Genomic DNA, 130,636 nt, shown 5'->3' with positions numbered 1-130,636 from the left:
CGCCATGAGGGATATGGACTGTGACCCACCTGATTAGCTTGCACTTACCTCAGCGCTTAGTACGGTGACTGGCACATAGTAAGCACTTCACAGATACCGATAAAAATGTGCAAGGGGAGACAGTGCCCACGCAGGAGGGAGCACGTGAGCAAGGTGTTGATGGTGAGAGAGACGAGAAAGAGGCAGCGAGTAGGTTGGTATTAGGGGAGCAAAATGTGTGGGCTGGGTGTCAGTGGGAAGAAAGCAAAGATAAACAGGGGAAGAGGGCTGATTGAGGACCTCAGATAATAATAATAAGAATGCTGGTATTTGTTAAGCGCTTACTATGTGCCAAGCACTGTTCTAAGCACTGGAGTAGATACAAGGTAATCAGGTTGTCCCACGTGGGGCTCACCATCTTAATCCTCATTTTACAGATGAGGGAACTGAGGCATAGAAAAGCCAAGCGACTTGCCCGGGGTCACACAGCTAATATAAGTGGCGGAGCAGGGATTAGAACCCATGACCTCGGCCTCCCAAGCCCGGGCTCTTTTCATTGAGACATGCTGCTTCTCAAAGCCGACAGTCAGGAGTTTCCACTTGATGTGGAGAGGAAGGAGCAACTATTGAGTGAGCAGGAGGAGCGGGGACCTGTGCCCAGAACGATGAAGAGGGGCAGCGGAGAGGGAGGGGGCCCTGAGAGACGGAAGGAGGAAGCGGGGCTGGATGCTGGGATGGGGTCGGTGGGACTCACCTTCCGGAGACTCCTCCTGGACGTACGTCCCCGTCAAGTAGCGATGCACCAGGGCCGACTTCCCGCTAGACAGGTTCCCCACGATGCCCTGTGGGGGAGGGAGGGGAAGGAGGTGAGGGGCAGGGAGGAGGCCAGGGGAGGGAGGGAAAGAAAAGCGGAGGAGGAGGAGGAGGGCGCGGGAGAGGAGAGGAGGGGGACGCAGGGAGGGCCCCGGGGCGGCCGCCCTGACCCTCTGGGGCTCCCGCAGCCTCGGACGCACTCACCACTTTCAGCTCCGGCACCGAGCGGCTCAGGGTCCACTCCTGGCTGTTCACGAATGAGTCTGAGGGGCAGAAGACAGGGTGGTCAGTCGTTGGGGCCGAGGGACCCCGGTGGCGCTCCTCCGGCCACGCCTCCCCCCGACGCCCGTCCCGGAGCCGGCATCGGGTTTCCGTCCGGGCCCCCCCAACGGCACCGTGACGACGCCCGGGTCAGACGGGTGGTCCCGGACCCTTCCCCGGAACGCCGCCGCCGGATGCCGGTCTGGGCGCGGGTCCCCGAGGGCCAGAGGGCCCGGGAGGCCGCCCGGCCGGTCCCGGAGCGGGCACGGCGGCTGGCAGGCCCTGAGCGGGGAGCCCGGCTCCTCCGGCGAGTACGAACAGCTCACCCTGGCCAGGGTGGGGCCGCCCACCGCATTCCTGAGCCTGGATGAAGAGGAGAGGGTGGGAGGGGAGGGAGGCCGGGCCCGGGCCACCCCCCCACCTACACACCTTGCCTCCCGGCTCCTCCCTGGCCGGAGCGGGGATCTCCCCTCTCTCTCCGCTTCCCCTCCACCCCGCTCCGCTTCCCCATCCTCAGCGAGGGGCCCGGGGCTGAGCCCGGAGGCCTAGGCCGGGGCGTCCCGGGAGAGCCGGGCGATCGCGCTAAAACTCTCGCCTCGCCCGTCTTGGGCCTCCCCTCGGGGTCCGTGACGGCCGAGCCCCGGTTCCGCCCGGCAGACGAGCCCTTCGACCCCAAAGCGACGGAGACCCCCGGTCCTCGCCCGCGTATCCGGGGGGCATCGCTCTGGCTCGCCGGCCCCGTGGGCCTCGCGTCGCCGTGCGGCGGGTGGAGACTCCCGGTCTCCGCCGTCCTTACCGGGCGGGCCCGGGGGTCCGGGGTGGGTCGGGAGGTGGGCCCGGCGGGTCCAGAGGGGCCGGGGGGCGGTCGGGGCGGGGTCCCGGCGGCGGAAGCGGCCGGTGAGCAGCTTCCAGAGGCCGGCGGCGGGGCGGGGCGGGCCGGGGTCCGGCGGGGGCCCGGGGTCGGGCAGGAGCAGGTCCCTGCGGCTGGGGAAGGCTCGCAGGGAGGCGGCGTCGCCGTCGCTCTTGGTGCGGACGCGGGCCCGGGGCAGCAGGCCCGACTCGGAGCGTCGCAGCTCCGGTCCCCGCCGCAGGCGGAAGCTGAAGCTCTTCTTCAGGGCCGACAAGCCCCGGCGCGGGGGGTCGGGGCCCGCGCCCCCGCCGCCCCGGAACACCTGCCAGCGCTGGCTGCTCCACAGGGAGCCCCCGCGCAGGAACCCCGAGCTCCCGGCCCGGCCCAGGCCACCGCCGCCTCCTCCTCCTCCTCCTCCTCCTCCCAGCCGGTTGACCTCCAGGAACGTCATGCTGGTGGGGCGCGGGCGGGCCGGGGGGTCCCCGGGAGGCTGGGCCCGGCGGGGTCGCAGCAGGTTGAGGAGGACGAGGCCGCGGCCCGGAGCCCCCGCCGGGCTCCCCGACCCCAAGCTCCCGGCTGGCGGGGAGGACGACGACGTCGACGACGAGGGAGGCGCGGTCCCCTGCAAGTCCAGGGAGTCGCAGACGCTGAGGGCTCGGCGGGCGCCCCCGGGCCGCTCCCCGCTGCAGCCGTGGGCCCGGGGCCAGCCCCGCTCCATGCTCACGGGCCGCCGGCCGGGGCGGGGGCGGCGGCGGGGCCCGGCTCCATGGTCCGAGCGCTCGGCTGCGGCCCCGTCCCGCTCCCGCTCCCGCTCCCGCTCCCGCTCCGCCGCCCGGCAAGCCCAGACCTGGGCGGCCCCGGGAGCCCCGGACCCGGGCAGGAGGGAGGGAGGCAAGCCCGGCATGGACCTCCGCGGGAGCCGGAGCCGGAGCCGGAGCCGGAGCCGGGGCCGGGGCGGGACCGGGGCGAGCCCGGCCTGGATTCCCGCGGGAGCCGGAGCCGGGGCAGGAACGGGGCGAGCACGGCCTGGACCCCCCATAATGGAGCCAGAGCTGGGGCTGGGGCAGGGGCAGGAACGGGGCAAGCCTGACCTGGATCCCCCAAAGGAGCTGGGGCTGGGGCTGGGGCAGGGGCAGGAACGGGGCAAGCCCGACCTGGACCCCCAAAAGGAGCCAGACCTGGGGCCGGGGCAGGGGCAGGAACGGGGCAAGCCCACCCAAAGGAGCCAGAGCTGGGGCTGGGGCAGGAACTGGGCAAGCCCGACCTGGACCCCCTCAGGAGCCAGAGCTGGGGCAGGGGCAGGAACGGGGCAAGCCCAGCCTGGACCCACCTCCTCAGGAGCCAGACCTGAGGCTGGGGCAGGGGCAGGAACGAGGCAAGCCCGACCTGGACTCCCTCGGGAGCCAGAGCTGGGGCAGGGGAAGAAACCGAGCAAGCCCAGCCTGGACCCCCTCAACCTGGACCCCCTCAGGAGCCGGAGCCGGGGCAGGAAGCGGGCAAGCCCAGCCTGGACCCCTTCGGCCTGGACCCCCTCTTGAGCCGGAGCCAGGGCAGGAACCGGGCAAGCCCAGCCTGGACGCCTTCGGCCTGGACCCCCTCTTGAGCCGGAGCTTGGGGCAAGAGCCGGGAAGAGGGCAAGCCCAGTCGGGGGCACCTCAAGAGCTGGAGTTGGGGCAGGAACCTATGGGTGGGCAAGCCCGGCCTGGGGCACCCCAGTTGCCAGAGCTGAGGCAGGAGCCAGGACGTGCCTGAAGTGCACGGGAGCTGGGGCTGGGGCAAGAGCGGGGCAGCGCTCATGCCCGGACTGCAGTGTCCACTCTAAGAGCCAGAGCTGGGGCAGGAGCAAAGCGGTGGACAAGCCCGGCCTGGAGCACTCTGGAGGCTGGGGCAGGAGCCGGGACTGAAGCATGGGGATCAGGGAGCATGTACATGGCTCTCTCAGGCTCCGGGGAAATTAAGAAATCCCAACTGAGAGCCACTCCCAGTCTCAAGCCGTGATTGGAGAAAGTTCTGCCCAAGCAACTGGGACCTACGTGGCCTCTTAATGGAGAAGCGAGAACTCTGATCCTCCCCAAAAGCCAGAGCACAGGGGTCTGAGTGAGTGACAAGTGGGGCTGAAGTTAGCAAGAAGGGAGCATTTCTTCCTCCTCCTCCTCCTCCTCCTCCTCCTCCTCTTATAGTGGTATTTGCTAAGCACTTACTATGTGCCAAGTAAAAGCGCTGGGGTAATAGAAGATAATCAAGTCACACACAGTTCCTGTCCCCCTTGGGGCTCACAGTCTATGTAGGAATCCCCATTTTACAGTTGAGGAAACTGAGGCTCAGAGAAGTGACTTGCCCAGGGTCACATGGCTGGCAAAAAGCAGAGCCAGGAGTAGAACTCAGGTCCTGGGACTCCCAGGATCAAGCTGCTGCACTAGGCCCCACTGCTTCTCCTGGTGATAGTGCCGTTTTAGATGTGGAAATGGGATTCCGAGAGCAGCGGATGCATTTTCTCCTGCTAGAGCAGAAGCTCCTGGGCAGGGATCACGACTCATCCGGTGCTTAGTACGGTGCATTGCACCTAGCAGGTGCTCCATTACTATCACTCCTACTACATGGCAGACAAGTGGTGGAACCAGGATCAGAACCCAGGCCCTCTGACTCCCTGACTCATGCTCTATCCACTGGGCCACACTGCTTCCCTAAGTCCCTTTCCCTCTCTCTTTCCCAGCTTTTCAAACCCGTTGCTGGGCAGAGCATGAGACCAACCATGGCCTTTGATGCCTCATGGTGGAGTGAATGTGGGCCTGGGGGGTCTTGAGAGTCCCCCCACTGGGGCACATTATAATAATAATAATGATAATCGTTAAGCATTAACTATGTGCCAAGCTGGGAGTACATCCGAGATAATCAGGTCCCAAATGGGGCTCCCAGTCTAAGTAGGAAGGAGAAGAGGTATTGAATCCCCATTCTGCAGATGATGGAACCGAGGCCCAGAGAAGTGAAGTGACTTGTCCAAGGTCCCACGGCAGTTAAGTGGTGGAGCCTGGATTAGAACCCGGGTTCTCTGACTCGCAGGCCCGGGCTCCTTCCACAAGGCTGAGTTCCTTCTCCTCAGGATTCCTTTCTCCGGACCGGGCTTTAAGGATCCACCTTCTGCTTGACTCAAGCACAAGATAAAAGGGGTGAGATCCCGGAGGGGAAGAGCAAGGGGAGGGATTGAGGAGGGCGAGGCTTTCCTCCAACTAGGAACTCCGGAGGAATCAATCAAACGCGGAGAGGTAGAAATCCCGGCTCGGGGCTCCTCCACACCGGGAACGGCATCGGGAAAGACCGGCAAGGGAGGGCAACCATTCCCTGGCTCCTCGGAGAGGGAGCGGGAGCCGATGGGGAAACAGGAGCGGCGTGGCCTAGAGGAAAGGCTTGGGAGTCGGAGGACGCGGCTTCCCATCCCAGCTCTGCCACTCGCTTGCTGTGTGACCTTGGACAAGTCATTTCCCTTCTCTGGGCCTCCGTTTCCTCATCTGAAAAATCGGGGTTAATAATAATAGAGAAGCAGCGTGGCTCAGTGGAAAGAGCCTGGGCTTGGGAGACGAAGATTATGGGTTCGAATCCCAGCTCTGCCACTTGTCAGCTGGGTGACCGTGGGCAAGTCACTTCACTTCTCTGGGCCTCAGTCACCTCATCTGTAAAACGGGGATTAACTGTGAGCCTCACGTGGGACAACCTGATGATCCTGTATCTACCCCAGCGTTTAGAACAGCGCCTGGCACATAGTAAGCACTTAACAAATCCCAACATTATTATAATGATGGTATTTATTAAGCGCTTACTACGTGCGAAGTTCTGTTCTAAACGCTGGGGGGATACAAGGTGATCAGGTTGTCCCATGTGAGGCTCACAGTCTTCATCCCCATTTTACAGATGAGGTCACTGAGGCCCAGAGAAGTAAAGTGATTTGCCCAAGGTCACACAGCTGACAAGCAGTGGAGCTGGAATTAGAACCCATGACTTCTGACGCCCGGGCTCTTTCCACTGAGCCACGCTGCTTCTTCAAGACCACAAGCCCTCTGTGGGACAGGGACCGTGTCCAACCTGATTAACTTGTATCTACCCTGGTGCTTAGAACAGTGCTTGGCACATAATACGCACTTCACAAGTACCATAATTATTATAACCCCTAAGCACTTTGATGCTCACCCCATCCCCAAGTACAACAGCACTTATGGACAGCATGGCCTAGTGGACAAAGCCCAGCCCTGGGAGCCAGAGGACCTGGGTTCTAATCCCGGCTCCACCACTTACTTGCCTGCTGCATGACCCTGGGCAAGTCACTTCACTTCTCAGTTTCACCTGCAAAACGGGGATTCAGTGACCTGTTCTCCCTCCTACTTAGACTGTGAGCCCTGTGTGAGACGCGGACTATGTCCGAACTGATTAACCTGTATCCACCCCGGCACTCAGAACAGTTCTTGACACTTAGTAGGCTCTTAATACTATTTAAAAAAATCTTTATCCATCTTTATAGGCTACCATTTCGCCTCTCTGTAACTTTCTTTAACGCCTGTGTCCGCCACTAGATTGTAAGCTCTTTGGAAGACAGTAAGTGTTCAATAAAAGCCATTGTTTGACTGACTGCAGTTGACCTCCTCTAAGAACCTTAAAGAGAACTGGATGTGGATCCCAATCTGGCCAGGGCCACCAAAGCCAAATTGGCCGACTGCTGGCTCCCCTCAGGGCAACCAAAGCCAAAAACAGCCAACTGCCTCCCCTCAGCACAACAAGCAAACACGGCCAACTCCTGCCTCCCGTAGCGCAACCAAAGCCAAAATGGCCAACTCCTGCCTCTCCACCATACAACTAAAGCCAACATATCCAACTCCTGTCACTCCACAGGGCAACCATGGGAAGCTGAAAGTCACTGAAAGAGGAAACTCACCCAACTGATTCCCTTTGGGGCACAAACTCCAGCCAGCTCACCCTGCCCTGGCCCAGGGCACAATCGACAGACCCCGGGGGCAGCCCCTTGGATCAATTTGGCCTGAAGGCAAGTCACCTCTGAATAAAACTCCCAACACCAACATCTCATCATCAATGGTATTTCTTGACTGCCCACTGGGTGCAGAGCACTGTACTAAGCACTTTGGAGCCCGAAGAAGCTCAAAAGCAGGTTCTGAGAGACTGGAAACTTGTTGTGGGCAGGGAACATGTCTGCCAACTCTGTTGTATTGTACTCTCCCAAGTGCCTAGTACAGTGCTCTGCACATAGTAATGATGATACTCTTCCAAGTGCTTAGTTTAATAATAATGTTGGTATTTAAGCGCTTACTATATGCAGAGCATTGTTCTAAGCGCTGGGGTAGATAGAGGGTAATCAGATTGTCCCATGTGGGGCTCAGAGTCTTAATCCCCATTTTTCAGATGAGGGAACTGAGGCCCAGAGAAGTTAAGTGACTTGCCCACAATCACACAGCTGACAAGGGGCAGAGCTGGAATTCAAACCCATGATCTCTGACTCCCAAGCCCGTGCTCTTTCCACTGAGCCACGCTGCTTCTCATAAGTATAGGGCTCTGCATAGAGTGGGTACTCAACAGACACAACTGATAGATGCCAAAACAGGAGAGACCCTACCTCCAGTTCAGCAGTTCGGCTAAGGACCGAGACCTCGCTCTCTGCTTTGAAGCGAACCCAGCTGGAGTGAATTACCAGCCTCTAATTCTGGTGGAATCAACAGGACCTGCTCCACCATGCGAGGCTTTTCCCTAACCCAACTGCGGTGCTGGAGTGGGAATGCTTCTCAGAAATTCAGAGTCCGAGGGTTTGAAATTCCCAGGCCGGCCCTGGACACGGGGGTGCTGAGCCGGTCTGAGCTTCCACTTCCCTATCCGAAAAGTTCTGCCCTACTTTGGGAGGGAAGGAAAACAATATAAACAAAGGTCAAAACCCTTTGAGAACATAAATGGAAGCTGGAGAGCCTTCGGCCTTCATTATCCTCAAAAGGCGATTTATTACGCCCGCTGCAAGAGGCTGTAGTTTAATGAATAATTATTATTATGGTGTTTCTTAAATGCTGCCTATGGTCCAAAGCACTAGGCTAAGCACTGGGGGCGACACAGCCAGTCATTTCCGACAGAGTCTCTGTCCCACAATCTAAGAGGTGGGGAGATGTAGGTATCTTAGGCCTATTTTGCGGAGGGGGAAACTGAGGCTCAAGAACTTGCTCAGGTGGCATTGCTGTGGGGGAGAGCCGAGACTAGAAGCCGGATCTCCTGACTCCTGAGCCCATGTTCTTTCCACTGAGTCATGATCGTAGTGGGCAAGGAATATGTCTGTTTATTGTTATATTGTCCTCTCCCTAGTGATTAGTACAGTGCTTTGAATGCAGCAAGGGCTCAATAATTACGATGGAATGAATGAGTGAATGTTTATTTTCTTGTCCCTTCAGGTCCTGAGAGATTGGGGATGGAGTCAGTGAGGAGCCTCTTCTCTCATCAACAGCTGGAAACTGCCTCACAGTCCCAAGTAATAATAATAATAATAGTAATAATAATGTTGGTATTTGTTAAGTGCTTACTATGTGCACAGCACCGTTCTAAGCGCTGGGGTAGATACAGGGTAATCAGGTTGTCCCACGTGAGGCTCACAGTCAATCCCCATTTTACAGATGAGACAACTGAGGCACAGAGAAGTTAAGTGACTTGCCCAAAGTAAGGCAAGGCCCACGAAGAAGCAGTGTTGCTTAATGGATAGAGCTTGGGCTGGGGAGTCAGAGGGGATTAAGGAGCCCCACTTGGGATAAGGACTGTGTCCAAATTGATTACCTTGTATCTGCCCCAGCCTTGGGGATAGGAGAAGCAGCGTGGCTCAGTGGAAAGAGCCCGGGCTTGGGAGTCAGCGGTCATGGGTTCGAATCCCAGCTCTGCCACTTAGCTGGGTGACTGTGGGCAAGTCACTTCACTTCTCTGGGCCTCAGTTACCTCATCTGTAAAATGGGGGTGAAGACTGGGAGCCTCACGTGGGACAACCTGATGACCCTGTATCACCCCAGCGCTTAGAACAGTGCTCTGCACATAGTAAGCGCTTAACAAATACCAACATTATTATCTCAGCTCTGCCGCCTGTCAGCTGTGTGACTCTGGGCAAGTCACTTCACTCCTCTGTGCCTCAGGGACCTCATCCGTAAAATGGGGATTAAAACGGCGAGCCCCACATGGGACGATCGCCTTGGATCCTCCCAGCGCTTAAAACAGGGCTTTGCACAGAGTAAGCGCTTAACAAATCCCACCATTATTATTATTACCTGGCGCATAGTAAACGCATAACAGATATCCCCTCCAAAAATTTAAAATAAATTAAATTTAAAATCCCCGAAGATACGGTACCCTCTAAGTCCCCCAGGCGGCAGCACCCGATCCTCCCAACCTTAGCCTGCGGCCGGGACCTCCGTGAACCTCAACTCCTGCAGCTTGGTCTCACCTCAAAACAGGTTCCCGTCCAGCTCCCCGCCGCCCCCAAACAGACGCAACCATCCATCAGACAACCCTCAGCTCCTCCCAACTCCTCCGACCAAGCTCTCCCAGTAACCTGAGACACCCCGGCTTGTCCTGTACTCTCCCAAGCACTGAGCACAGTGCTCTGTGAAGTGCTCAGAAAAACACAATTGAATACATGAACGCCGCCCTCACCGTCGGGGATTTATTTCCACCCTCCCTAGCACACACAGACAGGTCGTATTTGTTTTATTTGCTTCTGTTGTTATATTTGTTACATGATTACTATGTGCCCGGTACTGTACTTAAGTGCTGGGGTAGAGACAAGCTAATTGGGTCGGACACAGTCCCTGGCCCACTTGGGGCTCACGGTCTTAACCCCCATTTTACAGATGAGGTCACTGAGGTACAGAGAAGTGAAGCGACTTGCCCAAAGTCACCCGGCAGACAAATGGTGGAGCCGGGATGAGAACCCAGGTCCTTCTGACTCCCAGGCCCGGGCTCCATTCATTAGGCCATGTTGCTTCTTCTTAGGACAGGGTGTAGTTAGTAGTTTTAATTCCTGCCTTCCCCCGCATTAGAGTATAAGTGCCTTGCGGGCAGGGGATATTAATCATTTAGTCTGTATTTCCTTTTTTTTTTTTATCTCAAGTCAAAAAAAAAGGACCTTCCTGGTTGACCCCTCGCCCACGTCAATCCGTCAGTGCTTATTTACTGGGTGCTTACTGGGTGCAGAGCATTGTACTAAGCCCTTGGGAGAGAAAATTATAACTAGTTTGGAACTCTCTCCCGCTTCATATCCGTCAGACTGGCACTCTCCCCTCCTTCAGAGCCTCATTAAAAGCACATCTCCCTGACTAAGCCCTCATTTCCCCTCCTCCCTCTCCCTTCTGCATCACCCCGACACTTGGATTCATACCCTTAATCACCCCATCCTCAGCCCCAAAGCACTTATGTCCATAGTCGTAATTTATTTTAATGTTTGTCCCCCCCCAGTCTCTTTTCTAGAGACTGAAACCTCGTTGTGGGCAGGGAAAGTGAGAAGCAGTGCGGTTCAGTGGAAAGAGCCCGGGCTTGGGAGTCAGCGGTCATGGGTTCTAATCCCGGCTCCGCCGCTTGTCAGCTGTGTGATTTTGGGCAAGTCACTTCACTACTCTGGGCCTCAGTACCCTCATCTGTAAAATGGGGATGAAGACTGTTAGCCCCATGTGGGACAACCTGATCACCTTGTATCCTCCCCCGGCACTTAGAAGAGTGCTTTGCACATAGTAAGCGCTTAACAAATACCCCTCATTATTATAGTTATATTGCCCTCTCCCAAGCACTTAGAACAGTACTCTTCTTACGGTAAGTGCTTAATAAATATGACTGATCGACTGACTGATTGGCTACCTACCTACCAAGCAATGGGGGAATTTGTAGTTGGGGTTGGGGGGGGAGTACAGCCCCTGAGTACTGTCAAAGCAGGGAGGGGTGGGAGGAACGGGGTTCCTTTTTGAGCAGAAGCGAGGGTTAAAAACAGAGTCAGACACTGAAGCAGTGGTTCCAACCACAAACTAAAGGACATAGACGTCTGTAGCCCAGAAAGGATATATATTTCGGGGGGGGGGGGGGGTTAATAGTATTTATTAAGTGCGTATTATGCCAGGCACTATTCTAAGCGGTGCAGTAGCTAGCCTCAAGATAATCAGATAATCACAGAGTGGGGATTACATGGCCTAGTAAAAAGAGCAAGGTCCTGGGAGTCAGAGGATCTGGGTTCTAATCCCAGCTATGCCATGTGTCTGCAGTGGGACCCTGGGCAAGTCGCTTCACTTCTCTGGGCCTTGTCTGTAAAATAGGGATTAAAGACTGTGAGCCCCATGTGAGACATGGATTGTTTCCAACTTCATTAGCATGTATCAACCCTAGCTCTTAGTACAGTGCCTGGCACACAGTGTGTGCTTAACAAATACCATTTTTTAAAAACGCCAAAAGCTAGTTCCCTTCCCCTTCCCACAGCCCTAAGTCCCTTTCCCTTCCCCCAGGAAAGCTGGCCAATGCTAGATGACCCCTATTCCCCGCAAATGATGTGGACGACCAGCTCAAAAGGATCTTCAGATATCCTTCCACCACCCCCGCTCCTCATGGGGCTGGAACCCCTTCACCCAATCCCATGCCACAGTGCCTACCACACAGTAGCGCTTAACAAATACCATTTTTGAAAAATGAAAAAAAAAAAAAAGCTCTGGGTCGTTGTGAGGGCCTGTGAGTGGAGGAGGTGGCGGAGAGGGGTATACAAAGGCCTCTAGACTGTAAACTCAATGTGGGCAGGGAAACTGTGTACCGACTCCATTGGACTGTCCTCTCCCAAAAGCTTAGTACAGTGCTCTGCACACAGCAAGCACTCAAATACAATTGATCGGTCGACTGTTCGTCTTCAGAGTTCAGGAAAATGAAAAATAACAGTAGGGAATGCAGTTTTCCTTTCTGGGATATCTAGATCAGCCTCTTCCACCAATTCTCTGACCCCTCAGGCTCCAAGGATTTTTCTCTTCAAGGGCAAGCTCCTCGTGGGCAGGAAGAACAGTTCCTAATAACAACTATGGGCACTTATTTTGCACCGTGTGCTCAGCACTGTGCGGAGCACTGGGGTAGACAATACAACCAGATCAGGCCCAGTCCCTGTCCCGCACAGGGCTCCCAGTCTAAGAGGAAAGAAGAACCAGCACTGAATTGTTGCTCTAAAGGCGAGGAAACTGATCACCCCAGGATCACCCTAGAGGCAAAGGGCCGAGGCCAAACTGGGATCTTGTTTTGTTTTGTTCTGTTTTGCTTTGCTGTCTGTTTCCCCCGTTTCAACTGTGATGCGGTTATTGGACAGGGATTGTCACTATCTGTTGCCAAATTGTACATTCCAAGAGCTTAGTACAGTGCTCTGCACATAGGAAGTGCTCAATAAATACTATTGAATGAATGAATGAATGAATTGGCTGATTCCCTCAAGGGAAACATTCAATCCCCCCAAACCAGGATGATTGTCCACTCCGGACAGGGAGGGCTTTTGAAGTAAAGTAAAAAGTAAAAAAAAAAAAAAAAAAATATTGAACAGGCCTCAGAAGACAGAGCCTGACCCTTCCCGGGCTCTGCAGGTGACAGGAAACGGCCTCCGCGGGGTGGGCGGAGGGGCCGCAGCGAGGCAGGAAGGGGTTCTGTCTGGATGCCTTTAAAAATACAAGAAAAGCTGCCCATTCCCCGCCTCACACCTTCGCTCCCAGTGCTGGAGAGGAGGAAGTGTGGGTTAAGGTCTTCCTGGAAGAAAAAAAAAAACCCACCACCAAACAGCCCAGCTTCCTGCCTCCAAGTACTCATAAGACACTGAGACACATGGCAAAAGAAAAGAGGGGGAGAGAGAGAGAAATAGAGATGGAGTGGGAGAGAGAGAGGGAAAAAAGAGAGAGAAATAGAGAGGGAGGGAGAGGGGGAGGGAGGGAGAGAAAAAGAAAGAGGGGGAGACAATCTTCTTAAAAAGGGGCATCTGTTCATCCCCCACAGGGATTAGCAACTGTTTTTTTTTTTTTACACCCCAAGCTATGCCAGGGAAAGCGGCGGGCAGACGGTGGGTGGTAGCCTCGGGGCTGACTGCAGCCAGCAGAGGTGGGCGTGAGGGGGAGTGGACAGGGAGAGGAAGGAGTGGGGGGTGGAGGCCAGGCAGAAGTTGGGGGTCCAGGGAATAGCTGACAATCCCTTCATTTTTTTTTAATAATGGTATTTGTTAAGCGCTTATTACGTGCCACGTACCCAGTAGAGGCCGCAAAAGCGGCTTGGGTCCACTGGAATCCTCCACCCCGGCCGTAGCTGGTGCCCATGGATGGGCAAGACCCTGGAAGGGGCACCAGAAGGTGAACTACTCTTCCCTGCCTTGAAGCTTCTAAAGACTAAACTCCTTGGCAAGGCAGCCACTCTCAATTATTTGAGAGCCAGGAGGAAAATCCAGAGGGTCCATCATCCAGGTCTGGGGCTACCACCTCTCTGAAATTTTTCTTTTTTAATGGAATTTGTTAAGCACTTACTAGGTGCCAAGGCGCTGTATTAAGCGCTGGGGTTGATAAAAGCATTTCCTTGCTCTTTGTGGGAAAGAAGGGAGCCAAGACTCCAACCTGCTGGGAAATGGTTTCTCAGGAGGGAGGTTGAAAGGAAAGGCTAAAATGAGGTTCGAGGATTATGTGCAAATTTAAATTACTCGGCTTCTCCTTCATTAGCACAGAGAAAAGGACAGGCCAGGACAATATTCCCTTGACCTGCACAAGGCCCCGGGGTAGAAGAGGAGTCTCTTTTCTGGCTCTCTGATGTCTCTCATCTCTCCCCCAATTTAACCTCTAAGGAAACTGAAAACCTTCCCCGCTTTCATCCTTAAACTCAGGGGTTCTGTGGTTTCTCTCTCTCCTCAGACCTAAAGGGAAGAATTATCACTCCCTCTCTCAGGACCTAAGAGAGTCTCTCCAGTTGGAGAGAAAGCTTCCTGTGGGCAGGGAATACTTCTTGTTTTGAACTGCCCGAGCAGGTCTCAACAGATACTATCCCGTCCACTACCAGCATGGCCTCATGAAAAGAGCATGGGCCTGGGCATCCCTGGATTCCAATACTTGCCTGCTGGGTGGCCTCGGACAAGTCACTTCACTTCTCTGGGCCTCAGTTTTCTCATCTGGAAAGTGGGGATTCAATACCTATTCTCTGGACTGTCAGCCCCAAGTGTATCTTGTGTCTAACCCAGCGCTGAGTACAGTGGTTGGCACATAGTAAGTTCCCTCTCTAGACTGTAAGCTCATTATGGATGGAGAGCGTGTCTGCTAACTCTGTTGTATTAGACTCTCCTAAGCGCTTAGCACAGTGCTCCGCACATAGTAAATGCTCAGTAAATACCATTGACTGATTAACAAATATCGCTAATATTATTGTTACCACGAATGGGGGGAACCAAATCCCAAACGCTCCCCATCTCCCCGCAGGGATATGGCTTCAATAGTATTTATCGAGCACTTACTATGTGCAGAGCACAGTACCAAGTGCTTGAAATGAACAGTTTGGCAATATGGCTTCACATACACACACACACACACACACACACACACTCACTCACTCACACTCTCTCCCCCCGGCCCCAGTCCAATCTCCAGTGAAGAAGAATTCCCAATCCCCTTTCAGTTCTCCACAGCTCTCCTGGTCAAAAAGTTTTTCCCTATGTCTACCTTAAATCCCTCCTGCTTCCGTTTAAGCCCTTTCCACCTACCCCCGGCAGCTGTAAACAAAATGGAGTCCAGGAGGGGGCTTCCATCAGAGCAATGGCCCCAGGACAAGCCCTTTCCACTTATCCCCGGGCAGCAGCAATCAAAATGGAACCAGGGAGGGGGCTTCCATGGGAGCAATGGCCCTGGGACCTTCAGCCCAACTGAGGGCTGCCATGGGCCACCATGGGAAGAACATGGCCAGCTGGGCTGCCTCCCCCTGAGACTGCCACCCCCCTCAACCCATCTCAGCAGCCATGGGGTGGGAGGCCGCAGCAGGAGTGGGAGGGGAAAAGGGAATGGGAGGGGGAAATGGGGTGCATTCCCCCCGCTCCAGAATCCCTCCCCAGCCAGTGCCTCAGGGACTTAGTTCCACTACTAAAAGCTGCTTGTCATTATTCCTCTACTGCCTCTTCACACAAGTTCCCCCCTTTGGGGACTCTATCTAGGTAGGCTAAATAAAGCCAATTCCCTCCACCTTTCCTCAAGGGGGCTGCTTTCAGAACCTTTAATCTTGTCTCCTTTTTGACCAGCTTTCTTTTCTCCACACCCTGCCCGCCGCGGGCCTCCAAAAGGAAAACCCAACCCACCCCGACGCGGTAGATGCCAGACACATGCTGCTTTTATTTCGAACTACATCGCCTCACTCACCACTGATTTAGTTTGGGGCCCACTAGGTCTCCTGGATCAATTTCTGCCATGTTGGCACATGACGGCGAAGATAATAATAGGGGTATTTGCTAAACGCTATGAACCAAGCGCTGAATATTAAGCACTGGCGTAGATACAAGATGGTCGGCCGTGGATCCTGGCCTACTCAAGGCTCACTGTCCAACTTGGAGAGAACACGTACTGAATTCCCATTTTACAGCTGAGGAAACTGAGGCTGAGAGAAGCAGCATGACCTATTGGAAACAGCACAGGACCGGGAGTCGGAGGAATTCAGTTCTAATTCCGGCTCCACCATATTTCTGCTGTGTGCCACCTGGCGAGTCACTTAACTTCTCTGTGCCTCAGACACCTCATATGTAGAATGGGGATTAAGAGGGTGAGCCTCATGTGGGACACGATCTGTTTCCAACTTGATTATCTTGTATATGTCTTTGCTAAGTGCTTAGTACAGTGCTCTGCACATAGTAAATGCTCAATCAGAGAAGCAGCGTGGCTTTGTGGAAAGAGCACAGGTTTGGGAGTCAGAGGTCATGGGTTCTAATCCCGGCTCCGCCACTTGTCAGCCATGTGACTTTGGGCAAGTCACTTAACTTCTCGGTACCTCAGTTTCCACATCTGTGAGCCCCACGTGGGACAACCTGATAACCTTGTATCTACCCCAGAGCTCAGAACAGTGCTTGACACACAGTAAGTACTTAACAAATGCCATCTTCATCATCATCAATAAATAAGATAGATTATTCAGCTATCTAAGTAAACACTTAACGACCATTTAAAAAAAAAAAAGTTAAATGACTTTCCCAAGATCACACAGCAGGAATTAGGGCCGGGATTTGAACCAAATGCTGGGGTTCTTTCCATTAGGCCACATGTGCCTAGCGGTAGTTTTGTTTTTCCCTCAAATGCACTGCCATGTCCTTGGCATGAGAGGCTGTTCCTGGTTACGGAGCTCCAATGAGTCTCCTCCAATTTGTCAAGGTCACCTGTCTGCCTGCTAGCGAGTCTTCCCGCAGACTCAGGAAACCAGATTTCCTTGCAAACCTGTCTTCCCTCCCAACCTCCCCTCCATCAGACAGGGCCCAGGGGTGGGGGTGGGGGTCGATGACGTGGGCAGAATTCAACAACTCCCCCTCTGCCTCAGCAGGGACCAGGGGGATGCAGGTTTGTTCTTGCTCAGGACTCGGTAGAAGGATTTCCTGATTATCCAATCTCTGCCGGGCCTCAGGGCTGTCTCTGAGGAGGAGGCATCTCTGCCTGGCCTTAGGGCGGTCTCTGAGGAGATGTCCCTGCAAAACTCAGGGCGGTCTCTGGGCTGTCTCCTAGGGGTGGAAATTCCCTTCCCTCAGATCTCCCTGCCCCACTTCCCTGCCCGCCTCCCACTCCTCTGCCCTCAAACTCTAAATTAGCCTGTCCTTTTTCCAGGTCTGGGAAAAAGCACTCCGGTGAAACAGCAAGACAAAGAGAAGGTCACAGGCAGGGCTCTCTGACAGGGGAACTCAGGCTCGGATTTAGGGCGGAGATTGGGCTGGGTGCCACCCATCGCCCCCAGAACCACCCAGTTCTGACCCAAACTGAAAGTGACTCTGGACCGCTGACCTATTTTTCTTATTATGAATCCTAATTATGATAATCACTGTGCTCCTCCTTAACCCCTTACTATGTACCAAGTACTTTACTAAGCCCCAGGGTAGTTTCAAACTAATCAGGGCGGGCACAGCCCCTGTCCTACTGTCCTACTCGAGGTTCACCCTCTAAATAATAATAATAATAATAAATAGGAAGCAGGACATGTCTTGAAATCTCCATTTTACTGATCAGGAACTTGAGGCCTGGAGAAGTGGAGTGATTTGTCCAAGGTCACGCAATGGACAAGTGGCAGAGCTGGGATTAGAACCCAGGGCTCTCACCCCCCTGCCCCAGGACAGGATGTCCTGGCCCTGTGGGTATCGAACCAGGATAAGGAGCCAAGTGACTGGAGAACACCTCCTTCTGAAGGTCTAAACAAGACACCCCCCCTTTCCTCTCCCCAATAGCATCGAGCCCACTTGGGCCACTGAGGTCAGCGCCTAGCCCAGGGGTCACCGGAGGCTTCCTGGTGGGCCTGGAACACACCATGCGGTCTCCAGATGACCTAACTGGAACAGGAAAGTTTTGTTTGTTTGCTTTGCCTTGGGTTTTTTTTTTAAAAAATAGCATTCATTAAGCACTTACTAAGCACTGGGGGAGTTCCAAGTTAACCAGGTTGGACACAGTCCCTGTCCCACATGGGGTTCACAGTCTTCATCCCCATTCTACAGATAAGGGAACTGAGGCCCAGAGAAGTGAAGTGACTTGCCCGAGGTCACACAGCAGACAGTGGCAGACCTGGGATTAGAACCCAGGTCCTACTAACTCCCAGGCCCGGGCTCTATCCATTAGGCCGTGCTGCTTCAGCAGCGGAGAACAGGGGTTTGTGGATCAGAAAGCGAGCTCTTCCTCTATCAGCCTGGTACAGTGCAGTGCAGACACACTGCTGTAGCTGCTGCTGGCTCTCCTCCAGCTCCTGGGAAATCCAACCACTCAATCCCTGGTCTCCGGCAACGTTGAGGAGCCTCTCTTCCTTTCCCTTGGGCCCTGGGAAAGGGAGAAGTCTGGAAAAGGGGGGAAGGGAAGAATCTGTTTCTTAAAGCCCAAATAAGGGTCCTCCTGGCCATCATCCCAGTCTTGCCCTCTGCTTCCTTGCAAAGGTGAATGATGAAATATACATATCTATGGCACCAGACTGTAAACTCCTTGTGGGCAGTAATGTGCCTGTTCTATTACACTCTCCCAACCTCTTTGTACAGTGCTCTGCATACAGTAAATGCTTAATAATCTGACTGTTTGACCGGAGCACAGCCCTCGTGGGGGGGGGGGGGGGGGGGGGCACTCAGGCCCTCCCAGACCCACTCCCATGCCTTTTCAATCTCCACACCATATGTCCCCTAACTCCCACCTCAGCACCCTGGCACCCCCTAAGCACCCACAAACCTTTACAGATCTATCTTATATTCTCTATTACTTCCTCTGCCTTTCTGGTTGGACTGTAAGCTTCTTGAGGGCAGAGATTATGTCTACTCCACTGCCCTCTCCCAGGTGCTTTAGCACAGTGCTCTGCAAACAGAAAGTGCTCAATACATACTATCGAGTGACAGATGATCAGAGACAAAGTTTATTTATTTATTTTGGGATATATGTTAAGCACTTACTGTGTGTCAAGCACAGTTCTAAGTGCTGGGTGAAACACAAGTTTATCAGGTTGGTCCCAGTCCCCGTTCCACATGGGGCTCACAGTCTACAGGTGGAAGGAGGAAGATTTGATCCCTATTTTATGGTTGAGGTAAGCGCGGCTCAGAGAAGCAAGGTGACTTGCCCAAGGTCACACAGCAGATAAAGGGCAGAGCTGGTAGTAGAACCCAGGTCCTCTGATTCTCAGGCCTGGGCTCTCTCTGGCCTGGTTTTCTTTCAACTCACATCAATGTTGGTCATGGAATTGTCAATGCTTGGGTCGGTAATGATGCTTAAACGGGAAGAAAAAAATGAGGTAGGTAAATTAAAACCCCCCTAAATGGTCTTTCATTCTCACCACTGGTATTTATTGAGTGTTTGCTGTGTGCAGAGCACTGAACTAAGTGTGTGGGAGAGTACAATATTACAGAGTTGGAAGACACGTTCCCTGTCCACAACGACCTTGCAGTAATTTCCCCTTATCCTGTACCTTCAGAAGATGGAGCTTGCCTCTAAGAGCTCACAATCCAGTTCTGAATATAGAGATGGTGCTTAATAAACACTATCGTTACTGGTATTACTAGAAGAAACTGGAAGCAGCATGGCCTAGTGGAAAAAGCAAGGGACTAGGTGTCAGAGGACCCGGGTTCTAATGTCAGCTCAGCCACTTGCCTGCTGTGTGACCTTAACCTCTCTGGGCCTCAGTTTCCTCAACTGTAAAATGGGAATTCAACACTCGGGCTGTGAGTTCCACGTGGGTCAGGGACCATGTCCAATCTGATCACCTTGTATCTACCCCAGTGCTTAGAACAGTGCTGGATACATAGCAAGCCTTAGCAAATACCAGCAAAAGAATAAAAACAAGATAGCCAAGTTTCCCCCCACAGAGAGACCCGCGAGGACCCACCAAAGCCTTCATCCTTCCGTCGGTGTAAAACCCAGGGAATCCATCATGGTGACTGGGGCCTGCCCATTACCTCACTTAAAGAAAGATGCTTTTCCATTCAGCTTGGCAGGACAGAAGGGAAACAGTTTGGCAGATGGGGTGGGGTGGGGTGCGGCGGGGAGGGCCGTCTGTTCCAAGAGAGGAGGGCCTGTATGACTGAAGGGACAGAAACCGGAGACGGCGGGGAGATTAGCGAGACGCCAATCGCAGTGCTTTGCGTGTTACCGACGCGTGTCGTGAACGTGATCGACGGCTGCTGTGGCCAAGGGAGACAGAGCGGGGAGTGAGCCCGGAGAGAAGGATGGAGGAGGAGCAGCACGGCCGAGTGGAAAGAGGCCCGGCCTGGCAGTCACAAAGACTTGGATTCCAAACCCGGCTCCGCCACTTGTCTGCTGTGACCTTGGGCGAGCCTTTTCACTTCTCTGAGCCTCAGAGAAGTGAGGATCTGTAAAACGGGGATTAAGACTGTGAAACCCACGAGGGACAGGGACTGTGTCCAATCTGTTATCTCCCCCTCTAGACTGTAAGCTCGTCGTGGGAAGGAAACAAGACTACCATCTCTAGTATACTGTACTCTCCCAAGCGCTTAGTACTGTGCTCTGCTCACAGGAAGTGCTCAAATATGATTACCTGGTATCTACTTGAACACTTAGCACAGTGCCTGACACATAGTAAGGGCTTCACAAATACCATTTAAAAAAAAAATTGGAGGCAGAGGGGGCTTTGGTGTCTACAGTCAGGAGTTTGGAGTTGACCCGGAGACTCCCGGAGAGCTGGGGAAGGGTCTGGGGATGGAATGGGAGGCAGGTGGCTTTGGCAGAGGGCTGAGGGGTGGGCTAAAAAGGAGAGGAGCTGGGCAGCACTCCAGGAGTCGAAGGGCGGGGACCGGAGCGGACAACGTTGAGCAATACTAGGATGGAAGAATCAGATCTCGTGACATATCTGATCAGGAGTCTGAGGCCGAGAAGGAGCGGAAAGTGACCATGAGGTTCCTGCTCGAAGCCAGATGGGATGGGAAATTTCCAACAGCGACGATGACGGGAAAAATCGGGGCCCAAAGGGTTTCCCTAAAGGCAAAGAGTCCGGCGGGAAAAATCGGGGCCCAAAGGGTTTCCCTAAAGGCAAAGAGTCCGGCCTTGGCCGGACCGTGGGAGTGGAAGGTGGGCGGGAGAGGAGGGGGAACGGTTCCGAGAGGCAGGATCTCTGGGGCTGGCAGCCTCCCCTGCTTCCATCCACACCCCAGGCTTTTGGCACGGATCAGCTTCCCGGGCTCGCCCCAGCCTCTCTCCTCGCCTCAAAACTCTCCCCAAGCCTCTCTGTCCCAAACAAAAACTCCTCACAACAGGCTTTAATGCCCTCCATCCTCTGGCCCTGTCTCCCCTATGTCACTCGATCAATCAGTGGAATTTATTGAGCGCTGACTGTCTGCAGAGCACTGTACTAGGCGCTTAGGAGAGTACAATAGAACAGGATCGGTAGATGCGTTCCCTGCCCACTGCTCTCTCCTCTCGCCATCTTCGCTCCTCCCAAGCCCGCCTTCTAGCTGTGCCTCTCTCTCGACGGCCCTCCTGGCTCGATACTCCCCACCCACCAATATCAGATCGCAGCTCTCCCCACCTTCAAATCCCTCCTAAAACCTCAACCCCTCCGACGAGCTTTCTCCGATTGATTTCCCAGTCCCCTGGGCCTTATGTACCTTCAGCCAGCTCTAGCACTTAGATGAGCTTATTTACACCCTCCTCGCCAATCACATATATCAATTATTTACTTTGACCACTCAGCGTGGCAATTATTTTTATATGTGTCTTCCCCTATTAGTGATCCTCGTGGGCAGAGAGTGAGTCACTCCTTTATCCCGCGGCTCTGCCACTTGCCTGCTGTGTGACCTTGGGCAAATCACTTCACTTTGCTGGGCCTCAGTTACCTCTTCAGTAAAAGGGGGATTGAGACTGTGAGACCCACATGGGGCAGGGATTGTGTCCAACCCGATTTGCTTGTATACACCCCAGCGCTTAGTCCAGTACCTGGCACATAGTAAGCACTTTACCATTATTATTATTATCCCAAGTGCGCGCTCAATACACGCTACAACTGCTCTGTATCACAAGCCTTTCTCCAGAAGCAGCGAGGGCTAGTGGAAAGAGCACAGGACAGGGTCAGAGGACCCAGGTTCCAATCCCAGTTCTGGCTCTTACCTGCTGTTTGACCTTGGGCAAGTTGCTGAACTCCTAGGCCTCAGCTTCCTCATCCATAAACCCACGGGGGACAGAGACTGGGAATGACCCGATCATTTCCGTACCTATCCTCAAGCTTACCAGAGTGCTCGGCACAGAGTCGGTATTAAACAAATACCAAAGCTATCATCGTTACTATTATTTTTCCAACCGAGCGAGAAATTTCCAAGTACGGGCAACACCTCTCTCTCCAAAGGTGAGGAAGGGACTTACACCATGATCATCAAATACTGCTGTCCTTATTACACACCCTCATAGCTGAGCACAGAGCGAAGTTAATTTTCTTTTTCTGAGAGCCTGGGGATCTCTTCTGTTCCAGCAGCTTCCTCTTACCCCACTAATGGTATTTATTGAGTGACGTGTGTGTATGCAGAGCCCTGTACTAAGTGCTTGGGAAAGTACACCAGAACAGAGTTGGTAGACATATCCCCTGCCCACAAAAAGCTTTCAGTCTCGAGACGGGCTTTCAGTCTCTCAGACTGAAGTGGGGAGTGGACGAGCAGTCACGCTAACTCTTTCCTCAGGTCCCAGTGGGTTCTACTGTACTCCCCAAGTGCTCAGTACAGTGCTCTGTACACACTAAGTGCTCAATAAATACAACTGCTTGCTTGACTGACCGGACTTTCCTCTGTTGTCTCTCACAGGTCAGCAAGTCCGCGCAGCAGAGGGAGTGTGATTAGACAGTTGCCCCCGACACTTCCCCCCACACGCGTGTTCGCCTCTGGATACATCCAGAGAGACTGGGGCCTTAGCTCTGGGAGGAAACCCAGTTCCTCAGCTCCAGCGGTGATTCAGGGCCGCTGACTCAGATCCCTGTTAATGAGATTTTCTGCCACCGAATTACCTAATTAGTTTGCAGAGGGCTCCCTGGCCTTGGGAGGGAGGAGCCCCAGTGGGCAGGGAAGGGAGGAAAAGGGAATTGGGAGGGGGGAGGGAGAAGTGAGGGGAATGGGGGGGAGAAGTGAGGGGAATGGGGGGGAGAAGTGAGGGGAATGGGGGGGAGAAGTGAGGGGAATGGGGTGAGAGACGGAGACGTGAGGGGAAAGGGGTGAGGGAGAGAGATGTGAAGGGAATGGGGTGTGGGTGGGAGGGAGACCTGATGGGAATGGGGTGTGAGATGGAGGGAGACTTGATGGGATGGGGTGTGGGAGGGAGGCCTGATGGGAATGGGGGGCGGGAGGGAGGGAGACCTGATGGGAATGGGGTGCGGGAGGGAGGGAGACCTGATAGGAATGGGGTGCGAGAGGGAGGGAGACCTGATGGGAATGGGGTGCAGGAGGGAGACCTGATAGGAATGGGGTGCGAGAGGGAGGGAGACCTGATGGGAATGGGGTGTGGGAGGGAGGGAGACCTGATGGGAATGGGGTGCGAGAGGGCGGGAGAACTGATGGGAATGGGGTGCAGGAGGGAGACCTGATAGGAATGGGGTGCGAGAGGGAGGGAGAACTGATGGGAATGGGGTGCAGGAGAGAGACCTGATAGGAATGGGGTGCGAGAGGGAGGGAGACCTGATAGGAATGGGGTGCGGGAGGGAGGGAGACCTGATGGGAATGGGGTGCGAGATGGAGGGAGACCTGATGGGAATGGGGTGCGAGATGGAGGGAGACCTGATGGGAATGGGGTGCGGGAGAGAAGGAGATGTGAGGGGAATGGGGTGAGGACTGGGGAGGGAGGGAGAAGTGAGGGGAATGGGGTGAGGAAGGGGCCACGGTGCCACAGATAAGCTCCCTCCATTCTGCCTCTGTCCGTCCCCCAGGCCCTCCAACTTCTAATCTCCCTGAACGTTTCCTGGGCCCGGTCAGCAGCCTCAAATTAGATGTCAATGCTGATATGACCCAAGGTGGGCCGGGCATGGGTGGCTGTCCAGGCCGGACCCCCACCCCCTCAATCCTGGGCAACGATGTCCACTCACCTCCCCCAAAGTGACCCACCCTTGGCGTGGGGTCCCTGCCCTGGGGGTGGGGGAGGGGAGCGGTCTCCCCAGGCCCCTCTCCCCAACCGCAGCCGAACTGTACATTCCAGGCGCTCAGTACAGTGCTCTGCACATAGTAAGCGCTCAACAGACACTAGTGAATGAATGAATGAATCCGCAGAGCAGACGGAGGGAGGCCCGGAGGGGCGGCAGATGGTCTGGGTCCCGGGGGAGAGATCGGTGTCTTTATGGTCCTGAGAGGTCAACCCGCCCCCGGGGAGACCCCCGCCCGCCCCCCCCAGCCCCTCTGGCGACGAGACCCTCCCCCACCCCCACCCCTTCACCCACCCATCCATCACCAAGGGTACTGATCGCCGGCCGACCGTGTGCGGAGCATCGCACTAAGCGTCTGACAGATGCACAAAGCGGGGGGAGGCGCGGGCGGGAGTAGCGGGCCGGGAAGGGGAATAACGGGAAGGGGAACGGGAATAACGGGCCCGGCCGGCCGCCCACGCGGCCGCAGAGCCAGGCCCCGGCCTGCGGCTCTCCCCGATGGAGGAGGAGGAGGAAGAGGAGGAGGAGGAGGAGGAGGAGGAGGAGGAGGAGGAGGAGGAGGAGCAGGCCCGAAGCGGAGCGCTCTGCAGGGAAGCTGCCATTTCCCGGGGGGCGGCGGCGGCGGCGGCGGCTCACCCTCGATGGAGATGACGTGCTCCCGGATCTGGCTCTGCAGCCCCAAGTCCTCGATGCGCTCGATGAGGTCGTAGATGGCGTAGATGTTGGGGTGCACCGACTCGAAGCGCTGGATCTCGGCCCGGATGGCGGCCGAGTTGGACAAGGCGAACTGCGGGGGGGCCCCTCCGGACAGCTGCGGCGACGGGCCGCCCCCCCCGGGACCGGCCCCGGCCCCGCCGCCCACCCCGGCCCCCGCCGCCGCCAGGCTCTGCTGCTGCTGCTGCTGCTGCTGCTGTTGCTGCTGCTGCTGCTGTTGCTGCTGCTGTTGCTGCTGCTGCTGCTGCTGCTGCGGGCTCTGCCCGCCGCCCGCCTGGAAGTTCATGGCGCGGGGGCCGGCGGGGGCGGCGGGGGCGGCGGGGGCGGCGGCGGGGGGCTGCGGGGCGCGCTGCGGGGCCGGGCCCCGGGCCCCGAGGCCTCCTGCTGCTCCCGCGGCCGCCCGGCCTCCGTCCGGATCCTCCCCCTCCCCGGAGCTCCCCGGAGCCGCCGCCCGGAGCCGCCGCCGCCGCCGCCGAGCCGACAACAACGGGACCGGGAGCGCGCGCGCGCGCGTCCCCGCACCCACGGACCGCCCCCCGGCGCGTGCGCGCGCAGCCCGCCCCCGCCCCCCGCGCGCCCCGCACTCCCGGGAACGCTCGGCCCCAGCCCCCGCCCCCTCTTCCACCTCTCAGCCCGAACCCCCTCCTCAGTGCCCTCAGCCTCAGCCCCCTCCTCAACCTCTCAGCCCAAAGCCCCCAGTCTCCTCAGCCTAAACCCCCTCCTCAGTCCCCTCAGCCCAAACCGCCCCCTCTTCCACCTTTCAGCCCGAACCCCCTCCTCAGTGCCCTCAGCCTCAGACCCCTCCTCAACCTCTCAGCCCAACCCCCCCAGTCTCCTCAGCCTCAGCCCCCTCCTCAGTGCCCTCAGCCTCAGCCCCCTCCTCAACCTCTCAGCCCAACCCCCCCAGTCTCCTCAGCCTCAACCCCCTCCTCAGTCCCCTCAGCCCAAACCGCCCCCTCTTCCACCTTTCAGCCCGAACCCCCTCCTCAGTGCCCTCAGCCTCAGACCCCTCCTCAACCTCTCAGCCCAAACCCCCCAGTCTCCTCAGCCTAAACCCCCTCCTCAGTCCCCTCAGCCCAAACCGCCCCCTCTTCCACCTTTCAGCCCGAACCCCCTCCTCAGTGCCCTCAGCCTCAGACCCCTCCTCAACCTCTCAGCCCAACCCCCCCCATCTCCTCAGCCTCAGCCCCCTCCTCAGTGCCCTCAGCCTCAGCCCCCTCCTCAACCTCTCAGCCCAAACCCCCCAGTCTCCTCAGCCTCAACCCCCTCCTCAGTCCCCTCAGCCCAAACCGCCCCCTCTTCCACCTTTCAGCCCGAACCCCCTCCTCAGTGCCCTCAGCCTCAGACCCCTCCTCAACCTCTCAGCCCAAACCCCCCAGTCTCCTCAGCCTAAACCCCCTCCTCAGTCCCCTCAGCCCAAACCGCCCCCTCTTCCACCTTTCAGCCCGAACCCCCTCCTCAGTGCCCTCAGCCTCAGACCCCTCCTCAACCTCTCAGCCCAACCCCCCCAATCTCCTCAGCCTCAGCCCCCTCCTCAGTGCCCTCAGCCTCAGCCCCCTCCTCAACCTCTCAGCCCAAACCCCCCAGTCTCCTCAGCCTCAACCCCCTCCTCAGTCCCCTCAGCCCAAACCGCCCCCTCTTCCACCTTTCAGCCCGAACCCCCTCCTCAGTGCCCTCAGCCCCTTCCTCAACCTCTCAGCCCAACCCCCCCAATCTCCTCAGCCTCAGCCCCCTCCTCAGTGCCCTCAGCCTCAGACCCCTCCTCAACCTCTCAGCCCAAACCCCCCAGTCTCCTCAGCCTAAACCCCCTCCTCAGTCCCCTCAGCCCAAACCGCCCCCTCTTCCACCTTTCAGCCCGAACCCCCTCCTCAGTGCCCTCAGCCTCAGACCCCTCCTCAACCTCTCAGCCCAACCCCCCCGTCTCCTCAGCCTCAACCCCCTCCTCAGTCCCCTCAGCCCAAACCGCCCCCTCTTCCACCTTTCAGCCCGAACCCCCTCCTCAGTGCCCTCAGCCTCAGACCCCTCCTCAACCTCTCAGCCCAACCCCCCCAATCTCCTCAGCCTCAGCCCCCTCCTCAGTGCCCTCAGCCTCAGCCCCCTCCTCAACCTCTCAGCCCAAACCCCCCAGTCTCCTCAGCCTCAACCCCCTCCTCAGTCCCCTCAGCCCAAACCGCCCCCTCTTCCACCTTTCAGCCCGAACCCCCTCCTCAGTGCCCTCAGCCCCTTCCTCAACCTCTCAGCCCAACCCCCCCAATCTCCTCAGCCTCAGCCCCCTCCTCAGTGCCCTCAGCCTCAGACCCCTCCTCAACCTCTCAGCCCAAACCCCCCAGTCTCCTCAGCCTAAACCCCCTCCTCAGTCCCCTCAGCCCAAACCGCCCCCTCTTCCACCTTTCAGCCCGAACCCCCTCCTCAGTGCCCTCAGCCTCAGACCCCTCCTCAACCTCTCAGCCCAAACCCCCCAGTCTCCTCAGCCTAAACCCCCTCCTCAGTCCCCTCAGCCCAAACCGCCCCCTCTTCCACCTCTCAGCCCGAACCCCCTCCTCAGTGCCCTCAGCCTCAGACCCCTCCTCAACCTCTCAGCCCAACCCCCCCAATCTCCTCAGCCTCAGCCCCCTCCTCAGTGCCCTCAGCCTCAGCCCCCTCCTCAACCTCTCAGCCCAAACCCCCCAGTCTCCTCAGCCTAAACCCCCTCCTCAGTCCCCTCAGCCCAAACCGCCCCCTCTTCCACCTTTCAGCCCGAACCCCCTCCTCAGTGCCCTCAGCCCCTTCCTCAACCTCTCAGCCCAACCCCCCCAATCTCCTCAGCCTCAGCCCCCTCCTCAGTGCCCTCAGCCTCAGACCCCTCCTCAACCTCTCAGCCCAAACCCCCCAGTCTCCTCAGCCTCAACCCCCTCCTCAGTCCCCTCAGCCCAAACCGCCCCCTCTTCCACCTTTCAGCCCGAACCCCCTCCTCAGTGCCCTCAGCCTCAGACCCCTCCTCAACCTCTCAGCCCAACCCCCCCAATCTCCTCAGCCTCAGCCCCCTCCTCAGTGCCCTCAGCCTCAGCCCCCTCCTCAACCTCTCAGCCCAACCCCCCCAGTCTCCTCAGCCTCAACCCCCTCCTCAGTCCCCTCAGCCCAAACCGCCCCCTCTTCCACCTTTCAGCCCGAACCCCCTCCTCAGTGCCCTCAGCCCCTTCCTCAACCTCTCAGCCCAACCCCCCCCATCTCCTCAGCCTCAGCCCCCTCCTCAGTGCCCTCAGCCTCAGACCCCTCCTCAACCTCTCAGCCCAAACCCCCCAGTCTCCTCAGCCTAAACCCCCTCCTCAGTCCCCTCAGCCCAAACCGCCCCCTCTTCCACCTCTCAGCCCGAACCCCCTCCTCAGTGCCCTCAGCCTCAGACCCCTCCTCAACCTCTCAGCCCAAACCCCCCAATCTCCTCAGCCTCAGCCCCCTCCTCAGTGCCCTCAGCCTCAGCCCCCTCCTCAACCTCTCAGCCCAAACCCCCCAGTCTCCTCAGCCTCAACCCCCTCCTCAGTCCCCTCAGCCCAAACCGCCCCCTCTTCCACCTTTCAGCCCGAACCCCCTCCTCAGTGCCCTCAGCCTCAGACCCCTCCTCAACCTCTCAGCCCAAACCCCCCAGTCTCCTCAGCCTAAACCCCCTCCTCAGTCCCCTCAGCCCAAACCGCCCCCTCTTCCACCTTTCAGCCCGAACCCCCTCCTCAGTGCCCTCAGCCTCAGACCCCTCCTCAACCTCTCAGCCCAACCCCCCCAATCTCCTCAGCCTCAGCCCCCTCCTCAGTGCCCTCAGCCTCAGCCCCCTCCTCAACCTCTCAGCCCAAACCCCCCAGTCTCCTCAGCCTCAACCCCCTCCTCAGTCCCCTCAGCCCAAACCGCCCCCTCTTCCACCTCTCAGCCCGAACCCCCTCCTCAGTGCCCTCAGCCTCAGACCCCTCCTCAACCTCTCAGCCCAACCCCCCCAATCTCCTCAGCCTCAGCCCCCTCCTCAACCTCTCAGCCCAAACCCCCCAGTCTCCTCAGCCTAAACCCCCTCCTCAGTCCCCTCAGCCCAAACCGCCCCCAGTCTCTCCTCAGCCCCCGCCCCCTCTTCCACCCTCTCAGCCCAAACCCCCCTTCAGTCCCCTCAGCCTGAGCCCCTTCCTCAACCTTCTCGGCCCCAGCCCCCCCCCAGCCCCCTCAGCCCCAGCCCCTCCTCAGCCCGGGCCCACTCATCTAAGCCCCGCCCTCAGCCCCCTTCTCAGCCCCCAGGCCCCTCTTCCTCCCTCTCCAGCCCGACCCTCCTCCTCAGTCCCCTCAGCCTAAGGCCCCTCCTCAGCCCTCTCAGCCCCAGCCTCCTCCTCAGCCTTCTCAGCCGCAGCCCCCTCAGCCCCAGCCCCCTCAGTCCCCTCCGCCCCAGCCCCCTCTTCCACCCTCTCGGCCCAAACCCCCTCCTCAGCCCCCTCCGCCCCAGCCCCCTCTTCCACCCTCTCAGCCCAAACCCCCTCCTCAGTCCCCTCAGCCCCCTCAGCCCCTTCTTCCACCCTCTCAGCCTGAGCCCCCTCCTCAGCCCCCAGCGCAAGCAAAGCACATGCAGCTCGAGCTGCCCTCCTCAGCCCCCTCAGCCCCCTCAGCCCCCTCCTCAGCCCGGGCCCACTCAGTCTGAGCCCCCTCCTCAGTCCAGGCCCCCCCTCAGCCTTCTCAACCCAAGCCCCCTCAGCCCCAGCTCCCTCCTCAGCCCCGGGCCCACTCAGTCTAAGCCCCCTCCTCAGCCCAAGCCCCCTCAGCCCTCTCAGTCCCCTCAGCCCCAGCCCCAGGCCCCTCCTCGACACCCTCAGCCCAAGCCCCCTCCTCATCTCTCAGCCCAATCCCCTTCCTCAGCCCTCTCAGCCCCCTCCTCATCTCTCTCAGCCCAATCCCCCTCCTCAACCCTCTCAACCCAAGTCCCCTCAGCCCCCTCATCCCCATCCCCCTCCTCAGCCCCTCAGCCCGAGCCCCCTCCTCATCTCTCAGCCTTAATCCCCTTCCAACCCAATCCCCCTCAGCTCCCTCCTCAGTCCCATCCCCCCCCGGCCCCCCCAGCCTGTCCCCTGTGGGGCGGCTGACGCTCTCAATCCCCATTTTACAGATGAGGTTACTGAGGCACAGAGAAGCTAGGTGATCTGGCCAGAGGTCACACGGCAGGTAAGTGGCAGAGCCGGGATTAGAACTCAGGTCCTCCGACTCCCAGGCCCAGGCTCTTCCCACTAGGCCGCGATGCTTCCAGTGAGCTCACTGTGAGCGGAGCACTGGGCCAAGCCGCTGGGGTGGGTACGGTAAAGTAATTAATATTGGTATTTTTTAAGCGCTTACTATGTGCAGTGCACTGTTCTAAGCGCTGGGGTAGACACAGGGGAACCAGGTTGTCCCCCGTGGGGCTCACAGTCTTCACCCCCATTTTACAGATGAGGGAACTGAGGCCCAGAGAAGTGAAGTGACTTGCCCACAGTCACCCAGCTGACAAGTGGCAGAGCCGGGATTCGAACCCATGACCTCTGACTCCAAAGCCCGGGCTCTTTCCACTGAGCCAAAGTACCCACTTTACAGATCAGTGCTCTGCACATAGTGAGCGCTCAATAAATACTAATGAATGAATCTAGCTTCGTCCCTCTCCCCCCTGGGATTCACAATCTAACCCTCATTTTACAGATGAGGAAACTGAGGCCCAGGGAAGTCGAGTTGCTTGCCCAAGCCCCCACGGAAGGCAAGCGAAAGTACGGTCTGGGTGCGGAGCCTTTTTTTTTTTCTTTTTTTGGTATTTAGTAAGCGCCTCCGACGACGTGCCAGGCGCTGTTCTAAGCGCTGAGAGACTTAAACGTGGGATGGCGAGGGTGGAGGAAGAATCGAAGCCCCCAGGTTCCCGGCGGCCTTCCGCCCGAGCCCTCCCAGCGCTCCCGAAATTCGGGAGACCGGGAATCCTGGCACGGGGATCTAGACACCGCCACCGCCGGCCCATCGATTGATTAAGGCTCTATCGTGTTTCAGCTAGTGGGGAAAATGCAATAAAGATGACCGGATAGTGTCCCCGAGGGAGCTCACGATCTACAAATGAAGGGAAACAGCCCATGGAACAATAATAATAATAATGTTGGTATTTGTTAAGCGCTTACTGTGTGCAGAGCACTGTTCTAAGCGCTGGGGGAGACACAGGGTGATCAGGTTGTCCCCCGTGAGGCTCACAGTCTTCCTCCCCATTTGACAGATGTGGGAGCTGAGGCCCAGAGAAGTGAAGTGACTTGCCCACAGTCACACAGCTGACAAGTGGCAGAGCTGGGATTAGAACCCACGACCCATGACCCCCCCGACTCCCAAGCCCGGGCTCTTTCCACTCAGCCATGCTGCTTCACACTTGTCCGCTGTGTGACCTCGGGCAAGACACTTCACATCTCTGTGCCTCGGTGACCTCATCTGTAAAATGGGGATGAAGACTGTGAGCCCCAAGTGGGAGAGGGGTTGTGTCCAACCCGATTTGCCTGTATTTACCCCAGCGGTTAGTACAGTGCTTGGCATGCAGTAAGCGCTTAACAAATGCCACAATAATAATAATTATTATTAGAACTCAGGTCCTTTTGGCTTCCAGGCCTGGGTACTAGGCCCTACTTCGTGGCACACGGGCTCCTCTCCCGACAAAGCGGGAGGGGAGATCCCAGCCTGCACAGCTAGTCTGAGTCCTGGGTTCTAGTCTTTCTTTTCCCTGTCCGGCTCTTCCCTTTTGGCCCCCCCTTAACCTCTACCTCAAACTCTCTCCTCTCCCTCAACCTCAACCTCTTTCTCCTCTACCTCAACCCCCGCTTCAACCTCCACCTCTTTCTCCCCTTCTAATCTCCGAGCTCGCTGGGGGTAGGGAAGGCGTCTGTGTGTCGGATTGTAATAATAATAATAATAATAGTGTAGGTATTTGTTAAGCGCTTACTATGTGCAGAGCACTGTTCTAAGCGCCGGGGTAGTCACAGGGGAACCAGGTAGTCCCACGTGGGGCTCACAGTCTTAATCCCCATTTTACAGATGAGGAAACTGAGGGCCAGAGAAGTGAAGTGACTTGCCCCCAGTCACAGAGCTGACAAGTGGCAGAGCCGGGATTCGAACCCGTGACCTCTGACTCCAAAGCCCGGGCTCTTTCCATGGAGCCACGCTGCTTGTCATGCTCTATTAGGCCATGCTGCGTCTCTCGGTGTTCCACCAAGGCAGGAGATCAAGAAGCAGTAGTCGGAATAGTAATTCTAACAGTTCGAGGTGCGATTCATTCAGTCAGTCGTATTTATTGAGCGCTTACTGTGTGCAGAGCACTGGACTACGTGCTTGGAAAATACAATACAGCAACAGAGACAATTGGTACTTAACACTTAGAAAGAGGAGATGTGTTCCTTGACCACAGCGAACCGACACCCTAACGAGAGAGGGAGACGTACATATATTCAGCTGGATTAAAAGAAATAATTGAATTTACACCTGAATCAGTGGTGTTTGGCGTGCATTTACCGTGTGCAGAGCAGTGTACTAAGCGCTTGGAAAAGTACAGTACAGTAGAGATGGTAGACGTGATCCCTGCCTCTAAGGAGTTTGGAGGGGAAGACGGGCATGAAAATAAACGACAGATACGGGAAATGGCGGAGTGTAACGCTATTTATCGTTCATTCCTTCAGTCGTATTTATGGAGCGCTTACTGTGTGCAGAGCACTGTACTGAGCGGTTGGAAAGTACAAGTCAGCAGCAAATGGAGACATATGCACCTAAGTGCCTTGGGGTTGAGAGTGGGGTGAATATCAAGTGCTTAAAGAGTTTGGGGTGCTGGGTAGTAAATGGAGAATGTTAGGTGGAGGAAATAATAAAATATCATGATACCGTCTCCCCTGGTTCTCAAGTGATCTTCCCACGGCGTGTCTGTTTACTGGAACCCTCCTCTCCTCTTGATCCCACTCCTTTCTACTGTCTACAGTCACTCTGGCTTCAGGAACTTCCTATAATAATAATAATAATGTTGGTATTTGTTAGGCGCTTACTATGTGCCGAGCACTCTTCTAAGCGCTGGGGTAGATACAAGATAATCGGGTTGTCCCACGTGAGGCTCACAGTCTTCATCCCCATTTTACAGATGAGGGGACCGAGGCACCGAGAAGTGAAGTGACTTGCCCAAAGTCACACAGCTGGCAGGTGGTGGGGCTGGGATTAGAACCCATGACCTCTGACTCTTACTTAAACTCTTACCCTACTTAAAGCTCACCTCCTCCAAGAGGCCTTCCCAGACTGAGCTCCCCTTTTCCCTCTGCTCCCTCTACCCCCCCTTCACCTCTCCCCAGCTAAACCCTCTTCTCCCCCTTTTCCCTCTGCTCCTCTCCCTCTCCCGTCCCATCCCCTCAGCACTGTACTCGTCCGCTCGACTGTATATATCTCCATCACCCTACTTATTTTGTTTAATGAGATGTACATCACCCTGATTCTATTTATTTGCTATTGTTTTAATGAGATGTTCTTCCCCTTGACTCTATTTATTGCCATTGTTCTTGTCCGTCCATCTCCCCCGATTAGGCCGTAAGCCCGTCAAAGGGCAGGGACCGTCTCTATCTGTTACTGATTTGTACATTCCAAGCACTTAGTACAGTGCTCTACACATCGTAAGCGCTCAATAAATACTATTGAATGAATGAATGACTCCTAAGCCCGGGCTCTTTCCACTGAGCCACGCTGTTTCCTACAACAGTGCTCAGCGGAAAGAGCACGGGCTTTGGAGTCAGGGGTCATGAGTTTGAATCCCAGCTCGGCCACTCGTCAGCTGCGTGACTGTGGGCGAGTCACTTAACTTTTCTGTGCCTCCATTCCCTCATCTGTAAAATGGGGATGAAGACTGTGAGCCCCACGTGGGACAACCTGATTCCCCTGTGTCTACCCCAGTGCCTAGAACAGTGCTCTGCACATAGTAAGCGCTTAACAAATACCAACATTATTATTATTATTATTAACCTCTCCCCACAACAGATGCTGGTCCTTCCTGTCATCATCATCATCACTGCTATTTATTGAGTACTTACTGTGTGCAGAACACTCTACTAAGAGCTTGGGAGAACAGTACAACAGAGTTGGTACACAAGTTGTATCTACCTTAGATACCTTAGAACAATGTAAGCCCATAGTAAGCCCTTAACAAGTACCATTATTCTTATTCTTATTATAACTATTATTATTATCATTAAAGTTCTCTGCCCACAAGCTGGGGCTCCACTACTTGGCTGCTGCATGACCTTGGACAAGTCACTTCTCTGTGCCTCAGTTACCTCATCTGTAGACTGGGGATTAAGACTGTGAGCATCATGTGGGACATGGATTGTATCCAACTTGATTAGCTTCTATCTACCCCACCGCTTCTAATAATAATACTATTTGTTAAGCACTTACTATGGGCCAAGCACTGCACTAAATGCTGAGTTTGGTGCCTGGCACACAGAAGGACGTGGGTTCTAATCCCACCTCTGCCATTTGTCTGCTCTGTGACCTTGGGTAAATCAATTCACTTCTCTGAACCTCAGTTACCTCCTCTGTAAAATGGGGTTTAAGACTGAAGGCCCCACGTGGGACAACCTGATTACCCTGTATCCACCCCAGCGCTTAGCACAGTGCTTGGCACATCAGTGCTGACTATGTCTGCTGGGTGACCTTGGGCAAGTCTGTGCCTCAGTTACCTCTTCTGTAAAATGGGGATTAAAAACTGTGGGCCCCATGTGGGGCAACTCCCCAGCACTTGGAACAGTGCTTGGCACATAGCAAGCGCTTAACAAATATATAATACTATTATTATTACTAGAAAGTGCTTAATAAATACCATTAAAAAAACGAGTTTACATTCCAGACTGGAAGGAGCAGAGAAGCAGCGTGGCTCAGTGGAAAGAGCCCGGGCTTGGGAGTCAGAGGTTATGGGTTCGAATCCCGGCTCTGCCGCTTGTCAGCTGTATGACTGTGGGAAAGTCATTTAACTTCTCTGTGCCTCAGTGACCTCATTTGTCAAATGGGGATTAAGACCGTGAGCCTCACTTGGGACAACCCGATGACCCTGTATCTCCCCCAGCGCTTAGAACAGTGCTCTGCACATAGTAAGCGCTTAACAAATACCAACATTATTATTATTATTATGCTCTGGGCCTCAGTTCCCTCATCTGTAAAATGGGGATGAAGACTGTGAGCCTCACGTGGGGCAACCTGTATCAACCCCAGCGCTTAGAACAGTGCTCTGCACAGAGTAAGCGCTTAACAAATACCAACATTATTATTATGCTCTGGGCCTCAGTTCCCTCATCTGTAAAATGGGGATGAAGACTGTGAGCCTCACGTGGGGCAACCTGTATCAACCCCAGCGCTTAGAACAGTGCTCTGCACAGAGTAAGCGCTTAACAAATACCAACATTATTATTATGCTCTGGGCCTCAGTTCCCTCATCTGTAAAATGGGGATGAAGACTGTGAGCCTCACGTGGGGCAACCTGTATCAACCCCAGCGCTTAGAACAGTGCTCTGCACAGAGTAAGCGCTTAACAAATACCAACATGATTAGGGAGAGACCTTCAACTTCGCTTCTCCCGCATTGCCGCGTCGGGACGGGGCACGTGATCCACGTGCGCCCTGAACTCCATTCCCCACAATGCTCTACGAGGGAAGCCGGGGCGCCCACAAGTCCCAGCGGGCCGCGGGCGCCCCCAGGACTCCACTTCCCACAATGCTCCACGCAGGGAAAGTGGCGCCTCCAGATCCCGGCAGGCCGCGCGCGCCCGGCCCCCCAGAACTACACCTCCCACAATGCTCTGCGATGGACACCAAGAGCGCCTACGAGTCCCGGCAGGCCGCGCGCGCCCGGCGCTCTCCCCCCCCCAGAACTACACCTCCCATAATGCTCTGCGATGGACACCAGGAGCGCCTACAAGTCCCGGCAGGCCGCGCGCGCCCCGCACCCGGAAGGGCTGCAGGGTCCGACATGGAGCCGGTTGTGTGGGACGGTGAGTAACCCAACGTGCTGCCACCCCTCGGGGTCCCGCACCCGGATTTCCCGCCCATCCCGCCATGTGGAGCCTCCTCAATAATCCACCAATGGCATTTATTGAGCGCTTACTATCCATCCATCCATCCATTCATGCTTAGTGAGCCCTTCCTGTGTGCAGAGTACTGTACTGAGCGCTCGGGAAAGTGCAGTAACTTCTCTGAGCCTCAGTGACCTCATCTGTCAAATGGGGATGAAAACTGTGAGCCCCACGGGGGACAGCCTGATCACCTTGGATCCCCCAGCGCTTAGAACAGTGCTTTGCACCTAGTACATATGCCACAATTAATTTCATTTACAGTACAACAGTAAGCAGTGGCAGTCCCTGCCCACAACGAGCTTACAGTCTAGCCGGGGAGGCAGACATCAATGCAAATAAATAAAGTTACAGCTGTGGGCATAAAGCGCAGTGGGGCTCGGAGGGGGGAAGAGCAAAGGGATAAGTCAAATGAAAGCTGTGGACGTGAGTCCGTTGTTGGGTAGGGACTGTCTCTATGGCTGAATTGGGCTTTCCAAGCGCTTAGTACAGTGCTCCGCACACAGTAAGCGCTCAATAAATACGACTGGATGAAAGTGGTGGGGATTGGGGGGAGGGAAGAGCAAAGAGAGCAAATCAGGGAGACGCAGAAGGGAGTGGGAGATGAGGAAAAGTGGGGACTAAGTGCAGAGCACTGTACTAAGCGTTTGGGAGAGTATAACAGAATAAACAGACACTTTTCCTGCCTAATCCCCAAAATCCCTGTCCTCCTCCCCTTTCACAGTGAGCTCCGGGTGGGACCGCAACTCATCTGATCGTCTTGTGTTTAGACGGTAAACTCGCTGTGGGCAGGGAGATGGTTGTACCTACCAGCTCTGTTATATCGTCGTCCCCCGAGCGCTTAGTACAGTGCTCTACACACAGTAGGCGCTCAGTCAATACAATTGATCTACTCCAGCGGGTAGTCCAATGATTGTCAAATCATCCTCAGTGGCATTGATTGAGGGCTTAACTCTGTGCAGATCAACATACCAAATGCTTGTTAGAGTACAATAGAGTTGACAGAGTTCCCTGCCCCACGGTGACCTTACAGTCTAGCAGTGGAGACAGGCATTAAAATAAATAAGTCATTTACAGTGTATAATTTACGGGCCTGTACTTAAGAGCTGTCACGTCATCACCAGTGGTTCATATCAAGCGCTTACTGTGTGCAGAGTACCGTGCTCGGCGCGTAAGTACAATTCACCAGAGTTACTCCCCTCTTCAAAGCCTTATTGCAGGCCCATCTCCTCCAAGAGGCCTTCCCTGACTAAGCCCTCCTTTCCTCTTCTCCCACGTCCTTCTGCGTCGTCCTGACTTGCTCCCTTTGCTTGCCGCTCCACAGCACTGATGTATAAAATCATTTTACTTATCTATATTTATGTCTGATCTCCCCCTCTAGACTGTAGGTTCGTTGCAGGCAGGGAATGTGTCTCTTTTATTGTTATATTGCACCTTCCCAAGCGCTTAGTACAGTGCTCTGCACCCAGTAAGCGCTCAATAAATACAGTCGACCGGCTTAGTGCAGTGCTCGTTCATTCAGTCGTATTTCTTGAGCACTTAGCGTGTGCAAAGCACTGTACTAAGCGCTCGGGAGAAGACAACGTAAGAGTAAACGGACACATTCCCTGCCCACATTAAGCATGGAAAAAATATGATTGACTGCCTTAGTGCAATGCTCTGCGCAAAGTGAGCGCTCAAAAATATAATTGTCCGGTTGGCTTAGCACAACGCTCTGCACACAGTAAGCGCTCAAAAAATACCATTCCCTGACTGGCTTAGCACAATGCTCTGCACACGGTAAGCGTTGAAAAAATACGATCGACCGAATCGGCAGCCGCGGAAGAATAAGCGCCTAACAGACGCCCCAGTTATTTCCCCGTGTTTCTCCGTATCCCGCAGCTCGGTAGCCAGGCCCGGGCGGGTGCCATGGCCCTGATCGAGGGCGTGGGGGACGAGGTGACGGTCCTCTTCGGGCTGCTCCTCAGCCTCCTGGTGCTGGGACTCGCCTGGATCTCCACACACACCAGCGAGCGAGGCGACGCGCCCCTCCGGGACCCCGGGACCCCGGCCCCCCCCCCGGCCCGAGGCGGCGGAGACCCCAAACAGCGGCGGGGAGGACCCTCCGGGAGGCGAAGGCGTCCCCCTACGGCGACGGGGTCCCGGGGCCCAGGCGGAGCCCGGCACGATCCCCCCGGAGCCCCCCACCCAAAGCGCCCGACCGGGGCCCCTCGTCCTGAGGCTCAAGTTCCTCAACGACTCGGAGCGGGTGGCCAGGGCTTGGCCCCACGACACCGTCGGCTCCTTGAAAAGGTGAGAGGGCGGCGGGGGGGGGAGAGGGCGCGGCGGCCTAGCGGAGACAGCCCCCCGGGCCTGGGAGTCCCAAGGACCCGGCTTCCGATCCCGGCCCCGCCGCCTCCCTGCCGGGCGACCTCGGGCGAGACGCTGCACTTCTCTGGGCCTCAGCTCCCTCGTCTCTTAAACGGGCACAGGGACCGTGTCCAACCCGATTAACTCGTCGCCCCGCCCCCCCCCCCCCAGCGCTCCGAACGGTGCTTGGCACATAGTAAGCGCTCAACAAGGACGACGAGTAGCGTTCGCTCAATCCCCTCGGTCATTCGGTCGTATTTATCGAGCGCTTACCTTGTGCAGAGCACTGTGCCAAGGACTCGGGAGAGCACAGTGGAATAATAAGCAGGCACGTTCCCGGCCCTCAACGAGCTTCCATCTAGAGGGGGATTATTATTACTACTACTGATAATGATGGTATTTGTTAAGCAGAGAAGCCGCGTGGCTCAGGGGGAAGAGCCCGGGCTTGGGAGTCCGAGGTCATGGGTTCGAATCTCTGCCCTCCCACTTGTCAGCTGGGTGCCTGTGGGCAAGCCACTTCACTTCTCTGAGCCTCAGTTGCCTCATCTGCAAAATGGGGATTGAGACGGTGCGCCTCGAGTGGGACGGGAACGGTCTCCAACTGGATTGGCTTGCGGGACAACCCGACGACCCTGTATCTCCCCCAGCGCTTCGAACGGTGCTCTGCACGTAGTAAGCGCTTAACAAATACCCACATTTTTTAATTTTCATTAAGCACTTGCTGTGTGCCGGGCACCGTGATGGTAATAACGATGGTATCCGTCAAGCGCGTACTACGCGCCAAGCACTGTTCTAAGCGCTGGGGGAGCTACGAGGTCATCAGGTTGTCCCACTGGGGCTCAGGGTCTTCATCCCCGTTTTCCAGAGGAGGTCACCGAGGCCCCGAGGAGTGACCGGCCCGGAGTCGCACGGCCGATGAGCGGCGGAGCGGGGATCAGCACCCGCGCCGTCCGACTCCCAGGCCCGGGCTCTCGCCCCTGCGCCGGGGGCGGAAGGAGGCAGACGGGGTGAGAAGCCCCCGAGGGAGGGGGCGTGTGGAGGGTGGCCCCGGGGGCCCGGTACCGGGGCTGGCTGAGGCCCGCTCTCTCACCCAGGGCCCTCTCTCCTCAGGACGCAGTTTCCCGGCCAGGAGCAGCAGGTGCGTCTGATCTACCAGGGCCAGCTGCTGGGAGACGACGCCCAGACGCTGGGCGCCCTGCACCTGCCCCCCAACTGCGTGCTGCACTGCCACGTGTCCGCGCGGGCCGGGCCCCCGCGGGCCCCCTGGCCGCCGGGGCCGGAGCCGGGCCCCTCGGGGCTGGGGATCGGCAGCCTGCTGCTGCCCCTGCTGCTGCTCATGCTGACGCTGCTCTGGTACTGCCAGATCCAGTACCGGCCCTGGTTCCCGCCGACCGCCACGCTGGGCCTGGCCGGGCTGACCGTGCTGGCCGGCCTCCTGGCCTTCGCCATGTACCGCCGCTAGTGCCTGCCCGCCGGGGCCCCGGCGGCGGCCCCGAGGGGCCCGGCTCCCCCGGCCGCGGCCGGAGCTGCTGCCTCCCCCGGCCCGCCCCCCGAGCCTGCCTCCCGCGCCCCCCCGGCCCCCGGCTGGCCCCCGGGGCCGTCGACGCCCTCCCCGCGCTGGCGGCGGGGACCCTTCGGCCCGCCGGCTGCTGCCCCTGCCTCAGGGCCCGGCCCGCGCCGCCGGCGGAGCCCCCGGACCCCCGTTAGGGCCCGGCCGCCTCCGCCCGGCGCCCCCCGCCGCCCGGGACCGACGGCGGCGGGGGAGAGAAGGGCCGGCGGGTCGGGGGCCGGCGGGTCGGCCGCCGCCGCCGCCGCCGCCGCCGCCTCCTCCGTTCGGATTAAAAACTGTGAAGCTCCCGCTGCCGCCTCGCGTCCGTGTGTGGGAACCGCCGGGAGGGAGGGGGCCCGGCCCGCGCGGAGAGAACCTGCGCCCGACCGTCGGAAGGACCCGGGTCCGGAGCTCGGCTCCGCCACCCGTCCGCTGCTCGGCGTAGGACGAGTCGCTCCTCCGTGCCCCGGTTACCTCATCTGCAAAATGGGAATTAAGACCGCGAGCCCCGGGTGGGACGGCGACCGTCTCCAACCGGATCTGCTTGGGTCCGCCCCAGCGCTTACTACAGTTCCGGGCACCTAGTAAGCGCTTAGCAGATCGCTTAGAGAAGCAGCGTGGCTCAGGGGAAAGAGCCCGGGCTTGGGAGTCGGAGGTCATGGGTTCGAATCCCCGCTCTGCCACTTGTCAGCTGGGTGACTTTGGGCGAGTCACTTCACTTCTCCGTGCCGCAGGTGCCTCATCTGTCAGATGGGGATGAAGACGGTGAGCCTCACGTGGGACCACCTGATTCCCCCGTGACTCCCCCAGCGCTTAGAACAGTGCTCTGCACATAGGAAGCGCTTAATTCAACGCCAACATTATTAACAAATACCACCGTTATTATTATTACCGTTACTCTGGGGCAACTTTGGACCGCCCCCTTCCGTTTTGAGCTCCGCAAGATGGAGCTCCCTGGGGTGGTGGTGCGGGGAGTGGATCTTTACCTTGGGATCTGGGAGGAGCAGCGGGACCTAGTGGGAAGGACCTTAGCCTGGAAATCAGTCACTCATTTATAGTTATCATATTTACCGAGTGTTTACCGTGTGCAGAACGCTGTACCGAGCGCTTGGGAGAGTACAAAATAACAGTCGCGCTCTCTGCCCGCAAGAGGACCTGGGTTCCAGTTCCTGCTCCAATTCTGGTGTGCTGTGTTTCTGGTGTTGTTGTTTTGTATCTTTTAGCACTTGCTCTGTGCCAGGTACTGTACTAAGCGCTGGGATAGGCACAAGCTAAACAGGTTGGAGGCAGTCCCTGTCACACATGGGGCCCACGGTCCAAACCCCCGTTTTCTTTTTTCAACAGATGAAGCACTAATAAGAAATGCCGGTGTTGGTTAAGCGCTTACTATGTGCCAAGCACCGTTCTAAGCGCTGGGGTGGATGCAAGGTCATCGGGTTGTCCCTCGTGGGGCTCAGAGAAGCAGCGTGGCTCAGTGGAAAGAGCCCGGGCTTGGGAGTCAGAGGTCATGGGTTCGAATCCCAGCTCTGCCACCGGTCAGCTGTGTGACTGTGGGCAAGTCACTTCACTTCCTCTGGGCCTCAGTGGCCTCATCTGTAAAATGGGGATGAAGACCGGGAACCTCATGGGGGACAACCTGATGACCCTGGCTCTCCCCCAGCGCTTAGAACAGGGGCTCTGCACAGAGGAAGCGCTTAACATTTTTTTTTTTTTTTTGAATCCCCATTTCACAGATGAGATCACTGAGACCCGAGGAAGTGAAATAATAAGGACGATGGTGGTGGTGTTTTTTTAAGCGCTTCCCCTGTGCCAGCCACTGTTCTAAGCGCTGGGGGGCTACAAGGGGATCGGGGTGTCCCACGTGGAGCTCTCAGTCTTCATCCCCATTTTCCAGATGAGGTCACTGAGGCCCCGAGAAGAAGAAGAATTATAACGTTGGTATCTGTGAAGCGCTTACTCTGTGCCGAGCACTGTTCTAACCGCCGGGGGAGAGATACAAGGTGACGAGGTGGTCCCCCGTGAGGCTCAGTCTTCATCCCCATTTTGCAGACGAGGTCACCGAGGCCCGCAGAAGTGAAGTGACCAGCCCGAGGGCGGACGAGCGGCGGGGGCGGGATTCGCACCCAGAGCCTTCTGGCTCCGAGGGCCGGGGCAGGTGGTTCGCCTTGTCTGGGCCTCGGCTCCTTCCCGTGGCGGAGGGGGGCGGTGTGCGGCCGGTGGCCCGGCGCCTCCCCCGGCGCTTAGCACAGGGTCGTGGCCGCCCGGCGAGCGTCCGGCCGACGCCCCGGGGGGCGAAGGACAAGCCGGCGGCGGAGGGACCCCGCGGCGCCGCCCCGCCCCGCCCCGCCCCCACGTGACTCCCCCACCACGTGACCCCGCCCCCCGCCGCGCGCGGGGGCCGACGGGAGCCGGCCCCGACCCCAGCCAGGCTGGCGGGGGCCGCGGCCAGGGGGCTGCTGGGAACATGGCGGACCCCGCCGCCCCCACACGGTGAGGCCCACAGCGGGGGGCGGAGCGGGGAGCCGCCAGGGGACGAAAGGACGCGGGGAACGGGGGCGGGGAGGGGAGGAGAGGGCAGGGGAGGGCAGGGGCCCGGCCCTGCACGGCCGGAGGAGCGGGGGGCGGGGCCGGAGGGTTGAAGGGCGGAGCTGGGAGGGGGCGGGGCCGGAGGGATAAGGGGCGGGGCTTGGGTCGTGAGGGGCGGGGTCAGGGGAACATAGGGCGGCTGGGAGGGGGGCGGGGCCTGAGGGATAAGGGGGCGGGGCTTGGGTCGTGAGGGGCCGGGGTCAGAGGAACATAGGGCGGCTGGGAGAGGGGGCGGGGCCAGAGGAGCGAGGGGGCGGGGCCGGAGGGATAAGGGGCGGGGCTTGGGTCGTGAGGGGCGGGGTCAGGGGAACATAGGGCGGCTGGGAGAGGGCGGGGCCTGAGGGATAAGGGGGCGGGGCCTGGGTCGTGAGGGGCGGGGCCAGATGGATGATGGGAGGGCCAGGGGGCGGGGCCGGAGAAACAACGGCAAGGCGGGGGGGGCGGGGCCCGAGGGGCAGGGGGCGGATCCGGACCGTGGGCGAGGAGGCAGGAGGGCGGTGGTGTGAAGCGCTCACTCTGCGCCCGCCGAGCACCGCTCTGAGCGCCCGGGACCATCCTAGGTCACGGGGTGGCCCCGCGCGGGGCTCCCGGGCCTCACCCCCCTTCGACGGACGAGGGAACGGAGCCCCACGGCAGGGAAGCGACTCGCCCCGACTCACGCGGCTGATCCGTGGCGGAGGCGGGATTGGAACCCATGGCCTCCGGATCCCGAGCCCAACGAGCCAGGCGGGAGGACGGGCAGGGGGCGTGGGGGTGGGAGAGTGGTGGGGGACTTTTCCTCCCAGCCCCCCGAAAGTCCTCACCGTCTTCCTTCTCCGACAGCGGCGGCGGCATCCTCGGCGCCCGGCGCCATGCTCCGCGCGGTGCTGCGCGCCCGCCCCGTCCCCGCCGGCCTCCCCGGCCCGCCGCCCCCGGCCCGGTCCCGCCGCAGGGCGGTCGGTGAGCGGGGGGCCGGGCCCCCGGGGCCGGAGAGCCGGAACCCCACCGGGGTTCGCGCGTGGCATCGACCCGTGGCCGAGCGGCGCCCCGTGCGGGACCCGAGCCGCCTCGTCGCCCGCCGCCGCCCCTCCTTCGACGCCGGCACCGTCCGCGCCCGCCTGCGCCTCGCCTCCTCGCTCGGTGAGGACGGGGGCGTCGGTCCCGGGCTTCTCTCGTTCGACCCTATTTACCGAGCGCTTACCGCGGGCGGGACACCCTGCGGGCCGCTCGGGAGAGTCCGGCGGAAGGGTAAAGGGGCACCTTCCCCGCCCACAGCGAGCTCACCGTCTAGAGGAATGGGAAAGGAAGGATGCGTTTAGGCGTTAGGCCGAAGCGGCCGATAAAGTCACTCAGAGCGACAAGCAGAGTGGTCTAGCAGACAGCACCTGGGAGCGAAGAGGACCCCCATCTCGACTCCGTTTTCTAATCCCGGCTCCGCCGCTTGTCTGCTGTGGGACCTTGGGCCGGTCACCTCACTTCTCTGAGCCTCAGTTACATCTGTAAAAGGGGGATGAAGACTGTGAGCTCCAGAGGGACAGAGACTCTATCCGACCTGATTGCTTTGGATGTATCCCAGAGAACAATACCTGGCACATAGTAGCGCTGCACAAATCCCATAAAAAGAAGTCGGTCTTACTTACTGAGTACCTGTTCTGAGCAAAGCACTGTACTAAGTGCTTGGGAGAGTACGATAGAACAATATAACATATTCCCAAGCTAATGTGTCTTAGAACAATGCCTGGCACATAACGCTTAACAGATCCCATAAAAAGAAGTCCATCTTACTTATTGAGTACCTCTTCTGAGCAAAGTACTGTACTAAGTGCTTGGGAGAGTACGATAGAACAGTATAACATATTCCCAAGCTAACGTGTCTTGGAACAATACCTGGCACATAGTAGCGCTTAACAGATCCCATAAAAAGAAGTCCATCTTACTTATCGAGTACCTATTCTGAGCAAAGTACTGTACTAAGTGCTTGGGAGAATCCAATATAGCAATGTAACATATTCCCAAACACCGACGTGGCCACCGGGAGGAGGACCCCCCCCCCCCCTTTCCATCACCAGAAGTATTTATTGAGCACTTACCAAACTATCCCAATGGGAGAGTAGAAGACAAGAGTCGGCAGACACGTTCCCTGCCCGCAGTGAGCTTCCAGTCTGGAGGGGAAGACGGATGTTAATGTGATTTGTACTACGTGATTTAAAGGCCTGTACCTGGTGCTGCGGGGGTGGGGAGAATATCGCATGCCCAAGGGTCACGGATTCAAGGATGTAGACGGAGCGGAAGGGAGAGGGAGCGGGGGGGGGGGGGGGGGGGGGGGGGGGGGGAGAGGGCTCCATCGGGGAATGCCTCTTGGAGGAGATGTGACCTTAGCAAGGCCTTGAAGGTGAAGAGAGTGGTGGTCTGGGGTCTAGCGAGGGGGAGGGAAAGGAGTCGGGGGCGAGACGAGATCTGGGCACGGCGAGCTGGTGCCAGAGGAGCGGAGTTTGCAGGCCGGGCTGGGGTAGGAGAATGGCGAGGTGAGGTAGGAGGGGGCGAGACGACGGAGGGCTTTAAAGTCGAAGGTGAGGAGTCTCTGCTGTACAGGCAACCGGGTAGTGCAGTGCTTTGCACACAGTAAGCGCTCAGTAAATACGAACGAATGCTGAACGCGCCGCGGGAGGGCCTCGAGGAGGGGAGGGACGTGGACCGAACGTTGTCTTTTCCCGTCCCCCGGCCGGCAGGGGTCCCCGAGGACGGAGCACCGGTCCAGGCGCCGGAGCAGGAGCGGCAGCGCCGGCTCCCCCGGGAGCAGCCCGCGCCCGGGACGCAGGAGCCGGTGGCGGCGGAGGCGCTCCCGGCCGGGCACCGGGACCTGGAGGCCGCCCTCAGTTGGCACCGCTTCCTGCGCTACCCGCCGCGGCAGTTGCTGCGCAGCATCGCAGGTGCCCGGGGCCCCACCTGGGAGGGTGAAGGGCGGGGGACCCAGGGGAAAATCTCTTTTGGGCCTGGGGGAGCCGACCTCCCTGGGCCGGGGAGCCAGAGGACCTGGCTTCAAAATCCCGGCTCTGCCGCTTAGTAACAATAATGATAATTGTGGTATTCGCTAAGCGCTTACTATGTGCCGGGCACCGTACTGAGCGCTGGGGTGGATACAAGCAAATCGGGTTGGACGCGGTCCCTGTCCCACGTGGGGCTCCCGGTCTCAATCCCCATTTTACAGAGGAGGTCACTGAGACCCAGAGAAGTGAAGCGACTTACTTACCCAAGGCCACGCAGTAATAATCATAACGTTGGTATTTGTTAAGCGCTTACTCTGTGCCAAGCACTGTTCTAAGCACTGGGGGAGATACAAGGTCATCAGGTTGTCCCACGTGGGGCTCCCGGTCTTCATCCCCGTTTTACAGTTGAGGTCACTGAGGCCCGGAGAAGTGAAGTGACTTGCCCAACGTCCCACAGCTGACAAGCGGTGGAGCCGGGATTAGAACCCACGACCTCCGACTCCCAACCCCGGGCTCTTTCCACTAAGCCACGCTGCTTCTCTGTGGACAAGTGGCGGAGCCGGGATTAGAACCCCCGACCTTCTAACTCCGAGGCCCGCGCTCTATCCACTCTACCGTGCTGCTTCTCACTTGCCTGCAGGGTGACCTCGGGCAGGTCACTTCACTTCTCTGGGCCTCAGTTACCTCCTCTGTAAAACGGCCATGAAGACTGTGAGCCCCTCGTGGGACAGAGACTGGATCCGACCTGATTAGCCTCTATCTATCCCAGCACTTAGTACACTTCCTGGCACCCGGTGAGCATTTAACAGACACCATTTAAAAGAGAAACTAGGGGGCAGAGGGTGAGGCGGGGTCCTGTCTGCTGCCCCCTCCCCCGGGGGGACACACGGGGTGACAAGGTTGTGTCCACAGAGGTGGGCCCAGAAGGACTGAGCCCCCACGGCGTGGTGCTACTTGCCCAGCACCTGGCCCGGCACCGGCTCCGGGAGCCCCGCCTCCTCGATGCCATCGCCCACTTCCTCGTGGCCCAGGCGGCCCAGCTGGACAGCAAGGTCAGTCCGCGCCCGCCCTCCGCCCCCCGGGATCCCCCCGCTTCCCGACTCCCCGGCCCCCCCCTCCCTTCCCGCAGGTGGTGCAGAAGCTGCTGCTGCCCTTCGGGCGACTGAATTATCTGCCTCGGAACGAGCTGTTCGTGCCCTGCCTGGAGCGGCTCCTGGCCCGGGAGGCGGGCGCCGCCCCCCTCGCCACCGTCAACATCTTGATGTCGCTGTGCCAGCTGCGCCGCCTGCCTCCGCCCACCCTGTACCTCGTCTTCTCCCCGACCTTCATCCGCAACGTCATCGGTAAAAGGCGGGGCGGCGCTGGGAGGGGCGGGCGGGCGGGCGAGGGGGCCGAGGCTCCGCGCCCCGGAACCCGCTGGGAGCTCCCGGGGGCCGGGGGGGGGGGGGGGGGGGGCGTCGGTCCGTGCCCAGCCTCCCTCCTCCCGCCAGGCAGCCCCCACGCCCTCATCATGCACCGCTACCTCTCCCTGCTGGACACGGCCGTGCAGCTGGAGCTCCCCGAGTACCGAGGCCCCCGCCTGCCCCCCCGGCACCGCGTGCCCATCTTCCCCCAGCCCCTCGCCGCCGACCACGCCCGCTGCAAATACAGGTGCGGCGGGAGGGGGCGGCCCCTCCGCGGGAGGGCCGTTGAGGCAGGGGGTCCCCGTGCCCCCGGTCGGGTCGGACGCCGTCCGCGTCCCACGGTCTTAATCCCCGTTTCACGTGACCGAGGCGCGGGGAAGCGAAGCGTCCCCAGACCGCACCGCTCTAGGCCGGGAGCCCGCCGCGGGCGGGGAACGGGGCATCGTACTCCCTCCTGCGCTTAGTACCGTGCCGTGCCCGCGGCAGGCGCTCCGTAAATACCGTCGCCCGACTGATTCCCACCCGTGTCTCCCCAGTCACAAGTGGTGGGTGGCGGAAGGGCTGCGGCAGCTCCTGGGAGAGGAGAATTACCGCCAGGATCTAGTTGTGCCTCCGGGGTACTGGACAGGTGAGGATCGAGGGGTGGGGGGTGAGCCGGGCGGCCCCGGGGGGTGAGGGGAGCGTGGGGTAGGAGGGAGCCGGGGGCCGAAACTGAGCGACGCCTTGCTTTTCCTCCCAGATTTCCTCCTGTGCGTGAGCGGCGCCGGCGCCGTCCTCCCCGCCGCCGGCCAGAACCTCACGCTGCCCTACCCGCCCGGCCCGACCCCCGAGACCGAGGAGTCTGTCCTCAGGTGAGGACCGGGGCGGGGGAGGGGCAACGGGGGCGGGGGGTGCGGGGGAGCCGGGGCGGGTGCCCCCCCGCGCCCCCGGCCCGGCCCTGCTGACGCGGGCCCCCCCTCCACAGGGTGGTGCTGACGGTGCAGGAACGCTGGCACTTCTGTCGCGACGGGAGCGTGCTGCTGGGCTCCCGGGCCCTGCGGGAGCGACACCTGCGGCTGCTGGGATATCGCCTTCTACCCGTGAGTCCCCCACCCCCGCCGCCCCGCGATCCCCCCGGCTCCCCGCTCCTCACGCCGTCCCCGGCTCCGCTCCCTCCCGGCGGTCCCCGGGCCCCTGACGCCCCGGCTCTGTCCCCCGCAGCTGCCCTACCCGGAGCTGGAGGCCGTGCGGGGCCTCCCCCAACTGAAACGCTACCTGAGCCGGAAGCTGCACGCCGCCGTGGGCCTGCGCCGGGGGCCGGCGGGGGGCTGAGGAACCTCCCCGCCGCCCCCCTCCCCGCCCCGGGCCCGAGCCCCCCGCCCCGGGGCCGTTTGCACTTTGGTTCTGATAAAAGCCACTCTCCGTCCCCCTTGCCCGTGTGGTCTGTGAGGCTCCGGGACCACCCCCTCCACCCACACGGACACACGTACGCCGAGACACAGGTGCGGGGGGGGGCTGAAGAACTTTACTGCCGGGGAGGGGGGGGGCGCTTAAATTATCCACTTAAATAAAAACGAGGCGGGAAGGGGCGGGAGTGGTCCCGTCCCCGCCAAGGCCCCGCTCCCTCCGCCCACCCGGCCCCGGCCCGCCCCCTCCGCCCGCCGTCACACGGGCATGGGCATCTCGTTGTACTCGTCCACGCCCTCCCGCTCGTCAAACACGGGCTCCGCCTCGTTCGCGTCCAGCTGCGGGAGACAAGGAAGTCAGCGGGGGGCCCGGCGGGGAGGGGGCCGGCCGCTGCGGGGGCGGGGGAGGGCGGGGGCGGCTCCTTACGCATTTCATCTCGCGCTCCGTGAAGATGCGGGTGAGCAGCACCATGCGGAGCGGCACGGTGAGGATGAGGATGAAGGGGAAGGCGAGCGAGGCGGCGGTGGACATGACCGCCCACAGCAGGGCCAGGCAGAGCAGCTGCAGCCCCGTGAACAGGTGCATCCGCAGGGTCCGCACCTGGGGGCGGGGAGGGGGCGGTGAGGCCGTGGGGGGTGGGGCCCGGACCCGGGGACCGCCCCCCGCGCCGCCGCCCCCCCCCCCCCCCCCCCCCCCCGGTCCTTCCCGCCTCGCTCCCGCCACCCCGCCCGGCCGGGGCGCCGACCTTCTTGACGTAGGTGACGTCGGGGTGGTGCTTGGGGGGCATGAGCAGCAGGTGCAGCCGCTCGTAGAACTGGATGCCGTTGAGCGAGGTGACCCCCATGTACAGGAAGATGCCGAAGAGCACGGCGAGCGGGATCTGGCGCAGCAGGTCCCCGATCACCATCGAGAGGCCTGTTGGCGGGGAGGGGAGATGATGATAATAGTGTGGGTATTTGGTAAGCGCTTACTCTGTGCAGAGCACCGTTCTAAGCGCGGGGGTAGATACGGGGTCATCAGGTCGTCCCACGTGAGGCTCCCGGTTGATCCCCATTTTCCAGACGAGGTCACTGAGGCACAGAGAAGTGAAGCGACTTGCCCACGGTCACCCAGCTGACGAGTGGCAGAGCCGGGATTCGAACCCGTGACCTCTGACTCCCAAGCCCGGGCTCCTGCCACTGAGCCGCGCCGACGGCGCGGCGGGCGGGCGGAGGGGTAGGGGAAGGAGCCCCGGCCACCCACCTGCCCTCAGGGATCGACAGCGACCACCGCATGATAACTTGTATCCGTTGAGCGCTCACTACACCTACTGCTAATAATCGCGGTATCCACTGCCAGGCAGCGTACTGAGCGCCGCGGGAGATACGAGCCCCGGGTCGGGGGACCGGTCGGTCGATCCACCTGTCGGGGAGCGCTGCCGGTTCCCGAGCCTCCCCCCAGGGGCAGAACTCTGGGCCGAGCACTGAGGAAAGGGGGCCGGGGGGGAGGGGGCGGGGAGGAGCCGGCGCGGCGGCCATACCCACGAGCACGGCCACCAGCAGCCCCGTGACCCGCTGCTCCTTGACCTCCTGGATCTTGGGCTTGTCCCCGGGGGCCACGGCCTTGCTCATGACGGTCAGCGCGTTGGCGTGGGTGACGGAGCGGACGGTGGCGGCGGCCAGCCACGGCAGGCCGAAGAGCGCGCACAGCCCGCCCATGGCCACGATGAGCAGGAGATCCAGGTGGAAGCCGGACCCCTTCTGCAGCATCCGCTCCTTCTTCGAGATGATCAGCCTGCGGGGAGGGGCGGGGCGGGGCGGATCTGAGCCAGGCCCTCCGCCCGGACGAGGGGGGTGGGGGGCTCGAACGGCAGCCCCCCGAACCCGTCACCTGCCCGCCGCCGGCCCGCGCCAGCCACGAGGAGACGGAGCGGGGAGGGCAGTGCTTAAGCGCGAGCAAACCTTCCTCCCCGCGGCTCCGCGTCCACAGCGCGGGAAGCCGTGAGTCCCCGATGCCGCAGTCCGGCCAAGAGAACCTCCCTGGCCCCACGGGACCCCCCAACGGGTGGCCTTCCCCTTAAAGCCTCAGAACTACCCCCGGATCCCCGACCTCCGGCCCTTAGAGGGCTCCTGGGGAAACGGGGAGACCGACTCCGTCGGCCTCCAGCCCTCCCCCTCGCGGGCCGCCGCCACCCACGTGGTGATCTGCGTCTCCATGAAGATGAGGATGAAGACGAGGACGGCGGGCAGGAGGCTGGCGACCATCATCCAGACGGGGAAGGGCCTGGCCTCGCCCAGGGGGCTGATCACCCAGCCCCGTTTGCCGGGGGCCGTCACGGAGAAGCCACTGGGCACACTCAGCTTCTGCGGGAGGGGCGGAGGGCCGGTCAGGGGAACGGTGGAGACCGGGGACCGCGGCGGGGAGGGGCCGGCCGCGGGACCCGCCGGGCACGGTCCGCTCCGGGGGGTCTCGGGGTGGGGGCGGTGTGCGGGACCGCCCCGCCCCCCTCACCTGGGTGTACGTCTCCTCGACGCTGTAATCCACCAGCACCATGATGAGGATCGCGATGGGGACCCCGAAATCTCCGATGACCCGCCGGATCTGGAGGGACGGGGAGGGTGGTCCTACCGGGGGCCAAGGGGGCGGTCCCCGCCACCCCCGCCCTCCGCGCCCTCCTCGCCGCCACGCCCCATTACCCGGCCGGGGAAGAAGCGGCTGTTCTTGAACTTGCGCAGGAAGAAGGCGATGAAGAAGGTCCCGGCCATGAGCACGAGGGAGAGCAGTGCCGTGTTGGGCTGCCCCTGGACCCGCGCGCCGGCCGGGCCCCCCGCCAGACCCCCCGGCAGACTCCCGTTCTTGGACGCCAGCCGCGTCCCGTTCGCCACCGGCCCCGGCTCCGAGCCGTTGGAGGCCAGGCAGCCGTTCAGGGGGTGCTCCTGGAAGATCTGGGGGGGGACACAACCGGACGGGAGGTCACGGGGTCCCCGTGGTGGGGGCCGGAGCCGGGAAGAGCAGAGCGTGCCAGCCGAGGGGAGGGACCCTCGCCCTCTGCCGCCCCGGCCCCCCCCCCAAACACACAGATACACCCCTCCTGGACACCCACACTGCCCGGGCACCGTGAGCTCGTCCTGGGCGGGCGATGTCACAGTTGACGGTAGTACTTTCCCAATCGGTACAGTGCTCCGCACACAGTAAGCGCTTAAATAGGACCGAACGAAAGAATGCACTGGGCCGCCCGGGCTCCTCCCGCCAAAACGCACGTCCGCCCGCCCGCCCCAACCTTGATGAGCTTGAAGAAGGTCTCATAGATGAAGATGAGGGAGATGAGGAAGGCGAAGATCTCCTGGGTGAAGCGGGAGACGAAGCGGACGAGGAAGCTGCCCTCCAGGGCCACCATGAGCAGGACCAGGACCACCAGCCAGAACCCGATCCACACCCGGCCCACCAGGTACTCCAGCCCGTTGCTGTCACAGAACTGCGGGACGCCGGCGGGGGTCAGAGCCCTGCCGGGCGCCGGGGGCACGGTCACCCCACGGCCCGCGGGCACGGCCCGCTCCGGACTCGAGACGTCAGCGCGCTGGACTCCTCCCTCAAGTACGCCCCGAGGGTCCGAGCTGCCGGGCCGGCCCGGGGCCGGGGGGCGGATGGACCGGGCCCAAAGAGACCCCCGGTATTCAAGCCTTGGGGTGGGCAGGGAATGTCACCGATTACTGTTGTATTGCACTTTCCCAAGCGCTTAGTACAGTGCTCCGCTCACAGTAAGCCCTTCACAAATTCGATCGAATTAATGAATGAATGAATGAATGAGACTGGGGGCCCCCCTCCTCGTCCCAGACCCTCCCCCTCGGTCCGCCAGCCCACATCACCGAGAAGAAGGCCTCCTCGAAGACGAGCAGGGGTCCCGAGAAGCCGATGATGAGTAGGGGCTGGGCGCCCAGCAGGCAGAAGATGACTCCCTGCAGGGCCGTGGCCATGATCAGCTCCGACACCCCGATCAGGTCCTGCGTCTTCTCCCCTGGGGGCGGGACAGGTCGCAGGGCACGGGGGATCGCGGCCGCGGGCCCCCGCCCGCCTCCGGTAGCCCTCGCCAAGCGGTCCCTCAGTCGCCCGTCCCAAGCAGCTCCCCCCCGATCCGCCTGTCCCGAGGAGCCCCCCGACCCACCCGTCCCCCGCGGCCCTCACCGAGCAGCCCCCCGAAGGTGATGGCGGGGGACAGGGCCGCGAAGTAGATGAAGATGACGGCGGCCAGGCACTGGGGGTCGAGGGCGTCGCGGAAGTCGCTCAGGTAGTGGGGGTAGCGGCGCCGCACGTCCCGGATCAGCCCCCCGAAGGGCCGGCCCGTCCGCCGCAGGGGGTCGTCGTCGTCGTCCGCCCCCCCGGCCGCCTCCGCCATCTGCAGGAGCGCTGCAGGCCCCGGCGCGGTCAGGGGGTCCGGCCCCTCCCCCGGCAGCCCCCCGGCCCCGCCGCCGTGGCCGCTCGCCGCTCCGCCCCCCCCCCCCGCCCGTCGGGGCCCGGTCTTCCGGCGGCCCCCGTACCCTTGTCCTCGGGGGTCTTGGGTTCCAGCCCGGCCCCGGCGGGCAGCAGCCGCCCCTGCTCCTCACGCTTCTTGAGCATCTGCCGCTGGAAGTGGGCGACGGAGCGGAGCAGCTCCTCGCCCTGGACCTCGGACGGGGGCAGCACCACGCTGCAGTCCAGGAAGGCGTTGATGGCCGTCAGCAGGTCCTCCCGCTCGTCCGCCAGGTAGGCGGCTTCGTGGAACTGCTGCGGGGGCCCGGGAGGAGGAAGACGAGGCGCTCAGCCGAGAGCGGGGGGGGGAGTCCCGGGGAGCCGGGGGTCCGAGCGGCAGGAGGGAGACGAGGGGCTTGGGGAGGCAGAGGGTATCGACGTCCGTCCCCGCCGCTCTAGACCGTAAGGTCGTCGCGGGCAGAGAAGGTGTCCGATTAGCGCTACGCCGTCCTCCCCCGAGCGCCGAGTACGGCGCCCCGTACCCGGCGAGCGCCCGATAAACGCGATCAGATGAGCGGACGGAAGACAGGCCCGCCGTCGCGGACGGGAGAGGGGCAGCCGGTCCCGGGTTCGAAGCGGGACTGACCTTATCGGACATCAGGGTGGAGATGGAGCGGCCGATCTCGTGGTAGTCCATGTTGGCGCTGCTGGGGCCCAGGAGCAGGAAGAGGAAGCGCACGGGCACGGGCACCTCCAGCACCGCGTCCAGCTCCGCCGCCTCCCGCAGCCGCACGAAGGCCATGGTGGGCCGGGCCAGGAACTCCACGCAGCCTGGGGGCCGCCAGGGGAGGAGCGGGTCGGACGGACCGGAGGGGAGCCGCCCCGCCCCGCCCCGCCCGCCGCCCCGCCCCGCCCGCCGCCCCACCCACGGCCCGAGCAGACCGGCCCCGCCGCCCCGCCCCGCCCCGTCCCCCGGACGCACCGACAAGCACCACCGTGGCCTCCGCGTTCTCGGGGATTTTCTCCAGCAGCTTCAGCTCGTGCTTGGACTTGGAGCGAGTGATGCCGGTGGGAGGGGCCGGGGGCGGCAGCTCCCGCTGGAAACACGGCGGGGAAAGTAGGGGGGGTCCGGTGAGGCGGAACGGGTCGGCTCCGGATCCTTCCCCCGAACCCCCCGATCCCTCTCCGCGGCCCCCGCCCTCTCACCTTCCCCTCAGGCCCCCCCAGCTCTTTCTCCATCTCCAACCGGATGTCGGGGGGTCCCCCGATCAGGGGCTCGGTGACGTGGGGGTCGCCCTCGGCGCCCTGGCCGTGGTGATGCCCCAGCAGGGAGCCCAGGGAGCCGGCCGAGATGTTGCGGGGGAATGAGAAATCCTTCTCGTCGCTTGGGTGGCTGCGGGGAGAAGGTGGGGGGGCTCGGCGTTGGGGGGAGGGGGCGGCGGGGGGTCGTCCCGGCCCAGGGAATGGAGGAGGTTGGGCGGGGGAGGGTGCAGGGGAGGGGGCCTCCGCGGCTGCGGCCTCCTACCTGTGTTTCAGCAGCAGAGCTCGCAGTACGTTGGCCCGGTCCTCCGCTTTGATCTGGTCAGAGATGACCATCTGCTCCACCACCTGGTGGGCCACCCCGGGCAGGGTCTGCTGGTCCAGGTCCAAAAGCACGGCACCTGGAGGGGAGGGGATGGCGGGAGCGGGGCGCTTGGGAGCGGACGGGGGTGGGCGACCCGCGCGTCTCGCGGGAAGGGGCGGGGGCTGCCGGGCCACCGCGCTACGGAACCGAGAGGGGCCCGAGGGGGTCTCGGGAACGCTGGGGACTGATAGGGTGGGGTACTACGGACCAGAACCTCCCGGGGCTTCGGGAACGGGAGCAGTGGCGTGGAGGGAAAGGTTCCGAGGACCAGGGTCCTCCAGAATTCCAAGAGGGCCGGTTGGGGGTTATCAGGGCCCAGTTTCCTCTGGAGATCGGGAACCGGGTGGGTGGGTGGGTATGTGTGTGTTTGGCGGGGGGGAACCATCGCGGGTCAGGGTCCGCTGAAGCTTCGGGAGGACCAGTCGGGGGTTACCGCGGAGCGGGGCCCTCGGGAACTCAAGGAAACCTGGCAGGGTGCACGCGTGTAGCGTGCGTGCGGAGGCGTGGGGGGGACGGGATCCCCACCGTGGGCCAGGGTCCTCCGGAGCTCCAGGAGGCTGCGGAAGGAGAGCGAGGCGACGTGGGGCTTGCCCCAGCGCTCCGTCTCCTCCTCCACGTCCTCCTCGAACTTGATCCAGCGCGCCGTCTCGCGCCACTGCGGCTCCTGGTTCTTGTCCAGCAGGAGCTCGTTCAGCTCCACGAACACCTGGAAGGTGGGGGGTGTCGGGGGGAGCATCGGAGAGCGAGCGTGAGAGTGCGAGCGCCAGCGGGCGCGTGCACGGGGGGAGGGCGACCGGGGGGCCCGGCGGGAGGAGGGAGGCGGGGGGTCCGGGGAGACAGCTTCACCTCGTGGGGCTGGTGGAGGTGCCGGGCCCGGGTCCTCGGGGCCGAGCCGGGCTCCCGGCCCTCTCGCCCGCCCTGCACCGGGCCCTTGGCGTTCTTCCGCACCAGGTGGCGCCGGACCCCGGGGACGTCCTCGAACCTGTGACCTGGGGGGCGGGGGGGAGGGAGGTCAAGGGCCGGACGGGGCCGGGCCCCCCCACCCCGCCTCCCTCGTCCGCGCGCCCGCCCGCCCGCCCGCCTCTCACTCTTCATGAGGTCCAGGTCGGCGGTGCCCAGGGTCTGGGCCTCGCTCTCGTCGGTGGGCACGCGGGGCAGCAGCGCCTGCTCGGCCCCCGTCATGCTGCCGATGCGCCGCCGCTCCTGCAGGTTGTAGCTGCGGTGCCCGGCGGGCTGCGGCTTGGCCGGGGGCTTTCCGGGGCCGCCCGCGTCCTCGCCGCCGGCTACCGCGGCCTCCTCGGGGGGACCCCTGCAACGCGCCGTCGAGAGGCGGGGTTGGTTGAGCCCCGGTCCCCCCACCGACGCCCCCCCCCCCGACCCCTCCCGGACTCACCCGGCCTGTGCCCCTCTACCGGCTCTGGGAGCCGTTTCGGGGCGGGGGGACTGTGGGGGAGGGGAGGCGGCCGGCCTCTCCGGCCTGCGGTCGGCGGCGGGGACGGCGGCGGCGGCGGCGGCGGCATCGTCCTCCTGGAGGAAAAACTGCAACCGGGGTCCAGGGTCCGGCGGGGACACCGAGCCCGGCCGACCCCCGCCGGCCCGCCCGCCCGAGCCCGGGCCGACGACCCCCTCCCTCCCCGACTCACCTGGACGGCGGCGGGGGGGGCGGCGGGGGTGACGCGCGGGGAGCCGTGGGGCGCCGCCCGCCCCGCCTCGGCGTCGGCGGGCTCGTCCTCGTCCTCCTCCCCCTCCTCGATGGTGGGGGTCTCCCCGGTGGGGGATGCCCCGGGCCGCCGTCTGGGCTTGCGGCTGGGCCCCTGGGGGGTCTTGCGGCGGCGCACATCGGGGGGCAGGTGGGTGGACAGCGGGTGGTGGATGTGGTGGGAGGACTGGCGGTGGTCTGGAGGGGGAGGGACGGAGGGAGGGAGGGGGCTCAGCCCGGGCGGGGGGAGAGGGCGGCCCCGGCCCGGCCCCGCCGCCCCCCGTGGGCCCCAGCCCCCGGCCCCCGCTCACACTCGAAGTCCTCCTCGCCGTAGCAGCGGCCGGGCTCGTCCCCGCCTCGGGCCCCGGCCTCCTGCAGGATCTCCTCGAACCGCTCCAGGCCCAGCGTGCGGTGCAGCTCCCGGTCCAGCTCCCGGTCCAGCTCCCGGTCCTCGGGCTCCGGGAAGGGGGCGGCCCCGGGCCCGGCCGGGGGGCCCGGGCTCTCGGCTTCGGCCTGGGCGGGTGGACGAGGGGACCGTCACTCCCCCCCGTCCGCCCCCTCCCCGCCGGACTCCCGGGAGATCTCCACTGGCCCCGTGACGCCCCTCTTCCCCCTCCCCCCTCGCCTCCCCCCGGCCCTCCGAGCTCCGCCCCCCGCCCCACCTGAGTCATCCTGCGGGAGCCCGGCTGCGGGCCGAGTCGCCGCCGCCGCCGCCGCCGGACTGCGGCGGGGCAAGGCCGAGCCCCGGGACCCCCGACCCTCCCCCGCCCCCCTCGGTCGGTGTCCCCGCCGGAGCCCCGCTCCAGCCGCCGCCAAATATTTGCTCAGGAGCCTCGGGGCCTGAAGGGCATCGGGATCGTCAAGGGCAGGAGGAAGGCGGGGGGTGGGGAGTATGGGGGGGGGGGGTCCCCACCTTGGCGGTGTCAGCGACCGTGAACGGGAGGGGGGAGGGGCGAGACCAGGGCGAGAGCCCAGGGCAAGAGCCCAGGGGACCCGGGGTCCCCTGAAGGGCAGGGCCGGGGAGGAGAGGGGGCGGGGTCCCGGGGAGGGGGCTGCCGCCCTCCACGTGGGTGGCAGAGATTGGGCTGGGGGCGCCCCCGCCCTGGGCTAGTCCGGGCAAACGACCGACCGCCCTTCCTCCCCACCCAAACACACGGCGATGGCCACATCCCACGGGCCGGGCCGGGCCGGGGGGCCTGCGGGGAAAGGTGGGGGGGGGGGGGGGAGGAAGAGGAAGAGGAGGAAGAGGAGGAGGGCGAGCAGCAGCAGCTGCTGCGAAAAAAGGAGGGAAACGGGGGTCCGGCGGGGGAGAGGGGAGGGGGTCTCCGGGACCCCTCGCACCTGAGGCCGCAGAAGGAAGTCCATGCCCTGCGTGGGAGGGGGAGGGGGTGGGAGGGTGGGGGGGGGCGAGGGAGGGTTGGGAAAGGGGAAGCCCGCGCACCTTCCCGGTCACGTGCCCGCCGGGGCCACTCGGGACGACCAATGAGGGGCCCGGGCCGAGGCGCGCGGGGGTTAATGATTCCCCGGGGAGGAAGGCCACGACACGTGGGTCGGGCCGGGCCGGGGAGACACGGGGGGCGGGGTCCGGGATGCCGATGCCCGGCCCGGGCCACCGCGAGGCCGGGGGTTCCTCGGCCTCGGAGGGTCTGGCAGCCGCGGCCCCCTGGGCCGTCCGACCTCAAGGATCTAGACCCCCCAGCTCCCGGCGGGCGGGGAATGCGTCCAACAACTCTTACTCCTGTCCTCGCCCAAGCGCTTGAATGCAGTGCCGTCATATCCAGAGATAATTACAACTAATCCCAATAATAACGCCGGTGTTCGTTAAGCGCCTACTATGTGCCGAGCACCGTTCTAAGGGCTGGGGTTGATACGGGGTCATCAGGTGGTCCCACCTGGGGCTCCCAGTCTTCATCCCCATTTTACAGGCGAGGGAACGGAGGCACAGAGAAGTTAAGGGACTTCCCCAAGGTCACACAGCTGACAAGTGGCGCGGCCGGGATTAGAACCCACGACCTCTGACACCCGAGCCGGGGCTTCTTCCACTAAGCCACGCCGCTTCTCTAAAGGGTATCTGTTAAAATGCCTACTGTGTGCCGAGCACGCTTCTATGCGCTGGGGTAGATACAGGGTAATCGAGTTGTCCCATCTGGGGCTCACAGTCTTAACCCCCGTTTTACCGGTGAGGTGACGGAGGCGCAGAGAAGTTAAATGACTAGTCCAAGGTCACGCGGCAGACAAGTGGAGGAGTCGCTACGAGGACCCACGTCCTCCGACTCCCAACCCCGGGCTGTACACCCCCGCCTTCAGATAACGGCCCATCTCCTCCAAGAAGCCTTCCCGGCCTCAGCCCTCCTCTCCTCTTCTCCCATTCCCCCTGCCTCAGCCGACCTGCTCCCTTCATCCGTCCCCTCTCCCACCCCCACGGCACCGGCGTGCGTACCTGCGATTTATCTGTTACTTATTTAGTCCTGTCGTCTCTCTCCCCCTCTAGACTGAAAACTCCTTACGGGCAGGGAAGGCGACTACCGTAGTCTACCCTCCCAGGCGCTCAGTACGGTGCTTTGCGCGCAGTAAGCGCTCAGAGAGTACGACCGAGTGGAATCGGCCTGCACGCGGTAGGCGCTTGATAAATACGACGGATCGATTGATAAATAAAGGCATCCCCCCCCCCCCCCCCCCCGGCCCCCAACACCCACCCACAGGGTTCCAGACATCGGATCCCCGGGAGGTCAAGGGCCGGGGCCGGGTAAGGAAGCGGACGCCCGTCCCCCTTCTCCGCCGGGCGGCCCGCCGCCCCCTCCCCCCGAACGCCCGGGCATCGCCCCCGTCCCGGGAGAGGGGGCTCGGAAGGCCGAGGCGGGTACTCACGGCGTGGAAGGGGCCCGCGCCCGGGCGCCGGGGGGTACCGTTCATGGCCGCGGCGTCAGCCCTTTTCGCTGTCGCGGCGGCTCCCCGGGCAACTTGGGGGCAGCATAACCTGGGCGGGGGCGAGACGGGGCGTGAGCGTGGCACGGGGCGGGGCAGGGGCAGGGTGAGGGAAAACCACGGGATCGCGGAGGGCGACCCGGGAGGTCAGGGAAAATCCCGAGCGTCGAGGGCGGCGGGGGTAGGGAAAACCACGGGTTCGACCCGGGAGGTCAGGAAAACCCCGAGGTCCCGCGGCGGGACCCGGAGGGGGACGGAGAACCGCGGGATCGCGGGGAGGGACCCCGGAGGCCGGGGGAGACCAAGGGGACCGGGAGCGGTACCCGAAGGGGCGGGGGAGACCTCGGGGGCGCGGAGGGGCGCCCAGAGGGGCCCAGAGAGCGGGAGACGCGCGAGGGCGGGGAGGCGGGCAGGAGGCGAAGGCACCGCGGGAGATCTGGGGAAGGAGGAGGGCCTTCCACCGACGGCGACGGGGAGGACGCGGGGGGAGACGGAGACGAATCGAGAAAGGCCGAGGGGGCGACCGGGCGGAAGAGGGGAACGGGGCGAAGCGGGAGGAGAGCAGAGGGGAGGACGGAAACCAAGGAGACACGGAACCCGAGCGAGAAAGGGAGAAGGCGCGCGCATGCGTGGGCGTCCGGGCCTCTACCTAGGATTTGGGGAGGGAGAGGAAAAAACGGGTCGGGGGGGGGAACCGGGCCGAGGCCCGAAAGCCCAGAGGAGCCGACGAGAGAGGCTAAGCTCCGGCGAAGGGCGCCGGACGGCGGGAAGGCCCGAGAGCGGAGGGAGCCGGACGCGCCGGTGGGATGGGGGCGGAGGGGGCGCGCCGGACACCCGGTCCGGGATCCTCCCGCCCCCCCATCCCCGCAATCGGGGGTGGGGGGCGAGCCGGGGGGGGGGGGGGGCGGGATTCCCACTCACCCAGCGGGAGCCGCGGGAGGGAGGGAGGGAAGGAGAGGGCCCGGCCCGGCCCGGCTTTATGCTGGGGGGGTGGAAAAGGGGGCACGTGACAAGGTTGGGGATGGGGGGGCGTGTCTCCCCCCCCCCCCCCCGGGCATCTCGCACCCTCCCCGACCGCAGCTCCCGGAACACGCAGACCCCGGGGGGGGGGGGGGGCCGGGGGGGGCGGGCCCGGCGCCCCCTCCCCCGCCATGGGAAAGTCTGAGCCGCAGGGCTGGAGCCGGGCCCGGGACCGGCACGGGCGGGGTCCGGGGGAGGGGGGCGGCAGGCGGTGGGCGTCGCGACAGGGGGCCCGGCCGGGGCCTCCGGGGGGCTCCCGGGGTCAGGGGTCAAGGGGCTGCGTGTGGCGGCCCGGGGAGGGGGTCGGGGTCGGGGTGAGCCCAAGGGAAGGGGGCGCCGAGGGGGTCGGGGAAGAGGGGCCGCTGGCGGGGGCCGGGGCTCGGCCGGGGGGGGGGGGGGGGGAAGGGGGGTCGCCCCTCCCTGCCTCCCTGCCTCCCTGCACTGCCTCCCTCCCCGCCCCCCTCGGGAGCACAAAGCGGCTTCTGTCCGGAGCGGCCGGACCCGTAATCCGGGCTGGGGAAGGCGCATTCCGGGGACCGGCCCCGACCGGCCCGGGGGATTAGCGCCGCCGCCCCCCGCCGGACCCCCGGGATTAGCCCCCCTCCGCCCCCCCCGTTCCCGGCCCGGGACCCCAGGGGTCACCTTCCCCGCCCCCCCCACCCCCCCCCCCCCGCGCCTCGGCCCCTCGCCGCTCCCCCCGATCCCCGGCCGGGCCCGGCCCGCGGTCTGCAGGTTTCAGGCTCCGGCGCCCTGGGCTGGTCACCCCAAACCCAAGCCCCCCCCCTCCATCCCTGTCCCCTCCATCCCTCCTCCTCCTCCTCCTCCTCCTCCTCGGGCCCCCGCTCACCCGCTCCGCTCCGGGCTCCTCTCCCGGGGGGGGGGGGTCCGGGGGGAGGAGGAGGAGGGCGGGGGGGGGATGGGGAGGGTCTCGCTCCCCCCGTGGGGCGGCCGCGCGCGCGCGCGCGCTCCCGGGGCGCGCCCCCGCCGCGCCCAACTTCGCCCAACTCAACTTTCCCCCGGCGGCGCCGCGGGCAGGACGGCGAACGCCCCGCCCCGCCCCCACCCCGCGTGCGCGACCCCGCCGCGACGTGCGCGACCCCGAGGAGGGCGGGGACCCCCCTCCTTCCGCTCCCCTCCCCCTCCCCCTCCCCTCCCCCCCCTCCGGGCCCCACGCGGGAACAGGGCCGCCCCCGCCCCGCCGCCCCCGGGGGGACTTTCCCGGCCGGTCCTCGCCCCCTGCCTCCCTGCCTCCCTGCCTCCCTGCCTCCCTGCCTCCCTGCTCGTGTCCGCGGGGCGGGAAGCAGCCTCGCCCACCACCGGGGAAACTGAGTCAGCAAGGGGCCGGCGGCTCAGCGCTCACCGGGGGACCCGCTCCCCCACCGCCCCGGTCCCCCCTGCCCCCGGGCCTCCGCACCAGGAAGTCTCCGGCCGGCCGGGTGGGAGGGAGGGCGGTGACGGGGGGCAGGACTTAACACCGCTCCCGAGGAGGAGGAGGAGGAGGAGGAGGAGGAGGGTGGTGGTGATGGAGCGGCTCCCCTTGGGTCAGCCACCGCTCTAAGCGCTGGGGTAGATGCCCGTTAATCGGGGTGGACGGGCCCTGTCCCGCACGGGGCTCACGGCCTTGATCTCCTTCCTCCCCCCCTTTGGCAACTAGGAGGGAGCTGAGGCCCGGTGAAGTGACTCGCCCAAGCTCACCCGGCACGCACCTGGAGGGGGGGGGGGAGATTAGAACCCAGATCCTCCCGGGCCCCTGCTCTATCGACTGAGGCCTCGCAGCTTAAGAGGTCCCGGCGGGGGAACGAGAGAGCTGAGAGCCGTGAGCCCGAGGAGGAGACCTTTGGGGGCATCGCGTTCCCCCTGACGGCTGAGGTGGCTCGGACCCTTCGGGGGGGGGGCAGGACCGCGGCCCGGGTCACCATGGCAACCACCCCATCTGCCCACAGCCCCCTCGGGGCAAGAGTGGGGGGACGGGGGGTGAAGGGCAGGGCCGCTCGGGCTCAGATGGCGGGGCTTCCGCACGCACGGGGCCCACAGGAAGGTTCGGGGAGGGCGGAGAGAGCAGGTCCCCAGGCCCTGGAAGCTCATTTTTATTCATTCGTCTTTATCGAGCGCTTACTCTGGACGGAGCACTGGACTGAGCGCTTGGGATGGACAACAATAATAATAATAATACTGTTGGTATTCGTTAAGCGCTCACTATGTGCCGAGCACTGGGGTAGACCCAGGGGAATCAGGTCGTCCCACGCGAGGCTCGCCGTCTTAATCCCCATTTTACCGATGAGGTCACTGCGGCAGTGTGAAGCAGTGTGGCTCACGGGAAAGAGCACGGGCTTTGGAGTCAGAGATCATGGGTTCGAATCCCGGCTCCGCCACTTGTCAGCTGTGTGACTTTGGGCAAGTCACTTCACTTCTCTGTGCCTCAGTTCCCTCATCTGTAAAATGGGGATGAAGACTGTGAGCCCCCACGTGGGACAGCCTGATTTCCTTGTGTCTACCCCAGCGCTTAGAACAGTGCTCTGCACATAGTAAGCGCTTAACAAATACCAACAAATACCAACATTATTATTGAGGCGCAGAGAGGTTAAGTGACTTGCCCACAGTCACGCAGCTAAGTGGCCGAGCTGGGACGATGCTCTGCACTGCTAGTACAGTGCTCTGCCCAGAGTAAGCGCTCGATCGATACAATTGACTAAAATACTATCGGATGAACAATTCGGCAGCGATTAGAGTCAATCCCTGCCCATTGACGGGTTGGGTCTGGACATCCGGTAAGACTGAGTCACAGGGGCACGAGATTATTTTAGTCTAGGCCAGGCGGGGCAACGGCACCCACGACACCCTGGCCCTCCTAACTTCCTCCAGATCATTCAGTCCATCGCTTCCGAATCATTGCGTCCCTCCTCCCCGCAGACAGCTGCTCTCTCTCTCTCTTCCATCCCCACGGCCCACGGCATTTCAGGGAGATGCTCTTCTATCTTGTTTCGATTTATTGCTATTGTTCTTGTCCGTCCGTCCCCCCACCGCCCCGCCGTCGGACTGTGCGCCCGTCAGAGGGCAAGGACCGTCCCTCTCTGTTACCCATCTGTGCATTCATTCAATAGTATTTATTGAGCGCTTACTATGTGCAGAGCACCGTCCTAAGCGCTTGGAATGAACGAGTCGGCAACAGATAGAGACGGTCCCTTGCCGTTTGACGGGCGCTCGGTCTCTTCGGGGGAGCGCTCGGTCCAGTGCTCTGCACATAGTAAGCGCTCAATAAATACTATCGAATGAATGAGAGCGCCCTGGGTCCGTTCCGGGTGAATGACGAGAAACCGGTCCCGCAGGGTCGGCGGACATTTCTCCCCAACCCCTGAACTTCGCGAAACAAGAACCCGAAGCGGCGGCGGGAAGGTGGGGAGGGCAGGCCGGGCCCGGAGCTTAAGTAGGCCAGAGGTGGCGGGGGGGGGGGGGGGGGCAAGATCTCGCGAGATCGGCGAGCCGGGCCCCCTCCCCCCTCCCTCTAGGCGCGGGGGATGCCGGGAGGCACCTTGCCGCAGTGGAGCCTTCTGGGATTTGTAGTCCGGGCCGGCCTCTCCGCGCGGGGGCCGCCGGGAGATGGAGTCCTCCGGCCTCGGGCCACGGCGCCGGGCCGCCCCGCGAAAGACTCCAACTCCCGGCGTCCCCAGCGGGGCGAACCGGGCCGAGCGGGACCCGCCTCCCTGGCGGCGCCGGAGCCGAGGAGCCGAGGAGGCGCTCGGGGCTCTGCGGCCGCCGCCGCCGCCGCCGCGATGCAAAAATACGAGAAGCTCGAAAAGATCGGGGAAGGTAAAGGGACCGGGGGGCATCCCCTGCCGCCCGCCTCTCGCAGACACCTTCCCCGGCCGTCTGGCCGGCCGTCCGTCCGTCCGTCCGTCCTCCATTCCTGCCCGCCGCACCCGCCCCTGCCAACGGACAGTGCGCTCTCCCCAGCGCTTAGCGCGGGGCTCCGCGCACGGCCAGAGCCCAGTAAATACCACCGAGGGAATCCCCCGCAGCGATGGACACACGCGCACCCCTTGGCTCTGCGGCCCCCTCCCGTTCACACCCTCCTCCCTCCCCTGCCCCCTTCTCCACGCACCGGTCCCCTCCTCCCCCTTCACACCCCCTTCCCCGCCCTGCCCGTGCGCGTTCCCCCCCCCCATGCTGCTCCCCGCCCCCAGGCACGTACGGTACCGTGTTCAAGGCCAAGAACCGGGAGACGCATGAGATCGTGGCCCTGAAGCGGGTGCGCCTGGACGACGACGACGAGGTGGGGGAGGAGGAGAGGGAGGAGGAGGAGGAGGAGGACAGAGCGGGACCCGGGCACTGACCATCCGTGTCCCCTCGCGTCCCCTCGCAGGGCGTGCCCAGCTCGGCACTGCGGGAGATCTGCCTGCTGAAGGAGCTGAAACACAAGAACATCGTCAGGTCCGATGGGAGGCGGGGAGGGCCTGCAGGACACCGACTGACCCCGTCGTGCGGTCGATCGGGCCTCCCTTTCCGGCACTTAGGTGCAGAGCACCGTACTAGGCGCTTGGGAGAGCAGAGCACGGCACCCAGGGCTCGGGAGAGCCCGGTGCCGCGGCAAGAGCGGGCGCGTTCCCGGCCCGCGAGGGGTTTCCAGCCTAGAGCCGGTCAGGCGTGTTTATCCAGCGCTTACCGGGCGCCGGACGGACACGTTCCCCGCCCGCCGCGAGCGGACGGTCCAGAGGCCGGGGTCCGTCCGCTCGGGGCGGGGGGTCGCCGTCCCGGTCGGGTCGGGCCGGGCTGGGGGTTCGGGCTTGGCCTTCTCCACCCTGTCTCCCCCCGTCCCTCCCGCAGGCTGCACGACGTCCTTCACAGCGACAAGAAACTCACCCTGGTTTTTGAGTTTTGTGACCAGGTGAGGAAGGGGTCGGGACGGGGAGGGAGAGAGCGGGAGGGGGGCTTCGCAGAGAAGCGGGGTGGGGAGGGGCCGCGGAGGTGTTCCAGCCGACATTCCCCTCTGCAGGACCTGAAGAAGTACTTCGACAGCTGCAACGGAGATCTGGACCCGGAGATTGTGAAGGTGTTTTGGGGAGAGGTCGCCGGCGGGTCCTGGGGCAGGAGGCGGGGTCGGGATGGATCCGGGGTGAACGACCTGCTCTCTGTGAATGACCTTCTCTCCCCCTCCCTCCCCTCCCCCGGCTCCGCAGTCCTTTCTCTTCCAGCTGCTGAAAGGCCTCGGATTCTGTCACAGTCGGAATGTGCTGCACAGGGACCTGAAACCCCAGAATCTGCTCATCAACCGGGTGACCAGGGAGGGAGTGGTGTGGGAGAGGGAGGCCTGCACACCTGGGGGCCGGCTGGGGTCCCGGCACCCCAGGGGCAGGGGGTGGCTTCGGCCTGCAGGGAGGGAGGCGGGGGAAGGGGAGGAGGGGGTCGGCCGCGCTTGGTGAAGCCCAGCCTGGTCTGTCCTATCCCTTTCCCCCCATCCCTCCCTCCCTCCCTCCCTCCCTCCCTCCCTCGTCAACCTGACGTGTTGGGGTGTTTTCTCCCCCTCAGAATGGGGAGTTGAAGCTCGCGGACTTCGGTCTCGCCCGCGCCTTCGGGATTCCCGTGCGCTGCTACTCGGCTGAGGTGAGGGCGGGGCGGGGGTGCCGTGGGAGTCCCGGTTTCCCAGAGCTTCTCCCCTCCCTCCCGCCACGCTGCCGTCCCGAGCCCTCCCACCGGTGTCGGGTGCAGGGAACTGGGGGCGGGGGGGGGAGGGGGGATTCCACTTCCGCAGCCCGGACCCCTCCCCTCGGGCCACTCTGGGATGGGGTGGGGAGGGGGCTTGGCCCATTTGGGATCCAGCCCTCTCCCCAGGTGGTCACCCTCTGGTACCGCCCGCCGGACGTCCTCTTCGGAGCCAAGCTGTACTCCACGTCCATCGATATGTGGTCGGCCGGCTGCATCTTCGCAGGTGACGGGCGGCGAGCGGGGGTCTCGGGGTGCGGGTGGGGCCTGGGCTCCCCTCTCCCTTCCCCGGAGGGAGCGGGAGAGGTTCCCGGGCCGGCACTGAGGCGGCCGCTCGGCGGGGCCGCGGGGTGGGCTTGGCCGAGAGGAGGAGAGCGGAGCGTGGGAGGCTGGCATGGAGTGAGACCCTCAATCCCACCCCCTAGTTTGAGAAGCAACGTGGCCTAAGGGGTAGAGACCGGGCCCGGGAGTCAGAAGGACCTGGGTTCTAATTCCGGCTCCTCCACTTGTCTACTGGGTGACCTTGGGCTAGTCACTTCACTTCTCTGGGTCTCAGTGACCTCATCTGTAAAACGGGGATGAGGACCGTGAGCCCCACGTGGGACGGGGACCGTGTCCAAACCGATTAGCTCGTATCTACCCCAGCGCTTAGCACGGTGCCTGGCCCACAGTACGCGCTTAACAAATACCGTTTTGAAAAAACCCAAGAAACTAGTTCCCTTCCCCTCCTCACAGCCGTGACCAAGTCCCTTTCCTTGCCCCCGGTAGAGCTGGCCAATGCTGGACGACCCCTATTCCCCGGCAATGATGTGGACGACCAGCTCAAAAGGATCTTCAGATATCCTTCCGCCACCCCCGCTCCTCATGGGGCTGGAACCCCCTCACCCAAACCCCCACCTGAATGGGGGGGCTCGGGGTCGGGGGGGACGTTTCACGTGGCGGTTGGCCCGACCCTTTGGTATCGGCTCTTTGACCTGGGGGAGCAGGGGGAGCCCCTGAGGAATCACAAGCTCACCCCCACAGACTCTGCTTCCTCATCCCCGAAGGGCGGAGAGGGGCTTTTAAAACAATCAGGGAAGGTTTCCCGAAGGGGGTGTTTTCTTCCCCGACTCGGTCTGAAAGGGAGCGAGGGATCTGAGGGAGAGGGAGGCCTGGGAGTGAGTGAAGGGGTGGGTACTAGCAGGGATGGGGTGGGGGGAGACGAGAGCCGGCAGCCGGACTCGACAGGAGCCGGTGAGGAGTCGTGTCCGGGCAGGGCGGGTGGGGGGGGTCACTGGGAGGGATTTGGGGTCGGACCGGGTTAATTCGAGAAGCCCCGGGGCTCCTGGCCCTAGCCCCCGACTCAATTGCTAACCTGTCCGGAGTGGCCCTTGACCTCCTCTCCTCCCGCCCCCCACGCTATTGGGGACCCCGACGGAGGAGCAGTGGCCGACGATGACCAAGCTGCCCGATTACAAGGTGTGCGGGTGGAAGGGGGCGCCCACGACTGGGGAGGGGGCCTGGGCCGACTCTCCCCGAGAGTCCGGACGTCTTCAGATCCCCGCTGTCCTTTGGCCGTGCCCCCCCCCCCCCCCCCCCGCCCGACTCTGACACGCAACCCTGCCCCTCTCCCCAGCCATACCCCATGTATCCAGCCACGACCTCGTTGGTCAACGTTGTACCCAAACTCAATGCCACCGGGAGGGACCTGCTACAGGTAATGGGGGTGGGAACCGGGGCGGCGAGCGGCCGGGGGGGAGGGGAGGAAGGGGAGGAGAGGGCCGAAGGAGCTGGGGGAGGAGGGGGATCTCAGCCATCTTCTCCTCCCCCCGTTGCGGCCCGCCAGAACCTGCTGAAGTGCAACCCGGTGCAGCGCATCTCGGCAGACGAGGCCCTGCAGCACCACTACTTCTCCGACTTCTGTCCCCCTTAACCCTACCCCGTCCCCCGATTCTGCCCTCTTTCCCCCCTCCCTCCCCTCTTTCCCCCCTCCCTCCCCTCTTTCCCCCCTCCCTCCCCTCCCCCCCAGCGCAGCCTCTCCGCCCCACCGCCCCGACTTGTCAGTCTTCTGGCCCTCCCAGGCACGGTCGCCCCCAACCCCGCCCCCCTACCGCCCAGTCTCCTGCCCCAGCCCAGCACCCTCCTCCCTGCTCCCACCCCCTCCTTCCTCGGCTCCCGGGCCTGGGCCGAACTGCTTGCCCCGTGCTGCCCTGGGGGCCGGGAGCTGGAGGCCTTGGCCCACGAGGGTCAAACGTACTGAGGGGGCGGGCCTGCAGCAGGACTGATTACCCCCTCCTCCAGGGTTGAACCCCAGCTGGGCTGGGAGGACTGGACACCTGGGTTTAGCCTGGGACCGGCTGGGGGCAATGAGGACCCCTGGGCCGGGCGTCCCACCCCCCCGGGCCCCCCGCCGTCATCCTCTGCTCTGTATGGATTTTATTTAATTTCATAAAAGGCTCCTTTCCCACAGCTCGGCCTGATGCGAAAACTGGCATAAGGGAAGGGAGGAAAGGCAGGCTTGCTAAGATTTCTGTTTGGCTCGCTGCCTGATCTCTCTGGGGTCTGTAGCTCTGGACCTGTTCTCACTCAGCACCGCTGGGCACAACCGACCCCTAGAGGGCTCGTAGTAGGGGCGGGGGAGACGATGCCAGTTGGTTTCCTCCACAGGGGGAGTTGGGTGAGGATGGATGGATACACACACACACATAAAAGGGTGAGAACGGATAAGGACACATACCAGCGAGAATGGACAGAGACACACGCAGGTGAGGACAGATGACAGACACGCACACGTGCAGCTACTTCTCAGGGACTAGAGGCTCTGTTCTCGGCCCGGAATTATGGGGCCGGAGAGGCGGCATGGGCGGGAGGAGGAGCGGACTCTGGGGAAGCCTGGCACAGACCCCACGGCCCACAGTGAGCTGGCATCGCCCCCAGCCGGAGGGGCTCTGGGCAGCCGGGGCTGGGGATCGGCTGGGCGGGGGTCCTGCTCCACCCTGGTCCTGCAAGGAATCATCCCGGGAAGGGAAGGGCGAGACCCTTCCGATCCGATCCAGAAAGAGGGTGCCCTTCCAGGGAGGTGAAAAAAAGGGTGCCCACTCCCTAAGGAAATACTACACCCCCCAGCCCGGCTGGTTTGAGCGTGACTTGGGGGTGGGGAGGCGGGCAGGGGGAGGATGGGGGGGGCGGGGGGAGCCTCCCAGCCTCTGGCCGCAGTTGTGCCTAAACTGACCCCTCCTGCTACTCCCTCCTCACCCCCAGGAATCGCTGGCTGGAGCTCCTGCCCCTCTCAACTTGGGCCCGGTGTCCCCCCAGCTCCAATGAGACCCCCACGCTTGGATGAAGTAGAGCTGGAGTTTATTGGGGGGCTGCTGCTCATGCGGGAGCGGTGGATGAGGGCGAGCTGGGATTTCGGGCACTAGAGGCGGGTGACGAGGTAACAGGTCCGATGGGAGGCCGGGACGGTCCTGGGGGCAGAGCGGGGGTCCTGAGGTCCCTCACGCCAGGGCGGCCCCCGCCCCATTCCCGGCTGCCACGCTGGCGGGGGGCGAGGGGGGCGCCGCCCCGGGGGACCAAAGGGGTCGTGCCACGGGGGAGGGGTGCCATTACCTGGGGCTGGGGGCGAAGAGAGCCGGGCTTTGCCGGAGGTCCATTCGGCTCTGGAGCTGCAGGGGGAAGTCAGTAAGTACTGAGGGTGGAGAAGAAGGTGGTCGCTGGTCCGCCGCCTCCTTTGCCCTCCCACCTTTCCTGCTTCAAGCCCCTTTTGTGGACATTCGGTCCTCAGTTTCCCCCACGACCCCCCAGCACACACCCTCTTGGGGCCCGCCCTCTGCTCGAGAGGCCGGAGGGATGCTTGGACTGGGGGTGGGTGGTCAGCACCGTTCTGGGTGTGTGTGGTTGATAATTTGGGGGGGGGGGGGTACCAGGCTGTCGCTGGGCCGCCGCTGGGGCCTCCTCTTGTTCCAGAAGTAGCCGAGGACCCGGTCCCGGAACACCTGAAAGGAAAGGGGGGTGTGTGTGTGGAGGGGATGGTGCCCACCGAGCCCCCCGGGGGCGGGGAAGGAGGGAGGGAGGAGGGTCACAGGGAGGCAGAGTGGGGAGGGGGCAACAGGGAGTCTGAGGGGGACGGGGAGGGAGGGAGGAGCCTGGCGTAGCGGCCACAGCCCGGGCCTGGGAGTCAGAACATCTTGGGTTCTAATCCGGACTCCCCCACATGTCTGCTGTGTGACCTTGGACAAGTCACTTGACTCCTCTGGCCCTCATTGTCTTCATCTCTAAAATGGGGATTGAAATTGTGAGCCCCACGTGGGACGGGGACTGTGTCCACCCCAATTTACCTGTATCCACCTCAGCGCTTACTACAGTGCCCGGCACATAGTAAGCCCTTAACAAATATCATCATTATTATTCAGCTCTTAGAGGAGTGCTCGGCACATAGTAAGCGCTTAATAAATACCATAATAATAATATTATTATGGGTAGGGCCGAGGCCCCAGGGAGGTGGAGTGGGGAGGGGGCTTCCCTCCGCAGCGGGGAGTCTGCGGGTGGGGAGAGGGAGGGAAGAGGGTCGGGGGGAGGGCTGAAGCCCCCCGGGGTCCCGCCCCCACCTCACACAGATAGTCGAGGATCTCCAAGATGGTGAGCAGGCTGGCGCCGATAAACAGCCCCATCTGTCCCCCGATGTCACCTGGATGGAGGGAAGGAGGGGAGGGGGCGGCCCCCGTCACCTCCCACTCGGGATCGGACCCTCCCCGGCTCTCATTTCCCTCATCCGTCACTGCCCGTGGGCCGAGAACCACGGCGGGGAAAGCAGCGCGGGCCTGGGAGTCAGAGGGTCATGGGTTCTAATCCCGCAGCCACTTTTCTGCCGTGTGGCCTTGGGCCTTCTGTTTCACTTCTCTGCGCCTCACTTCAAAGGGAGATTAAGACTGGGAGCCCTAAGTGGGACAAGAACTTTGTCCGACCCGATCTGCTTGGATCCACCCCGGCGCTTAGTACAGTGCCTGGCACAGAGTAAGCGCTTAACAAACACCACAGTTATTATTACTAGAGAAGCAGCGTGGCTTTATGGAAAGCCGGGCTGGGGAGTCAGAGGTGGTGGGTTCTAATCCCAGGCCCACCACTAAGTCACTTGACTTCTCTGGACCTCAGTACCTCATCTGTAAAATGGGGCTAAAGTCTGTGAGCCCCACGTGGGGCAACCTCATTATCTTATATCTTCCCCAGCGCTTAGAACAGTGCTTGGCTCATAGTAAGTGCTCAACAGATACCATCATTATCAGCGTTTAGAACGGTGCCAGTGCTTAGAACAGTGCTTGGCACATAGTAAGCACTTAACAAATGCATTATTATTGTTATTAATAATAAAGACGTGGTCTTGGCCTCCTCTGAGGTCACCCGGGGCAAGCCCGCCTCTCACCCAGGAGTCCCGACACCTCGTAGGCTTTCTTCTGCTCCACCGTCTCGTAGTTGAGCGCCTCGAAGAAGATGTCCAACACCAACACGTTCTCCCTGGGAGGCGAGAGCGAGAGGGAGGACCCTGGTCACTCGATCAGTCAGGGGTGTTTATTACCCATCGCTTGCTCGGTGTAGAATCCTGGACTCGTAAATAATTAATGCCAACTAATTCGGGCATTTGTTAAGCGCTTACAGTGTGCCAGGCACTGTCCTAAGCGCTGGGGTGGATGCAAGCAAATCGGGTTGGACTCAGTCCCTGTCCCACGCGGGGCTCACAGTCTCAATCCCCATTTTACAGATGAGGAAACTGAAGTACAGAGAAATGAAGAAGAATAATCACGATATTTGTTAAGCGCTTACTTTGTGCCAAACACTGTTCTAAACCCTGGGGTAGATACCAAGTAATCAGGTGGTCCCACGTGGGGCTCAAAGTCTTTAGCCTCATTTTACAGACGAGGTTACCGAGGCACAGAGAAGCAAAGTGACCCAAAGTCACACAGCTGACAAGTGGGGGAGCTGGGATTAGAACCCACGACCTCTGACTGCCAAGCCCGTGTCACGCAGCCACGCTGCTTCTAGTGACTTAGCGGACAAGTGGCAGAGGCGGGATTAGAACCCACGACCTTTTGACTCCCAGGCCCGAGCTCTATCCACTCCGTCATGCTGCTTCCAACAAGTCACTTCACTTGTGTGGGCCTCAGTTCCCTCATCTGCAAAATGGGGGTTCGGTATCTGTTCTCCCTCCTACCACGTGGGATCTCTACCACGGCGCTTAGTAGGGCCCTCGGCACAAAGTAAGCGCTTAACAAATACCACAATTCTTATTATGATCATTATCATTACAATACAATAGTCACTGCTGCCCTTCCCGGCCCAAAGCCGCGCCTGCTACCTAGTAAGCGCTTAACAAATACGACGATTCTTGTTCTCATCATTATTATTACTATTAGAGAAGCAGCGTGGTTTAGTGGAAAGAGCCCGAGCTTAGGAGTCAGAGGTCATGGGTTCTCATCCCGCCTCCGCCACTTGTCAGCAGTGTGACTTTGGGCGAGTCACTAAATAATGTTGCTATCTGTTAAGCGCTTACTATGTGCAGAGCACTGTTCTAAGCGCTGGGGTAGATACAGGGTCATCAGGTTGTCCCACGTGAGGCTCACAGTTAATCCCCATTTTACAGATGAGGGAACTGGGAGAAGTGAAGTGACTTGCCCACAGTCCCCCAGCTGCCAAGTGGCAGAGCCGGGCTTCGAACCCATGACCTCGGACTCCCCAGCCCGGGCTCTTTTCCACTGAGCCACGTTGCTTCTCTAACTTAACTTCTCGGTGCCTCAGTCCCCTCATCCGTAAAATGGGGATTAAGACTGTGAGCCTCAGGTGGGACAACCTGATTACCTGTATCTATCCCAGCGCTTAGAACAGTGCTCGGCCCATGGTAAGCGCTTAACAAATACCAACCTTATTTATGATTATCATTACAATATAATAATCACTGCTTTCTCCCGCCCTTCCCGGTTCCTGTTCCCTCCAGGCTCCTGGGGGTGGGGGGCTGGGGAGGGGCCGGGTTTTGGGGGGGCGGGGGCGGCTCACACTATGTACTGCTCGCTGCGGTTGTACTTGCGGGCCAGGTATCCGGCGGCGGCGCGGCTGGGGAGGCGAACCATGGACAGTTCCTTCCCGTAGCGGGTGCTGGCGCAGGGGCTCGGGCACCGGCAGAAGGGGGCATCTCTCCGCAGCAGGGCATCTGGGGGGGCGACCAAGGGTCGAGGGAGGGGGCTGGGGTCAGAGCGGGGGCCGCAGGGGGGACTGGGGTCCTCGGGGAGGTGAGGAGGGGGAGTCCTTTGGCAGCAAGGAGTCTGCAGGGGAGGGGGAGGACTGGATCCTAGAGGAGGTGGGGAGGGGGCTTCTTGGGGGGGGGGGGCTCCCCACAGGGAGTCTGCGGGGGCAGGAAAGGAGAGAGGGAGCCCCCGGGGGAGGTGGCCTATATATACGTACATATCTATGATTCTCTTTCTATTAACGCCCGGTTACTTGTTCTGATCTGTATATATATATATATATCCATAATTCTGTTTATATTGATGCTATCGTTGCCTGCTGGCTTGTTCGGCCGTCTGTCTCCCCCCTTCTAGACTGCGAGCCCGCTGCGGGCAGGGGTCGTCTCTCTCTGTCGCTGAACTGTCCTTTCCAAGGGCTCAGTCCAGTGCTCCGCCCCCAGGAAGCGCTCGATAAATAGGATGGAATGAATGAGTGAAGGGGGAGGGACCCCGCCGGCCATGCAGTGATCAGATCAGTTATGGGAGGGGGGCGGGGGGCTTCATACCTAGGGCAGGGTTTGCACAGGCCTTGTACTGCTGGGGGCTGCACACGGGCGCGTTTCCTGGAGAGGAGAGAGGGGACAGACAAGCGGGGTGAGGAGGAGGTGGTGGCCTGCTCTGCCTGAAGCCAGAGGCTCAGAACAGTGCTTGGCACAGAGTAAGCGCTTAACAGGTACCATCACTAGGATGATTATCAGCCGCCCCTCTCCCCCTTTCCCCCTTCTTCCCTCCCCGGGCATGGGCAGGAGGTGGTGGCCTACTCTGCCTGGGCCAGAGGCTCAGGACAGTGCTTGGCACAGAGTCAGCGCTTAACAGATACCATCATTACGATGATTCTTTGCAGCCCGTCTCCCCCTTCCCCCCGTCCCCTCACCGGGCATGTGGACCATGCGACAGCTGCACCTGGCCACCACGTAGCGCGCCTCGCAGGCCCGGCGGCAGCCCGGGAGGCTGTAGGCGAGGCCCGGGGATCCGGGGGGTCCGGGGGGGTCGGCAGAGCCGGGGAACCCGGGCTCAGACTCCAGCTCCAGGGGGTCGGAGCTGCAGTCTCCCCAAGGCCGAGGCAGGAAGATCAGCTGCGGGGGGGGGGGGGAGTTAAAGGAAGAATCGGGGGGGCTGCCTTAGTGGGGTGGGGGCCGGGGACAGGGGAAGAAGCATGGCACCATCGATAGAGCCCGGGCCTGGGAGGCAGAAAGCTCGGGGTGCTAATCCCGACCCCTCCACTTGTCTGCTGGGTGACCTTGGGCAAGTCACTTTACTTCTCCTCATCTGTAAAATGGAGATCGAGACTGTGAGCCTCATGTGTCCAACCGCATTTGCTCGAATCCCCCCCCCCCAGCGCTTAGTAGGGTGCCTGGCACAGACTAAAGCGCTTAACAAATACCATCATTATTATTATTATTATCCCTCTAATAATAATGGTGCTGTTAGTCAAGCATTTACTAGACTGTGACTGTGAGCTCGCTGTGGGCAGGGATGTGTGGGTCTGTTGTTCTATTGTACCCTCCCAAGTGCTTAGTACAGTGCTTTGCACACCGTAAGTGCTCAATAAATAGGACTGGGTGAATGACCGTTATTACTGCTGTGATTATTAGTAATGGATACACGCTGCTGCTGGCAGGACACGAAGGTCTGGTATCCGGGGGCAGCCCCGAAGCCCAGCTGGTCGATGGCCGGCGGTTCTTCCTGGCTGTGGATCTGCACCCGAACCCCCACCTCAAACGGGGTCTCCTCTGCGGGGGCAAGGGAGAAGAAGAGAGGGGGTGCTCAGTCTACACTCCCTCCCCCCGCAAGTCTCCTGAGACGGACGCCCCTCGCCTTCCCCTGGGGAGAGGATGCTGAGCCCCGGGGGGGTCCCCATCTGCCCGGAGCGGCGTTTCCCCCCTTTAGCCCCCCAAGGTCCCTCCTCTCGGAGTGTCCGGACATACCCGTGTCCTTCCACACGGGCAGATATTCCTCCTGCTGGACGGTCAGCATCAGCTCCAGCCCGTTGCCGGCGCCTCCCTTGGGGGTGGTCAGGAGCTCGGCTCCCCCCGCCCCCGAGTTGAAGATGAAGCACTGACCCAGGCGGGTAAAGATCTGGGGGACACGGAGGGCTTGGAATGGGGGTGCATCTCGAGAGACGGGGCCCGGCGCTCCCCCGGACTCCTGTCAGCCCCCAAGCTCAGAGTGCTGAGGAGTGGGCAACCCCTCTGGGCGATTACCCGGTGGCCCCCTCTGGGCTTGGTGCCAGGCCGGGAGGGCGATGGCGGAGGATGCAGGGTAGACTCTACTTCCTCTGACTCAGTGTGTGCATCTCCTACTTATCCCCCACCCCCCGTCAAGGAGCAGACTGAAGGGGCCCTAGGGTGGGGGTCTCTGTACTGGCGTGGAAGGAGGAGCACCCGATTTCTCTCCCGCCCCCCCAAAAACAGACTAGTTTCAGGACAAATCTGGGGAGACAGGCTAGAACCCTGCTCTGGCCCCTCTTCCCCTCAACCCGGGGCCCTGCTACGACCAGTCCCTCTCTCCCCTTGGGGGTCCCAACCATTTGGAAACAGGGTTTCACGTCCTAAAGGGAAACTGAGGCCCAGCTCGGGGAGAGCACTCAGCGGGATGGAGGGACTCAGGGCCAGACAGGCTCCTGGGGCTTCACTCTCCAGGGTCCATGACACCCCTCTCCCTACCAGAGATGGGGAACCCCTGCCAATGAGACCCCGGGGGGGGGGGGCCGGATGTGGGAAGCTGGGATTTGGGGGGAGGGGTCCCAGAAGGCACGGGGCCTGATGGGGGAGAGTGACGCACAGTGTGGGCGGCTGTCGGGATTGAACTGGGAAGGAGTCTGTAGGGGATGAGTGACCCTGGGGGGTTAAGAGGAAGAATGGGTGGGTGGGATGACTCGATCACGAGAAGCGGCGTGGCTCAGTGGAAAGAGCCCGGGCTTGGAAGTCAGAGGTGGTGGGTCCTAATCCCGGCTCCGCCACTTGTCAGCTGTGTGACTTTGGGCAAGTCACTTCGCTTCTCCGTGCCTCAGTTACCTAGTCTGTAAAATGGAGGCTGCCTGTGAGCCCCACGTGGGGCAACCTAATGACCTTGTATCTACCCCAGCGCTTAGAACAGTGCTCGGCACGTAGCAAACGCTTAATAAATGCCATCATTACAACCCAGGGTCCCAGGGCAGGTGGAGTGTCAGGGGGAGCCCTGCGGAAGGAGAATCCTCCTCTCCGAGAGAGGGACGGGCCCTGGGGGGGTGACTTCTCTACAAGGAAGGAGTCCGGAGGAGGGCGGGGTCCCAGGGAGGAAGGGGTTCCCGGGGGACAGGGGGGTCACTCACAGCGGTGAAGTTGTCGGGGCCGCAGGGTAGGCCGCGGTAGCGGCAGTCCAGCAGCATGTCGTCGAGGGAGTGGCCGGCACGGGCAAAGAGCTCGGCCAGGTCGTAGGTGAGGCTGGGCCTGAAGTCGGGGGGCGCGGGGGGCCGGCCCAGGGCCCGGAGGAAGGCCCCGTGTTCGTCCGGCTCCAGGTCCAGCAGGGCGGCCCCGACCCAGTGCAGGTCATTGGGGGTCAGGCGTGAACGGCGCAGGGGGTTGACGTTGCAGAGCGTGACGGCCGGGAAGGTCAACCGGTGGCTCTCGTGCTCGTCCAGGGCCGTCACGTGGTGGAACTGGCCGTAGAAACGGACCCGCTCGGCCACCTGGTACAGGAAGGCGGCCAGCGAGAGCAGCACGGCCCCGGCCCAGAGGGCCCGGCGCGGGGTCGGCCCCCCGGGCCCGAACACGTGGCCCAGCCCGTGTAGGGTGCAGCTGCTGGCGAACGCACGGATGTCCGAGGCCGGACGACGCGGGCCCGCTCCCCGCTCCCCCGCCGCCTCCTCCCCGCCGGGGACGGCCTTCATCCCCTTCCCGGCCGAAGGGCCGCTCTGGGGTGCCCTCAAGGGAAGAGGCGGGGAGGGGTCAGGGAGGGGAGAGGCAGGGGTCACCCTGGCCCGGGAGTAGGGAGAGGAGAGAGGATGGGTCTGGCCCGGTAGCTTGCTCCTTGGAAGTAGTCGAGCGTGATCCCCGATGGGAGCCGCGGCGGTCCGAGTAGGGAGAGGAGAGAGGACGGGTCTGGCCCGGTAGCTGGCTCCTTGGAAGTAGTTGCCCCCGACTCCCGCCGGGAGCCGCGGTGGTCCCGTCGGGCCGGTGACTGTGGAGGCCCCGTCTGGCGGGGGGTCGTGGAGGTCACGTCCGGCCGGCAGCTGTATAGGCCTCGTCCTGCCGAGGGCCTCGGGGGTCCTGCCCGCCCAGGGGCCTCGGAGGTCCCGGGAGGGTCCGGCCGGGGCCCGTGGCCGTCCGGTCCCGCCAGGGCCCGCGCAGGTCCGGGGAGGGGTCCGGCCGGGGAGGGGGAAGCGGGTCCGGCTCGGGGTTGGGGCCCTCGGCCGGGCTGGGTGCGGTGCGGGAGCGGCCCTGGGTGGCGGGGCGGGAGGGAGGGCGAGGGGGCGGGCGGAGGGCGGGGGCGGCTCTGCGGGCCGGCTGGCTCGGGCGCCGCCGCAGAGGATTGGGTTTCAGCAGCGAGGGGGGCCCGGTTGCCGGGGAAGGTCCCGGGGGGCCCTGCCGGAGCCATTAGTGGGGCGAGGGGAGAGGCATCTGCCCAGGGCTAGAGGCGCCAGCGCAAAACCACAGCGGCCGCGGGGGCCCCGGGCCACCGGGCCGACTTCTCTCCCAGCGCGGCCCGGGCCCGGACACGCGGCCCCTCTCCCGGACCACCCCGGCCCCTTCCGGGCCCAGACCCGCGTCCGGGAGCAGAGGACAGGGCCGGGGGGCTGCCTCCCCCCGGCCTGACCCACCCCCTCTCCCCGGCCCAGGAGCCGAGTGAGGGAGCCAAGGGGCCGGGCCGGCCCGGTAGACGGGGAGAGGAAGCCGGTGAAGATGGCTTCCAGAGGAAGCAGAATCGGGAACGACTACCGTTTGGTTTTCTAATGGGATTTGTTAAGCGCTTACTTACTGAGCGCTGGGGTGGATACAAGCAAATCAGGTTGGGCACAGCCCATGTCCCACGTGGGGCTCACAGACTCGATCCCCATTTTGCAGGTGAGGTGACTGAGGCCAGAGAAGTGAAGTGACTCACCCAAGGTCACACTGCAGAGAGGTGGCGGAGCCGGGATTAGAGCCCAGATCCTTCCGACTCACAGGCCCGGACCCTATCCACTAATAATGACGACGATGGTATTGGTTAACCGCTTACTATGTGCCGGGCACTGAAGTAAGCGCTGGGGTGGATACAAGCAAATGAGGTGGGGCACAGCCCATGTCCCACGTGGGGCTCACAGACTCCATCCCCGTTTTACAGATGAGGTAACGGAGGCACAGAGAGGGGAAGTCTTACCGAAGGTCACGCTGCAGAGAGGTGGCGGAGCCGGGATTAGAACCCAGGTCCTTTTGCCTCCCAGGCCTATGTACTATCCAAAGAGGGTGGAAGGAAGGAGGCGGGGTGGGGGTGGGGGGTGTCCCACGGTGGCCTCAGGCTCTGGCTCTGCTCAGAGCAGGCACTGGGTAAGAAGGGCAGGACACCGGGGACCGGGAGAGGAAGGGGTTGCAAGTGCTGACAGTCAATTAGACCGTAAGCCCGTCAATGGGCAGGGACTGTCTCTATCTGTTGCCGATTTGTCCATTCCAAGCGCTTAGTACGGTGCTCTGCACATAGTAAGCGCTCGATAAATACGACTGAATGAATGAATGACAGGCGGGCAGGTCCATCCCGAACGAACCGCAGAGCGGGCACGGGTGGGCAGACCTCTGGCTCCGGGGCCAGGGGCTCGAGCCGGGCAAAGAGCTGATGGGGTCGGGTGTCAGGGGGTCCAAAGTCTCAGGGAAATCAGGCAGCGGGCTGGGGCAGGTGGGGGGCAAGAGGGGGGCAAAAGCGGGAAACCCTCCGAGATGGCGGAGGGACTGTATATCTCTATCTTGATGTTTGCCCTAGACTTTTTGTTCTGTTTTGCTCTGCCATCTCCCCCGTTTAGACCGTGACCCCGTTATTGAGCACGGATCGTCTCTATCTGTGGCCGAATTGTACACTCCAAGCGCTCAGTACAGTGCTTTGCACATAGTGCTCAATAAATACGATTGAATGAATGGACACCAGGGTGTGGCGGAGGGGAGAGCCCGGAGCCAAGCATCCAAGCAGTAGACGCAGAGGAAGAGGCAGAAAAGGGCATCGGGAGATGGGGGGCCGGGGGGCGGGGAGGAGGAATCCCCTGGATTCAGCATGATGGTAACTGTGAAGCTCTTACTATGTGCTAAGCCTTGTACCGATGACGATAATTAAGCACTTACTAGGTGGCGGGCACCGTCCTGAGCACCGGAGTGGATACAAGCGAATGGGGTTGGACACAGTCCCCGTCCCACATGGGGCTCACAGTCCTAATCCCCATTTTGCAGATGAGGCAACCGAGGCATAGAGAAGTGACTCGTCACATAGCAGACAGGTGGCAGTTAGGATTAGAACCCAAGTCCTTCTGATTCCCAGGCCCTGGCTCCGTCCGCTAGGCCACACCGCGTCCACTGTCAAATCGCTATCACGCGATTGTGAGGGGAGCGGAGATGACCCGACGGGAAGCAGGGCGGACCGAGGGCGCCTTCAAAGGGGGTGCAAACTGGGAGCCAGGTAGCCTGGGTCCACATGTGCCCACTGGGGACCCCCGTACACGGCGCTGGAAACCAGGCAAATGAGGGGTCCAACAGCGCGACAACAGAATCACCGCTCTGCCCGCGAAACCCTCCCTCGCGCTGGGGGGTTTCTATCTTCCCGAACCCGGGTGGGCGGGGAACGTATCTTCCCACAACTCTGTTGTGTTGTGCTCTCCCAAGCGCTTACTAGAGTGCTCTGCACAGAATAAGCGCTCACTAAATAGGACTGACTGACAGATAGACCCTCTGGGGGCCCAGCATCCGTCCGATGCGATGGGAGGGTCAGGCTAGGATAGCAGGGCTGGGGTCTAGAGGGAGAGGCGAGAGGATGGGGAGTGTGTTGGGGGCGGGGGGCGGTCGCTTAGAGCTGCCATGTCTCCCTTCCTCTAGACTCTAAGCTCACTGTGGGCAGGAAATGTATATTGTATTTTCCCAAGCGCTTAGCACAGTGCTCTGCACTCCGTAAGCGCTCCATAAATACGATTGAACGAATGAATCCCCGGGACTCCCCTGGCCTACAGGGTGCTGGGGTTGGGAGGGGACCTGTTGAGCAGAGGTTGCATTCATTCATTCACATTTAATAATAATAATGTTGGTATTTGTTAAGCGCTTACTCTGTGCAAAGCACTGTTCTAAGCGCTGGGGACATACAAGATGATCAGGTTGTCCCACGTGGGGCTCAGAGTTTTAATCCCCATTTTACAGATGAGGGAACTAAGGCACAGAGAATAATAATTACGGTATTTGTTAAGCGCTTACTATGTGCAGAGCACTGTTCTAACTGCTGGGGTAGACACTGGGTAATCAGATTGTCCCACGTGGGGCTCACATTTTTTAATCCCCGTTTTTACAGATGAGGTAACTGAGGCACAGAGAAGTTAAGTGACTTGCCCAAGGTCACACAGCAGACAAGTGGTAGAGCGGGGATAAGAACCCACGACCTCTGACTCCCAAACCCGGGCATTTTCCACTCAGCCACGCTAGTGACTCCCCAAAGTCACACAGCTGGCAAGTGGCGGAGGCAGGATTCGAACCCATAACCTCTGACTCCCAAGCCCGGGCTCTTTCCACTGAACCACGCTGCTTTATTGAGCGCTTACTGCGTGCACAGCACTGTACTAAGCACTTGGAAAGTACAATTCAGCAACAGACAGAGATCATCCCTACCCAACAGAGGGCTCACAGTCTAGAAGGGGAAGACAGTGGCACTTAGTCCAGTGCTCTGCACACGGTTAGCGCTCAATAAGTACCATCGATTGATTGGTTTCTTGGTGGGGGCTTGGTTGGGGCCGGGATCTGAGTTCTCTGCCTTGGTATCCCCTTTGCCAAGGACCCCCTGCCTCTAGACCGTAAGCTCGTTGTGGACAGGGAATGTGTCTATCATTATATTGTCCTCTCCCGAGCGGTTAGTACAGTGCCCTGCACACAGTAAGCGCTCAGTAAATCCGACTGACCGGCTGACTGCTGTGGCTGCGTGCCAAAGTTCCCTCAGCCCCCAGTCGCCCCCACCACCCAGCACTTCCCCATTATCACCCTCCTCCTTCCTGTGGCTCGGTTAATTTCCCAACGCAGGGCGCTTAGAGGAAAGAGCGCGGCCTTAGAAATCCGAGATGGTGGGTTCTGATCCCGCCTCCGCCTGCTGTGTGACCTTGGGCAAGCCACTTCACTTCTCTGTGCCTCAGTTACCTCATCTGTAAAATGGGGATTATGACCGTGAACCCCACGCGGGACCACCTGATGACCTCGAATCTCCCCCAGCGCATAGAACGGTGTTCGGCAGATAGTAAGCGCTTAACAGATAGCATCATTATTATTATCCCTTTCCCCCTCTGGGGGTGGGGGTTTGCGGAGAGGCAGGAGCGAAGGTCCAGACACCCTGGCCCGTCTGGGGGTTGCTGCTGCTTCTAGGCAAGGGGATCAGAATTCCCTTTCCCACCCAAGGAATTCCCAAGGGTCGGAGAAGTGGACAACTCCAGGAGCCAGGGTGGGATATAACGGGGGGTTGGGGGGGGCGGAAGAAACACTCATCTGCGTCTCCGTAGTAACGACAGCGGGCGGGACGGAGGGCAGAGCTGGAGCTGAGCTCCGCCTCCCTCTGACCAGCCCCCGATCGAGGACACTGGAGAGAGAGGGGCTGGGTTGGAGCCACTGATGGGGGGCAGACAGTGAGACCCCCTCAGCCTCCATCCCTCCCAGCAACACCCTCCCCCCCCCCAGACTGCTGGCACGTTGCGGGCAGGGAACGTGCCTACCAACTCTCTCCCAAGCGCTTAGTACAGTGCTGTGCACACGGTAAGCGCCCAGTAAATACCATTACTTGAAATACGATTGATTGATTGATTGATTGGAGGTTAGCGGGCGGTGGCCAGAGAAGGGTCCCAGGGCTGGTGGCTCGGGGTGGGGGCGTTGAATGTGTCTTTGTTGTTGTTTTGTACTCTCCCAAGCGCTCAGTGCAGTGCTCTGCACACAGTAAGCGCTCAATAAATACTATCGAATGAAGGAATCCCCAGATTGCCCCCATCCCGCCTCAAAAAAGCTCTTGGGCTCTGGAGTGGAGGAGGAACTAGTGCCAGGGGAGGGGCTGGGGCAGATGGGATGGCAGGTCCAGCCCTCTGCCCCCACCCCACCTCGAGCCCGGATTTATTGGGACAACAGCGGCAGCCCCCGGATCCTCCGCCGGCGCCCCCCAGACACTCGGGGACAACGCCAGTCGAGGGGGCTCTGTGTCCGCGTCGCTCAGACTCCGCGGTGGTCCCGGGGAAGGAGCTGGGGAGGGCCGGTCCCCGGGGCGGGGCACAGGCCCATCAAGGTGGGCGGCGGCGAGGTGTCGGCTCTCAGGTGGTCCCTGGGGCCTGGCGACGTCCGCGGGGGTCCGCGGGGGTGTCCAGGGCCTGCCTCCTGGTGAGCTCCGCGTACAGGCCGCCCTTGAGCAGCAGCTCCGCGTGGGTCCCGGCCTGGGGCGGGAGGGGACGGCGGCCGGTCACCCCGCCCGCCCGCGGGGCCGCCTCCCACCCCGGCCCGCCGGCCCCCGACCCGGCCCCCGACCCGGCCCCCGCTGACCTCCTGGATGCGGCCTCGGGCCAACACGACGATGCGGTGGGCGGCCTGGACGGTGCTGAGCCGGTGGGCGATGACCAGGACGGTGCGGCCGGCGCTGGCCCGGTCCAGGGCCTCCTGCACGACCCGTTCCGACTCCCCGTCCAGGGCGCTGGTGGCCTCGTCCAGGATCAGCACGGCCGGCTGCTTGATGAGGGCGCGGGCGATGGCCAGACGCTGCTTCTGACCCCCGGACAGCGTCACGCCACGCTCGCCTGGGGACGGGGAGAGCCGCGGCGAGGGGTCAGGGGTCAAGGCAACGGCCGGATTCGACTTCGGCCCCCCCAGACGGCGTCCCACCGTGCTCGCCTGGGGACGGGGAGAGGCGCAACAAGGGGTCGGGGCCAAGGCGACGACCGGACTCTACTTCTGCCCCTCAGACAGCGTCGCACCATGCTCGCCTGGGGCCGGAGAGAGCCGTGACAAGAGGTCAGGGGTCAAGGCGACAGCCACTTTCTACTTCTGCCCCTTGGACAGCATCACGCCACGCTCGCCTGGGGACGGGAAGAGCCACGACTAAGGGTCAGGGGCTAAGGCTACAAGCTTCGGGCTGGCTGGGCCTGCTGGGGGTCATTTCACCCATCCCGCCGCCTCCCCGAGCCTGTCAGATTCATTCCGCCTTACTCTGGCTTCAGTGGGATGGAGGTTGCCCGGACTCCCCTCAATCAATGATATTTACTGAACGTTTACCGTCCGCAAAGCTCGCTAACCCTGAAGCCCGGAAGCCTCGCCCCCTTCCTTCTCCAAGCTGACCCCGGACTCAAAATCCTCACCCATGGGCATTTCCGGGAGACAGGAGGAGTCGTGCGCCTCTACCCTCCCTCCTTCCCTGCCCCCTGCTCTTCAGACCCACGGTGGAAAGGGTCCATAACGGTGTGGTAGCCCAAAGGGGGGTCCTTGAAGTCCCTTGCTCCTCCGGGATAGCGTGGGAGCCTGGAGGAGGGTCCCAGGAGCGCCCCCGCTCACCAAGACGGTGTGGTAGCCCAGGAGAGGGTCCCGGGAGCCCCCTACTCACCCACGACCGTGTGGTAGCCCTGGGGGAAGCTGCAGATGAACTCGTCGGCGTTGGCCTCGCGGGCGGCCTCCACCACTTCGGCGTCAGTGGCCTCCGGCTTTCCGAAGCGGATGTTCTCCATGATGGTGGAGCCGAACAGGATCGGCTCCTGGGGTGGGTTGGGGAGGGAGGGGCGGAGGAGCACATCGGCCTCCGTCCGCTCCCCGGGGCCCCCGATCCCTCCCCCGGCCCTCCGTCACCCGGGACTAAGGTCTAACCAGCCCACGGGAGGAGAAGCAGCGCAGCCTAACGGCTAGAGCCCGGGCCTGGGAGTCAGGACCTGGGTTCTGACCCCGCCTCCTTCACTTGCCTGTGGTGTGACTTTAGGCGTGACTTCACTCTTCTGGGCCTCAGTTACCTCATCTGCAAAATGGGGGCGAGGCCCACGTTGACCACGGACCGTGTCCGACCTGCTTAGCCTGCATCTATTCCAGCGCTCAGTACGGTGCCTGGCACATAGTATTCTGTCAAGCGCTTACTATCAGAAAAGAAAAAAGTCACGACTCCTCTGCGTTTCAGCTACCTCACCTGCAGAATGGAGATTGAGACCGTGAGACCCGTGTGGGACATGGACTGCGTCTAACCGGATTAGCTTGTATCTACCCCAGTGCTTAGTAAAGTGCTCGGCACATAGCGAGCTCCTAACAGATACCATTTAAAAAAGAAGGGGAGCGGGCCGGCAAGGGCAGTGGGAGAACGGGGAAGTCCGGTGGGAGAACGGGGAAGTCCGGTGAGCACGCCGAGGCCCCACTGAGCTGCAGAGAAGAGGCCTGGTTCTCTGGCGAGGCCGGCTAGGAGGACAACAGACATGGGGCGTTGCTAAACCCTCCTGCAGTCTGGCGAGCAGACACCTTCCAAGTTAAGGGGCTCCTCGAGGACCGCGTTTAAAAATGTTGGTATCTGCTAAGCGCTTACTATGTGCCGAGCACTGTTCTAAGCGCTGGGGGAGATCCGGGGTAACCAGGTTGTCCCACGTGCGGCTCCCAGTTAATCCCCGTCTTACAGATGAGGCAACTGAGGCACAGAGAAGCGAAGTGACTTGCCCACAGTCACACGGCTGACGAGTGGTAGAGCCGGGATTCGAACCTATGACCTCCGGGCTCCTTCCATTGAGCCACGCCGCTTCTCTAATAATAATGTCGGTATTTGTTAAGCGCTTACCATGTGCAGAGCGCTGTTCTAAGCGCTGGGTAGATAGAGGCTAATCAGGCTGTCCCACGTAAGGCTCACAGTTAATCCCCCTTTTACAGATGAGGCAACTGAGGCACAACAGTCACACGGCTGACGAGTGGCAGAGCCGGGATCCGAACCCGTGACCTCTGACTCCCAAGCCCGGGCTCTTTTCCACTGAGCCACGCTGCTTCTGTTTAGCGGGTAGTATCTCGGCGGCCCGGGACAGGGGTCTCTGCTGAGGCCTGGGGGAGACCCGCGTGACGTCCACCACTCGCGGGGACCTTCCTGACGTCTGAGGCCAAGCCTCTGCCCTCGCACCCCGCGCCCCTCCCCAGCACCTGGCTGATGAAGCCGATGACTTGACCCCGGAGCCAGGAGGGGTCGAGGCTGCGCAGGTCCCTCCCGTCCAGCAGGACGGCGCCCGAGGTGGGGTCGTAGAAGCGTTCGAGCAGGGCGGCCACTGTCGTCTTCCCTGGGGGGCGGGAACGGGGGGGTTGGAGTGGGACATGTCCCCTCCCGCCCCTCCCCACCCCCAGCACTCGTACCCAGACTGTGAAGTCTTTTTTATGGTGTTTGTTAAGCACTTAGTGAGGGTCGAACACTGCTCTAAGCACTGGGGTAGACACAAGTTCATTAGGTTGGACACGGTCCCCGTCCTGCAAGGGGCTCACTGTCTAGCCTTGTTATGGGCTAATGCTGATACATTATACTCTCCCAAGCGCTTAGTACAGGGCCCCGCACCTAGTGAGCGCTCAATAAATAGCACCGATCGATCCATCCATCATTTATTCCATATCTGTCTCCCCCTCTAGACCGTAAGTTCCTTGGAGCGCTTACTACGTGCAGAGTGCTGTACTAAGCGTCTGGGAAGGAGCACATTCCCTGCCCACGACGAGCTTACGGTCCAGAAAGGGAGACGTTCCGTAGTCATTCCGCCAGCCCGGGGAGCATCCCCATTCCCACCCCGGAGAAGAGGGGCTGGGGGCTAAAGGAGGAAGACCGGGCGGCCCCGCTGACCTCCGCCGGACTGTCCCACGAGGGCCACCATCTGTCCGGGCGGCAGGGTCAGGTTGAAGTCTCGGAGCACTTCGTAGCCCGGCCGGCAAGGGTAGCTGGGGTGGAGAGGGACGGGGACGGGGGGGGGCGGGGTCAGACCCTCCCCTCGCCGGCCAGACGACCCGCCCCCGCCCGCCCCGGCCCGTGCCGACCTGAAGGAGACGTCCCGGAAGGTGACTCGGCCCCGGAGGTCCTCCGGGGGGATGCGGTGGCCGCCGTGCAGGGGGATGGACGGGGTCAGGCCCATGAACTCAAACACCCGGGCCCCGGCACTGAGCCCCCGCACCACCTGGGGGTACCGGGGGGCGTTGAGTCAAGGAGGGGGGGAAGCGCGTGGTGGGGGCGCTGGGGACCCTTGAGCTCCCCCGGCCAAGGGACCCCGGTTCTCGGGACCTCCGCCCCCCGCTGCTGCTGCTATCCACCTAGCCCTTCCCCCTCTCCCCGGCGCTCCCGCCGCCCCCAGCCCCAGCCCACCTGTCCAAACAGGATGGAGAGATTGGCCATGGACCTGCAGGGGGAGAGGGGCGGTAGAGGGGAAGAGCCGGTGAGCAGCCTCGACGGCGAGTGCGAGGCGGGGGGTGGGGAGGGCAGCGGGCGCGGCTGGCCGGGGGTGGGCAGCTGCGAAAAGCAACAGCTCGTCACCGAGCGCCGGGTGGACGTGTGGGGTGGCGGATGTGGTTGGGTGGCTTGTGGAATCCCTCGGGCCCGGGGAGGTGGTCGGGGGGAGGGGGCGGGTCACGGCGCGTGGGGGCAGGGGAGGGGCAGAACGCTGCTCGGCTGTCGGTCCCGGCTGGCGCGGATGGCGTCGGACTGCGACAGCGTGGGGGTGGGTGTGTGTGTGCCTGTGCGTGCCCGGGTGCGGGGGAGTGTTTGCGTGTGAGCGTAAGAGAGACCCCTTCCCCCAAGGGGGGCTAAAGGGCAATGAGGGGCAGGAGAACCCTGGGCAGTGAGCGGCGTTGTGGGGTGGGGGTGGGGCCCTCTGCCCGCCGCCGCCCGAGGGCAGGGCCCGGGCGGACCGGTCCGCGCCCAGCACGGACGGGTGCCCCCTCCGCGGCCCCACCTCCCGCCGCTGCCCCAGGCTGCGCGCTGACCTTTGCACGGTCTGGGAGGCCACCAGGAAGGACATGAGGTCGCCGCCGGACAGTTCCTTCCCGGCCACCAGGGAGCCGCCGACGAACAGCGTGCCCAGCACCATGCCTGCCCACACGGGGACATATACACACACACAGGTACGCAGAAGGACGCGCGCTCAGCCCCGCACGGGGACGTGCACGGGCGCACGCTCGGCCCCAGGCACGGACGGTGTCTGTTTACCGTAACATCGTCCTCTCCCGAACGCTTCGTCCAGTGCTCTGCACACAGTAAGCGCTCAATAAATGCGACCGAATGAACCCAAGGGCTCTCGGGCCCGTGCGGGGACCCACGGCTTTTCCTGCATTCAGGCCGCGGCCTCGCCCCCAGCCCACCCCGGGCAGCCACGGCTCCGGCTCGCTGCCCGGCCCTCCAGGTCCGGCCGCCCCGACCCCGGCCCCCGATCCCGGCCTCACAGTTGAGGGCGACGTTGGACAGCCCCTGGAACACAGCGATGCCGAATCCCAGCCGCTCCGCCAGCCGCCCCGACTCCTCCAGTTCCGCCCCGTAGCGCCTGGGAGGGGAACGGAGAGAGACCCAGGCGGCGCTCGGTCGAGGGGGCGTGGAGCGGACCTGACCCCTCGGAGACCGCCCGGACCCCTTCCACCCCCGGGGCTCCGCCGGGCCTTCCGCTCGGCCCCACTCACTTTTCCTCCCAGGGCTCCATGGCGAAAGCCCTGACGGTCCTCACGTTCCCCAGAGCCTCGTCAGCCACACCCGTGGCTTTGGCGACCTGCAAGGGGTCCGGCAGGGTCGCTGGGGGTGGGAGGGCCGGACGGGGAGGTGGGGGGGTGACGGCAGCGGGGCCGGACGGGGAGTGGGGCGTGAGGCCGGGGCTGGACCGAGACGGGGAGCCCGGCGGTGGTCAGCGCGGGGCGGACGACGATGACGCCACCCCTCACCTGCTCCTGGGTCCGGCGGGACAGCCTCCGGAGGACGGAGCCCAGCAGGGTGCCGCCCCCGACCAGGGCCGGGGTGACCAGCAGCAGGAGCAGCGTCAGACGCGGGGACAGCAGCGACAGGGACAACAAGCAGCCCACCGTTTGGGTGCAGCTGCGCAGGCCCTGCGGACGCGAGCGAGAGATCGGGGGGACGACGGTTACTGAGAGGGGGGCGTCCGCCGCCCGGCCGGACTCCCGGATTGCTGAGGCCGGCTGGGGCGCCCACCTGGGAGACGACCAGTTTAAAAGACGACTTGAACTCCTGGACGTCGGCCGTCAGCCGCGCCACCAGCTGCCCGGTCCGGTTGGCGTCGAAGAAGGCGATATCCTGCCTGGGTGCGGGGAAGGGGTTTGGCCAGGGGTCCGGGGCCGGTGACGGGGGAGAGATGGGGCGGTCGTGCCTGGGCCCCCAGGTCCCTCGAGTTTACTCCGGGGCGGGGGCAGGGGAGGAGAGAGGGACCGAATTTCCCTCTAGACCAGGCGGTCCGGCTGCCCAAGGCCCCGGCATCTCCAGCGATAACTCCCCTAGACACCAGCCCGCAGCCTCCTGCTCTTTATTTGTCTTAACGTCTGTTTTTATTGATTTACATCAAGGCTCACTGTGGGCAGGAAATGTGTCTGCTTATCGTCGTGCTGTACCCTCCCGAGTGCTTACTACAGTGCTCCGCACACGGTAAGCACGCGACAAATACGACTGATGAACGACCGTCCTCCCCGACCCGCTCCCACCGCCGCCCCCCGGGACCGTACCGGAGCAGAGAGGCGAACGGCTCCTTCCGCTCCGTCCTCCCCGCCACCCGCCCCCTCCACGGCCCAGACCCCTACCCGCGGCCCTCCCGGGACGGTACCGGAGCGGTGAAGCGAAAGGCCCTTTCCGCTCCGTCCTCCCCGACCGGGACCCCCAGAGACGCCCTCCCGTCCCCCGGGGCTGTACCGGAGCAGCGAGGCGAACAGCTCCTTCCGCACGTCCAAGGCCACGCGCTCCCCCAGCCGCGACAGCAGCACCAGGTAGCTGCAGGTCAGCAGACCCTGAGGGGACAGCGGTGGCGGGGAACGTGGGCGTGCGTGTGAGGGGCGGCCGCCCGTCTCAGCCCCGGCCCGCCCCCCCGGGCCCGGAAGCGCACCTGGAGCCCGTAGAGAACGAGCAGCTGCAGCCCGGGCCCTCGGCCCTCGGCCAGGAAGCTCCCGGGGGAATCGCCCACGTGCCGGGCCACCACCTCCACCAGCCGGCCCAGGAGCAGGGGGATCTTCACGTTGAGCAGCGCCGCTCCCAACGCCAGCTGGGGCACGGAGGAGGCAGTGGGGCCCAAGCCGGACCTCCGGGCCACGCCCCTGCCCACCTCGAGGGCCCGATCCTCGGCCTCCCCTCCCACCCCGGGCCCGCCGTCCCAGGTCCTCGACCCCTTCAGGGGCGGCGTTAGCCCTTACCCCCCAACCCCGCCTCCTCCCGGGGGTGGAGCCCCCCCCCCCCCAAGGGCCCGGGAGATCCCTCCCGGCCCACTCCCCGGGGTCTTACCACAATGGCCGCCACCAGGGCCAGCAGGTGGGGTCGCACAAAGTGCCAGAACAGGGCCCAGTCGAACCGGGGGTCCTTGGCGGGAGCGGCAGGGGCGGAGCGGGGTCCGGGGGGCACCGGCCGTTTGGCCTCGCACAGAGCCACGAGGCGGAGTCGGGGACCCCCGCTCAGCACCGCCGGGCCCAGGAGCAGCGCCCCGACCCACCCCCAAGGCAGGGCTGCGCGGGAGGCTGCGGGGGCGGCTTGGGGGGCGGGAGGGGCCCGGGACAGGATGGGACGGATCCGGCCCAGGGCCCCGAGGAGACACGAGCCGGAACCGGCCTGGCCGTTCCCGGACCTGCAGAGAGAAAAGACCGCTCCGCTGGGGGGACAGAGATCAATCATCCCCTCGGCACCGTTCACGTCTTCGCAATAATATGAAGCGACAACTTATTGATGGCGTCTGTCAAGCACTTGCTACGTGCCAAGTGCTGGAGTAGATCCAAGCTAATCGGGTGGGACACAGTCCTCGTCCCCCATGGGGCTCACGTTTTTAATCCCCATTTTACAGATTTGGGAAATGAGGCACACGGTAATGAAGCGACTCGCCCCAGGTCACACGGCAGACAGGTAGCGGAGCCGGGATTAGAACTCAGGTCCTTCCGACAGCCAGGCGCGGGCTCTAGCCAACGGGGCACGCTGCTTCCCAGATCTCCTCTTTGGGGGAGCACCCCATCTGTGTGGGGGCCTCCGGCCCCAGCGTGGCCCGGCGGATAGAGCTCCGCCCTGGGAGTCAGAAGGACCTGGGTTCTAATCCCGGCTCCGCCGCGTCTGCCGTGTGACCCGGGGCGAGTCGCTTCACCGGATCTCGGTACCTCATCTGTAAAATAGGGATCAAGACTGTGAGCCCCACGTGGGTCAGGGACTGTGTCCAACCCGTTTTGCTTGTATCCACCCCAGCGCTTAGTACAGTGCCTGGCACATAGTAAACCCCGGCCCTGCCACTTGTCAGCTGTGTGCAAGTGACTTCACTTCTCTGTGTCCTCATCTGCAAAATGGGGATTAAGACTGTGAGCCCCGCCTGGGACCTTGCATCCTCCCTAGCGCTTAGAACAGTGCTTTGCACATAGTAAGCGCTTACCAAGTGGCATCGTTATCAAATACCATTATCATTACTAATAATAAACACCACGTCGGCTCTCAAGGGCCTTTTGGCTAATTAGTCAAGGTCACCTTGACGGCTGCAGGCTGGCCGGAGCTCCAGATTTCAATTTTTACCCAAATTCCGGCTGGGAAACGACCCCCCAGCCCCAGGTCGACCCCGGCTCCTGGGGTTAGGGGGCAAGGGGATGGGGTGGGGGCAGGTGGGCTAGGCCTGCTCAGGCCGAGCCCCTGCAAGCCCAGGCCGGTGCGTGCGCGTCTCCCGTCTGCACCTGAGCGACGCATGGGAATTTTACATCTTGGCTCGGTGGAAAGAGGTCGGGCTTGGGAGTCAAAAGTCATGGGTTCGAATCCCGGCTCTGCCACCTGTCAGCTGGGGGACTGTGGGCAAGTCACCTCTCTGGGCCTCAGTGACCTCATCTGTCAAATGGGGATGAAGCCTGGGAGCCTCACGTGGGACAACCCGATGAGCCTGGATCTCCCCCCCGGCGCTTAGAACGGTGCTCTGCACAGAGTCGGCGCTTAACAAATACCAACATTAGGATTTAAAGAACTTTTCCCCTGCAGGTGTGGGAGAGGGCAGAGGGAGGCCGGCGTTTCCCAGCAGGCCCCGCGCGGCCCGGGGAACTACATTTCCCAGCAGGCCCCGCGCGGAGCCGGCCGGTCCCCTCGACGCAGGCAGGACCCCCTTTACCTGGCGGCGGCGGCGGCGGCGAAGGTCGGGGTCCGGAAGGCCCGCAGCGGCCCGGCCCGCAACAAATGAACCAACATGTCGCCACGGGTCAGCGGGAACGGTCGGCCGCGGCGGTCACCTTTGCCCCACCGCCGACGCCATGATGGCCGGGCCCCTTTCTCCACAGCCCTCTCCTGGATCACGATTGGTCAAACCATCGCCGTCCTTTTCTTTCCCGGGTGGGGATTGGACGCGGCGCCGCGGGCCTCGCTCCTTTCCGGGGGTGTGATTGGACGAACGGCGTGGGCCCGCCCCCTCCCCGGGCTGCGATTGGACGAGAAGAAACGGGCAGCGCGAAGCCGGCAGGGGCGGGGCCCACTGGGCCTCGCCCGCTTTCTCCCTTCCCCGACGGTTTCCCTAGTAACGATCCGGCGCGTGACGTCAGACCCCCTCAGCCGATCGACCAATCAGAAGGGCGGAGCCTGAAGGGGGCGTCTCCCTTTAGGGAAATCCCGGTTTCCCACCTTTGACGTTATCCTTGGAAGTGTGTGCGGGGATTTCCACACCCAGTGTGGTGCCTTTTCCTTACTGCTGTCCCCGCGTGTCCTCTCCTCTGAATAAAGCCCGCCGGCCTGGCGGCAATGATGATCTTCCTGTTTTCTTTTCCAGTCACCTCCCTCAGGGGAGGATGGGGGCCGAAGCTAGGAGGAGAAACTGAGGCCCAGCGCAGGGTTGAGTGTGCGCTGGGAGGAGGGGACTTTAAAAAAAAAAATATTGGTATTTGTTAAGTGCTTACTATGTGCCGAGCACTGTGCTAAGCGCTGGGGGAGATACAGGGTCATCAGGTTGTGCTCACGGTCTTCATCCCCACTTTATAACGTTGGTATTTGTTAAGCGCTTACTATGTGCCGAGCACCGTTCTAAGCGCTGCGGGAGACACAGGGTCATCAGGTGATTAGGGAAGCAGCGGGGCTCAGTGGAAAGAGCCTGGGCTTCGGAGTCAGGGGTCATGAGTTCGACTCCCGGCTCTGCCACTTGTCAGCTGTGTGACCGTGGGCGAGTCACTTCACTTCTCTGTGCCTCAGTTCCCTCATCTGTAAAACGGGGATGAAGACTGGGAGCCTCATGTGGGACAACCTGATGACCCCGTATCTACCCCAGCGCTTAGAACAGTGCTCTGCACATAGTAAGCGCTTAACAAATACCAACATTATTATTATAATCAGGTTGTCCCACGTGAGGCTCACGGTCTTCGTCCCCATTTTACAGATGAGGTCACTGAGGCACCAAGTTAAGTGGCTTACCCAAAGTCACGCAGCTGACAGGTGGCGGAGCCGGAATTCGAACCCATGACCCCTGACTCCTAGGCCCGTGCTCTTTCCCCTGAGGCACGCCGCGTCTCTACAGTGTCCTGGATCCCCATTTCCAAGCGGGCGTGAGCATCGCACTCCCCTGAGGCCTGGCCTCCCCTCGCGCCCACGGGTCGGGGCTCCCGAGTCAGGTGGAACTGGCTTAGTTGGGCCTAAACACCCGGATTCCCGGGTTCCGGGTGACCCGGTGAAGCCCCAGGAAGGGCCCCGGCTTCCAGGCCGCACGTCAAGGTTTCCCGGTGAGTCAGGGCCTCAGGAATGGGACCCGACAGGCAGGCCGACCGGCCAGCCGGACACCCGGGTTCCCTCCTGCCGAAGCTGGGCAGTAAAACTCGGCCTACCCTGCTTGCCCGAGTGCCCAGACCCCCCGGCCCGTGTCTGGGCCTGACATCCGGCCTCCAGAAAGCCTCTCCTCCACCCGAGCGGGCGCTGCCCCGGAAAAGCGGCTGTCTGTCTGGCGGGCCGGGACCGGGTCTCCCCGGTGCGGCTTGGGGCTCCGGGAGGGAGGGGTGATGAGTGGTCAGACAGGTGACTGGGAGTCGGGACGCCCGAGTCCTGCCCCCATCTGAGTCACCTGTTGTTGTCGGTGGTGACAGAGCTCGGCTCGGCTCCCCAGAACCCAGCGCCCCGGTCCGGCCCACGGAGCCTGGCAGCCCCATGGTGAGACGGACAGGGTGGGGGGGGGAGGGGGTTGGCATCTTGGGGTGGGGGGGTCCACACTGGTCCTGCTGGCTGAGGAGGAGGCCGGGGGAGACCCCTTCCTCCCCGCCCCGTCATCGAGAAGGCTTCCCTCCCCCTCTTGGATGCCTCCGTCTCAAGAGCCTCTAGGTGACCCCTCTAAGCCCACTTCCCCCTGGTGACCCCACTGTGCCCCCCCTCCCGACCCCTTGCCCCCAACCTCCCTTCCTCAGTGATTTTCCGCCCCCCCACCCCCACCCCCGGGCCGCTCCTTCCCCCCCAGGATGTGCTCCGGATGGGGCCGCTGGTTCCCCAGCAGGATTACGAGCGACTGGAGGACTGCGACCCTGACCGTGACCCCGGCTACGACCCCCCGGACTCCCAGGAATCACCCCTCCTGGGGGAGGAGGAGGAGCTGTTGCTGCACGTCCCGGAGGGGCTCAGGGGTACGGGGCTGGGGAGGCCGGGGACTCGGGGGCTCGGGCTTGAGGGTCGAGGGTGAGTTTGGGGTCGAGGGTGAGGGGACTGGGTCCTGGTCAGGTGGGCGACGTGACAGGAGCTGGAGGGTGGGAAGGGGCTGGAGGGGATGCTATCTGTTAAGCGCTTACTATGTGCCAAGCACTGTCCTAGGAGCTGAGGGAGTGGGGAAATGGGGGCTCAGCCCTGAAGGGACTTTTCTCTCCTCCCCCCCCCCCGCCTCCCGCCACCAGGTTCCTGGCACCACATCAAGAACCTAGACAGCTTCTTCACCAAGATACCCCAAGTGTCCGGGCAGAGCCGGGGCTCTTCCCGGAGGCCCCGGGTGGGCGTTGGGCTTCTGGCCCAGGAAGGGGAGATGTCTCGGGATTCCACGACGGGGGGGGGGAGGGAAAGGGGGTCAAGTGGGCAACTGATGGGGGGCGGGGACCCCAGTTCCAGCCCTGCGATCCCAGGGTGGGGTGTCTGACTGACCGCCAAGCTTCCTTGACACCCGGATACATCTATAACTACCACCAGCGCAGCGGCTTTGTCTGCATGCTACTGGAGGATGTCTTTCAGCTGGGGTGAGACCCTCGCTTTCGTAGTCCCCCCCCGCCCCCCCGATCCCTGACCTTGCTCTATCTCCCCCGTCCTCCACACACCCTCGCCAACATCTCAGCTCACACCACCCCAGCCCTCCGTTCCTCTTCCCCCATCACTTTTTTAATGTTATTTATTAAGCGCTTACTAAGTACTGTACTAAACGCCGGAGTAGATCCGAACAGATCAGGTCAGAGCCAGTCCGCGTACCACGTGGGCCTCCCGGTCTTAATCCCCATTTTACAGACGAGGTAACCGAGGCGCAGAGAGATGCCCAAGGTCACACAGCGGACCAGCGGCGGAGGCCAGATTAGAAGCCGGGTCCTCCCGACTTCCAGGCCCGGGCTCTATCCGCTAAGCCAGTCTGCTTCTCGAAGCAGCCCCCCACCTCGGCCCCCCGTTTCCTTCCCAGGGTCTGACCCGTTCCCCGCCTCCGCCCCTCTAGGCAGTTCCTCTTCATCGTCACCTTCACCACCTTCCTGCTTCGCTGTGTGGATTATGACGTGCTTTTCGCCAACCGTCCGTCCAACCACACGTGGCCTGGTCCCCCCGGATCCTCCCGCCCGCCGGGACCCCTTCAAAGCAAGGTGACGCTGTCTGACGCCATCCTGCCCGCTGCCCAGTGCTCCCAGAGGTGAGGGCTGGCCGGGGGGGGAATCGGGAGGGAAGGGCAGGGAGGGAAGGTCCGAGTGTCAGATGCTCCCTGGCCTCTGACCCCGCTGTCCCGGGGGGCTCCCGGGCACTGGGGGCAGGGGGCAGGGAGGGAGACCGCATTGAGGCCGGGGCCTGGCCCAGCTGGAGCCCTCTGACCTCCGCCCGCCTGCCGGTCCGCCCTAGGATCCGCTCCAGCTCGCCTCTGCTCTTCCTCCTGGTCCTGGCCGCCGGCTTCTGGCTGTTCCGGCTCCTCCGCTCGCTGTGCAGCCTCCTCGGCTACTGGGACATCCGGGCGTTTTACAGGGAGGCGCTGAAGATTCAACCGGTGAGTTACGGGGACGTTTCTGGAGGGAGGCAGCGGGGTGCGGGGGTCGGGGAGCACAGGGGTGAGGCCGGGGGGCGGGGGGAAGGGGAATAGGGGAGACCCCCACCCCGTCCCGCAACTCTGAAGACCGGCAACGGTGAGGACCCGGGAGTCAGGGGACCTGGATTCTTAACCCGGCTCTGCCACCCGTCCGCTGCGCTACCTCGGGCGAGTCGCCTCACTTCTCTGGGCCTCGGTCACCTCACGCGTCCTACGGGGATGAAAACAGCGGTCGGACGGGGACCGCGTCCGACCCGATCGCCTCGTACCTATCCCGGCGCTTAGAACGGCGCCCGGCACGCGGCGAGGGCCGCAGTTACCGGGCGCGAGGGACTGAGGGAGGCCGCTCCCAGGGGCTCGCGGCGAGGGGGCGGCCGGGGGGTCGAGCGAGGGCACCTACACCCGTCGGGTGGTATCTCTCCAACGCTCGCCGCGTGCGGAGCGCCGCGCCGAGCGCCCGGGAGAGTCCAACGTCAGGGTAGGCCGACGCCCGCCCCGCCCGCTCGGACCCTCCGGTCTCGAAGGGGAGGCGGACGTCGGCCGGCGGGGCCTCCCGGTCCCGGGGTCGGCCTCTCCTCGCCCCGCCTCGGCGCGGCCGACGCCTGGAGGGCCGCGCCCTGACGGGTCCGGGCCGCTCGCCCAGGGCGAAGTGAGCGCGGTGCCCTGGTCCGAGGTGCAGGCCCGGCTGCTGGCCCTGCAGCGCGGGGGCGGCCTGCGCGTGCTGCCGCGGCCCCTGACCGAGCTGGACGTCCACCACCGCATCCTGCGCTTCCCCAACTACCTGGTGGCGCTGGCCAACAAGGGGCTGCTGCCCGCCCGCTGCCCGCTGCCCTGGGGGGGCGACGCGGCCTTCCTGAGCCGCGGCCTGGCGCTCAACCTGGACCTGCTGCTGTTCCGGGGCCCGGCGTCGCTGTTCGGCGGGGGCTGGGCCCTGCCCGCGGCCTACAAGGTCGGGGCCCGGCGCCGGGCGCTGGCCGCCCGCCTCCGCCGGGCCCTGCTGCTGCTGGCCCTGGCCAACCTGTGGCTGTGCCCGCTGGCGCTGGCCTGGCAGGGGCTCCGCGCCTTCTTCGGCCACGCCGAGCTGCTGCGGCGGGAGCCCGGCGCCCTGGGCGCGCGGCGCTGGTCCCGCCTGGCCCGCCTGCAGCTGCGCCACTTCAACGAGCTGCCCCACGAGCTGCGGGCGCGCCTGGCCCGCGCCTACCGGCCGGCCGCCCGCTACCTAAGGGCCGCCTCGCCGCCCGGGCCGCTGGCCTCGCTGCTGGCCCGCCACGCCGCCTTCTTGGCCGGGGCCCCGCTGGCCGCCCTCCTGGCCCTCACCGTCTACGACGAGGACGTGCTGGCCGTCCAACACGTGCTCACCGCCATCACCGGCCTCGGGGTGACGCTCACCCTCGCCAGGTGGGCACCCGCCCCCGACCCCTCCCGGGAGGGGCTGGGGGGGGGAGGGGCTGGGGGGGGGAGGGGCTGGGGGGCGGGGCGGGGGGCGGGGCTCCTCCCTCCGATTGGCTCTGCCCCTCGGGACCTTCGGCCCAGGCCCCGGCTCCCGACCGAGCCCCCCGCCCCCCGCCCCATCCCCGCCCACCCCCCGATCGTGGTCCCACGCGCAGGTGCTTCATCCCGGACGAGGAGCTGAGCGGCCGTTCGGCGGAGCCGCTGCTGCAGGCCGCCCTGGCCCACATGCACTACCTGCCCCCGCCCCCGCCCCGCCCCCACACCCGCCTCGCCCGCGCCGCCCACGCCCGCCGCCAGGTGGCGCAGCTGCTGCAGTACAAGGCCGTGAGTGCCGGGGGGGGGGGGCGCGCCGCCTCCGGGACGCCCTCCGGGAGGCCTCCTGCAGACCGGCCGCCCGAGGGGAGCGCGGCGGGGGGGGGTGGGGGGGTGGGGGGGTGTCTCCCTTCTGTCCGCGCCGCCCTCGACCCGGAATGATAACAATGTCGGCATTTGCCCAGCGCTTCCTCCGTGCAGAGCACCGTTCTAAGCGCTGGGGGAGATCCGGGGGTCCTCAGGTGGTCCCACGTGAGGCTCCCGGTCTTCATCCCCCTTTGACAGAGGAGGCCACTGAGGCCCAGAGCAGGGAAGTGACTCGCCCACGGTCACCCGGCTGCCAAGGGGCAGGGTGGGGATTCGAACCCATGACCTTCGACTCCCCAGCCCCGACTCTCGCCACCGAGCCACGTTCTCCGTGGGGGGGGGGGGGGGGCAGAACGTCAAGCAGGAACCTCTCTCCATTCAGTCCGATCCTATGGGAAGCCGCGTGGCTCGGTGGAAGGAGCCCGGGCTTCGGAGGCCGAGGTCATGGGTTCGAATCTCGACCCGGCCACTTGGCAGCTGGGTGGCTTGGGGCGAGTCACTTCACTTCCCGGTGCCTCGGTGACCTCCTCTGTCAAATGGGGACGAAGACTGCGAGCCCCGCGGGGGACCACCCGATGACCCCGTGTCTACCGCGGCGCTTACAACGGTGCTCGGCACATAGTAAGCGCTTAACAGATGCCGACGTTATTATTATTTATTGAGCGCTTCCTGCGTGCGGAGCCCCGTACTGAGCGCTTGGGAAGCGCAATTCAACAATGAAGAGAGCCCGTGCCAGCCCACAGCCGGGCTTGCTCGCCTTTCCACTCTTCCCGCTGTACTCTCCGCGTTCGTTCATATTTACGGAGCGCCTACGGTGTGCAGAGCACTGCCGCTTGTCAGCCGTGTGACCGTGGGCGAGTCACTTCACTTCTCTGGGCCTCAGTGACCTCGTCCGTAAAATGGGGATTAAGACTGGGAGCTCCACGTGGGACAACCTGATCACCTTGTAGGCCCGCGCTGCTTAGAACGGTGCTTTGCACAGAGGAAGCGCTTAACCGATGTCGTCGTTTATTTATTTTCCACTCGAGCGAGAAACAGACGCGTTCATTCATTAGGTCGGTCGTAATGGAGCGCTTACTGTGGGCGAAGCACCATTCTAAGCGCTTGGGAGAGGACGATGCAACAATAAACGGACACCTTCCCTGCCCGCGGCGAGGTGGATGGGGGCCGGACTCTTGTCCGTCGTCTCCCCTGTCCCCCCCCCCCCCCCAGTCTGCCCCATAGTGGGCCTGATCTGGGCCCCACCGGGCCCCGGGGGGCACAAGGGGGAATCTGGGGTTCAGTGTGGAGCATCTCCAGGCCCCATCTCCCATCCACACCCCCTCCCCAGGTGTCTCTCCTGGAAGAACTCCTCTCACCCATCCTCACGCCCCTCGCCCTCCTGTTCTGGTTCCGTCCCCGAGCCCTGGAGATCATCGATTTCTTCCGCCACTTCACGGTGGAGGTGGCCGGCGTCGGGGACGTCTGCTCCTTCGCCCTCATGGACATCCGGCGCCACGGACACCCTGAGGTCCGAGCCCGCCCTCCCGGGGCCGGGGCCGGGGGAGGGCGGCTGGAGGGGCCGGAGGGAGGAGGAGGTGTGGGAGGGGGGCTCTGTGGGCTTGGGCCGGACAGATTGGGGACGGGGGGCTCCTTAGGGACAGAGATGAAGAGCGGGGGTCCGGCGGGAGGGGCAGGAGCGGGCATCGCTGTGGGCAGGGGGGCGTGGACCTGGGTGGGCTTTGGAGTTCAGGGCAGGGGGAATAATAATAATACCACTAATAATAATTATGGTACTTGTTAAGCACTTGCTCTGCGCCAGGCCCTGTACTAAGCGCTGTGCTAAAGGGGAGGGTCCCCCCCTAGGGATCCCCTCCTAACGCCCGTGATCCTCTCATCCCCTCCAGTGGCTCTCGGCCGGGCAGACGGAGGCCTCTGTGTCCCAGAGGGCCGAGGGAGGGAAGACGGAACTATCCCTGATGCGCTTCGCCCTGGCACACCCGCGCTGGCGCCCGCCCGGGCACAGCTCCCGCTTCTTGGGGCAGCTGCGGGGCCGGGTGCAGCAGGACGCCGCCGCCTGGGGGGCCACCAGCCTCCGGTCCCCCACTACGCCGGGCCTGAGCCCCAGCCTGCTCAGCGATTCCGCCGCCTCGGCTGTGAGTGGCTCCTCCGCCCTCTCCCAACTCCCCCTTCCCTCCTGCCCTGCCCCCTTTCTACCTGGCGGCCCCCTCCGTCCCTCTCCTCCTCCGAGTGGGATCCACTAGGGCCCTGGACTCGTAGGCCCAGTGACCTCGGTGACCCCGTTCGTCCCCACCGGGTGACTGCCGTCTCCTCATCGTGCCTCGCAGCCCGAGGCTCTCCTGACCAGCCTGCTGGTGCATCCCCTGATGCCCCCACGGGAGGCGGCCCCGGCGCCCCCCTGCCCCGCCGCAGCGACCGCCAGCCTCCTGGCCTCCCTCTCGGGCTCCACGTCCCGGCTGGCCGCAGACGAGAGGTGAAGGGGCGCGGGCCGTCGCGGAAGAAGCGGGAAGGGCCTGGGGGCTTCAGGGAATTCCACGTGGAGGCTCGGGTAGGGTGGGGGAGGGGGAGATGCCCGGGCTTGGGGACCTCAGGGATGGAGGGGGCCGGGCGGGGGGGGGGAACCGACCCCCTCGCGTCTCCCCCCAGCTGTGCTTCTCTGGGGGCGACCGGCGTCCGGAGCCCCGTCCTGTTCTCTGAACTCGTTTCTGCCGAGATGAGCCTCCATGCCATCTACCTGCACCAGGTGAGAAGGGAGTGTATTGTGGTATTTTACCTTCCCGAGCGCTCAGTACGGCGCCCTGCCCACAGTAAGCGCTCAACACATACGGTTGAATGAATGGGTGGGGGTGGGGGGCGGAAACCGAGGGGGCGGGCAGGAATTCTGGAGGAGGGGAAGAAGAGGATGAAAGGATTAGAAACTTGTGGGGGAGGGAAATGGATCAATTAATGGTATTTATTAAGCACTTACAATGTGTAGAGCACTGGTCTAAGCACTTGGGAGGTACAAGGTCTAAGCACTTCAAGGAGCTTACAGTCCAGTGGAGGAGCTTCCGTTATAATGGGGAAGAGAAGGGGAGGGGCGACGGGTACACGAGTGGGAGAGATGCCCCTGGATCAAGTGTTGGGTATGGCAGAGAGGGGCATCTGTGTGTGAGGAGGTTGGCAGCGGATGGGGGAAAGGGAATGCAAAACGCCGTGGGGAGGGGATAAGCCCCTCACTCCACCAAGAGGGGTGGGAGTGAATTGAGGGGTCCTGCCGGGTGCGGCCGGGGGCAAGGGGCTCCCACCCCTCTCCCCTCTCCTTCTTAGCTTCACGAGCAACGGCAGCAGCAGGAGCTGTTGGGGGAGACGGCCCCACCCCTCCCCGCCCTCTGGCCCGGCGACCCCAGTCGGCCCACACCGCCCCTCTCGCCCTCCCTGGAAGAACAGAGCCGGCCCCCGCCCGGCCACGGTCAGGGGGGCCGCTGGGGTTGGGGGGTTGGCGGGGACCGACGGGGGTCCGGGGTGGGAGTCCCAGAGGAGGCGGGTAGGGGCTGATGGGGCGTGGGACGGTTGGCTGCCGCCTCGGCTGCCGTGCTGACCGCTTCCTCTCCTCAGGCCTCTCCTCCGGCCCTGACCCCGGACCAGAACGGCGCTGGGGGCCGGATGGAGCGAGGGCACTGCCCCTGGGGGGCTGGCAGGAAGACGACGCTCAGCAGGAGCCCGCCACCACACCCGGCAGCGGCCGTTGAGCCTGGGGTCAGTGTCGCTTGGAGGGTCGGGGACGGGGGTCGGGGTGGGCCCCGAGTTGGGGAGGGAGGGCAGGGAGCCGAGGGACTGGGGGGGAGGGGTCGGTATGGGGCAGTGGCCAGCCTTTCCCTTTCCCCCCACACATTTCCCAGTCGGTGGGGGAACGCGACTCCCCAAAGGACCCCCCAGCCTGCAGGACTGGGCTCAGCAGACCCTGCCCCGGGGAGAATGGGAAGGGTGGGGGGGGAAAGAGGGGGAGCCGGCCCCTTCCCCAGAGAACAGAGGAGCAGGGGGTGTGGCCGGGGGAGTCACTCGGAGCAGGAAGACGATGCCCTGTCTGGGAGGGGCGGAGGAAGATGGAGGGGGGGATCGAACAGAGAGAGAGACCCCCTACCCCTTCTCCTCCAGGGCCGGCCGGGCAGAACCACCAGCTCCGAGTCGGCTCGGAGCAGAGAAGAGACCACTCGAGGACCCTCGAGCCCCCGCCTCTCACCCTAGGGACTCGATTTGGAAGGAGGGATGGCAGGGCCCGGGGATTACGTACTTTTATTTTTGAAATCTGGAATGCCGTCCCGGCCGAGAGGCGCCCGGGGCCCAGAACCGCTCAGGCTGGAGGTGCTGGAGACGGGCCCGGAAAGTCCCGGCACCGATGAAGCCGTGCCCCTGGGGTGCGGGGAGGGAGGGGAAGGGCTAGAGGGAGGGAGGTGGTGAGGCAGGTGAATCCAGTTAAATAGCCCTGCCCGAAAGCCGGCCGAGAGCTTCAGGCCTGCACCGATCAGTGGGACTTAAAAGAGAGACGGGGCCAAAGGAAAATCAGGCAGCGGGGCCCTCGAAAAAGCAAGGTCATAAACTCAACCACTCCTTTCAGTTCCCCGGTTTGGCTTCAAGCAGAGGCGGGTGGCTAGAGAGATTCCTGGAGCCGGAAACCTGCGGCCCGACTGCAATAAACATCTCTCGGTTACAAAAGTGCCTGTTCCTGAGTCGCGGGTCTGTCCAGCGAGACTTCATACTGGGACTCTGGCAAGGGCTGTGTCAGGTGGAGTGGGTTAGTGTCGTGGTCTGTGTGTGTGCGTCTGACAGTCGGGGTCCTCGGGTGGGTTTCTCCGGCCCGTCCAATGTTTCCGGGGTGTCCTGCCCTTCCCCTGCAGCAGGCTGTGGTAAAGAAGCCGTGTGGCCTAGTGGATAAATTGTCTTGTTTTTGTCCGTCTGCCTCCCCCGATTAGACTGTAAGCCTGTCAGTGGGCAGGGATTGTTTCTATCTGTGGCCGAATTGTCCATTCCAAGCGCTTAGTACAGGGCTCTGCACATAGTGAGCGCTAATAAATACTATTGAATGAATGAATGAATGGATAGAGGCCAAACCTGGGAGTCAGAAGGACTTGGATTCTAATCCCAGCTCCGCCCCTTGTCTGCTCTGTGACCTTGAGCAAATCACTTCACTTCTCTGAGCCTCACTTACCTAATCTGTAAATGTGGGACAGGGACTGTGTCCAACCTGACTAGCTTGTATCTACCCTGGTGTTTAGTACCGTGCCTGAAACATTATAACAATAACTATGGCACTTGTTAAGCACTTACTGTGTGCCAGCACTGTTCGAAGCACTGGGGTAGATACAGATTAATCAGGTCGGACACAGTCCCTGCCCCACTTAAGGCTCACACTCTTATCCCCATTTTACAGATGAGGAAATTGAGGCACAGAGAAGTAAAGTCACTTGTCCAAAGTCATATAATAATAATAATAATAATAATGATGATGACGGTATTTGTTAAGTGCTTACTACATGCAAAGCACTTTTCTAAGCGCCGGGAAAGATACCAGGTGATCAGGTTGTCCCGGGTGAGGTTTACGGTCTTAATCCCCATTTTACAGACGAGGTAACTGAGGCACAGAGGAGTGAAGTGGCTTGCCTAAAGCCACCCGGCAGACAAGCGGCAGAGCCGGGATTAGAATCCACGACCTCTGACTCCCAAGCCTGTGCTCTTTCCACTGAGCCATGCTGCTCAGAGGAAGCACTTCACAAATATCATCAAAAAAAAAAAATAGGCCTCCGGGGTGGACACCACCTTTCTTGGGAGCCAGTATTCAAACTTCTGCTTCCATCTGTCACTCTGAGGGGGGAGGAGGAGGGTCCTGGCAGCCTGGCAGCCCCCCGACCCCCAACCTCGTATTGGCTGGGACTCCCGGGGCGACAGACAGGCTGTGGCTCTATCAAAACTAGAGGCTTTATTGAGTTGGCCGTGCAGAACTGGGAGTCTGGAGGGGTCTAGGGAGGAGGCTGGGTTCTCGGGGGCTCTGGGGGTGGGGTGGGGTCTCAGGTACCAGGGGTCTCGAGGGCGTCGGGGCTGGAGGGGGTCAGGGCCCAGGGCACAGCTCCCCGCGCTTGACGCTCTTGTAGGGAGAAGCTCTGGGTACGGATGCGGCTCGTCACCTCCTGCGTGCGCAGCGTCAGCCCGAAAATATCCTCGTGGTAGCGCTGCTGGTCCTGGGGGAGAAGGAGAGGTCGGATGCCCGGGAGCGGAGTTTGGGGGTTCCCACCTCCGGTAGGCATCCCGACCCCCAGTCTCCACCACCCGGTGGCCCCGGGCATCCCGCGCGGCTCCCCGCGGCCTCCTCGCCCAGTACCCGCAGCAGCCCGATGACGTCCCCGGCCTCCCCCATCTCCATGCCGCCCTCGGTCGCCAGGATGCGCTGGACCGTCTGCAAGACGCTGGTTGCCATGGTGACGTCGCCGCAGACGAACATGTGGCCGCCCTCGAGGCAGAGCACGCGGTAGACATCCGGGGCCAGCTCGGCCAGCAGCACGTCCTGCACGTACCTCTGGGGTGGGTCGGGGGGGCGGGGTCAGAGGAGGGAGGGCGTGGGGGGTAGGGCCGGGTCTGCTTGACGCCCCCCACCCGCCTCCCGAGCGCGGACCCCACGGTCTCCCCACCTTGGGGCGGTCCGGCTCCCTGGAGAAGGCGGTGAGGACGCGGCCGAAGACTCCGCGCTGCTGGGCCTCCCGCACCTCCTCGCGGTACAGGTGGTCGAGCTGGGAGCAGCGGCAGCCGAACACCAGGGTCATGGGGGCGGGGTGCAGCCCTGCCAGCGGAGACCCCCAAATCCTGTGCTCAGCGGCGGCCCAAGTCCGACATCCCCCTGCTTCGGGGTGCCCCGTTCCCACCCCCGTCCCGTTCGTTCCGTTCATTCACTCGCTCGTATTTAGCGAGCGCTTTCTGGGCGCAGAGTACTGTACTAAGCTCTTGGGAGAGGACGATATAATAAACAGATACATTCCCTGCCCACAACGAGCTTACGGTCTGGAGGGGGGGAGACAGACATTAATATAAATAAACTATAGATAGAATAATAATAATAATTCTGGTATCTGTTAAACGCTTACTGTGTTCCAGGCACTGTAAGTGTTGAGGGCTGGAATGTGGGGGACGGATAAAGGGAGCAAGTCAGGGTGATGCCGAAGGGAGTGGGAGAAGAGGAAAGGAGGGCTTAGTCAGGGAAGACCCCTTGGAGGAGATGGGCCTGCGATAAGGCTTTGAAGTGGGGAAGAGTCACTGTCTGTGGGATTTGAGGAGGGAGGGCGTTGCAGGCCAGAGGCGGGACGTAGGTGAGGGGTCGGCGGTGAGATAGATGAGATAGAGGTACAGTGAGGGGGTTGGCATTAGAGGAGCGAAGTGTGCCGGCTGGGTTATAGTAGGAGAGTAGCGAGGTGAGGTAGGAGCGGGCAAGGGGATTGAGGGCTCTAAAGCCGATGATGGTGAGGAGTTTCTTTTCTCCCCCTCCCGCCGCGGCCTCCCATCCGGGCCCGCGACCCTACCCCACCTTTGCTCTCCAGGTCGTGCAGCCGCTCCTGCCAGAAGCCCCGGAAGGGAGCGATGCCGGTGCCGGGGCCCACCAGGATGCAGGGGACCTCGGGGTCGGGCGGCAGCCGGAAGGACGGAGCCCTGAGGGTGACACGGGAACACGTTTCTCCCGGGCCCCCTCCCCGGCCCGCTCCCCCCGGATTCCCCAGGTGCTCCCATGCCCCCAACGGTTCTCACTCACCCCCGGATGAAGCAGGGCACCGAGTCTCCGGCCTTCAGCTGGTTCAGCCACGTGGAGCAGACGCCATAGTGCAGGGGACCCAGCCCGTCTGGGGGAGACACGGGGGTCAGTCAGGAGGTCAGTAGGGGGTGGAGGGAGGGTCCACGGTCCCGGAGAGACCTTTTCCCTCCCCATCCTCCCACCTCCACGCCCGGGGCGTCGGCGTGGCCGGCGCGGAGGCTCTCACCCTGTGTCCTGTAGGCCAGGACGGCCACGGTCAGGTGGATCTCCCCGGGGCAGGCGCTGGGGGCCGAGCTGACCGAGTAGTAGCGCGGCTGCAGCAGGGGCAGCTGGGTGAGGAGCAACGGGGCCGGCAAGGCGATGGACGGGAACTGCTCCAGAACCTCGAGCAGCGTCGGGCAGCGGAACCACTTCCACTCCTCGTAGTGCCGAGCGTCCTGGGAGGGGCACGGGGAGGGTCTGGGGGAGGAGGAATCACCCCCAACCCCGGGGGAACCTTCTAGACTGTGTCCATCCTGTGTCCTAGCTTAGAACAGTGCTTGGCACATAGTAAGCGCTTAACAAGTACCCCAGAGGGACCTCCCAGTTTCGGAGGGCCTCGCGGCCCGGAGACCCCCCAGCTCCGGAGACACCACCCAGCTCCAGAGGGACCCAAAGCCCGGAGACCCCAGCCCCGGAAGTGGCCGCCGGCCCCGCTTGCCTGGCTGAGCGTCTCCAGCTCGTGCTGCTCGGCGGGGTCCTCGGCCAGGGTGCTGAGCAGATGCAGGAGCCGGGGCCCGGGCGGGGACGTGATGTCCAAGAAGTACGTGAGGGCCTGGCGCAGCGTGCAGGGCGGCAGCCGGGGGTCCCGCACCCAGCCCGCGGGAGAGTCACCTGTGGGGTGGCCGTGGGGGGGGGGGGGGCCTCGTGAGTCGGCCGGGGGGCGGGACCGTTCGGGGGGCCTCCCCGGCCAGGGGGCTAGATAAGGGTCGCCCTAGGCGCCGTACTCTTGTCTCCCCCACAACCTCCACCCTCGGGATCCGCTGCTGCTGCCCTCGCAAAGCGCTGATGGCAGAGTGGGCAGCGGGGCCTTCCCTTCATACCCACAGGGGCAGGGGGAGGGGGTCTCCCAGGAGGTGGAAGGCCCCAGGGAGGGAGGGAGACCCCCGTCCCGGAGCCCAATCGCTGTCATCCGTCCCCACCCCCAGCTGCCCGCAGCAGGACTCAGTGCCTGGGGTCTCCGGGGTGGCCGTGGGTCGGGGGAACGGCCACCGGGAACCTCATGCGGGAAGACGGACGATTATCCTCCCCCTCATCAAAGCCTTACGGAAGGCACATCACCTCCAAGAGGCCTTCAATTCATTCATTCATTCAATCGTATTTATTGAGCGCTTGCCGGGGCACTGTACTGAGCGCTTGGAAAAGTACGAGCCTCTCTTTCCTCTTCTCCCGCTCCCTTCTGCATCCCCCCGACTTGCTCTCTTGAGGCGTCTCCCGTCCCAGACCCACGGCACTTGATGTCCGTATCTGTAATTTATCTATTTCTATGAACGTCTGTCTCCCCCTCTAGACTGTAAGCTCACCGTGGACGGGGAATATGTCCGTTCGCTGTTCTAGCCTACTCTCCCAAGTGCTTAGTACAGCTCTGTGCACGCCCTAAGCCCCCAATAAATACGACTGAACGGATGAACGAATGAACGAAAGGCCAGGGAGGAAGCAGCCAACCTAGGCTCAGGCCCAGCAAGGGAGGAAAGCCTACTGGTGGGAGGGGCCGGTGGTGGCCACGGGTGGGGGACGGTGGTTACCCTGGCTGCCCTTCTCCAGCTGTTCCACGGCGATGGGCTCTGTGGACGGGGGCGGATCTTCCACGCGGCTCAGCAGCGCCTCCACGAGGCCGGGCCGGTTGGGAGGGCAGACCCCCAGGTGGTCCCCGGGCTGGTACTGCAGTCCCTCCTGATCCCCGGTGGCCAGCCGCACCAAGATCGTGGCCCGTCTAGGGGCGGGAGCCGAGGTCAAGGGCGAGCCCCGGGCATCTCTGGCCTGAGGGGAGGAGGGCAGAGGGCACGGGGAGGGGAGAGTGGAGGACTAGGAGGAGAGAGGGGAAGGGATGAGGGACAGAAAAGGGGGGACCTTACGTGGACTTGCTGCTTTGCAGGTTTTCCACGGAGAGGATGGTGGCCGGGACCACCTTGCGTCTGTGCACGTGGGCCAGCCCTGTGGGGGGGGGGTAGGGGGTGCTTAGACTTGCGCCGAGGGTCGGCTTAGCCCCGGGCCCATGGGGCTGGTCCACGCTCCCCCCGAACAGGGAGGGCAGCGCACGGGTGGAGCACACGAGGCTCAGTGCCCGGGGGTGAGAGAACCTGGGAGAGAGGCGGGGACGCGGAGAGCCCGAGGGGGGCACGGGGCTTGGCACCTGGCAACAGCTGCAGCCCGTCAGGCTGGGTGCTCAGGCGGTATCTCTGTCGCTTCCAGCTACGCTTGGGGCTGAAAATGTCACGGGCGGCGGCCTCCGCGTCGTCCCCCACGCAGAAGGTATCGCAGGCCGCCTGGGGAGAGGGGGCTGGGGTCAGCGGGCCCCGGGGCCCCTGTCTGCCCTCTAGCTGGGGGGGCTGGGGACCCCTCTCCCAGGCAAGGCTCTGGGGCAGCGGGGATGGGGTGAGAGGGGCTCAGGGACCCTAAGAAATCTGGGGTGGTAAGAGTTATTAATAATAATCACAGTAATGGTGCTTGTTAAGCGTTTACTGTGTGTCAAGCACTGTCCTAAGCATTGAGGTAGATAATGATAATAGTAATAATACTGACGGCATTTGTTAGGCACTTACTATATGCCAAGCACTGTCCTAGGCGCTGGGGTGGATCGAGTTGGACACATTCCCGGTCCCGTGCGGGGCTGTCTTAATCCCCATTTTACAGATGAGGTAACTGAGGCCCAGAGAAGTGAAGCGACTTGCCCAGGGTCACACAGCAGACAAGTGGCGGAGAGGAGATTAGAACCCAGGTCCTTCTGACTTCCAGGCCTGGGCTTGGCCACTAAGCCAAGCTGGGGTGGGAGGGGGGGATCTGGAGATGGGGGGTGGAGGAGGAACCTTATTCCTCAGGGCTAAGAATGGCCAGTATGTGGAGGAGGCAAGGGGCAGCTGAGGTGGGACCAGCGGTTGGGGTTGAAAGGTCAAAGGTCGGGATAGATGAGTGGGGAAGGGGGCATCTCACCCTCTAGACTGTAAGCTCGTTGTGGGCAGGGGATATGCCTACCAACTCTGTTATACTGTACTCTCTCAAGCGCTTAGTACAGTGCTCCGTCCACGGAGAGCGCTCAATACGATCGATTTTAATTGATTGATTGATTGATCTCACCCGGAAGGCGGCTTGGGCCCAGCCCCTGAAGGCCTCCTCCTGGCCGCACAGCTCATCTCCCTGGCCCAGCTGCAGCAGCCGCTCGCCCCCCAACTCCTCCAGTCGCGTGTCCACCGCCCGGGCGAAGGCACAGAAGTGGGGGTACGCTCGGGACCCCAACCCAAACACGCAGAACCTGGGGGTGTGCAGGAAATCAAAGAATTTGTCCGGATCCTGGGATGGGGAGGGGGAATTGCAGAGAAATGACCTCACCCCACCCCACCCCCCACTCCTCAGCCCACCCAGATGCTTCCAGGTGGACCCCAACGCCCCCCGCCCCCCGGGCCCCAGACCTGAGGGTCCCCAGAGCCCCTGCGCTGTCCGTGTTGCTCGACTCCTTTCTCTTCCGCCTCCAGGAAGTGACGAGTGTGTCTGAGCAGGACACGCTGTTGAAGCGAATCTTGTAACTCCTAGAAGACGAGGGGGAAGGGTCACAGGGTCACAGGGCATCCAGGCCGTGAGCCCGTTGTTGGGTAGGGATCGTCTCTGTTGCCGAATTTTGTACTTTCCAAGCGCATAGTACAGTGCTCTGCACAGAGTAAGAGTTCAATAAATAGGATCGAATGAATAAATGAACTCTCAGCGGCTGTATTCGACGCCCAGAGACACATCCCAAATCCCAGAGACACAACTGGCCTCACAGAGACACAACTTGACTCCCAGAGCTACCACGTCAATCCCAGAGACATAACCCGTTGCCTAGAGAAACATCAATTTGTACATTCCAAGCGCTTAGTACAGTGCTCTGCACATAGTAAGCGCTCAATAAATACTACTGAATGAATGAGTCTTGTCTCCCAGAGGCACAACCTGACTCCCAGAGATACAACCTGAAGCCCAGAGACACAACCCGATGCCCAGAGGAACAACTACAAGCCCGTCAAAGGGCAGGGACTGTCTCTATCTGTTACCGATTTGTCCATTCCAAGCGCTTAGTCCAGTGCTCTGCACATAGCAAGCGCTCAATAAATACTATTGAATGAATGAATGAACCTCTTCCCCCTTCCCCTCCCCTCAGCTGAGCCCCCTTTCCCTCTGCTCCCCCTCCCCTCCTCACCCCACCCTCTTTTCCTCCCCCTTCCCCTCAGCACTGTGTTCATTTGTATATATTTATTATTTATTACCCTATTTATTTTGTTAATTAGGTGTACATCCCCTTGATTCTATCGACGGTGATAATGTCGTCTTTTTGTTTTGTTCTGTTTTGCTTCGCTATCTGTCTCCCCCGATTAGACTGTGAGCCCGCCGTTGGGCAGGGATTGTCTCTATCTGTTGCCGAATTGTAATAACAACGATAATAATGATGGCATTTGTTAAGCGCTTACTATGTGTAAAGCACTGTTCTAAGCGCTCGGGAGGATACAGGGTGATCGGGTTGTCCCACGTGGCGTTCACAGTCTTAGTCCCCATTTTAAGGTGAGGTAACCGAGGCCCAGAGAAGCGAAGTGACTGGCCCACAGTCACACAGCAGACAAGGGGCAGAGCCGGGATTAGAACCCATGACCTCTGAGTCCCAAGCCCGGGCTCTTTCCGCTGAGCCACGCTGCTTCTCTACATTCATTCATTCAATAGTATTTATTGAGCGCTTACTCTGTGCAGAACACTGGACTAAGCGCTTGGAATGGACAAATCGGCAACAGATAGAGTCAATCCCTGCCCTTTGACGGTCTCACAGTCTAATCGGGGGAGACAGGCAGACAAGAACAATGGCAATAAATAAAATCAATAAATAGAATCAAACATTCCAAGCGCTTAGTCCAGTGCTCTGCACAGAGTAAGCGCTCAATAAATACGATTGAATGAATGAACCTCTCGGCCTTAAGGACCTCGGGCTGGAGTCCCTCGTTGCTAATAAGAGGTCGACCACCAGGGGGCGAAGTGACAGCCGGAGCGGCCGAAGACAAGGTGGGGGGGGGGGGATTCTTCTAGGACCAGACCATGTTTTGGAGAAGGGGGGGAGACTCCCTCACCTTGTCGCTGATTCTCTCTGGTTCTTCAAACAAACCCGGGGGGAACCAATACGCACATATGAGACTGAGAGAGTGGGACCCTTCCCTCACCAGTTCAGGCTCTTCCAGCAGCCCCTTGGGACAGACCCTCCCCAGATTTTCCCAGCGCCCCCCCCCAGTTCTCACTTGTGCTGCTCCGGCCGGGGAGAGTTATTATAAGGACCGGACATCTCCATCAGGGCAGCGGCGAAGCTCTGGGGGGAATAATAATAATAATAATAATGCTGGTATTTGTTAAGCGCTTACTATGTGCAGAGCACTGTTCTAAGCGCTGGGGTAGACACAGGGGGATCAGGTTGTCCCACGTGGGGCTCACAGTCTTAATCCCCATTTTACAGATGAGGGAACTGAGGCACTGAGAAGTGAAGTGACTTGCCCACAGTCACACAACAAAGCACCCGGAGGAATCAGAGGGGCGGGGGGAGGCTGCATGGACATCCTAAAATCGTTATGGGCAGGACACGTGTCCGAAGCAGCGTGGCTCAGTGGAAAGAGCATGGGTTTTGGAGTCAGAGGTCATGGGTTCGAATCCCAGCTCGGCCACCTGTCAGCTGTGTGACTTTGGGCAAGTCACTTAACTTCTCGGTGCCTCGGTTACCTCATCTGTAAAATGGGGATTAAGACTGTAAGCCCCACGTGGGACAACCTGATTCCCCTGTGTCTACCCCAGCGCTTAGAACAGTGCTCGGCACATAGTAAGCGCTTAACAAATACCAACATTATTATTTGCATTGAAATAATAAGAATAATTCCGCTATTTGTTAAGCGCTTACTCTGGGCCGGGCACTGGACTAAACGCTGGGGTGGACACGAGCAAATCGAGTTGGACCCAGTCCCTGTTCCGCGTGGGGCTCAGTCTCCGTCTCCATTTTAATAATAATAATAATGTTGTTAAGCGCTTACTATGTGCAGAGCACTGTTCTAAGCGCTGGGGTAGAGCCAGGGTCATCAGGTTATCCCCCGAGAGGCTCACTGTCGTCATCCCCATTTTACAGATGAGGGAACTGAGGCCCAGAGAAGTGAAGTGACTTGCTCACGGTCACACAGCTGACAAGGGGCGGAGGCGAGATTTGAACCCATGACCTCTGACTCCCAAGCCCGGGCTCTTTCCACTGAGCCACGCTGCTTCCTACTTCATTTTACACATGAGGTAGCTGAGGCACAGGGAAGTGAAGCGACTCGCCCAAAGTCACGCAGCAGACAAGTGGCGGAGCAGGGATAGGAACCCACGACCTTCTCACTCCCGGGCCCGGCTCTATCCGCTACGACACGTAGGGTTTCCAAGTGCTGAGTACAGTGCTCTGGACACAGTAAGCGCCCAATAGATACCATCGATTGATGAGGGGAAGTGGAAGGCAGGGAAGGGCGTGGGGGGCCTCCCCCCGCCCCGGAACCGCTGGACCTCCCCAAGGGTCCCCTCGGCGTCCCTGGGGTTTCCTACCTCTCCATTTTCCGGGGGATCCCCGTTTCCAAACGTGCTCGTCACCACCACCACCAGGGTCTCGTGTTCCAGGGACACCACGTCAAACTCATCCATGCAAAGCACCTGTGGGTGGGCGGGGAGGGGGCAGGGACCCCAGGGGATTCAGGCTCCCCTTCCCCTGGGCAGGCAGATGCCCACCAAACCCGCTGGTTCCTCCGCTCCTCCATCCTCCCTGTTCCTGGCATATTCTGCGGGTCTCTCACATACATAACCCCTTCTCTCTCTCTCTCTTTAATGGTATTTGTTGAGCACTTACTATTTTTTAAAATGGTATTTAAGGGCTTACTATGTGCCAGACACTATACCAAGCTCGGGGATCGATCCAAGCTAAACAGGTTGGACGCAGTCCATGTCCCACAAGGGGCTCGTAGTCTTAATCCTCATATTACAGATGAGGTAACTGAGGCCCAGAGAAGTAAAGTCAGCCGCCAAGGTTGCAGAGCAAACGAGCGGCAGAGCCGGGATTAGCGCCCAGGTCCTCTGACTCCCAGGCCCGAGCTCCTTCCATTAGGCCACAGGGCTTCTCCTGTTCAGATCGTAGCTGGGCTCTCTGGCCCCCTTTCTCACCCCGGCTCCTTTCTCCCTATTTCTCTAGGCCTTCCGGTCACCTCTCCACCCTCCGCCTTCCCCACGCCCGTGTCTCTTCCACCCGCCTCTCCCTCCTCCGTACCCGGGGGTCGAAGGCTTTCCGGAACAGCCTCCCCAGCTGCTGGGCGTAGCTCTGGGCACGGCCGGTCTCCGAGCCGTACAGGATCGTCGCCTTCACCCGCTTCGCCATCACCGTGCCCATCAGCGAGGCCGAGATCTTCACCGCGCTGAGAGTGACGGGGGCGTGGGGGGGGTCACAGAGCCGTGGGAGGGTGCAGGGGTCTCAGGGGTAGGGGGTAGCGGGGAGGGGGTGAGAAGCAGGTGGGGAGACCCAAGGGGCGCAGAGCCGAAAGACTCGGTTGGCAAGAGTAAGAGAGGATAAGGGACCCTCGTCTTCTAGACTGAAAGCTAATTGTGGTTAGGGAATGTGTTTGTTATATTATACTCTCCCAAGCGCTCAGTACAGTGCTCTGCACACAGTAAGTGCTCAATAAATATGATCGACAGTCTGACTGACCGCCCCAGGGAATTGATGGACAGAAGAGGGGTCGGACTCTAAGGAGAGGGGGCATGTCACACCTGGGGGTTCAAAGGTCACATACTTGGCTACTTCCTTAAACGTTTTCTTCCTCGTAATGCCGGCTCCTTTGCTCGCATTTCCTTTCCAGGGGTCTGGCTGCCCGAGGGGAGGGGTCCGGAGTCAAAATAGGGAGATGGAGAGAGGGGAGAGATTGAGGGTCAAGGGTGGGAGTTCCTCAGGGTAATAGTAATAATAATAATAATAATAATTGCGGTATTTGTTAAGCGCTTACTACACATCGAGCACTGTAGTAAGTGCTGGGGTGGATATAAGATAATCAGGTGCCTCATGGGACTCACAGTCTACAGAGGATAGAGAAGCAGCATGAACTAATGGAGAGAGCCCGGGGCCGGGAGTCAGCGGGACCTGGGTTCGAATCCCAGATCTGCCAATTGTTTGCTGTGTTCCCTTGGGCAAGTCACAACTTAATAATAATAATAATGTTGGTATTTGTTAAGCGCTTCCTATGTGCCAAGCACTGTTCTAAGCGCTGGGGGAGATACAGGGTAATCAGGTTGTCCCACGTGAGGCTCACGGTTAATCCCCATTTTACAGATGAGGTAACGGAGGCACAGAGAAGTTCAGTGACTTGCCCACAGTCACACAGCTGACAAGTGGCAGAGCCAGGAGTCGAACCCATGACCTCTGACTCCGAAGCCCAGGCTCTCTCCACTGAGCCACGCCGCTTCCCAACTTCCCTGTGCCTCTGTTCTCCTGTTCTCCTCCCTACATAGACTATGAGCCCCATGCGGGACAGAGACTGCACCTACCCCAGCGCTTAGTGTGTGACACAAAGTAAACGCTCAACAAGTACCATTTAATAAAACAGGTATTGAATCCCCATTTTGCAGATGAGGGAACCGAGGCAACGAAGTGACTTCCCCGAGGTCCCACGGCAGACAAGGGGCAGGGCCGGGATTAAAATCCAGATCTTCTGCCTCCCAGGCCGGGCTCTTTCCACTAGGCCACGCTGCCTCTCAGGGACTGTCTCCCCCAGGTCGAGGCGTGTGTGCGAGGGTGGCTCACCTGGTAGCGGAAGGCCGGAGACAGGAGATAGTTGACCATCTCCTGGTGGAAGACCGGCGTGAGGCTGCCGGAGAGCGGAGGCACGATCCAGGCCCAGTCGGCGGGGCAGCCCCCCCGCGCCCGCTGTTCGTTCTCCAGGTGCTTCATGAAGGAGGCTGTGGCGGCGTGGTGGTCCACGATGGTCACCTTGGCCAGCTGGGAGGCAGGGAGAAGGGTCAGGGCAGAGCCTGAGGAAGGGGTAAGCCCCGCTTGGCTGCAGATTCCAGCGGGTCTCCCGGCTTCCAAGGAACAACGGCGCCCGGTCGGACCCCCATATTGCACCTCCCATCTGGCGCTGCGGCCCACCGGTCTCCACTCCCGCAATTCAGTGGCGCCCACCTCCACGGGGGCAGCCCCCGTCCCCCCTCACCCTCCTCACCTGGTAACTGTGGAGCACAGCCAGGTTGATCTCCACGGCCGCTTTATCCTTCCACAGAGACGAGGTCGTCCTGGTGTCCAGGTCCATGCAGACGGCCACGTCCTGGAGCGGGCGAGGGGCGAGCGGGTTGGGAAGGAGGAGGCCGGGGCTTCTAACCGACTCTACCCTGCCCCGAGCGAGCCCCGACCCTAAGGACAAAGCACGGATCGCCCCAGCCCTAGTGACGTCACGCTCGGGACTCCCGGGTCTGAGGTGCGGGGAGGCCGGAGAGGAAGGACGGAGGAAACACTGTCTGTGTTGGAGGGAGTTGGAAACCCTGTCCGGATACAGCATGGGGGCAGGACCAGACAGTAGTAATAGCTGAGAATGTGAGAGTCCATTGGCTGAACTGCCTGGGCCGGGGGCCCACTTAATAATAATTAGGGTACTAGCTAAGCGCTTACTATGTGCCCAGCACTCTTTTAAGCCCTGGGATAGATACAGTTAATCAGGCATCCCTGTCCCATATTCGGCCCACACTGTCAATCCCCCTTTTTTACAGATGAGGTAACTGAGGAGGCTCAGAGAAGTGAAGTGACTTGCTCAGGGTCACACAGCAGACACGTGGCGGAGACAGGATTGGAACCCATGACCTTCTGACTCCCAGGCCCGGGTTCTATCCGCTAAGCCACACACTTGGCATGTCCTCGCTTGGGCAAGAAGCCCTTCCGGAAGCGGGGGTACCCAAAATGATGGCGTCCGAGCTGGTTGGATAGTGGGGGTCAGGGTGGGTGAGAAAACGGACCCCACTGCATTCTGAGAACTGCAGTGGAGATCGACCCGGCTGTGCTCCACAGCTACCAGGTGAGGAGGGCGTAGGGGAAGGGGACTGCCCCAGTGGAGGTGGGCCCCCCTGAATTCTGGGCGTTACGGTTTGGGAACCTCTAGACTGTAAGATTGCTGTGGGCAGGGAATGTGTCTGTTGGATTGTTCTCTTGTACTTTCTCAGGCTCTGAGCAACTGCGGCTCCTAGTCTAACGGTCAGTTGTATTTCTTGAGCACTTAACTGTGTGCAGAGCACTGGACTAAGAGCTCGGGAGAGTACAGTGTGACAATATAACAGACACATTCCCTGCCCACAGTGAGTTTACCGTCTAGAGGTCCCCAAACCACAACCCCCAGTAGGCGCCGCGGCCCTTGAATCGCAGCTTCCAGGATGTAAGGCGGTCCATTTTCTCACCCATTCTGACCCGCCACCACTCTGTCAGCCAACCAGCACGGATAACGAGTCGTCTTCTCGCCCCGTCACGGGAAGGACCATAAGTTCTAGACTGTAAGCTCACGGACGGGGATTGTGTCTGCCACCTGAGTTGCACTGTACTCTCCCAAGTGCTCAGTCCAGTGCTCTGCATACGGCAAGCACTCAATAAATATCGTTGATTAATTCCAGTCAGTCATATCTGTTGAGTGCTCAGCATGTGCAGAGCACTGTATTAAGCGCTCGGGAAAGTACGTTATTACAGAATCGGTAGTCAGTCGGTCGCATTTATTGAGCACTCACTGCATGCACAGCACTGTCCTAAGCGCTTGGGAGAGTACAATACAACAATAAACAGACGCATACCCTGCCCACAACGAGCTCACAGTCTAGAGGGGGAGACAGACATTGATGTAAATAAATAAATGATAGCTATGGGCATAAGTGGTGTGTGGCTGGGAGGGGGCATGAATAAAGGGAGCGAGCCAGGGTGACGCAGAAGGGAGCGGGAGAAGAGGAAAGAACAGCCCTTCCCGTGGATCTCGGCTCTCAAGCTAAGAAGCGGGTCGATACGGAGACCGCGGCCCGACCGCCCCACCGCCCCTCACCTCGAGGATGTTGTATCTGTGGGGGTCGCATAGGTTCCTCATGCCGATCTCGCTGCTCATGTACCAGCCGCTGAAGGGGGCGGCGGGGAACTCCAGCCCCCCGATCTCCAGCAGCATGTTGGCCACGGCCGGGAGGGCGTACCAGCGCAGGCCCAGGGCCTGGAACCACTCCATCCTAGGGGCGGCGGCCAGCCGGGGACGGCCGGGGACCCAGTCGGACACCTCTCCAGGACCCCCACCGCCGAGCCCCCTCGCCTCCCCTCGCCTCCCAATAATAACGACAATAATGGAGTTATTTGTTAAACGCTACGTGCCAGGCACTGTACTAAACTCTGGGGTGAATACAAGCAGATCAGGTTGGACCCAATCCCTGTCCCATGTGAAGCCCACAGCCTCCATTTTACAGCTGAGGGAACTGAGGCACGGAGAAGTGAAGCGACTTGTCCTTTGTCACACAGCAGACCAAGGGAGGAGTTAGGATTAGAACCCGCGATCTTCTGACTTGCAGGCCTGTGCTCTATCTTCCGTGCCATGCTGCTTCTCTGCCTACCTCGCGCCCTGTCCCAACAGGGAATACCATTACCCCCTATCCCGGCAGGGTCCCCTCCACTCACGTGGGGTGCTGCAGGGGCACCTCTAGCACCAGCTCGGGCGGGATGGGGAAGAGTTCGGGCGGGTCATCCGGAGCCTGGAGCAGTAGGGGCAGCACATCAAAGCGCCCGCCTCCTGGCGTCCAGCCGTGCTGGACACAGAGCTGGGGTGTGGAGGAGTGACCAGTAAGACACCGGGGACCGGGGCCTCAGCTGCCTCTCTCTCCCCCTGCCTCTTTCTCCTTGATCTCCCCTTCGGTGCCCCCCTTCCTTTTCCAATGCCAGGGCCATCAAGCTGGTGGAGGGGCCGGATCCAGGCCAGGTCAGCTGCTGAGTGTCCGAGGACACAACGGCCCCGGGATCCACCCTTGGGGGCTTTCTCTGAGCCCGGGGTGCTGGTTGTGGGCCCAGAGGCCCCTGGTTTTTTTTTATGGTATTTGTTAAGCGCTTACAACGTGCCGAGCACTGTACTAAGCGCTGGGGGAGATACAAGATAATCAGGTTGGACAGAGTCCCTGTCCCACACGGGGCTCCCTGTCTTAGCCCCCATTTTACAGATGAGGGAACCGAGGCACAGAGGAAGAGAAGTGACTTGTCCGAGGTCCCACAGCAGACAAGTGGCGGAGTCAGAATTAGAACCCTGGTCCTCTGCCTCCCAGACTCGTGCTCTTTCCACTAGGCCAAGCTGATTCTCACTTCAAGCTCCCCTCACTTCCACACAGTCCCGGAGAGGGGGCCAGGACAACATAACTGGGCAAGCAGGAGGGCGCAGGGACAGAGTGGGGAAAGCATTAATTGGGGATCCTTTTAGGGGCCCCTTTCTCCCAGGGTCTGCCTGCCTGTCCCTCTCCCACACACCCACATACCCTGCCAGCGGAGTCCCCTGTCCCTTAGTTAACCAACCGATCAATCAGTAGTATTTATCGAGTGCCTTCTGGATGCAAAACACTTGGTAAGCGCCTGAGAGAGTGCAGTAGGGTCAGTAGACACGATCCCTGCCTTCCAGGAGCTTATAGTTTAACGCGGAAGACAGCATTAAAATAAATTACAGATGGGAGGAAATACTTAAGGATAATGACGCCTACAGAAGTGCTAGAGTGGGAAGTGTTTGGGTGGTGGGCAAGGACTGAAGTGGTGATTGGAAGTGGTTACAGGGTGGGGAAGTAGACTATAAAGTCACTGTGGGCAGGGAACGTGTGTACCAACTCCGTTGTCCTTTCCCAAGTGGTTAGTACCATGCCGCGCACACAGTAAGTGCTCAATAAATACCATGGATTGATTGACGGGAGAGATGAATCAGCGAAGGCCTCCTGGAGGGGATGGGCTTTCAGAAAGAGGGAGAGCAGGGGTATGCGCGATGGATGCAAAGAGGGAGGGAGTTGCGGAAAAGAGCAAGAGGTCGCCGGCGAGAGAGATGAGACCGAGGCCCAGTGAGTAGGTTCTGGGAAGAGCGTGAGCCGGGGAGGAGTAGGAGCAGAGGGGAGAGGCGGGATGGGAAAAGCGTGTCGAGCGAGCCTCCCTACCTCTGTGATTTCCACGTTGGCTGGATCCCCCTGCACGGAGCCATCCTGCTGCCGATAGCCTGCGTAACGCACCAGCTGGCTGTTCCAGATGCGAAAATCCCCGCGGCCCGGAGCGCGCTGGGGGAACACTGTGATGGCAGACCTAGAGGGTGGGGTTGTGTCAGACACCCTACCCCGACTCCTCTCACCCTCCCTCAGCTGAACGTGCAGTCCTAGGCCTCCTCCCGGAAGGGCAGAGCGCCAGGGCCGGTGGCAGGGTCCCCGAGGTGAAAGGAAAGAAGCGGCGAGTGGGTGGGGGGATCAGGCCGTCGACGGATGCTCACCGTAAATTTCCCCGGTTAGTGGCGTATTTGATGTGGTTGCAGATATAAGTGAACATCTCCTGGGCTGAGCGACAGTCTCGGGCGTCAAACACCTTCGGGGAGGCGGGGAAGGAGCGGGGGGCCGGGAGGGAGAGGGTCATTCTCCTTTCCTCCGGAAGCGTTTGCCGGCCCCTCAACCCTAGCCGGGTGAGATTATCATCCCAGTGGGCCCGGGGGTGGAAATGGTCCCCCTGAGCCACATTAGCATCCCGAGGGGGAGGGTTGGAAGTGGTCTCTCTGCGCCAGTTTAAAGTTTCAGTAGGCCCGGGTCAGAAGTTCATTCATTCAATCGTATTTACTGAGCGCGTACTGGGTGCAGAGCACTGTACTAAACGCTTGGAGAGGACGATTCGGCAACAGATAGAGACAATCCCTACCCAACCACGGGCTCACAGTCTAGAAAGGGGGAGACAGACACAAAACTATGCAAAACAAGTAGACAGGCATCAATCGCATCAATATAAATAAACAGAATTATAGATATAGACACATCATTAATAAAATATAGAGAAGTGGTCCCTTTGGGGCAGTTTAAAGTCCCAGTGGACCAGGGCGAGAAGTGACCACCACCCCCAGACCAGATTTCACCCAAAGGGGACAAATCCAGGACTATTTATAGCTCAGCAGGCGCTCGGGCCATGCCTGTTGGGGCGATTTGGGGGGGGGGGTCTCCGAGGGCGTGACCCTGGGGTAGCCACCCCTACCTGACCGGCTCCTTCCTCCAGGTGACCGTCTCCCCTCCCCCACCGGGCCCCACCTCCCCGGCTCCCGGCTCTGGCACCTGCAGCTTTCCCCACTGGATCCTGCCCACACAGCGCGAGGCGTTGCGCCAGGCCTGCTTGGCTCCAAACACGAGCTCGCTCTCCCGCAGCTGGTAAGTCCCCGTGGCCTCCACCTCTCTCTCCAGCTCCTGCAGGCGCTGCTCATGGGCCGGGGACCCGCTCCTGGGGGTGGCAGGGAGGGGGGGCACGGGATGGGAGGAGTCGGGCTGGGGACCCGCTCCCGGGGTGGTAGGGTGGGCGACGGACTGGGCAAAGGGAGGCAGCGGCAGAGTGACACAGGGCCAGGGCTAAATGAGGCCTTATTTCTGAGCTGACTGCCTAGAAGTGCCTAGAAGATGATCTACAAGGCCCACGGTATCCCCTCCCTGTCCCCCCATCATTGCTCAGCAGATGTGGTTCAGAGAGCCCAGAGTGAGGGGCCCAGGAGTGTCAGCGAGGGGAGGGGGATGCACAGGGAGAGTCTGAAGGGGCTGGAAGAGGAGTTGGATGAGGGGGTGGGGGCCGTCTCACCTCTTGATGGAGCCGTAGTACTGGTTGATGAAGTCTCGGGCCTGGGTCAGCAGCTGGGCAGGGGGCGGGGGTCCCTGAGAGGGACGACTCTGGAATTGCCGTGGAAATACGAGGGAGCCCAGGCAGCGGCGGGGGGTGCAGGGCCCATCCTGGAGGGCGGGGAGGGGCAGTCAATCGGTGGCCCGAGATTGGGGGCTGAGGCAGAAGCCAAGACCGTTGGGAGGGAGGAGGGTTGGGGACCCAGGGACTGATTAGCTCAGATACTGGGGAGATTGGAGGGGGTGGCCAGGTTTTGAGGTTTCGGTGGGAGTCAGGATTGGGGTGTTGAATTGGGGGAGGGTCAGCGGGGGAGGTTAGAGGTAGTAATAAGGAGAGAGGCAGGGCTCAGCTTGCCAGCTGAGAGGGAGGGGGGATAGGTTGGGGGATTGGAGTTGTGGGGAGAGAAAGACTGGGTTAGGGGACTGGGAGGGGGCGGAAGGGTGCTCACCAGCTGGGCCTGGGCACTCAAGGTGTCATAGGTGATGCTCCCCACTTCCCAGTTCTTCACCCGTGAAAACCGAGGGGCTTCAGGGGGCCGGGTCAAGGGGGGGCTGGTAGGGGACAACAGGCTGGGTCAGACCGGTCCATCCCAACCTCTTCCTCGTCAAGGCCCTACCCACCTCTTGCTAGGGGTCCGGTGAGCGGCCCCCTCCACCCTGAAGACTCAGCCCACCACCCCACAACTGTGTACTCCCCTTCAGGGACTCAGCCCGAGCGAGGGCCCAGGGAGGTGCAGGGGGGAAGGGCTCCTCGGGGAAACAATCCATCAGTGGTGTTTATCGAGCGCTTACTGTGTGCAGAGCACAGTACTAAGCACTCGGGAGAGGACGATACAACGCAAGGAGCTTACAGTCTAGAGGGGAAGATGGATTTAAAAATAGATTACGTATATGAACAAAAGTGCTGTGGGGCTGAGGGTGGGGTGAATATCAAATGCCTTAAAGGGTCCTGTGTGTAGGCGAAGGAGAGGGGAGAGAGAGTAGGAGAAATGAAAGCTTAGCTGGGGAAGGCCTCTCGGAGGAGCTGGGATTTTATCCCGGTTCTGGTGGGGGAAGGGGCCCGGCCCCAGATTCCTCTGTCCAGATTTCCCCCGGCCCCGGCTGCTGTGGGTACCCCTCCCCAGAGCCGGCCACCGCAGGCAGAAATCGTGTGAAGGGAAACAGGCGTGTTATCATTTCCTCCCAGGGCCTTCGGGCTCCTCGGTGTGGGGAGGAAGGGAGGGGGCCCAGGTCCCCGGCTCTCTGTGACCTCGGCTCTCCTGGCTCCCCCTCCCCTCCACCCCCTTCCCCAGCACCCTGCCCCCACTCCACGCTTTCAATTCCTTCTGGTCCCCAGAAACCCCCAGACTCCGGCTGCTTCTGAACCTGGGCTCCTCCGGCCCTGCAGCTGGTCTGTCTCCCAGAGTCTGAGGCGGGCTTGAGGATGAGGTTCAGGCTGGGTCTCCTGGGGTCAGAGGCCTCTGCCGGACCCTGGAGGGGAGGCTACGGGGAACAGGGGGCAAGAGCCTTCTAAAGGTGGTGGGGGACAATTTGGTCAGAGAGCCTGGCTGAGAGGGCTACCGCCCTCTCCCACTTTCTGGCTTTTGGATTTTCCTGCCTTTTCTCCTTCCCTCTCCTTCCTCTCCACCTTCCCTCCCTGGAGTCCCGTGAACGCCCACACTGCGGGCCCTTAGTCCCCCCAGATCGCCACTTCCGAGTCTTTTCTCTTCCCGCCTGCCACCGAGGCCCCGGCTCCCAGATCCCCGTGCCCAGACCCCCGTGACCCTGTCCTTTGGGCCGTGACCTCCCCGAGTCGTTTGAAGCTGCTACCTAGGCTCTCCTGCTCCCCTCCCTCTTGTCATCCCCTCATCTGCAGTCTCCTCCACCTGCTGCTCTCGGAGCCTCAGCCTGTTGGTCCATCACCGGCCCTCAACCCACCTCCAGCTGGTCCAGGCCTCCCCCATCCCCGACAGGTGGCCCGATGCCTTCCCCCCCTCACCTGCCATCGGGCCCAGGAAGCGGTCCCGGCCCCGGTCCTGGCCCAGGAACCGGCCCCCCGTGCTCAGATCCCGGGGTCCCTGCTTTCTTGCTGCACAGCCCCAGGCCCAGGCCACAGGGCGGGCCGGGCTCCTGGCCCACGCTCTTCAGGTTGCCCATGGCCGCTGCTTGGCGGCGGGGCTGGGTTGAGCGGAGACTTTTCTGCTCTGTGCCTGGGACCCGGCCTTTTCCTTAGGAAATGGGGGGAGGACGCGGGGGGCGCCCAGCTCCGAGCCCCCGCCCCACCCCCGTCTCACATACAATGAGGCAGGAACAGGGGCTGGAGGCGTGAAAGGCCACAGAACCGCACCCTCTGGGGGGCGGAGTCCCGGTTGCCTGGGTTCCTCCCGCTTGGTGGGAAACCCAGGTATTCTCGGCCTGGTGAGGAGCTGGTAGGAGAGCTGGGGAGCTGGTCGGGATCGAGGGGTCCAAAGAGATGCCTCCTGGATCGAGGTGGGGGTAGGCCGGGGGGACTCCAGCCCTCCCCAGTGCGGGGTTTGGGATGCTGGGCTGAGGGGCTCTGAGTCTCGGAGAGAGATGGCACTCGCCCACTCCCCATCCGGTGCCATCTTCCTCCCACCTGGTCCCAGGTCAGCAGGGAGGATGAGGGTGGCGATGGTGGGGGGCACTCAGGGCGGGGACCTTAGCCCGTCCCACTGTGGACTGGCCAAGGAGCTCCCCCCGTCCGGCCCCCGTTTCCTGTAACTCCCGCCCCATGACTCAAGCAGGGATTCAAAGGAACAGGAAGCTGTCCGTCCAGGTCCTCTACTCTCCTGGCCAGTCCTGCTCCTCCAGTATGTGACGCACAGAGGCCCTGGGGGCCAGAGGTCACAAGTAGGGGGGCCGGAGCAGGAACCCGGTTCAGGAAATCCTAAGCCCCTGGGGGAGACTACAGCTCCCAACAAGCCCTCTAACTCATGCCAACTCTCCCCAACTCCTTGGGTCGTACTGAATGCTGGGAGTAGTAGTCTCTGGAAGCTGGTCTTGTGGGGTCTTGGATCTTGAGGGAGGGAAGTGTGTGTGTGTTTGTGTGTATGCATGCTCTTGCATGGGGGGGGGGTGTGAGTATGCTCTTGCACGGGACTTTGGTTCCTGATCTGAGGGTGGGGAAGAGAGAGAAAGAGAGTGAGAGAGAGAGAGAGAAGAGGAGGAGAAAATGAAGAGGAGGAGAGAGAAGGAAGGGAGGAGGAGAGCTCTTAACCATATCTTCAAAAAAATGAGAGGTTTGAAAAAGAGAGAGGAGGAAAGAAAGGAGAGCAAGGGAGAAAAGAGAGTGGGGAGGAGAGAGGGGCCATTTGTCAGTGATGGCCCAGGGATGAAATGCTGCCTTTCTCTTCCTGTGCGACTGGGACACTTACGCTCTGCCAAAACAGAAACTCCTCATCAGTGGTTTTAAAACATGTCCCCTCTTACCTCACCTCACTACTCTCCTACTACAACCCAGCTCGTACATTTTGCTCCTCTAATGCCAACCTTCTCACTGTACCTCGATCTCATCTCTCCGGCCACCGACTTCTTGCAAATGTCCTTCCTCTGGCCTGGAACATCCTCCCTCCTCATATCTGTCAGGCAATTACTCTCCCCACCTTCAGAGTGAAGGCACATCTCCTCCAAGAGGCCTTTCCCGACTAAGCCCTCTTTTCCCACTTCTTTCTGCATCACCCTGACTTGCTCCCTTTATTCATCCCCCCTCCCAGCCCCACAGCACATATTACAGTCCATATCTGAAATTTTTTTATGTATATTAATGTCTGTCTTCCCCTCTAGACTGTAAGCTCTCTGTGAGCAGGGAATGTGTCTGTTCATTGTTCTATTATACTCTCCCATCACTTAGTACAGTGCTCTGCACAAGGTAAGCGCCCAGTAAATACCACTGATGGGTTAATGGCCCCCAAGAGAATCCCAAGAGTGGACACAAATGCCCAGAAAAACCCTGGTACCACCTGGGGCTAATCCCGACTCCGCCACTCATCTGCTGAGTGACCTTGGACAGGTCACTTAACTTCTTTGAGCCTCAGTTACCTCATCTGTAAAATGGAGGTGAAGACTGTGAGCCCATATGGGGCAAGGACTGTGTTCAATCTGATTAGCTTGTATCTACTTAAGTGCTTAGGACAGTGCCTGGCTCATAGTAAGGACTTAAATACCATTAAAAAAAATGCCTCCGGTAACATGGATAAGCGTTCCCCAGGCAGGCCTGCCAGGAGTCCTGGGAGGAGCTGGCCAAGAGCTGCAATCAGAAGCTGATGACTCAAACATCTCTGGGGGACCCTGCAAACACATGAAAGTTGGTGGAGTGGAAAGGCAGAAGACACCTCCAAAACACCCCCACACCTCCCCCCTACACACACACACACACACAAACACAGAAGCTTGCAAAGTGAAATGGAATGATGGGGAGTGGGAGAGAGACCACCTGCCTCATACAGGGCAGAGAAGTAGCATGACCTAGTGGCTAGAGCCTGGGCCTGAGAGAAACAAAGACCTGGGTTCTAATTCCAGCTCCACCACTCGCCTGCTGTGGGACCTTGGGCAAGTCATTTCACTTCTCTGGGCCTCAGTTTCCTGATCTGCAAAATAGGGATGAAGACTGTGAGCCCCACGTGGGACGGGGACTGTGTCCAACCGGATTATCTTGTATCTACCCCGCTGCTTAGTACATTGCCTGGTATATGGTAAGCGCTTAACAAATAGCACAATTATTATTATTTTTAATTATCGTTCTAATCCGGGCTCTGCCACTTATCCGCTGTGTGAACTGGGCAAGTCTGTGGGGCTCACAGTCCAAGTAGGAGGCAGAACACGTATCGAGTCCCCATTCTGCAGATGAGGGAACGGAGGCACAGAGAAGTTAAGCGACTTGCCCCGCAGACCTGTGGAAGAGCTGGGACTAGAATCTGGATCTGTTGACTTCCAGGCCCTTCCTCTTTCCACTAGACTACTCTGCCTCTCATTAGGCCCTAGTGACCTTGGAGGGGAGGGGGTGTCTTTTCGTGCCCCTTTTGGACTATTCGTTTACCTCTTGCCCCTTGGAAGTCTGAACCCTGAGAGAATCACCTCACTTTCACCTCTCTCCGGGAAGATCCTCCTGCTGGCTGTAATTTCAGGTAGAGTAGGGCCTGGGGAGAGGGGTCTGGAACCAGGGGACCCCCTGACTCAGTCTGGCTAGGCCTTGGGCATGGAGAAGAGGGGGGATATAGAACGGGCTGGGTCCCCACAAGGCCTCCCTCCCCCCAACCAGCACCGGTTGCCTTGTGTGAGCTGGTGGAGCCACGCCCGGCTGACTGACCTTTTTCCTTCCTGTTGCAGGCGGGAGGTCGGGATGGGGTGTGGAAAGGAAAGGAGGAAAGGGAAGCGGGGGAGAAGGGGAGGTTGGGGAGGGCGGAGAGGGGTGGAGCCCCTCCATGAGCCTTAGCTCCTTACCAACTCTTTCCTTTCTGCCCACGCGGCGCTGACCTAATCGCCTAGGAAGCAGGGCTGGGAGAAAGGGTGGGATTGCGGGAAGGAGAGGGACAGGGAGGGAGGGAGGCAGGAGAAGGCCATGGAGGGAGGGGAATCCGGGAAGGTCGAGTGATGCCCAGAGAGAGGGTTGGGGTTTGGGGCGGGACGGCGGGGGGAAGGTCGGCTACGTGTTACTCGAGCTCGACTCGATCATTCCACCAGGGGGCAGCAGTGAGACGTGAGCGATGGCGAGACGAGGCTTGGTGCGGAACGTGGGCTTCATTCATTCATTCAGTCGTATTTATTGAGCCCCTACTGTGTGCAGAACTCTGTACTGAGCGCTTGGGAGACTACAATACGCTCTGTGTCCCGGGGGGCGGGGGGCTGACGTCCCGTTAAAGGGGAAGCACGCCGCCCCCCCCCACGCCTCCCGCTTCTGATCTTCTCTTGCCCGAGCCACTAAAGCTCCCACGTCCTGCTGCAAACGCTGACGGCTCCTATACTCTCCCAAGCGCTTAGTACAGTGCTCCGCCCACAGGAAGCACTCAATAAATACCATCGCCTGACTCCCCAAGCCCGCGTTTCCAAAGCCCCGGACAACCCCCCTTCACCTCCCCTCAGCTAACCCCCTTTTCCTCCCTTTCCCTCTGCTCCTCCCCCTCTCCCCTCCCCTCGGCACTGTCCTCATTTGTCTATATTTTTATTACCCTATTTATTTTGTTAATGAGGTGTCCATCCCCTTGATCGTATTTATCGTGACTATGTTATCTTGTTTTTGTCCATCTCTCTCACCCGATCGGACTGTAAGCCCGCCCATGGGCAGGGATGGCCTCTATCTGTTGCCGAATTGTCCATTCCAAGCGCTTAGTGCAGTGCTCTGCACATAGTAAGCGCTCAATAAATACGATTGAATGAACTACGAGGCCCACCTGGGTCAGGCCAGGAGAAATCAATCAATTAATCAATCATATTTATTTATCATATTCTGTAACGGAACACTGTAGTAAGCGCATGGGAGACTACACTAGAACGGAGTTGGTAGGTACATTCTCCGACCACACGAGCTTACAGTCCAGAGGGCTAGATGGTAGACTAAACTAGGTTGTAGACTGTAAACTCGTGGGCAGGAAACATGTCTACCGACTCTGTTATATCGTCCTCTCTCAAGTGCTCAGTACTGTGCTCTGTACATAATAATCGCTGCAACAGATGTTACTGATGGATGGTATTTATTAAGCACTTACTGCCCACAGGAAGCTTACAGTCTAGAGGGGAAGATAGACATTAAAATAAATTACAGCTATAGACAGAAATGATTGAAGGGTACAGCATCGAGGGCAGAAAACCCTGCAGGATTTACCTCAGGCTTGGGTCAACTTGCTGCCGGGGCCCTCCGCCCCCAGAGTTGGGGCAGACCTGGAGCCCCCCCCAGGGGTTTTGACCACTTCCCGGGTACTGATCACCCTGAGAGAGCTCCAGGATGGCTTCACCGCCTTCTCTGGACCTCCAGGACCAGCCAGGCTGGAAATGGGAGTGGGGTGAACTGAGGAGTCAGGGTGGGGGAAGAGTCAGGGTGGGGGAACCACCCATCCCTGTGGGAATGTGGGAGGGGCTGGAACCGTGCGTCAACTTCTCCCACATCCCCTCCCCTCTTTGGTCCCTTCCTTCCTCTTCTCTTCCTCCCAGGATGTCCCAGTTTCCTTGCCGGGTTGCATGGTGTGGTTGCCGTGGTGCTGGGGCCTCTTGGGAGCCTGGGCCTGGGTATCACGTGGGCCCGGGCATGGGGTTCCCTAGCAACCGTGGCTGGGCACTGGGCCTGGGCTCATTCCCCATCCCCGAGGGGCCCCCGAGGGGTTGGCTAGGCCCTGCCTGGGGGCTGGTGGCCAGGCTTCCCAGAGCCGAGGAGGGGGCCCCCGTCCAGTCTCCCCCCAATTCCATGCCATGATGTCCAACCCAATTCGCTTGTAGCCACCCCAACGCTTAGTACAGTGCCTGCCACATAGTAAACACTTACCAAATACCATTATTCTAATTATTATTATGATTAATAATGATGGTATTTGTTAAGCACTTACAATGTGTCACACACTCTTCTAAGCGCTGAGGTAGATACAAGTGAACCAGTTTGGACACCATCCCTGACCCACATGGGGCTCACAGTCTTAATCCCCATTTTACAGACGAGAGAACTGAGGCCCAGAGAAGTGAAGTGAGTTGCCCAAGATTCATTCATTCATTCAATAGTATTTATTGAGCGCTTACTATGTGCAGAGCACTGTACTAAGCGCTTGGAGTGTACAATTCGGCAACAGAGAGAGACAATCCCTCCCCAGTTACGGGCTCACAGTCCAAACGGGGGAGACAGCAAAGCAAAATGGAACAAAACAAAACAAGCGGTCTAGCACAGACATCATCAAGATAAATAGAATCATAGAGATATACACATCATTAACAACATGAATAGGGTAATAAATAATAAACACAAATATACACAGTGCTGAGGGGAGGAGAAGGGGTAAGAGCAGAGGGTGGGAGAAGGGGGAATGGGGAGGGGAGGAGGAGCAGAGGGAAAGGGGGGGGCTTAGTCTGGGAAGGCCTCCTGGAGGAGGTGACCTCTCAGATCACACAGCAGACAAGTGGCAGAGCCAGAATTAGAACCCAGGTCCTTCTGACTACCAGGCCTGGGTTCTATCCATTAGGCCATCTTCTGCCTGGGTTTGGCTGCTAGGAGGAATGTGAGGGTCTTGACCTTAGAAACTTAGTCAGGAGAGGTTCAGCCCAGGGATCCCGGGACCCTAAAGTGTGAGACCTCTTCTTGGGTTGAGGAGGGCTCTAAACCCCCTTCTGGATCAATCAGCCATATTTATTGAGCGCTTCCTGGGTGAAAAGCACTGTACTAAGTGCTTGGGAGAGTACCACATGATAACAGACATTCCCTGCCATCCAGGGCCATTTTTCCTGCCCTCTTCATAATAATAATTATAGTATTCATTAAGCTGTTACTCCGTGCCAAGTGCTGTACTAAGCGCTGGGGTGGATTCGAGATAATCAGGTCCCACATGGGACTCCCAATCTTTAAGTAGGAGAGAGAACAGGTATTTAATCCCCACTTTACAGATGAGGAAAGGGAAGCCTAGAGAAATCAAGTGACTTGCCTAAAGTTGAACAGCGGTTAAATGGCAGAGTCAGAATTAGAACCCAAGTCCTCTGGCTCCTGATTAGTTTGTCACTACCCCAGTGCTTAATACAGTGACTGGCACATAGTAACTGCTTTCTTAAAAATGGTATTTGTTAAACGCTTACTATGTGACAGACAAAGTACTAAGCATTGGGATAGCTACAACAGAAGCAGCATGGCTTACTGGAAAGAGCCTGGGCTTGGGAGTCAGAGGTCGTGGGTTCTAATCCCAGCTCTGCCGCTTGCCAGCTGTGTGACTTTGGGCAAGTCACTTGACTTCTCTGTGCTTCAGTCACCTCATCTGTAAAATGGGGATTAAAACTGTGAGCCCCACGTGGGACAACCTGATCACCTTCTATCCCTCAGCGCTTAGAACAGTGCTTTGCCCATAGTAAGCACTTAACAAATACCACCATTTATTTTTATTTTACAACGATGTCAGGTTGGACACAGTCCCTGCCCTACATGGGGCTCACAGTCTTAATCCCCATTTAACAGATGAAGCAACAGAAGCAGAGAAGTTAAGAGATTTGCCCAAGGTCATGAGGTAGACAAGGGCTAAACATATATAATAAAAAAGCAGGATTAGCGGGGTGGGGGTCTCCCTCTTTGCCCTTTGGGGAGAATTGGGAAGGTGGGGGTGGTGGTGCCTGCTTTCATTTTAGCAGAACCAGCAAGGCCTCTGTCACTTTTCCCAATTTCCAAACCTCCGCCGGGGCCACCGCTCTGGGGAACCCCTGACCCCCAAGAAAACCTGGCCTGCTCACCCTGGCCTTTCAGAATCCCCTGGCTCAGTCTCCTGGAATCCCACTCCCCTGCCCTTCTCCTTTACCCTAGAGCTTCCTTAGGTCCCCAGGGTACATCCCATAGTATACTATTATGGTCTAATTATACTATTATAAGAGAAGCCGGGGTTGTTGACTTTACAGTAATCATAGACGTTCAGCTGCATGTTATTTCTCATTTAACTTGCCAGTTTATTTCACATCAAAATGCATGGTCTTCCAGCCCCCGCTAAATCACACTGGGCGGTAAAACGATTTGATAGAGCTCTGTAGCTGTGTTTGGTCATTCATTCACTCATTCCATCGTATGAGGCCCAGAGAAGTTAGGTGAGTTGCCCAAGATTCATTCATTCATTCAATAGTATTTATTGAGCGCTTACTGTGTGCAGAGCACTGTACTAAGCATTTGGGAGAGTACAATATAACAATAAACAGACACATTTCCGGTCCAGAGTGAGCTTACGGTCTGCCTGCAGACCCGGATTCTGTTCGGTACAGGTCTTGATGATCCAAGATGTAACTTCTTTTAGTGTCTATTTTTCCTTTCAGACTGTAAGTTCTTTGATCATGTCCATGACTGTCTTGTACTCTCTCTCTAGAGCTTAGTGCAGTACACAGTAAACGCTCAATAGATATCATTAATCGAATGATTGACCCTTCCCTCCTGCTTTATGTCCTGTGGGTTGTTCTGTTTTTACCGAGCCCATATTCCTAAGGAAGGGCAGTTTCCAAATGAGAACTGAGATGAGATCCACCCTCCCTCCACCCCCAAACTGTCTCCCAACCCTAACCCCCTTCCATTAAGACCCTCCCCTGGAAACCCCTTGGATCTCTGCACTCAGATTTGGATCTGTGACCTTTGGGCATTTGATACCCATCCCCCCCTCAACCCCTCAACACTTATATACATATCTTTAAATTTTATAGTATAAATTATTTATATTACCATCTGTGTTCCCTCTCTAGACCGTAAGCTCGTTGTGGGCAGGGAATGTTCCCGCTAACTCTGTTGTATTGTACTCTCCCAAGCGCTTAATACGGTGCTCTGCACCCAGTAAGTGCTCAGTAAATAACACTGATGGAAGGAATGAACCCCAGCCTGGACGGCTGCAGGTTGCAGGATGCGACACTCTCCCCGGGAGGGGTTATGGCCCCTGTGGATGAGAATTCTTGGATGTTTAGTCTTCGGGTGCTGCGCCTCGATAAGAGGCCTAGGAGTCGGGGTAAGTGCAGAACTAGGAGAGCCATGTTTCCTCACACCTCAGGAACCTCCAGTGGTTGCCCATCCACCTCTGCATCAAACAGAAACTCCTCACCATCGGCTTTAAAGCATTTTAATCCCCTTGCTCCCCTCCTACTCCGGCCCAACCCTCACACTTCACTCCTCTAACTCTAACCTTCTCACTGTGCCTCGATCTCGTCTATCTCTCTGTCCACCACTCGCCTAGAACACCCTCCCTCTTCATATCTGCCAGATAATTACTCTCCCCTCGCTTCAAAGGCTTACTGGTCACATCTCTTCCAAGAGGCCTTCCCCGACTAAGTCCTCTTTTC

At 61.3% G+C, this 130,636-nt stretch overlaps 8 protein-coding genes across 12 annotated transcripts; 4 read left to right on the top strand and 4 right to left on the bottom strand.

The window, feature by feature from the left end:
• Positions 1-35,148: 35,148 nt before the first annotated feature.
• TMUB1 (transmembrane and ubiquitin like domain containing 1) lies at positions 35,149-39,339 on the top strand. Its single transcript, XM_029077357.2, is given in 4 exon segments — positions 35,149-35,411; positions 37,371-37,510; positions 37,512-37,781; positions 38,949-39,339. Coding segments are annotated over 4 exon segments (858 nt in total). The 5' UTR covers positions 35,149-35,315; the 3' UTR covers positions 39,301-39,339.
• A 3,536-nt stretch (positions 39,340-42,875) lies between these two features.
• On the top strand, positions 42,876-47,750 carry FASTK (Fas activated serine/threonine kinase; the record flags this gene model as incomplete). Its single annotated transcript, XM_029078103.2, has 9 exons — positions 42,876-43,092; positions 44,682-44,882; positions 45,852-45,991; positions 46,069-46,282; positions 46,430-46,589; positions 46,879-46,970; positions 47,082-47,193; positions 47,307-47,421; positions 47,543-47,750. Coding segments are annotated over 9 exons (1,362 nt in total), but the record flags the coding sequence as incomplete, so codon positions are not given.
• Positions 47,751-47,936: 186 nt separating this feature from the next.
• On the bottom strand, positions 47,937-60,315 carry SLC4A2 (solute carrier family 4 member 2). Of its 2 annotated transcripts, none has more exons than XM_029077522.2 (23): positions 60,269-60,315; positions 58,345-58,453; positions 55,788-55,989; positions 55,421-55,674; positions 55,171-55,316; positions 54,866-55,086; positions 54,624-54,766; positions 54,303-54,483; positions 53,679-53,814; positions 53,360-53,546; positions 53,136-53,250; positions 52,800-52,984; positions 52,243-52,468; positions 51,890-52,111; positions 51,574-51,722; positions 50,988-51,182; positions 50,404-50,652; positions 50,219-50,308; positions 49,904-50,070; positions 49,248-49,501; positions 48,474-48,643; positions 48,155-48,328; positions 47,937-48,066 (listed from the first exon to the last, which is right to left on the bottom strand). In XM_029077522.2, exons 2-23 carry the CDS (start codon positions 58,387-58,389, stop codon positions 47,986-47,988), a joined length of 3,792 nt encoding a protein of 1,263 aa, XP_028933355.1. In that variant the 5' UTR covers positions 58,390-58,453; positions 60,269-60,315; the 3' UTR covers positions 47,937-47,985. The 2 variants fall into 2 exon arrangements, with proteins under 2 accessions (XP_028933355.1, XP_028933356.1); XM_029077523.2 differs by lacking the exon at positions 60,269-60,315 and adding an exon at positions 59,323-59,355.
• A 2,792-nt stretch (positions 60,316-63,107) lies between these two features.
• Positions 63,108-67,084, top strand: CDK5 (cyclin dependent kinase 5). Of its 2 annotated transcripts, XM_029077528.2 has the most exons (12): positions 63,110-63,228; positions 63,603-63,691; positions 63,782-63,849; positions 64,243-64,303; positions 64,412-64,468; positions 64,596-64,691; positions 64,945-65,019; positions 65,248-65,344; positions 65,887-65,956; positions 66,516-66,576; positions 66,734-66,814; positions 66,944-67,084. In XM_029077528.2, the coding sequence occupies exons 1-12, from the start codon at positions 63,192-63,194 to the stop codon at positions 67,028-67,030; spliced, it is 879 nt and encodes a 292-aa protein (XP_028933361.1). In that variant the 5' UTR covers positions 63,110-63,191; the 3' UTR covers positions 67,031-67,084. The 2 variants fall into 2 exon arrangements, with proteins under 2 accessions (XP_028933362.1, XP_028933361.1); XM_029077529.2 differs by lacking the exon at positions 64,412-64,468 and having other exon boundaries at positions 63,108-63,228; positions 64,611-64,691.
• A 1,353-nt stretch (positions 67,085-68,437) lies between these two features.
• Positions 68,438-76,515, bottom strand: ASIC3 (acid sensing ion channel subunit 3). The gene is made up of 11 exons (XM_029077329.1): positions 75,682-76,515; positions 74,297-74,447; positions 73,974-74,101; positions 73,243-73,444; positions 72,875-72,931; positions 72,142-72,295; positions 70,517-70,608; positions 69,705-69,784; positions 69,021-69,092; positions 68,707-68,762; positions 68,438-68,564 (listed from the first exon to the last, which is right to left on the bottom strand). Exons 1-11 carry the CDS (start codon positions 76,237-76,239, stop codon positions 68,516-68,518), a joined length of 1,599 nt encoding a protein of 532 aa, XP_028933162.1. The 5' UTR covers positions 76,240-76,515; the 3' UTR covers positions 68,438-68,515.
• Positions 76,516-81,564: 5,049 nt separating this feature from the next.
• On the bottom strand, positions 81,565-91,098 carry ABCB8 (ATP binding cassette subfamily B member 8). Of its 3 annotated transcripts, XM_029078311.2 has the most exons (16): positions 90,811-91,097; positions 88,977-89,313; positions 88,585-88,740; positions 88,395-88,489; positions 87,687-87,792; positions 87,422-87,583; positions 87,167-87,252; positions 86,936-87,033; positions 86,480-86,585; positions 85,863-85,896; positions 85,541-85,677; positions 85,350-85,444; positions 84,671-84,804; positions 83,121-83,268; positions 82,070-82,320; positions 81,565-81,963 (listed from the first exon to the last, which is right to left on the bottom strand). In XM_029078311.2, the coding sequence occupies exons 1-16, from the start codon at positions 90,885-90,887 to the stop codon at positions 81,844-81,846; spliced, it is 2,142 nt and encodes a 713-aa protein (XP_028934144.1). In that variant the 5' UTR covers positions 90,888-91,097; the 3' UTR covers positions 81,565-81,843. The 3 variants fall into 3 exon arrangements, with proteins under 3 accessions (XP_028934144.1, XP_028934147.1, XP_028934146.1); XM_029078314.2 differs by lacking the exons at positions 81,565-81,963; positions 82,070-82,320 and adding an exon at positions 82,327-82,506 and having other exon boundaries at positions 90,811-91,098; XM_029078313.2 differs by lacking the exons at positions 81,565-81,963; positions 82,070-82,320 and adding an exon at positions 82,513-82,599 and having other exon boundaries at positions 90,811-91,098.
• ATG9B (autophagy related 9B) lies at positions 90,886-101,582 on the top strand. The gene is made up of 15 exons (XM_029078102.1): positions 90,886-90,897; positions 93,121-93,283; positions 93,548-93,591; positions 93,816-93,880; positions 94,342-94,530; positions 94,734-94,875; positions 95,558-96,312; positions 96,522-96,690; positions 98,096-98,275; positions 98,652-98,900; positions 99,093-99,238; positions 99,412-99,508; positions 100,075-100,216; positions 100,363-100,503; positions 100,903-101,582. Exons 1-14 carry the CDS (start codon positions 90,886-90,888, stop codon positions 100,494-100,496), a joined length of 2,487 nt encoding a protein of 828 aa, XP_028933935.1. The 3' UTR covers positions 100,497-100,503; positions 100,903-101,582.
• Positions 101,583-102,701: 1,119 nt separating this feature from the next.
• On the bottom strand, positions 102,702-121,900 carry NOS3 (nitric oxide synthase 3). Its single transcript, XM_029077786.2, has 26 exons — positions 121,641-121,900; positions 120,112-120,214; positions 119,625-119,773; positions 119,114-119,276; positions 118,294-118,385; positions 117,971-118,112; positions 116,472-116,611; positions 115,858-116,032; positions 114,013-114,114; positions 113,595-113,789; positions 112,591-112,664; positions 112,071-112,215; positions 111,359-111,463; positions 110,044-110,111; positions 108,202-108,318; positions 107,870-108,044; positions 106,929-107,061; positions 106,651-106,729; positions 106,321-106,508; positions 105,237-105,409; positions 104,763-104,973; positions 104,537-104,624; positions 104,315-104,436; positions 103,428-103,576; positions 103,121-103,315; positions 102,702-102,980 (listed from the first exon to the last, which is right to left on the bottom strand). The coding sequence occupies exons 1-26, from the start codon at positions 121,796-121,798 to the stop codon at positions 102,810-102,812; spliced, it is 3,612 nt and encodes a 1,203-aa protein (XP_028933619.1). The 5' UTR covers positions 121,799-121,900; the 3' UTR covers positions 102,702-102,809.
• Between the last annotated feature and the right edge of the window lie 8,736 nt (positions 121,901-130,636).

This window comes from Ornithorhynchus anatinus, chromosome 13 (genome assembly GCF_004115215.2).
Source record: "Ornithorhynchus anatinus isolate Pmale09 chromosome 13, mOrnAna1.pri.v4, whole genome shotgun sequence".
In the NCBI taxonomy this organism is placed as follows: Eukaryota; Metazoa; Chordata; class Mammalia; order Monotremata; family Ornithorhynchidae; genus Ornithorhynchus; species Ornithorhynchus anatinus.
The sequence above is the reverse complement of the archived record's forward strand: the minus strand, read 5'-3'. Positions and strand labels throughout refer to the sequence as shown.

What these genes read in the sequence shown, in the direction of transcription:
- SLC4A2 (XM_029077522.2), bottom strand. Translation starts at nt 58,389, where the DNA reads ATGAACGGTACCCCCCGGCGCCCGGGCGCGGGCCCCTTCCACGCC. An exon ending in ACCTCCACCAGCCCCACGAG is followed by an intron (nt 54,484 to 54,623) that starts GTGAAGCTGTCT and finishes CCCACCTTCCAG; the next exon opens with GTGTTCGTGGAGCTGAACGA. An exon ending in GCCGCTTCTTCCCCGGCCGG is followed by an intron (nt 50,309 to 50,403) that starts GTAATGGGGCGT and finishes CCGTCCCTCCAG; the next exon opens with ATCCGGCGGGTCATCGGAGA.
- CDK5 (XM_029077528.2), top strand. Translation starts at nt 63,192, where the DNA reads ATGCAAAAATACGAGAAGCTCGAAAAGATCGGGGAAG. An exon ending in AAACACAAGAACATCGTCAG is followed by an intron (nt 63,850 to 64,242) that starts GTCCGATGGGAG and finishes TCCCTCCCGCAG; the next exon opens with GCTGCACGACGTCCTTCACA. An exon ending in AGAATCTGCTCATCAACCGG is followed by an intron (nt 64,692 to 64,944) that starts GTGACCAGGGAG and finishes TCTCCCCCTCAG; the next exon opens with AATGGGGAGTTGAAGCTCGC.
- ASIC3 (XM_029077329.1), bottom strand. Translation starts at nt 76,239, where the DNA reads ATGAAGGCCGTCCCCGGCGGGGAGGAGGCGGCGGGGGAGCGGGGAGCG. An exon ending in CTGTGCAAACCCTGCCCTAG is followed by an intron (nt 72,296 to 72,874) that starts GTATGAAGCCCC and finishes TCGCCCCCCCAG; the next exon opens with ATGCCCTGCTGCGGAGAGAT. An exon ending in CGAGGTGTCGGGACTCCTGG is followed by an intron (nt 69,785 to 70,516) that starts GTGAGAGGCGGG and finishes CCCTCCATCCAG; the next exon opens with GTGACATCGGGGGACAGATG.
- ATG9B (XM_029078102.1), top strand. An exon ending in AGGCGCTGAAGATTCAACCG is followed by an intron (nt 94,876 to 95,557) that starts GTGAGTTACGGG and finishes CCGCTCGCCCAG; the next exon opens with GGCGAAGTGAGCGCGGTGCC. An exon ending in CGGCTGGCCGCAGACGAGAG is followed by an intron (nt 99,239 to 99,411) that starts GTGAAGGGGCGC and finishes GTCTCCCCCCAG; the next exon opens with CTGTGCTTCTCTGGGGGCGA.
- ABCB8 (XM_029078311.2), bottom strand. Translation starts at nt 90,887, where the DNA reads ATGTTGGTTCATTTGTTGCGGGCCGGGCCGCTGCGGGCCTTCCGGACC. An exon ending in CCCGCCGGACCCAGGAGCAG is followed by an intron (nt 87,253 to 87,421) that starts GTGAGGGGTGGC and finishes GACCCCTTGCAG; the next exon opens with GTCGCCAAAGCCACGGGTGT. An exon ending in CGTGGGACAGTCCGGCGGAG is followed by an intron (nt 84,805 to 85,349) that starts GTCAGCGGGGCC and finishes CCCGCCCCCCAG; the next exon opens with GGAAGACGACAGTGGCCGCC.
- NOS3 (XM_029077786.2), bottom strand. Translation starts at nt 121,798, where the DNA reads ATGGGCAACCTGAAGAGCGTGGGCCAGGAGCCCGGCCCGCCCTGTGGC. An exon ending in CCCCGGCCGGAGCAGCACAA is followed by an intron (nt 108,319 to 110,043) that starts GTGAGAACTGGG and finishes CTCGTCTTCTAG; the next exon opens with GAGTTACAAGATTCGCTTCA. An exon ending in AGCTGGAGACGCTCAGCCAG is followed by an intron (nt 104,974 to 105,236) that starts GCAAGCGGGGCC and finishes TGCCCCTCCCAG; the next exon opens with GACGCTCGGCACTACGAGGA.